This window comes from Zootoca vivipara, chromosome 10, assembly GCF_963506605.1.
Source record: "Zootoca vivipara chromosome 10, rZooViv1.1, whole genome shotgun sequence".
NCBI classification, from domain to species: Eukaryota; Metazoa; Chordata; class Lepidosauria; order Squamata; family Lacertidae; genus Zootoca; species Zootoca vivipara.
Window position 1 is genome coordinate 53,791,524 of NC_083285.1, and position 104,737 is coordinate 53,896,260.

Genomic DNA, 104,737 nt, shown 5'->3' on the forward strand with positions numbered 1-104,737 from the left:
CCTCCCTTAGGCAGCACCTTCCCAGCAGGTGTGTATCTGTGTTTAGCATCCAGACTAAACAGAGGAGACCCAATGTGAAACTTCAAAGCTTGCTCACTACTTTGTGGCATTCCTTAGTTAAAGCACCAGTTTTGCCTGCTGCTTTCTCATCTTTATCTGTGCACTTCTGTTTCTCTCTCTCTCTCTCTCTGCATGTATATCTATAGTGCATGTGTATACATGGATGCGTGTGCTATATAGTGCAAGCATTGCAAATATGTCTGATCGACTGCGGGGGGGGGGGGGGGAACCAACCCAGACACCAAATCACTTTGATCTGTCTGTTGTTTTTTTTTTAAAGGAACAGTAATAAGCATATGGGTTCAGTGATCTTAGTGCAGTGATGGGCAACCTTTTGAGCTTGGTGTATCAAAATTCGCCAAAAAATGAGCATAACTTGGCCGTGGTGTGTCACTTCGAGAAATAAACCATGATTTCACAATATTTATAGTTTAAATAACAAAAAAAATATAATTGTAATATATAACTGTATTTAATCAACCAAAAACTAATTATTTAACCAAACCAAACAAAAAGCCCCTTATTTATCACAAAGTGCCCAGAGTTTGGGGATGCCTGGTGTAGAAGATCATCCTCGTCAGGAATGGAACCTTTGACCGAGACATACAAACACACAACCTTCCTTAAGGATGCCCGGACACCTCACAACCTTCTTTTCTCCTCACCAGTTAACGGTCCAGCATGTCACGCGGGGGCGGGGGCGAACGCGCGAGCGGCTGGAGGCCACGCGGTTGCCGCGGCGGCTGATTGGGCGGCTTGAGGCCGAGCTGGCGATTGGGAAGCCGGCGTGTGACTTTTCAGCGGAGGCTCCGCCCCCTTATCTCCCACCCACCCACCCTCCGCGCTGCGGGGCGGGTTTATAAGCCGGGAGGCCAGCCGGCCGGCGGGTGGGCTTGAGCGAGTTTAGGCTGCTGAGGTGAGTTGGAGAAGGGCGGAGTCCGCCGGGTGGGAGGCAGCGGTTGCTCGCGCGGCACGGAAGCAGGTGCCGCCCCCGCCTGCGTGTGTGAGGAGGCGATGTGAGGAGTGGAAGGCAGTACATGGGGCGGCGTATCCCGGGGGCTGGCGGCGTTTGTGGTCGGGAACGCTGCGGGGAAAGGAAGGAGCGATAACCTCCGCCGTTGTCCCGCCTGCGAGAGCGGAGAGGATAACTCGACGTCACTTATTACGCCCCTCCTTTTATCCATAGTTGGATGTAGCCCATAATTACATCCTCCTCTTTCCCACCTCCCTCCCGACAGCGGACAATAATTTCCCGGTGTTTTAATTTCCTCTCGTGGAACAAAACGCCGCACAAAACCCCTCCAGTGGTGCAGGTTGTGTCTTCGCCCTGCTTGCTCCCCTGTCAAGCTGCGCCTTGTTCTCTGGACGCCCTTTCAGGGCAGGGAGCTTTGAGGCCTCGGTCCTGCGCGCACTTGCTTGCCTGGGAATGAGCGCCCGTGTGGCTCTGGTATTAACTGCCCTAGTGAGCGTGCGGGAGGGGGGGGGGATGCGCTGTGTGAGGATGCAACATTATGCGCCCCTCACTGGGAGGAGGAGCGCCGCTGAAAGTAGCGATGCGGGCTTCGAACAGAACGGCGACGTGCCGCCAAATTGTTTCATTCCCTGCTCCTCTGTGTGATGCCCTCGAATCTTCTGACGAAGGACGACTTAAGCAGAGTGCCTCGACATGGCAGGGTTTTTGTTTGTTTGTTTTGTTTTTACTTTAGGCGCTCAACTGCCCTTGCATTTTCAGTAAGGAATGAGGAAATGTCTTGCTCACCCCCTTCCCAACTGCCAATTTGTTGGTAACGGGTAACGTAGCATCTTTCTCAAATTTTGTTTGATGCTGCTGTGAACTCCATTATATATACTAACCCTCAGGGCTTCCCCTCTGGAAGTAATTTTTTCAGCCTGTACATAGGTGAATTAGCCAATAACAAGTACATAATGAGTCTTGCGTTCTTCCTGAAAACATGTTTAGGCACTCCTCTGCTAGCTTCTGTCTCCAGCGTGAGGAATTGCTGATGCCTCACTTGAGACCCTGTTTCTAGAGCAGGGCTAAAGCCTCCAGTAGGTAGGTTGGTTGGTTTGCTTGCTTGTTTAGGAAAGTGGCATATAGATTTGATCTAGTTGGTACATGCATGCAAAGAGTTTAGGATGGTGATTAGTATAAACTGGCATCTTACTGGAATAGAGAATACGGGAAAGAAGGGAGAGACTCCCCTTCTTCAGGAATCTTATTGATCCAAATGCTGGTAGGTCTGCAGCTGTTTAAAAAGTTTTTTCCCATCTAAATTATGGATGAGGGTGTTAAAGTGCTCTCAATTGTAAGGTTATCGGAACAGAGAAATAGTGGTTTCTGGATGCCTCTCCTGCATTCGATGCTCACTGCCTAGATGACAAACTTAACTGGATGCTGAAGTTGCTGCTGTGGGGGGAAAACTAAACAGTACCAGTTTCTTTGCAGCCCTAGCTGTTTCAATGGTGCAGCTTTCACAGTCCCCGCTTTGCCGCACTTCGCCTTCATGCCACTCTGAGGAAGCGGAGGAGAAGAGCATGAAACCCGCCAAGCAGCAGGTGACTCAGGGCCCTCATGGGGACAATCAGCCTCCCTTGAGCCCCCTGCAGGCAGCTTTGAGTTCTGCTGCAACGGCATCCCAGGCGTATGAGACTTACATTGATAATGGACTTATCTGCATGAAACACAAGATCAGGAATATTGAGAAAAAGAAGGTATGTATCTCTCCTAGATTAGAGAGATGGTGCCAAAGGAAACTGCTCAAACTACTATATTTGTTCATTTACTCTTTCTTGCCGTTGTCTATTGGATTGTAAGCTCTTTGGGGTGAAAGGCCTGTATTTATTGCTTATGGAAGTGTAAAATGCTGTGTAACTATAAATTGATTTCACTTAGGGTACTTGCCAGCCTTCAAAATTAGATTAATAAAATATGGCTAGAGTTTATGACTAGAGAGAAATAAGAACTTTCTGCTGTGGCGTGTAATTTGTATGAGCCGTCAGTATTGAGCTGGTTCAGGTGTCATGAGAAACAATTGTTACTGTGATGAGAACAAGCTTTAGGTTCATGTGTTCCTTGTGTGGCTACAATGGCAAAATCCCACATCTTTTACTTCCATTTTTCAATTACAATTTTGCCAGTATGCTATTCTGGCTACTGAACTGGCCCACTAAGTCCTAAAGGTTGGGTGCTGCTTTGTGTGTAGAGTGCATGCCAAAATTAAACTGTCTACTGAATTTTGATGCAGTCTGTCAGTGCTGTGTCAGTATATAAAGAAACCTCCATGACTAGAAGTAGTTTCATGCTTGGCCAGCAGGAAGGTGGCTTTGCCATCCAGCTGCAGTAGTTATCAGAGCTTGAATGTCATAGAAAGGCTCTTATGAAGCTAATATTCACCTTATCTGGTAACTGTAGATATACTATATTGCCAGTGGTACTATCTTGACAGTGGTTCCAGTATTATGAAATTCTTGTGCATTGAATCTCCCAAAGCTGTTACCTGCCTTGGAAACACCAGATCTTATCAACTCTGTATTGCTATCACCTTTATAGAACTTGACGCTGAGCTGCAGCAATGTTTGCCATTCATATGAATATATTGTGTACCTCTTGCTAAAACTGCCAAAACTTAATGTTAAATGTCTGCCAAAGAGGTCTAATTTATGGTTGTTTTGATGTGCTTTTTATTGTATTTAAGGCTATAAATGCATGGTAGCATGTGTAGGCATCCATGTTATTCAAGTTTGGCCTATGCTTAGTCTTAAGAAGTTGGTTATACATGGTCTAATCCTGTACCTGCTCAATATATGTTCTCAGCTCAAACTAGAAGACTACAGAGATCGTCTGAAAAAGGGGGAACCCCTCAATCAAGATCAGTTGGTAAGCTTTCTGTTCTTGTATCTCAGATTGCTGCAAACATTTGCAGCAATGAATTCAGCAGCTCATGACAGACTTCTGAGACGCTCCTTCATGCCTAGGCAAAACACATTGGCCTAAATCTTAACAAAGAATTATTGCACATTGATTTCAGTGGTGCCAATCAAGCTGAAGTCTTGTGTTGTGTCTAGGCCCTATTGAAGCTATGGGAATAGAGCTACAGGACCTACCTTCAAGCAGTCCTCTGGGCCAAACATGGCTAGGAAAGTATGTAGAAAATAGGAAAGCAAACTACTTCTAAAAACTTAAAATTGTTCTCAGCTAAGTTCTGTAAGCTGCTCCAGAATGATCAAACAGAATTAACATTTTGCTGAGAATAGTAGATCTATCTTCATCCTGACTCATGCTGTTGGCTCTTTTTGACTCAGGCTCTTGGCTCCTTTTACAGTGTTTTGGATAGAAAAGGTATTTTAAGTTCCAATAATAGTAACTGTGATGCTGCATTATCCCATTCTTATACAGGATTGGTTATGAATTGAGGCAGCAGGAAAGCCATGAACATTTTTTTTTACGTGTTTGAGTGTTGTGTGTGAGCATTAACAAAAATAGATAATACTGCGCAGAGAAACAATAACTTTGATTCTTTTAAGGAGGATGGCCTGGGCTTTACACACAAAATCTCTTCAATACTGTAGTTCTCTTTGCCGCCCACTCCCCTCCCCCCACTGCCATTGCCAGATTATTCTGATACAGCAAGATACAATTTATTGGTTGACAGCTAGTAGACTTTTTGGATTAGAATTCTAAGGTATATGAGCAAATGTTGTTAAATCATATAGCCATTACTTGAATGTAATGATCTTCATGACACCATAGTGGATAAATGGTTGGGAAATTGATGCTACGAAGGAGCTATTGGTACACCAAGAGTTCAGATTGGTTCCATCATTTTGATGGAGATAGAAGATATTGCTGCTTATGGCGTGTGATTTCTGATATTACTGCTTTGGCAGGGGAGGTGCTGTCTAATTGCCATTTACCAAATTGTATAGATGCAGTTTGGGCCACAGCTTGTTAGAGGTCAAATAACTGCTGAATCTGTGGTCTAGGTAAGCACTGAAAATCTTGAGTTGGAGATGTGGCCTTTGTTAATCCATTTTCTATGATGTAACCCTGAATTATGAATAACTGCTGAAGGGAAGTATAGATACTTAAACACTCCGGCCAGAGTTGTTAAGCAAGAAATTTGCAAGCTTTATGATGGTAAGTTCCTCCTGGTTTAGTGAGCTAAGTCCTTCACATGTAAGCATGATAATTGTTAGCATAGCAGTGCTCAGTTTGCTTAAAATCAGAGCTGGGGAACCTACCGGTAATCCCTGACTATTAGCCATACTGGCTGGGGATGATGGGAGTTGCTGCAACATCACATGGAAGAGCAACTAGCCCTGTATATAAGAAAAGATAGAAGAGTATATAAAAAGAGAGGCATAACTGGTTTTATTGTTGTACAGTGGTACCTCGGGTTCCAGACACTTCGGGTTACAAACTCCGCTAACCCGGAAGTAGTATCTCAGGTTGAGAACTTTGCCCCAGGATGAGAATGGAAATTGCGCTGGTGGCGCAATGGCAACAGGAGGCCCCATTAGCGAAAGCGCGCCTCAGGTTAAGAACGGTCTCAGGTTAAGAACAGATCTCTGGAACAAATTAAGTTCATAACCCGAGGTACCACTGTATTTTACATTGTTGTGACCTGCCTTGGGGCCTCATGGTGTAAGACTGGTAATCAAATAATAATAATAAGGATGATGATGATGTAGCATTCTGTAAATTATACGTGCTTTTGTAAGTAGTAAAATAATAATAATAATAATTAATTAATAATACGTAATGACAGATTTATAGCGGCCTTCATTGCATGTATCTTCTAAAAATCAATCATTGGTTTTAACAGTGTAACCTGTACATAGCAGAAAACTTCACAATTAAAATTCTGTTTAAGTCACCTTATAATTTAGTCATGGTGGTTGTTGCTCACACTGCTCCTCAGGTCTTAGCACCTTATGACTATCAGAAGTTGAGATGTTACTGGAAGCTTTGTGTGCATTAAAGGATAGTCTTGTTAAAACATAATTCTAGGCACTTTATACATAATGAATAATAATAATGTGTGGCTGATTACAGGAAGCTGTTGAAAAATATGATGAAGTGATCCATAACTTGGAGTTTGCTAAAGATCTTCAGAAGACATTTTCTGGGCTTAGTCAAGATGTAAGTACAGTGGTACCTCAGGTTACAGACACTTCAGGTTACAGACTCCGCTAACCCAGAAATAGTACCTTGGGTTAAGAACTTTGCTTCAGGATGAGAACAGAAATCATGTGGTGGCGGCGCGGCAGCAGGAGGAGGCCCCATTAGCTAAAGTGGTACCTCAGGTTAAGAACAGTTTCAGGTTAAGAATGGACCTCCAGAACGAATTAAGTTCTTAGCCTGAGGTACCACTGTAGACTGAATTATTGACTAGAAATGGGTTGGTGTGGCTTAGGATCCACTTTGTGAGGGGAGGCGGGCTTTGTTCAGGTTCTCTTTATCCTTCCCCTTGTGTGTCCGGTGCCTTCTTGCATATCAGCGCCAAAATTGTTGATATGGCGTACTCCTCTTCCATCCCACCCCTGTCATTCCATCCTACCCTGATATGAGACACTACCCAGAAACTTAAGCTTTGAACATTTGTTGTATGATAAGTGGAATAATTGTAGAAGTTGAAAGGTGTTACAGAGACTTGAGGAAAAATCTTTAGCACCTTCATTTAGGAAGATGACTTAGGTAAGACTTTGAATTGACTTCTTTGAGCTACAGTCCAGCTACTGGTCAGATCTGTCAGGAACTTGTGTAATATGCCTGTTTTGTTTTTATATTAATACAGCTGCTGAAAGCACAGAGGAAAGCACAGAGAAGGGAGAGTATAATGAAGCTTGAAGCAGAGAAGAAGAAACTCCGCACAGTACTGCAGGTCCAGTATGTGTTGCAGAGTTTCACTCAAGAGCACGTGCAGAAAGACTTCAAATGTGGCTTGAATGGCGCAATATTTTTGCCTTCTAAAGAACTAGACTACCTCATTAAGTTTGCAAAATTGACCTGCTCAGGAAGAAATGAAGGCGTGAGGTAAGTAAATGTGTCCTTACTTAAATTGCAAAGTGAATCTGTGTTAACATTTGGACATTTAGAAGAGTTTGGATTTGATATCCCACTTTATCACTACCCTAAGGAGTCTCAAAGCAGCTAACAATCTCCTTTCCCTTCTTCCCCCACAACAAACACTCTGAGTGAGGCTGAGAGACTTCTGAGAAGTGTGACTAGCCCAAGGTCACCCAGCAGCTGCATGTGGAGGAGCGGGGACGCGAACCCGGTTCACCAGATTTTGAGTGTAGTCACCACTACACCATGCTGGCTAGCTTTATTAGAAGTGTAGTTTTGAAACCTTACAGGTTTACCTCATAGGAGGCCCCTTCAGGATAGCTCTTTGGATGAGCTGCCTCCTTGCTGCTGGTGCTTAGTTTCCTCCTTGCCACAGTCATTTTCTCACTACAGAGAGCGAGGTTAGCAGGTTTTTGCCTGCAAAGTGAGGGGGCACCCACTGTTAAGGGGGGGGCGGTTATTTGTCGCTTAAGATAGTGGTGGGAATTGGACAGGTAGTTCCTTCTTTTTTGCTGCTGTTGCTTCATTGCTCCTTTATGTATGATGGAGCTAGAATGGCAGGAGCCATTCAAACCCTGGTAGTGGATCCCTTCTACTAAGTCACAGCATGCCAACAAGTGCCCAGACATCCTGGTGCTCGGTGCTTGGCATAGTTTGACAGCCTTTTTAAACCAGGTGATGTTAGTCTGCAGTTCTCATCAGCCGCAGTCAACATGATTGATGAGTTGTAGTCTAGCAAGGGCACCAGGTTGGGGAAAGCTGCCTAAGAGTTACAAGGTGGCTTTCACCTGTTTGTTTATTCCAAAACAAGACTGGGATAAACATAAAACCCTGCAAGCAAATACTATTCAGGGGACAACTTCCATACTTGTCTGAACAACTAGTGGAGCACCATAATATGTATTCTGAGGACTGAACTGAGATATTTGGCTTAGTTCTCTGAACGGGGAGACTTCATATGCAATACTAAATGAAATCATATTGTTTGTGCAACAGACTACTGGCTAATCTTGGGGCTACCAGTGGTATCAACTTCTAATTTGCAAATTTGGGTTTTTAATTGAGCCTTTTCAGAACTTTGCCATCATGTAGTCAAAGCCATGCTGGGCAAATCCAGGCTGATGTGCTTACTGTTCCCAGAAACCTTAGCATTGTTGTCCTTAAGAGACCCCATTGCCGTCTGCTAAGACCTCCTGCCACTCAAATTGTTGTAAAAATTGAGTGTTTCGGTTTAGTTGGAGGATTGCCTGTTCTCCCCCACACCCACATTTTATTTCTTTTGAGATGCGTGTATGTGTTTTGTCTGGTGTTTTTGTGGGGGGGGGGTTGACTCTGAATGTCACCAGTTTTGTGGCTATTTTGCGGTTGCCAAAATAGTTTTTGAAGACATTATCTACGGTAAAATGAAGCAGTTCTAAATTAATTCAATTAGAATTACTAGTTTTCTCAACTTAGCATGTAATTCGGTAGACCTTTAGGCTCTTTAGGAATGGAGTACAGTGGAAATTGGAGTTCTTGGTAAAGTCCAGAAGTAAATGAAAAATTACAAGAACTCGGGCCAGAAAGGATAATTTCAAAAAATCTTCACAAAGTTTTATTCAGAATAACTTCCAGTAAATATCAACATCAGGACAAGGCCCTGTTTCGATGATTCTTCATCAGCTGGAATGTAAAAGTTAACATAAATCTTTGTAATGAGAAATTATTTAACTCTTTAGATATAAAGTTTTAACAAATAAAAAGGACAGAGACTGTGTTCAAATAAACATTACTGATATATCTTTGAGTGACCAACCTAACTTCAACCTTATAGTCTGCTTTCTAAATAAGGATTTAAACTGCTTGTAGCGTACAAAAGGTTTGTCTAAACTTAAATAAGAAATCCTCTTACAAAATATAATAATCCTTGTTGCAGAAATACTTGTAGTTTTCTATAAACAGAGTTATAATACTTGTAAAAACAAAGGTAGCTTACCGAGGTTTCTCAGGTCTAAGTGTACCAGGTATGTTTGCTTTGCTAACTCAAATTGTTTGCAGCACTTAAATGATAGTGAAAACGAGGTTGCAGCAAAATTAAAGAGACAGTGTTGCATTTAGGCGTACTAAAAGTGTTGAGATAATTAGGAATGGAGCCATTCCTTTAGGAATGGAGCCATTCCTTTAGGAATGGAGCCATACAAGTTGTTCACTTGTCAGATAGCCTGAAGGGAGTACAATTTGCATTTGCAGGCAAAATATACTTGGCTTTTAGGTCTTCTGAAAAAAGCCAAATGGTGTGCACCGTGCACTTGTACCTGTTGAACTGGTACTAAGACTTACTAAAAATTGATGTTTTTATCATTAAACTGTTTCAAGATGTCTCATAGGAAGTAGTTTATAAAAAGAATTAAATTGGTGAAATGGTGTTGGCATAACTGGCTAAAGGATGTTTTTAATTAAGTCAGTCAAATCTGAGCAAAAAACTGTTGCTTCTTATAGGGTACAAGGTACTCTGCCATCCCTATTATATAAAACAGCCATCTTAAGTAAAAGTTCATTACTTTCTTGATCTAGCACTGACACCTATTTTTCCCCCACTGACATGAAGTGTTGAAGATCAAATGGAGCAATCGTCACGCTACTTCTGGGATCTGCTGGAAGGCAGTGAAAAAACAGTAGCTGGGACAACTTGTGAGTAGTCTTTAGATATTTTTGCATCTAACACCTATCATCTTCAGGCAAAATACTTTATAGCAATATTGGGATTAGAACATTTATTCCAGTTCAGAAACATACAGTGGTACCTTGGTTCTCAAACTTAATCTGCTCCAGAAGTCTGTTCCAAAACTAAAGCGTTCCAAAACCAAGGCACGCTTTCCATAGAAAGTAATGCAAAACAGATTAATCCGTTCTAGACTTTTAAAAACAACGCCTAAAACAGCAATTTAATATGAATTTTACTATCTAACAAGACCATTGATACACAAAATGAAAGCAATAATCAATGTACTGTACTATAAAATAAGACAATATTGTAGGTGATAAAAATTAAAATTATTTTTTTTCTTACCTGCACTGATGATAGTCATTGTTTGGATGGGCTTTTATCCATTGCCACAGTCAATCAATCATAAAATGAAGAACAAGCCACAGTCACAAAAACGCAAAAGCCACATAAACAAAAACGCAAAAAATAGCAAAAGCAGAAGCGCCAAATATAAGCTCCAAATATCCCCTCAGAACACTGCAATTGGAAATGGAAGGCTTTGATTACAATGGGGGGGGGGGAACGCAAATTAGCAGTGCAACAGTGAAAACGGAAACTCAGGAGCACGTTTGGCTTCTGAAGCAAAGTTCGCAAACACTGACATTGTTCCTTCCATTGCTCAGAAGAATTACTTTTCTAGTCCAGTAACTGCTGCTGCCTGGTTAGGGCAACATAAGTGCAGATGGTTTATAACTGTTTAGAGATCCCCAGCATGGCCTGTAGTTCCCCACTGCACGTTAAGGGCAATATCCAATATGGCATGAACAGACATGACAGAACCTCCTCTTCCTTTCCTCTCCTTGCACCCACAATCTGCTCCAGAAGACCCCCAACTCTTCAGAACAGACCTCGAGTGTGTGCAAGGAATGCAAAGAGGAAGTACTGCTAGATGCGTTGTGCTCAGTCTATTATCATGGGTGGAAAGTCATTTTGCTTACTAAGGAAGCCACAATATTATGTACAGTAGTTGTACATAGGATTGCATTTATGTGTTAAGTGTTTAATAACAGGTGAGTTCCCACAGCTGCAGGAACCATGTTTTATCTTGGTATATAATTAAGGTAGACCTGCACGTTTATGGGTGTGACTCCATAATTTGGAGATTTACTGGATAGGGAAATTGGTCTTTTAACCAATTGTGAGTTCAGCATCCCTGCGTTTATGGCAGGCATAGGCAAACTCGGCCCTCCAGATGTTTTGGGACTACAATTCCCATAATCCCTGACCATTGGTCCTGTTAGCTAGGGATGATGGGAGTTGTAGTCCCAAAACATCTGGAGGGCCGAGTTTGCCTATGCCTAGTTTAAGGCTTATATTCTTCAGAGTATATCTCAGGATAACTTCCCAGGGCTACATAATTTTTTTAATCTTTGAGGACATAACAGTCTTCTACCAATTAGCAAATTAAGTTCTTGAAATTGAGGGTGTTCTGTGGATGTTCTCAGTGTTCACAACTAACTTTTTCTTGGTCTTTTGGTTAACTGAAATGCCTGAATTACATTGCTGTTTCAAATATCTTAAGTATTTACTTAAAAACATTTCCAATAATGTATTGTGCCAAGAAGAAATGTTTGATCTTATTTGTTGAGATGAGATGGTGCCATATCCTAAAACTGAAAACTCATTTTGTGATCTTTTAATCTGCTTAACATTCAACACTCTGTCCTTTAGATAAATGCCTGAAGGATTTGTTATCTAAACTGTTAAATTCCGGTTATTTTGAAAAAACTCCTGCTCCTTCCAACATATCAGTAAAAGAGGAATCAGAAGAACTGTCTACAGGACCTGAGTTGTGTGAAGCAATGCAAAGACCTGAAAAAACAAGACAACTCTCAAATTCAGAACATGTCAGTGAATCAGGTAATAGATATGTAGAAATCTTAAATTCTTAACTGCTGATTCAGTACTTCAGATGTATGTCTTAAACTTTCACGTCAATTTATATAGCTTAAGTTTTTAGCTAAGTTATGTATATTCTGCCCTTCATCTTATTTATGATTTATTGGGGGTTAAAACCAATTGTACTATAGTACAGATGCTATAATAAAACAATCTTAGCTGTTTGGGATTAATTTTAAACTTTCATACTAAATGTTTCATACTAAGAAATACAGAAGTTAGTTGTGTGACTTCTTACTATAAGGCTGGACATTAGCAAATTCTCAAAGAGGTGGTTGCTAGACTACCCTGGAATGTAAGTCATTTTTAGTTTGCCCCCCCCCCCCCCGGCAAAAGTGAATGTGCTGTGGATGCTTAGAAAAGTAAACTGGTCCAGCAACAGTATTAGTATATTTATTCGGCTTTTGGCTTTGTGAGAACTTGAATCTAAATTATGCAATCCTTCTTCCTAGAACCTCAAATGGAGCACATTCAGTCTGAGATACAGCCTCAAGAGGTAAGTTATTAAATGATCTACTACAGTAGAAGAAATTAGTGTTAAACTGCAGAATAGCTTGCTTTATCAGTGCAGTGATGCTAGAACTAAAAACTGGAGATAACACAGGAATCACTTCAGAAAGCTCCACTTGAATAAATTTGTAGCAAGGCTCCAGCAAAGGCAATTGCCAAATGGGAGTCCATAAATCCTTTGACTTGAGACAGGGTGCAGTGAGGTAGAATTAACAATCAGCTGCCTGTTTAGCTTTGAGGGTTTATGGGCAAAGTCTCTGTAGCACAATGTCCTATCACTGTGGTTTTTTGAACCAAGCCTTGCTTGAGACCTTGCTTTAAGACCTTGCTGTGGTCTTAAACCAGGCATATTTCTCTCTTTCAAGTATCTTGGATATAAACTAGCCAGGAAGCTGCAGCAGATGTTCCCAATATGAGAACCATATAATGAGTATTCAGGATGGCACAGCAGCATTTTGTAAATCTGAAAACAAGTGTTTTCTCTTTATGTCTGAAGATCTCAACATTTATTTATTAAATTTATATACTGCCCTTCATCATAAGATCTTAGGGCGGTTCACTGTCACACACAGATTTACAAACATTTTTGGGAAATGTACAATTCAGTCTTGTTGGGTGACTCTTTCTGGCATGATTTCACATGAGCCTTAATTGCGCTAGCAATAAGACAAGTACTGGTGAAATGCTAAGTTTCTTTGGTTTGTATAGTTTCTTAATAGGCACTATTTGCCTGAAGCTGACTCCCCTATCAAGAAGCCTGAGGAATCCAAACCTTGGGAAATGGAACATGTTAAGACAAATGAACCTCCAAAGTCCTGGGAAATGCTTGTTGACATGGAAGAGCAGGAGCAGAAGCAGAAACAAGATTATGTTAAAACTTTGGAATCTGTAAGGCAGCAGGGAAAGAAACTGGAACTTTCAAAGCCTTGGGAAGCTCATCTTAAGGAAGGTGGTGATGATCACAAGGAGGACGTTCCAAAGCCATGGGTAACTCAGGTTGGAGAACAGCGGGACTCCCCTAAACACTGGATGAGCAAAGCTAAGGAAGAGCAGGAGCAAAAGCCACAATGTCCAACAACATGGGTTGCTCAAATAAAGGTGGAAACAGTACAAAAACCGGAACCTGTGAAGCTTTGGAGTACATGTGTTGGAGAAGAGAAGGAGCAAAAGAAAAACGAACCTGCAAAGCAATGGGTAGCACACATCAAGGAAGAGAGGGAACAAAAAACCCAACCCCCAAAGGTTTGGGAAACACCTGAGGGACCACGGCAAGCACTTCAGAAGCCATTACAGAACCCTCCAAAAATATGGGGAGCTGGAAATCTTACCTCAAAGGAACAATCTGGGCCAAAGAAGCCTGATTTGGGAGCCAATGAAGTGAGTTGGTATAAACAATAGTATTGCTGGTACAGTACATACATTCTTTTTATACTAAAACTGCAGTTTAGGGTGGTGATGTATCTAAAAGTTCAAAGTTTGGGCTTTGTCAATGACCAGCTTCTTTTTTGCCACAGTAGTCTAACTCTACATGAAACAGTGTACTCAGCAAATATTTGGGCATGGAAAGAAACTAAACCTAAAGGGGTGTAAATATTTTGCTGTTTAGTGAATTTTGGCCAAGTTCATATTTGGAATGACAAGGGGGAGAGAACTTAGCATTGCTGATCACAAACCTTGAGGTTTCTAGATGTTCAAAAAGGGGGAGTAATATATAATAGAGGAATAGAGCAGGGAGGAATATAGACACAGACCTCCAAGTTTGGATCAGTTTTGGATTTTTATAATAAAAAAATGAGGGAAGGATAATGAATCTGGAAGGCTTTTTTTAACCTACATGATAGGGTTGTTATGATTAAAGGAGAAGATGAGGGTAGCCAATGGGTCTCAACCCCTTGGTGAGTTAGGGACTTCCCTGCATGCGAAGACAGTCTCTGCAGATTGAACAAACAAGACAAATATTGGGTCCAACAGTCAAAGTGGTTTCTGCTTGTGCTGTAGAGGGAAGTGAGTGGCAGATAGAGCTCATCAACCTTATCAATCAGCTGAGATTAGATCCTTATGTATTACCTGTACTTAAACAATTTGTCAAAACATTTTTCTAAATGCTTTTCAATGTAGAAATGAGAGCTCAGACTGAAGTTTGATTCTGACATGAAACAAGCGGTTACACTAAAATTTCCTTAGATAATGGGGCTTTCAAAAGTGAACTAATCTGATACTTTGTGTAGGACACTGAGTCTGTGGTGTATTTATGTAAAAGGTGTACATTGCTAATTCATATTATAATAAATAATCCAACACATGGAATTCTTATTTTACATAGGATGGAAAGACAGATGGAGTGAACGAAGGAGGCATTGATGCTATGTTTGTTGGAGAACCTTGTAAACTACCTAGGAGCTTTGAAAACAGCCTTCAGGTTTGCTCTCTTGGTCATACTGATCATAGGAAATGCTTCAAAATGCTTAAACTCAGAATCCTGAGAACAGCTGGAATACTTCCTGTGTGAAGTATCCACTTTGAATCTTTCCAGGGAAAGCAGAATTTGAAACCAAGGAAAAACTGTCCAAGTTGTTACATAGGGCCATGGCTCAGTGGTAGAGAATCTGCTTTGCATGTAGGAGGCCCCAGGTTCAATTCCTGGCACCTCCAGGTTGGACTGGGAAAAGACCCTTGTCTGAAGTCCTGGTGAGCTGCTGCCGGTCAGTGCAGACAGTACTGAGCTAAACAGATCAGTGGTCTGCTCTCTGTAAGGCAGCTTCCTAAGTTCTGAGTGTCTCAGGAATCAATTCATTGCCTTAGTAGTAGATCCATGTTTAAAAATCCAGAAATTTTTAATTTTAATATCAGGAAGAATCCACTTCAGGAAAGGTATTGATGGACCTCCTGTTAAAATAGTAACCTGAAAAGGAGTTCATATTCTGAAAATGCAACTTTCAGGACTTGACTCTAGGATCCTCCCTTTTATTTGACTTGAAATTGTGTACCTGCAGCACAATCCCATGTGTTTATTTAGAAGTAGCTCCTACTTTGTTCACTGAGGTCTTTCTCCATTGTAACAGTGTTTAGAATTTAAGCCTAAAGTAAAATGTAAGATGTACATTGGGAGAATATTATTGATTGGAGGAGTAACCACCATGGTGTTCTCCATATGTTGTAGACTACAGCTTGCATTGCTCTGGACCTGTTGGCTGATGGGTATTTGATTCCAACATTTAGAGGGTACCATGTTGGCTACTCCTGTTTTGCAAGTTGACTTCAGCACCAACAAAGCCTTTAATCCATACAGTAGCATCCTGGGAAAAGCACCCTGGGAAGGGTGGCTACTCTGAATACTGTAGTTCAACCAACATTTTCCTTAGTGATTTATCATTATTATCATTTTATTAGGCACCCAAGCTTGTACATCAACCAGCTGCAGAGTTTTGCTCTACTAGTCTTCCAAAGGATCCAGTATTAAGAAGGGAAAAACTACAAGACCTGATGACTCAAATACAAGGGACCTATAATTTCATGCAAGTAAGTTGTCCTGGATAACATGGAGTTTTTGGGAGTATGCTAGGTATCTAACTGATGGTGAGCGCAAGGAAAAAATGAAAAGGAGGGCATCAGTTGTTGTCAAGGTCTTAAATATTTTAATGGCACATGTTTTCAATTGCTGAAGGCACTTCAGAGGTTAAAATGCACCACAATATATGTAAACTTTTATTTATCTCTGAATAGATTCTTGTTTTTTTCAAGAGGCTTGTAACTTTTTTTGTCTTTAAGGAGTCTTTACTGGATTTTGATAAACCTTCACAACGTGCCATTTGTTCGTCACAAGCACCTTCAGTTGATTCCACAGGTAATCATAATTGTGGTTAATGGTGAACAAGGAAGACCCTACCTATTTTGTTTGATGTTCTAGGAATCTCTTGATCACTTTCGTAAAGCAGAAAAGATGGGTATAGAAACAAATTCTTAAATCTATGTGACAAAGATGTTAGATAGGTGAGATTAATACTTCATGGTGTGTCTTAGAAGTATTGTATGCAAACTTTAATTTCAATTCAATTTTGATAGTTGTTAAAACCATTATGGTCACTTCAACCACCACCAGAAAGAAATATACATACAGTGGTACCTCGCTAGATGAACGCCTCGCAGCACGAAAAAATCGCAAGATGAAAACGTTTTGCGATTTTTTGGCAGACTTGCAAGACGAAGTTTTCTATGGCCGTGCCATAGAAAACTTCGCAAGACAAAGCAGGGCATTGCGAGGAGGAGAAAGTCAGACCGAGAGCCCACCCACCTGGCGCTTCCGCCGCCGCCATCGCCCGGATCTCGCCCGCCACGCGCTTCCGTCGCCCGGAGCCCGCCCGTCTCACGCTTCCACCGCCGCCGCCATCGCCGGCTTCCGCAGCAGCCGGATCCCCCCTCACTCATCTTAAGCCGCCTGCGCGCGAACGGGCTGTCTGTCTGGTTGGGCGCAAGGGTCCGGCTGCTGGGGAAGGAGGGAGGGAGCCTCTCCCTGGCCCTCCTCCTGATTCCCCCTGAAAAACATCCGTGGCGGGTGAGTCGGCGCCCTTTTTTGTGCTCCCCCCCATAGGATCACATGAATTAAATTTCAGTGCATTCCTATGGGAAACCGTGCTTCGCAAGACGAAATTATCGCAACACGAAACGACTCGTGGAACAAATTAATTTCGTCTTGCGAGGTATCACTGTACTATACAGATTGTGCAGAGATATACTGTTAAAAAAAGAGATAAACTTTAATTTAACTCTGAGTTCATTATTTTCTTAAAGCCTCTATTTCTATTAAGCAGTAAATTGGGAAACACATTTTCTTAAATTACATTGCATCCAAAATCTTGCTTGATGCTGGAGCAGAACTTAATTCTTCCTGTTAGAAATTACTTCAAAAGTTTTATCTTTGAATTTCAATTTTAAAAACTTTGAAACTTGGTCCTTGATCTTGACACAAATAGTCACTAAATGAGAACTAATTATCTTAAATGTAAAACCTCAAGGGAGATTTTCTGTTAGCCCTCCACATACTAAATGGTTAGAGAGTGTATGGGAAATTGTATTATCTGACTTACCACTGCAGATATTTTTGACATAGCATAGTTTCTATTTATAACTTTTATAACAAACAATAAAGTATTGTACAAAACTCCAGTGACTCATACATCACTATAGAGGGAGTATTTACCTCCCCTCCTCCCAACAGACTCTTTGGTTGGCCTGACATGTCTCACACTGTCCCCTTTCTCAGCTGATGTTTTGTTGATGATGGCTTGTGATAGTTATTATGGTTTTTATTTTCTTTTGATTTGTACATCTTGCTGACTTTTTACAACTCCATTTTCAAGTATCAATAAACATCTTTAAATAAAACCTTATATGTTAGAGCATTGTCTTAATAGATTATCTAGCATCAGGCATACAATGTTATGATAGTTGTTCAGCTATGATATTTGAAGAGCAGTTTCCTTTGTAGAAAGGGCATAACCAAATGTTCCCATATTTTGTAGCACCTAATGAACAACCTTCAAGCCAAAATGATTTCCCTGAGGAACTGGTTCAGGTAAGAGTGATAAGCCATTTGTCACAATGCATGTGAGGCCTAATACAGACATCAAAGAAAAATTGTAACATGGCTGTCAAACAGGCTTTCAAACCCTTGCCAGATATTCACATTCAGTCTCAATTTTACATTAACCATAATTTGCCATGAAGTCTAAACAGTGGTTTGGAGTAAGGTGCCTTCTTATTACAATTAGCCTGATTTGGGCATCATGACATATAAGTTCAAAGCCAGTTCTCAACAGCATTTGGCTGTTGCATCAGAACTGGGGCTCAGACTAACATCAGGAAACAGTAGCCAGTCCACTTTTGAACAGTTCTATTCAAGTATTCTAGCTTGCATTCCCTTTTGGTATTAAAGGAATAAAATTCTGCAGGACTACCTGGAGCAAAGGTTCTTGCTTCATTGTGAAATGTAAGTAATCTTAATTCAAGTCAGTTCAATGTAAGGTGCAGCAGTACTCTTCAAAATCAGTCAGTCTTGGGTACGCCTACATAATATGAAGGAGCACCTAGCAGTAAAACTTTTATTTGGCATAGACAATTTTTATGATAATGAAATAATAATTTAATAATAATATTTATTAATTTTTCATCAATAACAATCCAGTATAGACCACATACCAAATCATAATTCAATTTTAAAAAGCCAATTGTCAGATTCCAAATTAAACATTTTGGTTGACTTCTGATTTTAGGAGATTTTTAGGAGATGTTGATTCCTTGTTCCTACTCCAATCCACTTATTTAATCCAAATAATACAATTCCAATGTTGATCCTTTATTTTAACAGCCAATGATGTGTTGACTTTCGTTCGTATTTAACTGTTCCATATCCTTTAATTTGCAAGAGGTGTTTATATCTGGTAACTTTCTGTGTGGAATGCTCCCCCTCCAACGTTCAACCTTCTTGTAATCAATCATTTTCGGCATTTCCGCCCCCACTCCAAAGACTCAGTTCTACTGCGTACCTTTTGTCATCTTGCTTTTCTCAAAACTGAAAGTGATCCAGCACCTGGCATCTGGCCATTACTCTGGGCCAGTGGTTCCCAACAGGTGGTCCGCGGACCCCCAGGGGTCCGCAAGATGCTATTAGAATAAAAAATATATTAAATATATTTCGTATGATAACAGATTTTTTGTTTTGGCCGCTTCCTGCATGAGCAGAGTCTAGCGCAGAGTCTGTTTTGCAAAGAGGCAGTGCGCGCATTCTACTAACGCTCACCTTTGCGCGCATCGGCTCCATTTGTGCGCTACTGCGCAGGTACCCTGTCTTCTCCATTCCCCTCCCTCCTCCCTGGTGTGCGCTGCCTCTTTGCAAAACAGTAGTGTTTGTAAACAAAGCAAGCATTTTCTTCCATGTGTTTCATGAAAAACAAATATAGGAATTGGCTCGACATGCGGTCGGATTTCAGAGTGAAAGTTTCAAGTTTGGAACCTAATATTTCAGAAATAATGGACTCAAAGGACAGATTTAACTCATCTCATTAAGAACTGAAAATTAAAACTAACTATACTGATGGAGTACTCTGTTGTAACTGTAAAAAACGTATAAATATAAAATATAAAAAGACTCTTAATTTGGCTCTCACTTTTTAATTTTAGGATTAGGAATTAATGGGGGTCCTTGTCACAATAGCGGCTCGATGAGGGGTCCTCGAGAAAATTTTGTTGGGAACCCCTGCTCTGGGAAGACTTCCAGCGTTTTCTTTGAATACTCTCCCATCCAATAACAAGCTGATATCTCGCCAACACTATAATAATTCAAAGTTAGAGTTCTCTGTAGGGGGGGGGGGTATTGCAACACAGCATCACAATATTTTCCACACAGTTCCATTCTTTCAATTAATCCATAAGCATTATAAAGTTTTGTTGATTCCTGTGGCGTTCGCACATAGCCCCTGGTCATTCCACGGTCTATTGACCCTGCACCACCACGGCTTATCTCTTCCACTGCCACCAACCAGGTTTCCCCAGTAATATATTCAGACTCAGTCAGGTTGTAACCTATTAACAAAGATTTCAGTTTACAGTGGTACCTCGGTTTATGAACACAATTGGTTCCGGAAGTCTGTTCATAAACTGAAGCATTCATAAACAGAAGCGAACTTTCCCATTGAAAGTAATGGAAAGTGGATTAATCTGTTCCAGACAGTCCACGGAGTACTTAAACTGAAGCGTTCATAAACTGAAGCGAACTTTCCCATTGAAAGTAATGGAAAGTGGATTAATCTGTTCCAGACGGGTCCGCGGAGTACTCAACCTGAAGCGTACTTAACCCGAAGCATGGGTGTAATTGGTTCCGGAAGTCTGTTCATAAACTGAAGTGTTCATAAACTGAAGCGAACTTTCCCATTGAAAGTAATGGAAGGTGAATTAATCCATTCCAGATGGGTCTGCGACGTTCGTAAACTGAAAATTCGTAAACCGAGGTGTTCATAAACCGAGGTTCCACTGTATTGTGAACGCAAACAAGTTTTAAATACTTTGAAACATTGTAATCCGATTCACTGTCTCTGCCTGTAACTCACTCTAACTCCTATGCCTCCCACCCACAAGAAACCAACCGAACTAACTGCCAAAAACCCCTGTGGTGAGCCTTAAACACAATTGGGCTCCGCCCCTGGGCTTCCTTATTGGTCAGCCTATTAACCCTTTCTCTCTTTCCCCCAGTATGACATCTCCATAATGAGTGGGCAAACACCACAATTCCCTATTGCAGTCCATTAATAATTACAATCCATTAGTAGCTAATTTTTCTTCAGTGAAGAGCTGCTAAATCATAAAACAGCATAGTGAATATATAGAGAGAAAACAAAGGCTTCTCTCCAGCACATACCAATCCAATTACGATGAAAATCTTCTCCAGATTGAGACCTTGACACTTACCAGTAGTGACCGATTCATTTAGCAGGTTAACTTGTCTCCCTCTTCTAGAACATGCCTGTTTCTTAAGTCCGAATTCTGATATACCTTAAAAAACAGAAGAATCTCTGCTCATGGCGACCACGTTGGAGAGTTTCCGATGCTATGCACTCAGTGACCCCTCCCGCCTGCATTCCGTAGGAGTGGGAGGCAGGTACCAGATGATCTGCGAGTGAGAGCTCTCCCCCCTCAACCCAAGTGGGGAGCTTGCAAGGATAATTACTCACAAATTATCCTTAATTGGCTGCATGCCTGGGGGCTGCTATTGTGGGAACCACTGTTCACCATGGCGGCAAAAACTGGAAGTCCTAAATAATATTTTCAAGAATTCTTTCAAACTGCAGTATATATGAAGTCTACCATACAATACATTATATATTACATTGTATATCCCTCTATTGACAGGTTGCTGCTTCTCCCATAACCTTGCATGGCTCAACCACCTCCTTAACTTCTGACAATACACTGTCTGGATCAGAAACTGAACTTGCGACACCACAGGTTACTGATTGTTCTTTAGAGTTTGCCCTTGACCCTGATTAACATGTTGCCCTCTAATGAGGGGGTGCCTATTTCTGACCTTCCTCCCTTTGGTATCCATTTCTGAGAAATGGAGCATGCACACATTGGGAGCAGCTTATGCCAGGTGATACTGAATGTGACAGATTGGTGTGCAGCAAATGCTGGTGTACCTTTGAGAAAAGCCCCTACTGGGAGAAGGCATATCAAACAAAGCCAACTCCCCCCCCCCGCTGTTCCACTGTTAAGGATGATCAAAGCAGGGTCTTTGTTCACATCCCCTCAGGGAGGCAGGCAGAACATGTCATTTCTTCACATTAAGGCATAGTTTAAAGTTAACAGCGGTTTTATGTGATGTGTGAACCAGGCTTGGAATTTACCATTATGTATCCCTATAACAGGGACGCTGGTGGTGCTGTGGGTTAAACCACTGTGCCTAGGGCTTGCTGATCAGAAGGTTGGCGGTTCGAATCCCTGCGACGGGGTGAGCTCCCGTTGCTCAGTCCCTGCTCCTGCCAACCTAGCAGTTCGAAAGCACGTCAAAGTGCAAGTGGATAAATAGGTACCGCTCCAAGCAGGAAGGTAAACAGTGTTTCCGTGTGCTGCTCTGGTTCGCCAGAAGCAGCTTTGTCATGCTGGTCACATGACCCAGAAGCTGTACGCCAGCTCCCTCGGCCAATAACGCGAGATGAGTGCCGCAACCCCAGAGTCGGTCACGACTGGACCTAATGGTCAGGGGTCCCTTTACCTTTACCTTTTATCCCTATAACAGAGTTTTTACATTTACAAGATAGCACTTCAGTAAATTGAAATTCTGATAATATAAACTTGAACGATTTTCAGTAAGGCAAATTTTTCAATGAAACTGGGCTGACCACCCTACCGTGTTTCTCCTAAAATAAGACACCGTCTTATATTTTACTCGGGGGGGGGGTGTCTTATTTTTTTATTACTGGTAAGTACCGTATGGTTCTGGGCGCCTGCCTCCTCCTGCCGCGGCCAGCGTTCCTGCTGCTGGGTCCCGCTGGCTCTCCTAACTGGGATGTGTATTTAAGTGGGAAGCCGAGCCCACTGCGAGAATTATTCCTCCTGCTGTTGGCCATTTTAGGCATCTTTATAGCGATTATGTAGAAGCTGGAGACTTGCCTCTCTTTGCTGTCATGCCCACGGAAAGGGTCCAGTAGAGCTTGGGGCCTCTCTACTGGGAAGAGGGAACCGCTGCTCAACGACAAATCATAACCACAAAAGCGCCTTGAATAACTGACAGCAGCCTTCGTCAAGCTGCAGCCTTTCTTATGAGGCGGGGGCTGCAGCCCACCAGAGCTTATGAAGGCGCCAGCAATCTGTCAAAGTCTTTTCAAGGTGGGGCGCGCGTGCCACAAAGCTCGACCTCCCCTTTTTACATGTTTGTTTCTGCCCTTATGGGCAGCAAATAGGAAGGAAGGAAGGTGGGTGGGGTGGGGTGGGGTTGGGAAGCCCCTCACCGGGGGCGCCTCTCACGCGCAGCTTTCCTTCTTCTGCCCCTCAGGGAGGCAGGCAGGCAGAAAGCGTCGCACGTGGTTCCTCCTTCCTTCTCCCCCCTTCTTCTCCCCCCACCCCGCACCAGGCTCAGCCCACGGAAGCAGGTGGCTCCTTGCGCGGGCCGTGCCCCCTCCCTCTGCTCGCTGGGCGGCGTGTGCGGGTGCCTTTAAATTGCTTTCGCGGGAGCTCGGCGGTCTCGCTCCAGCAACACGCCCCGCTGAAGCGCTGACGAAGCGCCCAGCAGCGCCACGCGGAGTGCCCTGAGCCAGCAGGACCCAGCAGTGCTCTGTAGCACTTTGAATCCTCCTCTTCCTGCCGCGGCTCGGCGCCCTGAACTGGCTGTTGCTGCTGCTGCTGAAGCACCGACAAAGCACCCAGCAGCGCCGCACAGAGCGCCCTGAGCCACAGCAGGAGGAGGAGGATTCAAAGTGCTACAGAGCACTGCTGGGTCCCGCTGGCTGGGGCGCTGCTGGGCGCTTTGTCGGCGCTTCAGCGGGGCGCGTTGCTGGGTCCCCCTGGCTTGGGGCTCCACTCGGCGCGTGCTGTTGGGTGTTTTGGCGGGGCTGCAGCAGTGGCAGCATCCGGTTCCGGGCCCCAACCCAACAGGCCTCTTCTTCTTCCTTGGTGCCCTCCAGAAGTGCACCTAGCACTACGGCTTATTTTCGGGGTATGTCTTATATTTTGTCAATGCATGAAAATCCTGCCATGGCTTATTTTATAGGTACGTCTTATTATATGAGAAACACGGTATCTATCAAAAAATAGGTGGGTTGACCCTGGGACTCTTTGAAGCATTCTTCCCAAATAAATATATTTGCTTAATCCTATATAATATTGTCCAAGTTGTCCCTGCGTCCAAGCTGTCCCGTGTGTCCCTGGGTCACTGTGCATGTCCCCCAGGGACACAGGGATTGGACGGAGAGACTGCACGCGCGTGCACACACACACGCACGCTCCCCCCCGCCAACCGCCGCTTGCCCTCGCCCTCGCCTCTCGCATTGCCACCAGGCACAGGTCTTGAGCGGTTGGCGTGCTGCTGACAGCACAAAAGCCGCTCCAGTTAGAGAAGCCGCAGCCCCTTAGCCCACACAGCCAACGAACACGAGGGAGGACATAAGCAGCCACCACGGAGCTCGCGGATGGCACCTTGCCTCCGCTCCTAGCTCATTTACCTTCTCCACGTCCCCGGCCTCTTCCTCTCCCAGCCGACCAACCGTCGCAGCTAAACCTGAAGCAGTTTTTAAAGACACCCCACATCGGAACTCTAAGGGCACAAATCTTCCCGGGAATGTGCAAGCGGCAAAGGAGAGCCAGCCCAGGCCGGGCCTCCCCGCGCGGCCCCAGCAATCCCCCCGCACTCACCATCTTGCTTCAGCAACAGCCTTTCCCTCAAGTCCCTTCAGCAGCGCGGCCCCTTTAAGAGCCCCCGGGGGGCCCTCCCCGCCTCAATTTCAATCCGGCCTCAGTTGTCAGGAAAGATGAGGGATTGAGCGCTACTCTCTGAGAAGAGGCCTTTTTTTACCTCCTCTCTACTGCTCCTTCCTGGGGGGGGGGGGTTCGAAACTGTTGCTTATTTCGCTAAGGAGGCAGAAATATGCAGGCGCTGGGGACTCGAGTCATCCCCTCCCGGCTCAGCAGCTGTTTTTCTGCCGTCAGAGCCTCTGATACTAAATCTCCCCTGCGGAGGCACAAAGTCCTTGGGGGGGGGGAGTGAGGCGCTCAGCACAGCACAGTTTGCAACATAGCAAGATACATTAAAATCATATTATTTAAAAAGCAACTGCTGCAGATGTAAGAAATACAGTTGACAGTCAGGGAAAGACTCAATAGAGAGTCTCTCTCTCTCTCTCGGCCCTCTCTGCACCCCGCCGGGCAGGTCTACTCGGGAGGAAGCGGGCTTCAGAAGGCTGCCCTCCCCTTCTCCTCCCAGACGCAGCAGCCGAGCGCAGAGAGGGAGGTTAGGAGGAGCAGCGGTGGCAGCAGCAGCAGCCTGGCTGCACCAGGCAGCTCATGGAAAGGCTTTTCCGCTTTCTACCCACCCCTGCCCCTCCCCCAGCCCAGCCTCCCCTGGAGAATGAGAGAGAGAGAGCTCTAGGCACTCGCTGGAGAGCTTTCCCGCGCGTGCCGGCTTCCCTTTGCAGAAACAAGCTCCTCCAGAAAGCCTGCGTTTCCACAAGCCCCTACCACCTTGCACAGAAAGGGGTGCTTTCCTCTCCCTCTCTCGCCTTGCCTGCTTTGCCTCAACGCCCCCCCCCACACTATAGGTAGGCATTGCTTGAGGCGCAAATACGGTGCCTGAGGTGGCTCTCCCAGCAAGCACCCTCTCCAGCTCTTGCCTGCAGCGCTCTTTGAATCGTGTCTCCATGCTACCCACGGCATTTCCCCTGCGCTAACACCAGCCCTTACCTATAACTCTCTGGGGCATGAACTCGACCCTTCCTGCACTCAGCCCCAAGGGATAAGAATCTACAGCTCTTAAGCACCTCTCTATTCCCCCCATTTCATCCCCAGCATATTCTTGCACTCTAGCTCAGGTTTTAGACTGTGTGAGATTGCTGTGTGTGTGTGTGTGTGTGTGTGTGTGAGAGAGAGAGAGAGAGAGAGAGAGAGAGAGAGAGAGAGAGAGAGAGAGAATCAGAATTATAGAGCTGGAAGGGACTTTGAGAGCCCTGTAGTACCCTTCCATGCAGTGCAGGAATCTTTTGTCCAACGTGGGGATCGAACCCAAAACCCTGAGAGGAAGAGCAAGGGATTGTTGTGGGTCCCTAACCCCAGGCATTCCTGTTTAGGGCCTCTAGCTCAAAGACGGCTAGCTGGCAGGCTGCATCAGCCCCCCCCTCCATGACTCTCCTCCCTTGCAAAAAAAAAGTTGTCATCCTTTTCACTGCTCCTGTGTTTCCCTGCTGTGAAGCCATCATGCCAAAAGGGCTTTTTGGTGGTGCCTCAAAGCTACCCACTTCCCCAGTTCAGTCATACCTACCTACATATGTTTCACAACATATGTTTTACCACATATGTTCTAGCACCCGTTATTTTTAACGGGCTTCAAGATACTAGTTATAATATAGTTAGATATAGCTTCAGCGGGGCGCGTTGCTGGGTCCCCCTGGCTTGGGGCTCCACTCGGCGCGTGCTGTTGGGTGTTTTGGCGGGGCTGCAGCAGTGGCAGCATCCGGTTCCGGGCCCCAACCCAACAGGCCTCTTCTTCTTCCTTGGTGCCCTCCAGAAGTGCACCTAGCACTACGGCTTATTTTCGGGGTATGTCTTATATTTTGTCAATGCATGAAAATCCTGCCATGGCTTATTTTATAGGTACGTCTTATTATATGAGAAACACGGTATCTATCAAAAAATAGGTGGGTTGACCCTGGGACTCTTTGAAGCATTCTTCCCAAATAAATATATTTGCTTAATTATAATATAGTTAGATATAGCTTGGAAGTTAAATGATTGTAGTAGCTGAAGATGTAGCTTGATCTTGCAACTGGTACTTTGCCAATTAAGATACAGCTCTATTTGTGTTATACTACAAGGGAAACTGAAAACCAGAATATGTCAATCTACAGTGCTAAAGCTACTGATAGGTATTGAATAAGGAAGTGACTATTATTTTTTGTACATGATATGAATACTTCACAGCTTGCTTGTAGTTGGAACAACAGAGAATTAACTTCTAGTCGGTGGATTTGCACTAACTTTATTCCTCTTAGGTAATATTTGGTGGGGAAGGAAATTAAGTGAAATACAACAGTTATTTGATGCATGCAGTATTGACTGAGAAGGAAATGTATTTTTGCTAGTTGGTCATTATGGTGGAATGATGTAAGGGTTGCAGCCTTGGATTCATTTCAGAGTTTCCCAAACTTCAATATTGATATTCTAGGCATGTAGTAAGAGGATATACTTTCTTTAATAATTGATTCCCAGCATCTTCCAAAATACCATGTGTAATCTGGACACGCTTTCTTGCAAGCATTTATTTCCATTTTAAGTAACTAATAACTATCTGGTTGTGTCTCTAGACACCTGTTACAAATTCTCAAGAGTCTGAGAACTTCAGTCCACCTCAGTCCTTGTATCAGATAAGCCAAGAGATTTCTGAAGTATTAATGCCTCAAAAATCTGAAATTTCTCAGGTGAGTTCGACACATACTGTAAGAATTTGACTGATAAAAAAAGTGTGCCGTTATTGCAGGAGTGGTAAATATTGTTCCCTTGATATGTTGTCCCCAGCTGGCATGGGTGGTCAAGGATGATGGGAGTTGTAGTCCAACAACAACTGGAGGGGACCATGTTTGCTATCCTTTTGTTATATAATGTTGATCATCTGAAAAGGAAAACTAGTAAGTTTTAAAATGAGAGTTCAGTGCCATAAGGATCTCCATCATGTTAAACTTCTGTACTGTATGTAAATGTTTGAAGTGGAAACACATCTAGTTCAAACATGTTTGACATAGTCAGCAGAGACAATGGAAATCCCAAATGCACAGCAAGAGCAAATGAAGTAGAAGCTATTCTGTTCTTTGATATGTCCTACCATTGGCTTGCTGAAACTGCTGGTGTTTTGACAGCATAGGGTTTAACAGTGTAAATGGCTTTCCCATTGGCATAACAATAGAATATTACTATTTTTTCCTTCAAGGTTCCTATTGCTCTTTCAAGTGAATCACAGACATCATTGACTCCATCAAGAGCTACCATGTCACCAGTACCCCAAGGGAAGGGTTTCCAGTCTCCTTCCCCAAGTAGTAGCGTTAGCATGAAAGCACCTCCCTTTCAGGCTGTGCAGATTGTAAGTACGTTGGCTGTCTAGGTGAATGTAATTAGATGGGAGGGCAAAATCTAGACATAAACGAGGAGGTGCTAAATCCAGGGTCTCCTCAGAAACAGCAGAGCACCCTGTATAATATGCAAGCGAACATAGAGGATACGTGTTTAGTAGGAACTATTTTTTTTAAAGCAGATGCAGATGTATTTACTACAAGTTTACAATAGAAGCATTCCCTGAAGGGATCCCTTTATTTTTTTGCATGCTTACAGCTGCATTTAGACCTAATAGTACAATTGCTTAAAGCACTCAAAACGAGAATACACTGCATCACCAAAAAAGATGGCAACATAACATTCTCCCCCAAAGGCATAACATCATAATTTGCAGAATTCTACTCCAACCTTTACACCTCCCATAACCAACCTGAGAAGGAAATCAGAAAATTCCTAGCAGGACTGACCATGCCTACCTTAACTGACGAGGAACAGGAATTCATGGACAGTCCTATCACTCCAGAGGAAATAGACATGGTCCTCAAAAACCTGAAACCACACAAAGCCCCATACCTAGACGGCTTCACAGCAGAATTCTATAGGAAAAACAAAGAACACCTGATGTCCTACATGACTCGCCTATTCCATGACATCATAAAAGGGGGCCCATCCCCAAAACCTGGACCCACTCCAAAATAGTCTCCATCCCAAAACTACTGAAAGACAGCCTCAAAGTAGAATCATACTGCCCAATCTCATTAATAAACCAAGACTACAAAATATTCACATCAATCTTGGCCAACTGCCTAAAAATCTTCCTACACTAGTTAATAGCGCCAGGCCAGACTGGCTTTGTCCCTGGCCACAATATTAATGAAACTGATTTGTAAAAAAGGTTACTTGAAAAAAAGAGACATTGCACATACTTTTGTAAACCAAGAAAATCTTTAATAAAAACACATTTAAAATAAATAATAATACAATTACTGTTTTACAGTTCCTACTTGAAGTTCTGCAGCTTTGAGACTAGAACCCCCGTGAATAAGGAGTACCAGTCTTAATACTTAGTTGAAATTAACTGCAAATTCCTGGTAGAATGTGATAATGGCCATGGCACCAGACTTCCCACTCCAGCGTAAATGGAAAATACTTAAATTTCTACTCTGCGTAGACTACACAGCACAAGATGGGGCAGACTTGATACTGCATGTGGCCTATAGAAACACTGTAAAAATAGCCCTTTTTTGCATAATTGTGTGTTGTGTTGCAGGTGTTCAAAGTGAATGCACCTTTACCACCTCGCAGGGAGAGGGATATAAAAGAGAACTCTTTGCATCCTACAGGATATAATCAGAATTTTTGTACAGCAAGTACACAGACTCCACCCCAGTGTAAACCACAGTCTACTCAAAATGTTGAACAAACTGCTTTTTCTCAAGATGGTTTGCCAAATGGTAAGGAAAACCTCAGTGCAAGAATGGTAATGGGGACATCAGAGTACAACTTGATTGATTCCTCAGCAATGGGGGTGCCTTACAATATTTAAGCCAAATGATTTCAAGGCACTCTGCTAGTGGCTATAAAAGCAGAAGTAGAAAAAGACTGAAGAGTGATGACTTAGCAGTATCCAACTGCCCATCTCCAAGGAAACATGATCTTATCTGACACGTAGTGAAAAAAGTGTACTGTGCTGGCCGGGACTGTTTCTTTAACAATACCCTACGGAGGATAAAGCTATAAATAGTCAATAGCCAGAATGGTTGTGTCCTGCCCCCAGTGTCATAGCATGCCTCTGAATACCAGAGTAGTTGCTGGAAATCTCAGGTGGAGAGAGCACTATTATTCACATGCCCTGCTAGGACAATAGGTAGGCATCTAGTTGGCCACTGTGAGAACAATGTTGAACCAAAAGGGCCTTTGACCTGATTCAGCAGCAATCTTAGATCCTTAAATCTTCCTGGGCCACGTGAATATTTTCTTAAGCTTTCAACTTTTGTTGCTCTTTTTTTTTAACTTTGGCTACTTATGTTTTCTACTGCAATTATTGATGTGACAGCCTTTGATGAAGTAAAGTATTGTTGGAAATAACTGCATTAACTACTTGTTATGATAAACATGATTAGATTTTCAAGGAGGCAGGTGGATAACTTATCTGTAAAACTTTAGTTTGTTAAAGCTCTAGAAGTGGTTTGGTTAACTGTAACGGGCAGTAATAGGGGAGATGATTCTAACCGTTCAAAGTAAAGACTTGCAAACTATCTTGAAAGTCTTTAGCTGCTAAAGGTTGGGCAAAGCAATAAGGGAAACTCCTGCTTTTAGGCAGAAAATTATAAGGCTATTTTTAAAGTACCTGGTTGAGGGAGCTGTTCCTGTAAGCAATGGTAGTCTCGCCTTTTATGCAGCACAGACGACCACTTTCCCTAGACCACCTCAACCTTTTGTCACAAGCCGTGGATCAGTCAGAGGCACCCTTCGAGGTGCAAGGTCAGCAACCAATTCATATCGCTCTCCTGGTGGCTATAAAGGTATGTATGGTTTCTGTGGAAATACTTTCCAATGGATATATCTTAACATTGGACAAGTAAAATAAAGTTGGCCAATACAAAAAACCTCTTAGTAAAGGGGAACATTCAAACCGCTGAACTTTAAAACTTTATTTGCTCATGGTTGTTGTTTTTTAGTAGTAAGACATAATGGGTTGGATCAAAGTTGGTTGCTTGAACAACAGGGTTTCCCAGTCTCTGCTGTAATGCCGTGTTCCCTGAAGTCACTAAGTTGGGACCTTTCATTAAAGTGTGGCTGCAGCACAGAGGCGGAGGATAGAATGGAGTCAAATGCTAAAATTGGTAAGCGCACCATGCACAAGGAGGGAAGTCCCATTTCATGTGCAGCCATCTGCCTGTGCAGCTGTGCATCAAACCCTTTTGTGGTGCTCTGTTGTAAGCTGCCTGATAGCTTAAGGTTGAAAAGGCAGGCACTCAACAGGCAACTTTCAAGTGCCTAAATAAGATATCTATGAAGTTGATCCATTACTTTAAGCAAAAGCAGGGGCTTGTTTTTCAAGCTGTTTTTTTAAACAAGAATTTTATTTTTTTGAGTAGAATTGTTTATTGCATATGTAACTATATAACTCCGTACATATCAACCACAATGTTAGTCTTGTTTTTTTAAGTGACTTTCACCAAATAGTAGTAGCATGTGAAAAGAAAGAAGCCAAAAGATCAAATGTAGCATTTGCTGTCCATATCTAGTTGGATTTTGACCTCAACAAGAAAAACTCATGTATTTGGTTGGTGGTAATTCCTGGATGCTATTTGGTATTGCAAACTAGGTGAATATCAATTTAAGTGTTAATGACCCTAAATAACTTTGGTTGTAAGCATGTGCTCAAACTGAAGTCAGATACATAGTTACTGAGCATTGCTCCTTTGCCTGAAAATGCTGGCTGCCAAAGTGAGTCATAAACTCCTTAATTTTTTAACACAGGAAGAGTTCTCTAACACTGTAATTATTGGATAAACCTCCTGGTTACTCTTTACCCATAAAACAAAGTTATGTTGCAAGAGTCAGAACCTCTCAGTACTCAGCAACATATTGGGTATTTGACCTGCCCATAGGAGGGAACTATCAGAGTTCTCCAATGCGTTACTGGGTGACAGGGAGATCAATCTGTCAAATCATTCTAGTTCTTAAAGCAAATGATTTCATATTTTGTTCAGCAGGTTTTGAAGTTTACAGGGGATCGGCTTCTGTTCCTAATGGCCTTTATAGCCAAATGCATCTTCCTGGTAGAGATTATCCTTCAGTGCAGTATCCTCACAGGGTAATTATTTTGGAAGATTTTTGGCTTTGCAAAAGTATACATGACCCTTGGTGGTGGTGTCCTGGATCCTACTCAGGAATAAAGATCAAGTACTTATTTGCACATAGTCAGGTTAATGGTGCTTTGCAAATTTGACTTATCAGATTGAGTGGAGTATTGTAATGTATCATTTAGTAGGGACTAATTTTAATTGAAATGCCATCTAGAAAGGGCTGAATATATTCAGTGTTCATGCTTCCCATCCTAACTCTGAGAACATGACATACGTTTATATGTCTCAAGTTTATTGGGTTAATGCAGACATGGCCAAACTTGGCCCTCCAGCTGTTTTGGGACTACAACTCCCAAAATCCCTAGCTAACAGGACTAGTGGTCAGGGATGATGGGAATTGTAGTCCCAAAACAGCTGGAGGGCCAAGTTTGGCCATGCCTGGGTTAATGTGTGTGTCATGGAGCTATCTTTCTCAGAATTCCCAGTGTGCTGATAGATAGCTGCAACAGTATTACAACTTGCTCCACTTTCAAGGAATATACACTCATATCAATTTAATGAAGCACATTGTCAGCTGCAGTGATACTGGAGCAAGGGTTGGCCATGAGAGGTGTCCAAGTGGATTATGACCCCTCCTACTGCTTTGAAGGCAGGAAAGATTTGATCATATTCTCTTTCTCCAGCAGTCCTCTCCCAATACTACTCAAGAGTGGGTGCCCCTGGAGCACTGCTCCTGAGTGGAGCTATCCTCCCAAAGGATGGAGATGCATAGTTCAGGTGTGCATCAAAGTGTCATGCAGTCACACCACACTAAAACATATACCTGAGACCACTGGTTTCCCCACCTGGAGTCTCCACAAGGGCATCAATACACTATAAAAACTGCCTTTTGAGCTCCCCTAGTCAGTCAATTAGTGTGCTTTTTCTCATGGCCATCACAACAGTGTGGAGAATCTTGGAACTCAGTGCTGTTGCCAGCAATGACCACCAGTGTGTTTTCCAATATGCAATATTCTGGACTGACCTGACCTTCAGTCCTAAGGGCAGCTTGTCTTTCTATGGAGCACAGTAACCAGTTCTCCACATCCAACCCTTAAACCATCTCACCTCTCTGAGTGGGCCTGGCAGAAGCTGAATGTCTGGGTCCTCAAGATCAACATTCCCACACACTTGCCTTTACACAAAACAGTATCTTATGTCCTTCTGCCTAACTACAGTAGGGGAAAGGCTTTAATTCAATCCTAGTGGATAAGGACTTGCATTCTGTATTCTATGAGTCATTACACCTGCCAACACAATGACACACTACACATTGGCAGCCTTGTCTATAAATGCACCAGATTTGCCATGTTACCTAGGCCACATTTCATACACTACTGCAAGCTGGACATACATGCTTCAGAATATTTTTTTTTTTTTACCTTCTAGCTATCCTTTTTTTCTTGAGAGTTCAGCTTTGGAAATCAGTAGGTCCAGGCCACACTGCTTTATTCTTTTCCTCCTCTTCTTCAGTGCACGCTCTGTCTCTTGCGCTCTCTCTCTCATATTTACTAAGTTGTTTCGGCATCACCTCTGCCTTGGAACAGAACCACACCAGTAGAGAAAGGGGGAAAACCTGATCATGTTTCCTTTCTTCTGAGCAATAGGTGGAATCATAACCCACTTGGACACCTCCCACACCCAATAAGAAGTAACATTCATGGCATGTACTGTACCAACATTCTAATTTAAAAGTGCTTAATATGCATCCTGTTGATGCTGGTAGAAATTTAATATGTTGGACTAACTACTTCTGATGTCCACTAAGCAGCAATAAACTTCAGTGCAGGTACAGTGGTACCTCGGTTTTTAAATGTCTCGGACAAACGTTTCGGTTTTCGAACGCCGAAAACCCAAAAGTAACTGCTTCGGTTTTCGCATGCTTTTTGGAAGTCGAACATGCCACACAGCTTCCATATTGAGTTTTACTGAAGTAAATGCTTTAGTTTTTGAACGTTTCGGAAGTCGAACAGTCTTCTGGAACAAATTACGTTCAAAAACCGAGGTACATTGTGTAGCAATTTTCTTTTCTCCCTCCCCTTTCCCAAAAAGTAGATGTTATATGGCTGTAAATATTGTCTGGAGGTGCTTAACTAAACAGGAACAAATATTTGTGTCCTAGGATTTGAATTACCAGCAGAACTATAAGCGAGGTGGTATTAGTAGTGGCCGGGCAACCTCAAGAGGTAAGTTTTCTTCAAGCATTGCTTGAAATGCAGTTCTGTCCTAGATATTATGTAATATCTGAAATAAAACAACATTGGGCTGCATACAATAGTGATTGGATAATCAGATGTGCTTTCACCGCATATGTTTTTTGGCTGGAATCAACTGTCTTATGCAACATATGTGCTCCATTTCTGCTCACAAAAGGAATCTAATTCTTTCTGGCCCAGGAACATGATTTGTAGAGCTATTAAAAATTGATGATGGGGAAGGGGAGGTAGTCATTTCAGTTGAGTTCTTAGCCTGCTCTTCTTGATGGAGGAGAGATGATCATGTCTCATCTCTTCAATCATTTGCCAAAGCAAGGAGGATCGGTCAAATATCCTGGCTTTCTAGCAGATGCTGGGATTTGTTCTTGCTGCATTTTTATTTAATACTTGGCTTTTAACTGTGAAAGGTTTTCTCAGCTGTGACTTTCACCATGGGAAATCTCCCTCTGCCTTCTCTGGTGGATGGCGAGTTGCCCATCACTGGGTGTCCTGTTCATCTGTAAAGGAAACTTTATGGAAAGGCAGTGTTCCCGCTCTTCCTTCTCCATACCTCAGAATCATATGAGCAAAAACGGACTAGAAAATATTCTCTAGAGCAGGGATAGTCAGCCTTTTTATACCTACCGCCAACTAATGCATCTTGATGGTAAAATTTCCTTACCGCCCACCAGTGCTCGATGGAAGGAGGATTCAGCTTCCATAGAACCCTCTACTACCCACTTAGAATCCTGAGACGCCCACTAGTGGGTGGTAGGCACCAGGTTGACAACCCCTGCTCGAGAGAATCCAATACTAGCTTAAATAAACAGTTCAGAGCAACCATTTCACTGTAACTATCATCTCAAGCCAGTAGTAAGCCCACTTTATACACAGGTGATTTAAAGTGGGCCTAATGGTTTGTTCAGCTTATCACATTAGCCACATTAGCAGCTTGGTGCAGAGTTTATAAAATCCTTAAAGCTTCTGTATTTTAGGTTACAGGCAAGAAAACAGACAGGAAGAGAATTGCTCATCAGGTAGAGCTCGAGGTAGAACTCGTGTTAGAGAATACTTCAGAAGAAGGGAATTGAGGAAAACTGAGAGAAATGGGAAGGAAGCAGAGTCTGAAAGCAGTCTTGTGGCCACGAGGATGCATCAGTTCAGTTAGTGTTGATTAACAGTTCAGTTGATATTGGTAACTTGGTTTTCTATACTAAATAAACACACATTTTTAAGATACGTCCTTTTTTGGTAGTAAGAATATTGCACCCTCCAAAATGTGTTTTCTGTTAACTAGATATTTAAGTATTTGTCTTGATTTCCAAGGTGAGCATGTAGCCACTGCTTATTCACCATAAACATTTCTGACAGTGCAGTCATATGGATGCTTAGAAGTCACGCTGGGTCCAATGGAGCTCTCCCTCTTTAGAGTGCAATCCTATGATCCCTGGGAAGCCATCTCAAAACCATAGGATATTATGGACCTCCCTCTCCACAAGCAGAGAGTAGCAGAGCTTTCTGCTGTTGTTGCTCTGACAACAGTGGTGGTATGGAGAGAGAGGTGTGTGTTGGAGGTTTTGAATTCAGAGCCCTCCCTCCCTACACCAGCTCTGGAGCTGCTGAAATTATGTGCACTCCCATTGGAAGGGGAAATTAATAAACTTAGACTGAAAGAGACAAACCATAGCCATCTTCTGCCATGGTTGGTGTTAGTTCAGCAAGATTTGGAAAGTAGCAGCTCCACCATGCCCTCCCCGAACCACTGTAGGTCTGCTGTCTCAACTACTACTCTGGTTGAAGTAATGGAAATCCAGTCTTAAGTAAAGGGCATTATGAGAAACGTAATTCTGGAACTCAAGCTAAACAAACTAGTAAATATCCTACAAGACACAATGTGCCATGATTCAGATAATAGTAGAACTATTGCATTATCATCTTAACCTCTGCTACTCTTTCTGGGCGAAGAGAAGCTTGAATCATTTCAACGCTAAGCTTGCTGTGGAAGTGCACTTGTTACATATCTGACACACACATTCAGTTTTCAGAGTGGGGAGGTGGGAAACCTGTTTGAGTTAAGAGGAAATCTGGACTTGCACAGTGCTGATTGACTGGCCCTTGTGTTTGCCATGAAGCAGCTCTGCTTTTTTCAGAGCACAGCACCAACTGTTGTCAGTCAGGGAGCCACTGTGCATTTTGGAGGCTATCTTGCCATTTGTGGAGAAGATTTTTTAAATACTGAACAAATACTGGAGCAGATAAGCATGGGGTGGGGCGAATGAATAAAGCACAGCAACCAAAGAATAGCTGGCTTGCAGCAGCACGAGGAACACACTCAATATATTTGTTGGTTGAGTGAAGCTGGAGTTGCTTTGCAGCCGAGAAACCAACACCCACGCCTCTCTAACATTGTATCCATCTCCACACTCACTTTGAAGAAAATGATTAAAAACTTGTGAGAACTAGATGCAAGTCTAACTGGGATCTGTCTAGTCACTAATACACAAGGTCTTTTTAATGACTGCTTGAAACATGCAAGCTTGAACAAACAAGTGCTAGAAATACTGAATTTAAGGTCACTTCCGAACTAACCATTGCTCATAATCTTCAACAGCAGGATGGAGCGATTCTTCTCAGGTGAGCAGCCCAGAACGTGACAGTGAGACTTTTGACAGTGGGGACTCTGGGCAGGGTGACTCACGCAGCATTACTCCTGTTGATATGCCAGTGACGAGCCAAGCAACCACCTTTGTACCTGTGCACATCTGTGCCTTCCCACAGCAAATCAGAGTTGCCTTTTCGGCTACTAGAACTTCCAACTTTACTCCTGGAACTCTAGACCAACCTATTACATTTGACTTACTGTTACACAATCTTGGCGAAGCCTTTAATATCCATCTTGGTAGGTTTAGTTGTCCTGTGAATGGTACTTATGTGTTCTTCTTCAATATGCTGAAGTTGGCTGTGAATGTTCCGCTGTATGTGAACTTGATGAAAAATGAAGAGATTCTAGTATCTGCATATGCCAATGATGGTGCTCCAGATCACGAGACTGCTAGTAATCATGCAGTCCTCCAGCTTTTTCAGGGAGACCAGATTTGGTTACGCCTTCATAGAGGAGCTATTTATGGAAGTAGTTGGAAGTACTCTACATTCTCAGGATTTGTACTGTATCAAGACTGAATACTGATGTTTACAATAGATCTGCTCTAAACAATTTGGTGAAGGACGGTGAAAACTGGGAAGACTCATTTTGCACAGCACATTAACTGCTTAAAACCTACCCACATAATTCTGAAATGGGATATGGTGAACTGTTTTCCTATGAGATGGTGTTGGGTCAGCACAGATGTGGCACTTTATCAGTTTTGACGTAGTCTTGATAGTAAAGCTGTGAATGTATGTTTGCATTTCTCCCTGAACTGTAATTATCAGCTTACTACACTGCTCAAAATTTGCCTCAAGTCTAGGCTATTCACAATGCCTTGTGCCTCAATAAAAAAATATGCCTTAGTACCAGTGTCTGTACTGCTGGGTGCACATGATCTCCTTTATTTATAAGGGGCCACTTTCTATGGTAGAGTATATGCGTTGCATGCAGGAGATCCCACTCAGTCCTCATAACTCCCACCTAAAAGGATGCGGCTGCTGCTTGGCAAAGTAGACTTATAAAGCTAGATGACCAGTCAAGGGTCCAACTCGGTATAAGGCAGCTTCATATGTTCTTGCTTTTCCTTATAAAAATAGGCAATCTAAGACTTGGAGTAGACCCATTGAAATGAATGCCCTTGACTGAACTGGGTCCATTAATTTAAAAGGGTCAGCTCTAAGTAGAAATTGGTTGAATACAACCCAAAGCAAGAAGTTGGGAGATGACTTTCAAAGTTACCTTTCCCCATTACTTTATAGAGTTTTTACAGCTGTAGCCAGCTTGTGCTTATGTGAATGTAAGGCATGGGTAAGCTTCAAAGTTATTGTCATTCTTTCTTGCAGTGTATGTGGGAGAACTCCACATCTACTGGGAAATATAATAGTAAATGTAATCTTAAAAATATTTCAAGTGACATTTTACCAGTCCTGGTTGTTTTCTGGCAGTTCCTTGTCCTATTGATAATGCTGCCTCCTTGATACCTACCAGTGCTGCTACTTGGAAAAAGTCCTTCTATATCTGGGGCAACAATCTAAACCAGGCATCCCCAAACTGCAGCCCGCCAGATTTTTGGCCTACAACTCCCATGATCCCTAGCTAACAGGACCTGTGGTCGGGGAAGATGGGAAATGTAGTCCAAAACATCTGAAGGGCCGAAGTTTGGGGATGCCTGCTCTAAACCAATTCTCATTTTTTCTTGCTGCTATTTAACTAATTGCTAGTTCCTCAGCTCAATGTATACATTGACTAGTTTTTGCACACATGGATGTATGGGGCTCTGTAGTACGGGGTAATTGTCTTTGATCCTTTGCTGAAACACTTGTTAAAATTAAGAGCTGCTGTTAGCACTTAATTGCATCTGACATGTTAGCAAGAATACTGTTTTCAACAGCAAGAGCTGGATATGCCAGTATTGGGATTCCTTCCATCTCTACAATTCTATGATTAATTGGCTCAAACATACAGCACTATGTGAACTCCTGGACCTGAAATGGACTATGCTATGCTTGCACTGTCACCAAAGCTGCTGGGGACTGCTTCATATACAGTTAAGAAATCCTTACCTGCCACTCAAAGTGTATATGCTCCTTATTCATACATACAACAAGCAGAGGGTTTCTCTTGCCAGCATAAATGTGAGCAGATTATCTAAATGCGTGTCAATATTGTGATGAGTACAAGATTTCTAGGTGGACTTCTGGACCACTGTTCTAGTACTCGGCATACACACAATATATTTAGAAGTACATTTTATCACAAAGAATCCTGTAGCTATGTGAGGGGATACAGTTCCCAAGGTTTTGGGGTGGGGTGGGGGACAATGGGTGTGGCTGTGTATACACCCCTTTAAATGTTTGGCGGGTCAGACCAAACAAGCAGTAGCATCACGTTTCCCCCCCACAGTCTGTAGCAAAAAAAAAATACTTTATTCTGGGTAAAAAGCAGGCTTGTACAACTTTGGAAACCAACAAATTAAGGTGCTAGTTATAACTTTTAAAATTTACTATAGCAGCCTAATGCATCTATATTACTTTGTAAGATAACATGGACTGATTACCTCCCCCACCCTCAGTATTTGTAAGCTACCTATTATTATTATTAGAATTTATATACCGCCCCGTACCCGGAGGTCTCAGGGCGGTTTCCCCCTCAAAGCTGCTCGCAACTATGAAGATCATAGAATGGAGTATGACATAAGCTGCAAGTTGCAGCTTTTGTTTTTGGGAGGGTGGCTGGGCAGGCATTGCCCAAACCCCAGCGGGGCGGCAGAAAAGCGAAACGCTGGGAGGAATCCCTAAGCACTCACGTAAGAGCCTTCGCCTTTTTGAGCATCCACTTAGCGCGTGTGGTCTCTCTTGTCACACACCTTTAAAACCCACGCCAAGTTCAACCTGTGAGGACCAGCTTGCTCCCTCTAGTACCCAAAAGTAAGGAAAGGCCTCTGCCGATTTTAGCCTGGGACTGAGGGAATCGCAGCCCAAAGCAGCTTGGAGGGGCTGCGCGCCACTCCCCTGTCCAGCAGGAGAGACACTTTCGGAAAGCTGAAGCGCCACAACCTGCCGGGCGAATGGATCCTCCAGCGAAGTCCCAGCAATAGGCCCTATAGTAGCGTCGGCCTCCTTGCTTTCCCTAATCAGCTGGAAGCCAACAAGGGAAAGGAAGGAGAGAAGCCCCCGTTTGCTCCAACTACAGCGGATGCTCTCCGTAACAAACCATGGCCGCCCCCATCTTTAAAAAGGCCACAGCAGCGGGAGGGCGGGAGCGGCTGCTCTAGCTGCCCTCCCTCTATTTCTCGGCTTCGCAATGTGTGTTTCATTTCCGTACAACAACATGGCGCCTGCCATTCGGGCACCGCGAGAGAGTCAGGGAAGTGGAAAGCACCTTCTCCTTCGCGACAGCCGCGCTGTCGTAAACCGGTGAATGGCTCCCGTGTGGCGAAGGGGGAGAGGCTAGCTGGGAATTGTGTGCGGCGGCGGCGGCCCTTCTCTCTGAGGCGCCTGTCTTTCTCCCCCCGTCCCCCCGCCGCCATCGGAGAGACATGGATCCCAACCGGATCATCCAGGCGCTCAAGGGCACCATCGACCCTAAGCTGCGCCTCGCGGCCGAGAGCGAGCTGAACCAGGTGAGAGAGCGCAGCCTCCGGCCCCCTTCTCCGCCCACCCGCCCAGGGGGTCGCGGCGGAGGCACTTCGGGGATCCCGCGAGGCCTCGGCGGAGGACGGGGCTTCGTTTTCCCCTCAGGGGGTGGCCTCCCTCACCGCCTCCTCTTCCCCTCTTGCCTCGCCATCATAGCTGCCAAGTTATCCCTGTTTTAAGGGATTTTCCCTTATGCTGAATAGGCTTCCTCGCGAGAAAAGGGAAAACTTGGCAGCTATGCTCGCCATGGTTGGCGCGCTCTTTCCATCTCCTAGGATAATCCTGTCACTGCACCTTAGCCACGCAGCGCTCACCTCCCCACCCAGAAATAGCCTAACGGATTCACACGGCTATTCGCCTACATTCCTGTCCCGCCTCTCCTCCTCCCGAGGTGCGCTTTCCCCGTGTTTTATCCCTCACAGTATAGGTGCCGGATCCCTGGGGGCTCAAGAACCCACAAAATTCCCCATGAAGGGGCCGGGCACCCACAAATCCCGGCGCCAGGGCCATGCACGATGCGTGGCACCCATGGCCCCAGGCACCCAAGCTGGCGCTCCTGCCTCTCAGCCATCCTGTGAGGTTGTTTAGGCAAAGAGAGGTTTAGGCACACCCAGCTTTCATGGGTTGAGAGCGGGATTTGAACCCAGGTTTCACCCAGCCAGGACCTCGGGTGGTCTCTCTCAGCCACAAAAGCTGAGCCCTCCTCCCAGTGAAGCACCCTTCGGTCTTTTCAGCACCAGAGGACTCTGTCCAGAAAGGAGCCTGTGGGAGCGGGAAGAGGCACTTTGCCGACTTCCAGATTTACTACTGTGCATGTTTTCAGGGACTGGAGCCCACACAAATCTAATGAGTGATCTCTAACCTTGGGAAGCTTACCACAGGCCTTGTAAATAATCCCGCAGAGTTTGCTTGCCTGCAAAAGACGTTTACTTGCTTGAGGGAGGGAGAGCTCTCTTCCTGCTGCAGCAGCCCTATACTATGACCATGTACAAGCCATACATTTAAAGCACATCCTCCCCTGTAAACTGTAGTTTAAGTGTGCTGGGAATTATAGCTGTGTAAGCTACAGTTCCAATGATTCTTTAGGGGAAAGCAGTGTGCTTTGCATGTGCTTTAAATGGGGTGTATGCAGCCCAAGTTGCTATGCTGGGTTTGTACAAGGGGGCTTCCCTATGGCAACATGCTTGGTTTCTGTGCTGGGCGTATTCTATGACCACCTGTATCCAAAATGGTTTCCCAGTAGAACACCAGATGTGAAACCTGTAAATACTATGGTGGTGTTTATTTGTGCCTTTGAAAAAAATTAATATAATACATCTAAAAAGAAGAGAAAAAGAAAAGAAGGGACAAGATACTTCATCTGTCTTCAGCTAGCCTTTCACTTGCCTGCATGTCACCTATGGCTATTAGGCTAGTTCTTAGCAGTTCCTAGCAGTTTGAAAGTACATCAAAGTGCAAGTAGATAAATAGGTACCGCTACAGCGGGAAGGTAAATGGCGTTTCCGTGCGCTGCTCTGGTTCGCCAGAAGCGACTTAGTCATGCTGGCCACATGAGCTGGAAGCTGTACGCCGGCTCCCTCGACCAATAATGTGAGATGAGTGGGCAACCCCAGAGTCGGTCACGACTGGACCTAATGGTCAGGGGTCCCTTTACCTTTACTTTAGATACAAGTCTAGTTTGGACTTTAAAGATATGTCAATCTACAGGGGGGCAGAAAACGCTGCTGTTTTAAGAGAAGAGTGTGTGTGTGTGTGTGTGTGTGTTTGCTGTAACAGACTGACATGGCAACCTCACTGAAAGTTCTGTTCACTTTTGTTTGGCTTTTAAACAGACACCAAGTTTTGAAGGTTGACAACAGGTTTTGGAATTTTGGGCTCCATGGTTGGTATTGCAGGTGCTCTACAGGTCTTAGACTTGTGGCTTTTAATTTCACAACTTTTAAAAACCATCTTAACCATTTTTTGTATGGTGAAATTCCTTCATGGTGATCCCTCCCTAGGGATTTGTTAAACATTTCTAAATTTAAAATAGAAAATAATGGCCAAATTCATGCTACAACCTATGGTAGTTCCTATGATTCTTCAGTGTAGCGAATTTTTGACAAATTGACTTTTTCATCACCATCACTTTGGAATTTTAATATTTTGAAACTAGATTGTGAACTTTTCCAACTTTTTTAAAGGTTGCCAAATTAATTACAAATTAGCGAGTGGTAAACTTCTGCTGCAAGCTCCACTGAACTCAGTGGGACTTCCTTCTGAGTAGGCATGTATAGGATTGCTTTGTACAGTATGTAAAAATAAAATTCAAAAAATTGTTTCAGTGTGTCTGAAGAAGTGTGCATGCATATGAAAGCTCATACCAATGACAAACTCAGTTGGTCTCTAAGGTGCTACTGGAAGGAATTTTTTTATTTTGTTTCGACTATGGCAGACCAACACAGCTACCTACCAAGGTTGCACAAATAAAATGCCTCACTTTATGGAATCATTATATGTGTACATTGAAGGTTAGATCACAGTCCTTTAATGATCAAAACTACTGCTGAAAAACCACATGAGTGGCAGTTGCATTAGATTAGGATAGAAGATCCCAAATCATTCACAAGTCAATGGCAAGATTCTGTGGTAACTGGATTGTTCAAAAAGAGTCATGTCAAAAAACATCAAAGCTATGATACCTGAGAGAGAGCAGAAAGTTGTTGAACTTCTGCTTGGAATCAACATGCTTCCCGTGATCCAAGAATTCTTGGCTGCTCGTATACATATCTACTTTAGATAAAAAAGATCCAGGAACTCGTAAGAACGCCAACTTGTAGTTTTATTCGTACAAAGCTTTATTTGTAATTTTCATAATGTAAAAAGATATCAACACAAAGCAGTATATTACTCAAGTCAACTTTGACAGGGCATACAGACTGCAATCCCCCGGCACATCTCTACATCCAAGCCAGCCCTAAAAGTTTTCAGTTGCTGCATATAAATACACATAACATGTTCATTTGGTTGTGATTCTGACAATGGAAATGAAGGTAAAAATGGTCGGATGGGGATGGTGTCAATGAAAGCTTACCGTATTTTTCTGTGTATAAGATGCCCCCATGTATAAGACACCCCCTATTTTTGGGGACTCCGAATTAAGAAAACATCTCTCAGCACTACCCGTGTATAAGACGAGCCCCAATTTTAAACCAAATTTTTTGGTTAAAAAACCTAGTCTTGTACACGGAAAAATACGGTAATTTCCTAGCTCTTGTTTGGTTCCATACTTTTTCTTAAAAAGAAGAAGAGCAGAATGCTATTTTCTACATGATGTTGTTTGAAGTATATGTTACCTTTGGCCTTCATTGCAGAAGGGTCATGAAAGAACTGCCAGCAACTGACAGCTCTTACATCAGGAGTCACCAACCTGATGGGTGCATTTGCAATCTGGACAACAGTTGTGGCCATCCCACACATGCCCTATTCTAGTTGCTACAATAGAATGCTTCTTTTTAGCCGAATTTCAGCAGAGGGAGGGGTTCCAGGGAAGGTGGACACATTTGCATGATTCAGAAGCTTCAAATATCAAGTTTCTGAATTGTGTGTGGGGGGGGCTGAGTTATTATTATTTCTATTATTATTTCTATCGTTATGCATCACCTATTTTTAATGTTATGGGGCCATAGCGCCAGATGGAATTGCTTTGCATACAGAAGGCCTCAGGTTCAGTCCCTGGCATCTGGAGGTAGGACTGGGAAAGTCTCTCATCTGAAGCTCTGGAAAGCTGCTGCCAGTCAGTATGGACAATATTGAGATAGATGGACCAATGGTCTGATATCAGGCAGCTTCTTATTTTCACTGCTTGTTTTGAAAGAAGCCAAAGGAGAGCCTTAATGACCCAGATGGAATTCTGCCCTTTATCCATAATTCTCTCTTGCTTTAATTTCTGATACTCAGATTTAGGCTTTCTTTTTTTAAAAAAAGTATCCAACGTATATTGTGGCATTCATCCTGGATGAACAGCAAAGGAGGTATTCATTTTTAAAGAGGATCAGATCAGTTACAGTTTTACTTTTGTCCTTGACATGCTGACACATTTAGCTGCCAACTGCTGAATGAGGTCTTCGAAACCTTCTAGCAGATTTTAGTAAATCAATGCCGCAGGGATGCTAATGCAGTTCCCATTTGGGAGAGTTAAGTATAGTGAAATGCCGTCAAAAGAATGCAACAGCTACAGATGTCTTAGGGTGTACTCCATTAGTGACTGGTGCTGATCCATCAGTACCTGGTCTTGCATTTCCTTTGTGCTTGTGCTATTGCACAGTGCCTGGTGCAGTGGAATCTGGCAGAAAATAGAGGGTCTGGGAAACTAGAGGGTTCTTGGTTGAACCAAGAGGGGATGTGAAGGCAACCCAGTCAGCCATATCAAGTCAAAAGGCCACCCACCTACTGCACATAAAAGATATTTCAAGTGTGGAAGTTGGTGGGGTTAGGTGAATGCAGGAGTGATATGGGCAGTACAGTATACAGCTACTCTCCTGCCCCAGTGGCTAAAGTTCAAATAAAATATGAATGAAGCAGCCTAGGAAGCTTTGAATGTTGACCAGGGACAGGGAGAGAAACCATTTAAGGAACTTGTGGAAATTGATAGAAGCTTTTAATGTTGTGTGATTTCATATCCAGCAGTCTTTTTTCACTTAGAAGCTCAATCACTCAGAATAACTTTCCTGAGTGCTCTGGTTGGGTTGATTTTTTGTGATATCGGAAAATGCCTTTTCCAGTGATAACTGGAAACTTCCATCAGAATGACTGTGCTGACACCTTTTTTCTTTCTTCCAGTTATTTTAATTTATTCCCTGATCCACAACAAAGTATGTAAAAGTCAGCACAGAAAATTACCTTAAAACTATGTTGCATAAAATTAATATAGAAAGGAAAACTTTGAATGTACTTCGTACTTCTCAACTGTTTATGAAGGTAATAGTGTTTTATTAGAAGCTTTGCTGTTGTAAGAAGCAGCAGCTTTGCTGTTGCTTATAGTTTGGAGGTGGAAATAGTATTATTATTTTCCAATTTTATTAAAAAAATAAATGGTCAAAACCACAACTGGATTCAAGAGCAGAACAAAACCTGTTGTGTCTAAACCAGCTGTTCATTTGGAGTGTGTCTACCATATGCTCCACCCTTCAAACCGGTACTTCAAACTGCTTAACTTTGCAGGAGAACATCTGATTTGGAAAGAAATAATCTTTTCCTTATTCATGGCAATAAAGAATCATAGAATTGTATAGTTGGAAGGGACTCCTAGTGTCATCTAGTCCAACCCCCTGCAATGCAGGAATCTCAACTAGATCATACATAACAGATGGCTATCCAACTTCTGCTAAAAGAAAACCTCCAAGGAAGGAGAGTACTACAGGCTAACTTGTTTTACAATATATGGCACTTTTTTGATTGACTTTTAACTATGTATTTCAGTCCTACAAGATCATCAACTTTGCTCCCAGCCTGCTACAAATAATAGTTTCTGATCAAGTGGAATTCCCAGTCCGACAGGCGGGTGAGCAGAAATTATTTCTATGTGTTATGCTTAGAATTTGGTTTGATAGTCATACATATCCAGAAGTTATACATAGTCATACATAGCCATTCATATTCAGATAGAATTTGGTTTGATAGCCATACATATCCAAATTCAGCTACCATTTCTTACTTTGATGGTTTGCTTGCCTTGGCTACTGAGACCTAAAGTTCAGAACATGTTCCAGCAAAACAAGGAGGGTGCAGTAAAGAACCTGTGAGGAGAGTCCCAAGGGCTCTATAAGGGCTCCATTCGGACCTTAGGTTAAAAAAATAATTATTATTCAGCAGTCTTCCACTAGGACTTAGGGATGTTTTTCTTCTTCCACTTCAGCTGCTATTTACTTGAAGAACATGGTGACGCAGTACTGGCCAGACCGAGAGCCACCACCTGGAGAAGTGATATTTCCATTCAACATTCATGAAAATGATCGGCAACAGATTCGGGATAACATTGTGGAAGGAATTATTCGTTCTCCAGACCTAGTGAGGTATGTCAGGCTTGGGGACCATAGCTGCCAAGTTATCCCTTTTTTAAAGGGATTTTCCCTTATGCTGAATAGGCTTCCTCGCGAGAAAAGGGAAAACTTGGCAGCTATGTTGGGGATATGCATCAGAAATCCCTGAATTGTGTTCCAGGGAGAACTAATGCTTCCATTAGGTATGAATTATGAAGATTCTGCTACTTTACATCAGTTTTTACTCTGTCTAATTCTTTTTGAAAATTGTAGTTTTCCAGGAGGTGGTGGGTTAGGAAGGCTAATGGAAAGTAAGCTAAAGGACTTGGAGTCACTTATGTAATAATTCTTAAGTGGAGGCTTCCCAGGGAGCTGTTTCTAAAGAAGATGGTTTGGATATTTCATGTTAATGTCTAAATGAGAATTGCAGAGAGGCAGGCTAATGAACAAAGGGCAATTAAAGCTAAAATATTATATACTTTGTCACACCAAGGAAGTTTTGTTTCCCAGATGAAGATAAAGAAAACTCTTTATAATCCTTTTTTGACCCAGTCCAGATGATAAAGCAAGATCTGTTCTCACCCTGCCTGCCAGCTGTTCCACATGAGTGTGTAATAGGGAAAGGCTGTAGTTCCTTGGTAGAGCACATGCTTTGCATGCAGAAGGATCCAGGTTCAATCCAGATAGGCTGGGAAAGACTCCTGCCTGCAGCACTGGAGAGCCGCTGCTATTCAGTGTGGACACTACTGAGTTAGATGGACCAATGGCCTGGGCTTGATATAAGGCCAGCCTCCTGTGTATCAGTCCTGACTGATACCAAAGCAGAATCCAGAAATGGGCTGTGTGATTTGGTCTGAGTGTGTGGATACATGCTTATGGGCCCTCTGCAGACATTAGGTCTATTCATGGATATCAGGTGGCCCAATGGATGATACCATCTCACTGTCCTACTGCATATAGCCTCTAGGTCACCCAAGATTGACCCTGGGTTAATCATAGAGACTGATGGTCTGCAAGTTTGCAAATCTTGTGTGCTTTAGTTTCTAGTAGTCATTAATTTGTGTGCATGTTGTTTATTTTGTTAGTCCATTGCTCTCTGATAACTCGAGGAGGAAGGAGAAGACATCAGCAATATGGTTTCATTACACAGTATCCAACTAAACAGTTCTGCTAGCACAATGACTTCTAGGTGTTTTGTGGAACTGCCCTGCCCTGCCCTCTCCTCTCCCTGTATGACCCCTAAATCTGTTCTTGGGTTTTCCCCAACCCTTCAGAGCAGATTTATAGGGCATGCAGGGCATGTGCAGGGAAGTTCCAATCCATAGCTAAAAGGCCTTGCACTAGTGGAACTTTGTGGTTGGATACTGCCCATAGTTACACTGAATTTGATTTCTCATATGTTCCCTTCAACCTGTCTTTGGCTTTTGAAAGGTTTCTGATAATTTCCTTTTGCGGAGGATTGTCTGATAGCATTTATTACGGAGTAAAGTTTGCTCTGATTTGTTTCTGATATGCTTAAAGAATTTGCTTCTCAAACTGTTTACCAGAACGTGTTACTTGCTGACACTCTCTTCTTCTTCCCCAACCTTTCAGGGCCCAGCTGACAATGTGCCTCCGCACTATTATCAAGCATGACTTCCCAGGTCACTGGACTGCAGTGGTGGACAAAATAGGCTATTACTTGCAGTCTCCCAATAGTGGGAGCTGGCTTGGAAGTCTGCTGTGCCTGTACCAACTCGTGAAGACCTATGAGTAAGTGGATCTTCTTCTGGGAAAGCCCCTTGCCCAGTAGCCTTGCTCATACAGATGGCAGTGTCTGGAGAGCACCTCCAAGTACATGCATGTACCCCTCCTTTTACCTTGATTGGTTCCTTGGAGAAATAGCTTCTCAATTCTCAAAGTAGAATGTATGTGTGGGGAGGGAGAAAGACAAGAGTCCACCCATGTGCTCAGGAGAAGGCAGCTCTAGCAAATAGGAAGCAATCCTTGCATTCATCAAGGTTGAGTGAGTAACATGAGAAGAGAGACTCGTGCTTTTTTCCAGATGAAAGTAGATAGAGCTTGATTGCTGTGTGCAATATGTGAGTCAACATGAAGATTGAAGTAATTATCAGATTACTTGATAATGCTGAACAGCTGTGTAAGTTACAGCATATTCGCCAAAATGTCTCTGATTTGCTGTGTTGAAAAATGGATAAATGGTCATGCAGGGGTGGAAGGATGGCAAACAATACCGAATCTTTTCCTTAAAATATAGAAGAATTAGGACAAGTGTAAAAGTTTGCTCCCTAATTGTTTCTGGGTCTGGCTACTTCTGCAGATACAAGAAGGCCGAGGAGCGAGAGCCCCTCATCGCTGCAATGCAGATATTCTTGCCTCGGATTCAGCAGCAGACAATCCAGCTCCTTCCTGACAACTCCCATTACTCTGTGCTCCTTCAGAAACAGATCTTAAAGATTTTCTATGCACTTGTTCAGGTATGAGCCTCTGCACGTAAAGCAATCAGATTATTGAGAGTTCTGGAGTGGGTGTGGGGGACCCTCTGCATCATTTCCCATAAGAGGCATACTTCAGAGTGTTTCATTCACTTCAAGTTTGCTTACTTACAAATTTGGAAGTTTATGCTTACAGTATTAAGGCTGGACTTCACAGTATTTCAGAAAAGAAAAAAAACGCTAATGAGAAATTGTAATGCCTTATAATAAGCCTGCAACTTGCACGCAGGTTACGTTCTGAGGATTGTGCCTAAAGCCCAAATCATGTACAGTAGAGTCAAAACACATTGGGTGTAATGACAGTTGAAATTGCCAAAGTCTTTTTTCCTGAATTTCCTCCCCCTTTTGAATTTTTTTTTGCCAAGTGCGTAAAGCTGAATGAGCACAAGTTAAATGTGTGTACATTATAGGCTTACTGTATGTTTATAAGTGCCCCTTTTTAAGGACATAAGAAGTCCTTAACTATGTAAGCATGAACAGTTTGACTGTGTAAAGTGGGGAGCTCTTTGTACTTACGAAGGCTTCCTGGACATTGTAGAAACCAAGATTTCCCTTCAAATGAATGGGGGCCTTCTTTTCTAAGTCTAATTGCTGTGCAGGGAGGGAGACTGATGAGGAGAGGCAATTTGCAGCCCTGACTTAAAACACCTTTTCTGCATTCCCTTTCTGTTACTTCTGTGTATCCCAATACCTCCACACTTCCCCCCATGCTTCTTTTGTATTCCTCTGTGAAACTCCTGATGCACTCCTCTTAAATAAATCCCTGAAAGTAATTGCTGCCCATGGATGGCCAGGTGACTATCACATCACATACACTCCCAGGGCATTAAGAAAGGTAGTCCTACCCTGTCTCTTGGAGCAAAAATAAATAAATAATCCAGCTGCATTGTGGTGTTGTATCAGTAGTATAATAAATTGTTTTCTTTAATAAAAACAAGGATTCTAGTGCAAATAATATAGTCTGGAAACACAACAATACCTTTACTCTTTGTAAAATAAAAAAATTCCTTCAGTAGCACCTTAAAGACCAACTAAGTTTTTATTTTGGTATGAGCTTTCGTGTGCATGCACACTTCTTCAGATACAGTGAAATGGAAGTTTCCAGGCACTTATGTAGAGAAGGGGTGGGGAGGGGTGGGGATGGGGAGGGGGGATCACTCAGAAGGGTGGTGGAAATGGGTGATTGACTGACTGATAGCTGTTGATGACCGCAAACGACTGCAAATGGTTTTGCATGAAAAAGCAAGGGTTGAGATGGCTGAAGATCGCTTATCATGTATAATGAGATAAGAACCCGATATCTCTGTTCAAACCAGGTCCCTCCATGGTTTTGAGCTTGGTGATAAGTTGCAACTTATCACCAAGCTCAAAACCATGGAGGGACCTGGTTTGAACAGAGATATCGGGTTCTTATCTCATTATACATGATAAGCGATCTTCAGCCATCTCAACCCTTGCTTTTTCATGCAAAACCATTTGCAGTCGTTTGCGGTCATCAACAGCTATCAGTCAGTCAATCACCCATTTCCACCACCCTTCTGAGTGATCCCCCCTCCCCATCCCCACCCCTCCCCACCCCTTCTCTACATAAGTGCCTGGAAACTTCCATTTCACTGTATCTGAAGAAGTGTGCATGCACACGAAAGCTCATACCAAAATAAAAACTTAGTTGGTCTTTAAGGTGCTACTGAAGGAATTTTTTTATTTTACTTCGATCCAGACCAACACGGCTACCTACCTGTAACCTTTACTCTTTGTGTGTGACACCCCAACCCACCCTGTCTTTTTCTTCCTTTCTTTAATTCCAGTATGCACTGCCACTTCAGCTGGTGAATAACCAAACTATGACTCAGTGGATGGAGATTTTCCGGACTATCATCGACAGAAGTGTGCCTCCTGTAAGGATTATATTACTGGGCGACACTAACATCTTTGGGGAATAAGAAAGGGGGAAGTGTAGTTTAAGGGGCATATTAACTTAAACACACACACCCCATTTGCAGTGTTATTAGAGGCTTATCCTCTAGTTGTTTTCCAGTATTTTAAAAAAGGAGGCAGAAAGAAGCACAGGAGCAATTGCTCACACTTTCCACTGGCTTGGCAAGAATATAGTGTTTCTGAAATACAAGGAAGAAGATACATAGGGAAATCTGACTTCAGGTGCCCCCTACAAACCTGCTGCCCCCCCCCCCCGGCCCCTTTGGCCTCTGTACACTGAGTGATGTCACTACAACATGTGACCATTGGCTGCCTTGCTCATGGTACCCTGTTACAAACTGAGCACTGTTGCAGCCTCCCAACTACAGTGGTGCCACTGGCTGTTGCATGGTCTCTGGGCCCTGTTGGGCTTCAATGCCCAAGTATACCTAGGACTTGCAAGGGACCCATTGCCTGTGTTGGTGCATCTCTGTGTGGGTCGTGTTCTATAAAAGCAGATCAGCACAGGAGTGTGCTGCCAAGTGTGGTTGCAGAATCTCCCTCTTTGAAGGTTTTCATGGAAAACTTATCCAGGTTCCTTTTGACCAGGCTGGGTTTGGGGCCATTGGCTGCCTTGACATGGGGAGAAGGAAGCAAGGATGGTTCCAGCACAGTGGCCCTAGATATCAGTTGCTGGAGCTTGGGGGTTTGCGCTGGAGTGGAGCAGGCAGAAGGTACTGCTCAGTTGACTCAGTTGTAGAAGCTGATGTTGCCCGTTTCCATCCGTGCTTGAAGATTGCTCCAAGACCTAAGTATGTACAGTGATGTAGCTTAGCCAGAACCTACCCTTAGTCCATGAGGATTGAGACTCAAGCTGAGGAGTTTCTGACATATGCAAGTTAGTTTTGCACGATATATTATACAAGCTTTAAAGATGCACAGTTTTGGCTTGATGTTCTGTGCATGCTATGACATGGCATGGCAAGGTCTGAAGGCACCTGATGCTGCAGCCTTGTTGAAGCTAAGCAGCTCTGAATCTAGTCAGTGCCAAGATGGCAGAAGCTTAGGAATCCTATGTACTGTATCTTGCCTTGAGTTTTACCATGGATAGGAAATAAGCAGGCTATAATTAATAACAATGTATCGAAATGTATGGGGTGGACACTACAACCTGCATAATCTGTGTAGTCTGCTGAGTATGAACCACGTGGAATCTGCCTCAGTAACAAATTCTGATGGTTTTGTATTAGTGGTTTCAGAGAACAGTCTCAGAAGAAGTAATTTTCAGTCTTTTTACAGTGCTATCCTAAGCATGTTTATTCAGAAGTAAACTGTTCAGTGGGGCTCTTTTGATTCTAAATCTTTATATTTTAATGTTTGTGTTAACTGGTCTCTATACCATGTAAACCACTTCAAAGCCAATTTTGGTGCTAGGTAGTGTGTGTGTGTCTGTGTGTATAAGTTTTGTTAATGTTCAACATTAATTTGTGTACACATTAGCTGATAGTTATTTCCTTTAATTAGGAGACTCTGCAGATTGATGAAGATGATAGGCCAGAACTAGTATGGTGGAAATGTAAGAAATGGGCTTTGCGGATTGTTGCTCGCCTTTTTGAAAGGTAAAATGCTAACTAGAGCAGATTTTCTGAACTCTGTTTTTCAGTCATTTTTCTATATATTTAATGCAGAGCTTTCCAAACTCTGTGTTGTGATATGTTTGTGTGTCGCATGAATACTCCTTGCACCCCTCCAGGGGCTGGAAAGGGGTTAGTTTAACCTCCGGTTTGCTACCGTAGTAAAACTGAATTACTGTGTCACAAAATAAGACGTGTCTAAAAAGTGTGTCACCAACATTAAAAGTTTGGAAAGCTCTGATTTAATGTAAAAAAAAAAGTATCCTTATAAATCTAAAACAGGAGCAGAAACTTCCAAACTTTTTGTGGCTGCACCAGAGGGGGGGGTGTATGAGAGAGTCATAGTCACTGGTGCCTGTAACGGTAAACCAAGGCTTAGTGTTGTGTCTGAACAAGCTCTGTATGTTCTTTCACCTTTTTGTTCACATCTTTTGAAAAAGTTTTACCAATTTTACTGAAAGTCTCCATTGAATATTTTCTTTTGCTCATTTTCTGTTTCTCATCTTGCAACTGTTTATTGAATTTGTATATCATCCTTCACCCAAAGATCACAAGGTATAAAATGAGGACATAAATTACATAATAAAACCCCCCAAAACAAACTAGAGCTATTTTGAATATATCTAGACGTGCAAAATCAAGCCATTCCCCATTAGCCATCTTACTGCTTGCCTGGGAGTCAGGAAGTCGGGCATGCCACAATGCATGGTGGGTGGACTGTGTTTGGCTTCATACACAAGAAGTGCAAGTCACAAGATATGAAGGCCTTCTCTAGTAGGGTGATACCTTTACATCTTTGACACGTCATTCTTTCAGCTCTTAAGAAGACCAGTTTGCTTAATGTGAAATCTGTCTTTTACAATAGGTGGGTTATAACACCTGCATGTAATTAGCCAAGGGGAGTTACAGTGAGTGTATGCATTCTTGTTGCCTTGAATGGTCCTAGATTTTGCTTCCCTGCTTTTCTTCTTCCTTTGGAGTCCAGGGTTATTCTGAGCACTCTTTTATATATGATCAACTTTAGCGGCATGTGTACACATTAACCTTCAGTTTACGTAATCGCTTTGGATTCTTTCTTCAAGGTATGGCAGTCCTGGGAATGTAACAAAAGAATATTTTGAATTTTCTGAGTTCTTCTTGAAAACGTATGCTGTGGGAATCCAACAGGTAAACAAACACCTGCCATTTATTTTATTAGTATGATAGTTCCACAGCAGGAATTTTTTACTTGTCCTTTATGTATCATTTCTTTAACGCAGGGATGGGGAACTTGTTGCCTTTAAGATCTTGTTGGACTGCAAATCCCATTATCTCTAGTCATTGGCCTTGCTGTCTGGCGCTGATGAAAGATGGAGTCCAACAGCATCTGGAAGGCCACAGCTTTCCCATCCCCACTTTAAGGCGTTCATTCCCTTGCTTGAGTACTTGGCTGTTGCAGAACAGAAGGAATAGCAGATGCATCCCAGGAACCTAGGCAAAGAAGGGAGGGCACTCATAGTGAAACTGTTTGCAGGGTCATTTTAGGATAATCACAGATGGTTAGTGCTCTCTAGGCAGAAGCCTCATACAATCTAATATTTAGATCCCCCTTGCCAGGAACTTGTTAGGAATCTGTTTTACACTGAGTCAGACCACTGCCTTCATTGACAGGCAGCAGCTCTCCAGGGTTATCTTCCAGCCCTGGTTGAACCTTCTGCACACAAAACCTCTGTAACACTGAGCTATAGCCCTTAGTTTTCCAGGGTGCTCCTCTTCCCAAAGTGAACTGCTGATTTATTTATTTTTTTACTGTAGCTGCCACTTGCACTTCTCTTGCCTCCATTTTGGCCAGTGGGTCCTCCTCAGATGATCAGATTTGACCATTGGGCTTCCTGTTGCTGGTCCCTGTTGTATGTTGTTACAGCAAATCTTTCCCATGGCTACCATATTCGGTGATGATGGTGGCAGGGCCGGCTCTAGGCCCGCCCCCGATGGCGCGGGCCACCAGGGGCGCTGCTGCGCCTGCTGAGAGGCGCGGCTGAGGCTGCCCCAGGCGTGCCTCCGCTGTTCAGCGGCTTCAGGCCGCTCTCCGGGGGCGCGCGGGCCTCGGGCCGCCTCCAACGCGCGCAGGGGCGTCGCAACGGGGGCGGACAGCGCCCCCTGGCCCAGGGCCGGCCCTACGGCAGGCTGGGTGGCACAGTGCAGCTGCGCCCGGGGCAGCCGTGCTCGCCCGCCCGCTGCGCTGGGAAACGGGGCGGGGGGGGGGCGCTGGAGGGATCCGTCGCGCCAGGGTGCCGGGCATGCTTAAGACGGCCCTGGATGGTGGTAATGGAAACAATCACAATGTTCTAATTTTAAGGACAGATTTTCAAATGCAACCTGATATGTGTTGTTATTCCTTTAGGTGCTCCTAAAAATCTTGGACCAATATAGGAAGAAAGAGTATGTTGCACCACGTGTCCTTCAGCAAACATTAAACTATCTGAACCAAGGGGTCCATCACTGTATAACCTGGAAGCAGATGAAACCACATATGCAGGTAAATACAAAAATCGTGATCGGTGTCCCTGCACAAATACCGAGGATTTGAAATAGAGCTTTTCATGTAGTATTGGAGCTTGAAAAATTGATTACAATAATTAACATTGCAATTACTATAATGGGAATGCAGTCACTTGGACAGAAATAACCAGTCAATAGCGTATTTGTTTCATTTATCTAGATTTTATTCCACACCATCTGTAGGATTTGGAGTGGTCTTGTGTGTGTGTGTGTGTGTGTGTGTGTGTCTTATCTATCGATCTCCCACCCCCACCTGATAACATTTAGTAATGTAAAGTGTGTGACGTGACATCATTGCATTAGCTGCTGGATTTAGTGGGTCCAGTATGCAGCACACTGTACTGTTGCAGGATTCATCATGATGATTTGCTGGGGTGAGGACTTGTGTTTGAATGATTAATAATGCGGCGATTTTGCTCTGTTGAACATTCTCTTTGCTTTTTTTTTTCTTATTAGACTGTGTGTGAAGAAGTGATATTTTCCCTGATGTGTTATAAAGATGAGGATGAAGAGCTCTGGCAAGAGGACCCCTATGAGTACATCCGCATGAAATTTGGTAAATACAGCTAGATGATTTCCTTGTTGTCACTGGTATTATTTCCAAGTAGCACCCAATGTTTAAACAGATTACTATACATTCAGATCAGCCTACAGTGAGAAGTTTTGTTTGTTTGCACCTGTAATTTTGTTAGTATTTAGGCAATATCACAAAAGGAGATAAAACAAAAAAAGATGGCAAAGGAGGACATGGCCCTGTTTAACCAGTCCATCGCACTCCATCCCTAAATAACAGTTTGCTTAAGCCCCCATAAACTATTATTGTGGTGAGGTGTCTGTTAAAAAACACAAAATGAGAGAGAGACAGTAGGATATTGAAAGATGTTTACTTCCATTAGTAAATAAAAGAAATAAAAAGAGCCTTGTTGGGTTGTCCTTGTTCTGTCAATTTCAAAATGATTCATCAAAATGTTCTTGTTAAAGATTGTGCAATAACACTTGATGTGGTTTTCTTTTCTTGTTCTTTTTTTTGAAAACTTGAAAGATGTCTTTGAGGATTATGCATCCCCTACAACAGCTGCTCAGATACTTCTGTACACTGCAGCAAAAAAGCGAAAAGAGGTACTTATAATACAAACACTATGACATTATAAAGCCTTGTACCACTTCCTCCATTCTTCATTGGCTGTGATGGGAAGCCTGTGGCCCTCCAGATGTTGTTGGGGTTGGGAACTGGAATCCAGCAACATCTGGAGGGCCATGATTTCCTATCCTTGCTTAAAGCCTATTTATCTCCCTTTTAAAAACAAAAAAATAATATCTTCTTTATTACATTTTTATCCTCTTCTTTAGCCAAGTTGCTCAGGAGGTACAAGGTATGTCCCTGCCTGAAAATCCAATGTTATCCTTGCCACGACCATCTGAGCTGGTTCAGGCTACAGTGACCCCTCCCATTCCTCCAGTCTGGACCGATGCTGCACTGAGTAGCCAGGCAGACAAATCTTGAGTGTGGCCTCTCCCCATGGGTCATCTAGCATTCATCAACAGCACCACCAGTGTCTTCTTGGTTTAAACAGAATGACTCCAGCATTTGTGACTTTCTAGTTCTTAATTTTCTGCGTTTTGTTCCATCTGTTTAGGTGTTACCCAAAATGATGGCATTTTGCTATCAGATACTTACTGGGCCCAATGTTGACCCTAGGAAAAAAGATGGGGCATTACATGTGATAGGCTCTCTAGCAGAGATTTTGCTGAAGGTAAGCAGATGAAGACTTGTAAGATACATGTAGTTTTGCCACCAAATATGTAGTCTTCAATGTGATTCATGAAAACCTTAATGCAGGGATCAGAATGCACACGTATATCTCTGACAGAAAGTCTGTGTAGAGCAGGAGTTGATAAGGGATTCTAGGAGAGCTGAATGAAAATGGAATGAACCAAGATTTGTACAGTATATTTTAATTCGTATTCTGGGACTACCTGGCAAGTCCTGTTATACACAGGTATTTCATCAGAGACATGCATGGAAATGAAATTGATCTGTGCACAGTAAGGCATGGTAAGTAGCTCTAGAATGTTCATTAAAACAGATGTATCCTAGTTGTTCTGTTCAATTTAAATACTATCTTGAAAAGCAGGTGTGCGTCAGAGGGCACTTTGGTCCTCAAAACATAACGTGAAATAATCCCATGGTATGCTATTGGCTTGTAAACCAGCAGTAGCACTTGAACACGAGGACAGTCAGGCTAGACTGGGATTTAGTCTGTGCATCAACAGCCAGGTCTAACCAAAGGAGAGGACTATAGGGAAGCCTCTTAACAAACGAGGCAATATCTCTGGTTTATATCAAAACTCCCAGGTTTTGTTTTTTACCTGGTCTTAGAAAGATATTCTGCTCCTTTCTGCATCCTTACTTAAGCACACGAGAAGAGCCTTGCTGGATCAGACAAAAGGCCCATCTGGCCCAGTATCCTGTTCTCATAGTGGCTAACTGTGCATGTGACTCCCAGCAACTGGAATACATAGGCATGCTGCCTCTGATAGCCTCCTTCATCTCTATCTCATCCCACCTACCTGACAGGAGTCAGCCCGACAGTGAAGGCCTCATGCAGACACTTAGGGACTGCTTTGTATGTTACAACTTTAGCTTATATCTGCATTGCACATACTGAGCTATAGCTTGCAGTACTCCCAAACACATGCTTTGAAATGCACATTTTTGATACAGGCATATGCCATAGGGAACTCTCTTTGGCAGGTTCCCATGTACGTGGCTGGATATTTCTGTAAAACTCTTAACTCATAGCAAGTCTGCATTTCTGAATACATGTACCTTCATAGGGACACATTCCCACCTGTGGCTGTAATTGGCCTGGACAGCATAACATGTTTAACAGTTGGGCATTTCTGCATTTTATTGGGCTTATATTATGCCAGAATATTTTCTGGAAATGAACTTGAAGCTAGAAGCTGATTTTGGTTTATATTTGTGCAATTACTCTAGGGGAGTTAAATTTTGGGACATAGTTGAATGTTGTCACATTTCAAAATGGAGACTAACCTTTTTTGTGGCTACTGTTAATTTCATCAGAAGAGTGTCTTCAAGGATCAAATGGAGCTGATGCTACAGAATCACATCTTTCCACTGTTCATGTCGAACCTGGGGTATTTGAGAGCAAGAGTAAGTGACCAGAGCAGGTGTATCGTTCTGCGGTAACTTGCTCTTCTTAGCATCATTTAGAGAGCGTTGCCCCCTCTTACAGCTTCTGGGAGGCTGATTTAAACTTGTTTGCTTTCCCAAGGGGCAATGGGGCCAGATGGCGTTGGGGATGTTGTTTTGCACATTGTTGCTCTTTGCTTATTTTGCTTGCTCTTTTATTGCTGACATTATTGCTTGCTGCCTCAGAGTCTCTCCTGAAGGTCGAGTAACTGTCTGGAGCAACAATTTCATGTGGCATTTCATGTTGCCTGTGCAAAACTGCCTTCGTTATACAGTACACAAGTTATACACAAGTGTCTCTTTGGAACTTGGCCTAGAATTTTAATGGTTGTTGTTGGTAGTGGTGGTGGCTTTAATCAGGGGTGGCTGCATACACACACACACACACACACACACACACATTTAGTTGTCTAATGTAAGCCTCTTCAAACCATAAGATGGGGTACAAGCCTAATCAACTGAGAACTACCAGCACACAACTAGAATCCTTAGAGAACAACAGAACTCAGTAGTGTCTGTTTTGCTTTCTCCCTCTTATGCTGCAGTCCTGTTGGACTCTTCATTCGTTCAGTACTTTGGAATTCCACAATGAACTCAACCTAAGGAATGCTGTTGAGCTAACAAAGAAGAGCCTGATTGACGACAAAGAGATGCCTGTCAAAGTGGAAGCTGCCATAGCACTTCAATCCTTAATAAGCCATCAGGAACGAGGTTTGATTTTGATTTTCTTTCTTTCTTTCTTTCTTTCTTTCTTTCTTTCTTTCTTTCTTTCTTTCTTTCTTTCTTTCTTTCCTCTGCATGAACATCCCCAGTTCAATTCCAATGTCTAGTTACTAAACCTCAGATTCCTTCTATCAAAATAAATGAATATTATGATAATTCTCCTTCTCTCTGTAATGACAGACACTAGAATATAGACTATATACCAGCCAGGAAGGGTGCATCCTCTGGAAATATTTGATTTTCCTTTTAAAATAGAGTTTTAACCATGAAAACATTGTTCTCACCCTACCGTGTATTGTTGCTGTAAAGGTGCACCCATGTATTGAGTATCTATGCTCCAATAACATCAATGCATCTGTTGCTGCTCTATCAAGCATCCTACAATGTGGTTGTTAATGACTGAATAAATGCCCATGTAGTTCATTATTGGCCATTCATTTCCCGTTCTTTGAACCTTCATTTAAGTGTCAGGTATTTTGACTGCTAGTTATGTAAATAGGTCTGAGATGAAGGTTAGGATTGGTGTAATAGCTGCAGATGTTACAGAACCCTGCTTTAGCAAGTCATCATATACTATCTTCTGCAATTTCTTTGGAGAAAGGGAGCAGGGTGGACCTGAGTGCATCTTCAAGGAAAAAGGTGCAAATTCCTGAAATGGTCTGTTTAGTTTTCTCCCTTTTTCAGCTTTCCAACATACTGGTACTGTACCTCTTTTTCCTGCACCAGTGAAATAGTTCAGGAATAGAAAGCAGACAGATATGTGTACCTAAGAAGCATTGATAAATAGATAGATAAAATGATTGATAAATAGACAGATATCTATATTTTATCTTTCTATCATTTTATCTTATCTATCTAAGGGGTTTAATCCTAATCCAGAGCTCCTTGCATCTTCATTTAGCAAATGACCCCTTCTATCTTTTTCTGTGTTGTTTTTCTGTGTGTCTTTTTAGCAAAGGAATACATTAAGCCCTACATCAGGCCAGTTATGCAGGAGCTGCTGCTTGTTGTTCGGGAGACTGAGAATGATGATCTCACCAATGTAATCCAGAAGCTGATTTGTGAATACAGTCAGGAAGTAGCAACAATTGCTGTCGAAATGACACAGCATCTGGTAAGAGATTGCAGTGGTCTGATACAGAGGGAAAACTTCTGATGTTTCTGGTTCCAGTTGATTTTGTTGGAATCAAGAATTTCTTAAGGGATATGTAGATTCCAGCTTTGGCATTGTAAAGACCAGTCTGCATGTCTATAAAAATAAGTTTTAAACGACTTGAAGAAAATTAATTGAATGCATTTCTCATATTATCTCAATACAAGGCAGTACATCCTGGAAACTTCCTATGTGCTTTTTCCCATACCACATTTTTTTTCAATGGGTTAACCCTAAATATCTAAACATTTGTTATACTAATTTTTAAACTGCTTTTAAAAATTATATCCTGTTTACATGCATTTCAGGCAGGTTTATAGTCTGTGGAACTAAACTCTTACATCAAGACTGGAGAACCTATGAACCTCCAGGTGTTGTTGGACTCCCTTCACCTACAGTCAATAGGGCTCATGGTTGAGGATGATGGGAGTCAGAGTCAAACAACACCTGGAGGCTCACAGGTCTTACGCTTAACATGCACACCTCGTCTTCATACAAAACTGCAACTAGGTCTAAGTAATTGTAAGTAATTGTCTTTTCTCACATCCCACCTCTCCTCCTTTCTCTCTCTACTGCTAAATATTACTTTGTAAGCTGCTTGGAGCAAGAACCAATCTAGGACACTACAGTGGTACCTTGGTTCTCGAACTTAATCCATTCCAGGAGTCCATTCAACTTCCGAAACTGTTCAAAAACCAAGGCGCGGCTTCCGATTGGCTGCAGGAGCTTCCTGCACTCAAGCGGAAACCACGTCGGACATTTGGCTTCCGAAAAACATTTGCAAACCAGAACACGTCTGGGTTTGTGGTGTTCAGGAGCCGATTTGTTTGACAACTACGCCGTTCGAGATCCGAATGCTTCAACAACCTCGACATCCGAATGCTTCAACTTCCAAAGGTTTCGACTTCCGAAGTCGACAACCCCGGAAGTCTTTTTGCTGCACACACACCGCACATGTTCTGCACCTGCGCAGAAGCGCAAAATCGCACTTCACGCATGCGCGGAACAGGCGCTTCGACATCCGAAGACCTCGACTTACGAAGTTTAGTTTAGTTTAGTTTAGGTATATGTCGCTTTTCCACACTGAATTGTGCTCCAAGTGCCTCACAACAAGCAACTTGGTGTATCTCAGTGTTAGAGCATCTGCTTTGCATGCTGGAGGTCCCGGGTTCGATCCCTGTCATCTCTAGGTCGTGCCCTGCCTGAAACCCTGGAGAGCCACTGCCAGTCAGTGTAGACAATACTGAGCTAGATGGGCTACTGGTCTGATGGTATAAGACAGCTTCCTATGCTTATTATCAACATACCAAACATTTGAAATGATATGTATAATTTGTTACAAAACATGTCAATCAATTCAAATAAGACCTTATAAGATCAGATAAATAGAATAAATTCAATAATCTAAATACAGAGAAAACTCAAAGTTCAGGATGGGGGCGGGCATAGGGAAGGCTACACTACAAGTTCTAGTCTTGTATTCCAAGGGCCAAGCAGCCTAGCTAAAATGCAGTTTGTGAACTAAATAGTTCACAGCTGGCTCACTCACTAGAGGAGGCCAACAGCAGCCAATGGGAAGTGCTGTGGAGGGCAATGATGGTAAGCCCTTTTCCCCAGGCTTCCAGGTGTTCTAACTGCTAGTGCAGGACTTACTGCAAGGTGCTGTGCCCATTGATGGCTTTAATACATCATAATAATTCATAGTCTCCAAGGATGACATAATCATTCTCCATTGTTTTGTGTCTTGATTTCTTTAGGCAGAGATATTTGGGAAAGTTCTCCAAAGTGAAGAATATGAAGAACTGGAGGATAAAACTGTCATGGCTATGGGGATCCTTCACACAATTGATACAATCCTTACTGTTGTGCAAGACCACAAGGAGGTGAGCCTTCTCCATCACTTGTCAACAGGTGGCGCTGTGGGCCTATTCTGCCCCACAAAACCTTTGCCTACAGCTTTCAGCCAGTCATAATTTTAAAACAGTTTTAAGTTTAGCTGTTTGCTTTAGGGCAACTGCTCATTTAAACAAAAGCATCCAGTTGTTAACTTTCATGCTATAAACAGTCTCTGTCTCTTCTTATTCTAGATAACTCAACAGTTGGAGAGCATTTGCTTACAGATCATTGGCCTTGTCTTGCAGAAGCACGTAATAGGTAAATTTTAAAAGCTGACCTTCTAGAAAATATTGCCAGATTATTTGTTTGTGTTGCAGAGAACTAAAAGCCAGTCTTGAATTAGATATTATAATATAGTACATCCTCTTATTCCAGCCAAACTTTGCCAATCTGGTGCCCTCCAGATGTTTTGGCTTGGGTTGGTGAAAGCTGCCTTAACAACTTCTTTTCTCTGCTATCCACTTCAGTTTAGGAATAAACAAGTCACCTGTTGTGAATTCACTTTTCCATTTGTCTTTTGTTGCACATTAGACATATAGATTGCTTTCTGTAGTGAGGATTGGGCACACAATGGGAGTATAGTACTGTAATGCCCAGGTTCAAATTGCACTAAATGTGCAGTTTTGTTTAAGCCCTGAATCAAGTCTATGCAGTGCTGGTTGGTAAATACCTTACTGTCACACCTTCAAGTGAACTGGCAAGCTTGCTGTCAGTATACCCCAAGGAAGACATGATTGCAAAACATGCTTGCTGGTTAAAATTGCTGTATAAAGGATTAAAAATGGTATGAATCTTTGCAGTTTGTGTGGGATTTGCAAACTTTCATTTTCAGACCTCATCAGATCTGCGGGGGTTTCCCTTTCAGAGTTCTATGAAGAAATCCTCTCTCTAGCATACAGCTTGACGTGCCATCTTATTTCACCTCAAATGTGGCAGCTTCTGGGTGTCTTATTTGAAGTATTTCAGCAGGATTGCTTTGAGTACTTTGCAGGTAATGTGTTCTGAAAGGGGATTGACTGATGTTATAATAACCTGAGAGACTGGAGCAGTAGATCTGTTCAAGTAACTCGATTTGAAGTATTATGTTGGCTAGCAGTAGTTCAGGAAGCTATGATGGAGTGTATCAATTGTCTATTTGTCTCAGCTGAGTGAAAACAAGCTTGCATTGTTCATCAGTGCTATAGATTCAGGGCTGCATGTGCACGGGATAGCCTTGTGCAGAGTGGTGTGCACTTAAATTGGGCTGTGGCAATCCAGTTTCTGAGACCTATATAAACTCTACATATTGAGTAAATTTGCACATTACCTCTTTCCGTAATTTTTTCCCGTCATGCAGGGATTGCCCACACACTTCTGGCATTTCTTTGAAGCCCTAGGAACTAGAAACTTGTTTCCCACCCCTTCCCTTTAAGTTATGTATGTGTTTTTAGTGCTTGTTAACATGTACTATACAAGGAAAACAACTCTACAATGCTATCCTTACTTTTGCCCTCAAGCTTAACTGTTTTGCTTGCCTCTGTCTAGATATGATGCCTCTCTTGCACAACTATGTCACTGTTGATACCGATACGTTACTGTCAAATCCCAAAAATTTAGAGATAATTTACACCATGTGTAAAAAGGTAAGTATTGCCATTGTTCATGCCTTTACCAACTAAGTATCAAAAATTACTATGAAAAAGTGACCTAAAAATGTAGCACTGGGTGAAATGTAAAGTAGTCACAAGTAGTCCTGTTTAGACCCGCTTTTAGCATACAGTACATTCTCTGTCTGCTTCCCTTCAGCAGACTTCAAACTCCAGGGTCTGAGGGTCATGCTTGCATGTTACTCTAACAGGATGAGTGCAGTCACTTATACCCACTGATTTTGGACATGGTATGGCTTTCTAAAAAACAGGATTTTTCTGCCCACCCCTTATGTTGGAACCTCTTCCAATTCTGTTACTTCTTTCACTTAGGTTCATAGCACTTCAGCATGCAAGACACCCGCTTTACAACTAGAAATGATGTATATCCTACACAAAAACATATGCTAGAATACTGTAAATGTGTTTGTCCTTTAAATACATGACCTGTACCAGCAAACAGGACAAACACTTATTCTGTTCTTGACTATTCACTTTCGGTTGCTCTTCCAAATGTGCTTATTCTGAGAAAAGTCCCACAGAGGATTAGTAGGATTGCCTTTCTCTAGTAGAGGGTCATGTTTTGGCTCAGTTCGCTTGAGCAACATGGAGCTTTTTGCTCTGCCATGCATCCATTTTGCTTTTAGCATGCCGAGGTCTGAACACTTGAGGTAGATCTGCTGGGATTGACAGCTGTGTGTTGCATGCAGGCTTTGTACTAAATGGCCTTTTGGCCTATTCTAGCTCTATGAATCTGACAGTGAGACTTGAAAACAGAATAACAGATGTGAGCTCTCTTGCTTTTTGCTCACTGAGCCTGTCGAGCATAATGTTTTGAGAACTCTTAATTCAAATACGGATTCAGACCACAATATGGAAGATTCTACCCTGTTTTTGAAGGCTGGGGATCAATTTCAGTGAGTGCCACTTGACTCCACGGAAAGGAATAAAAGTGCCAATATTAAGACCCCCATTATGGGAACACCTAAAAATCGTTACCGTTCAGATTTACTCTTTATCCCTCCTTTCTATGTAAGCCCGTGTGACTAGCACCTCATGTTTCTTTGTCTGCTCTTCTCTTATTATGTTGGATGCCTTGCTGATTATTCAGATAAGAGGTCATACTGTATTGGAAAATATGTTTCTCAGATATGACATGAATGGTTCAGAACAGTTTCCATTTACACCCTGAGCAAACATGTCCTGTTTGGGCATGTTTAGTGCCAACTGTCTTCTCAGTAATTTGTTCATGGTTTTGTTGCTAGGTATTAACTGGTGATGCAGGAGAAGATGCCGAATGCCATGCAGCCAAGCTCTTAGAAGTCATTATTCTGCAGTGCAAAGGGAGGGGTATTGACCAGGTAATCATAGATTCATAGAGTGGCATACAGTTTCTCCTTTGCTGATGATCATTAGATAGAACTAGCTTGAGATGGGTCTAGTCTGTGCTTGGAGGAATGGGCTATTTGGCCTAGGTAATTTTTATAGTGCTGGGCTGGGTGTCACTTTGATTCAGCATGACAGACGGGGAAAACATGGCTAACTTGGCAAGGAATTCCACAGTCTAGACACAACCACTGAGAAGACCCAGAGGGCCTCCACGGAATACCTTAGTAAGCAAGCATGTCTTAGTAAGCAAGCCTGAATTCTACTCAATATTGATCCAGAGCAGCATTCCAACAAATAGCAGAGTAAAAACATATACATGTTGCAGGATTCCCCAAAAATAGACCAGAGGCCATTAATATTTCATCCAACAGAGGTTTACTGCTGCTGAAGACAAATGAGCATAATGGTCACAAATCCAATACATTCAGGATTGGCACTGTCCATAAGAAATCCAGTTGCAGCAGACTTAACTTAAACTTACAATAACTTATAATAAGTCTAAACCTTAACACTAAGCATACTATATAGAGAACACCACACCAGAAAGAAAGAGAGATAGAAAAGAGTGAAACCCAGGCCCCTTCTGGCCTTATTATTTTAGTCAGCATGACCTTGACAGGAAGAGGTAACAGGACCAGTTTAAGCCAGCTGTACTCAGCTTCTCAAACACCAGGAACCTTCTGCTTGCTTCTTTCACACAGAGAAGCTTCCAGAACCCTCTTGAATTAATTAGAATAGGGAAGATCTCTACACATCAGATCAATACTTTCTGTACCAAGAAATGTAAACTGACAGGCAGTCCTTTAGATATCCCAGTTCCAAACCATAACGGCTTTTCAAGTTCACCAGCAGCCCTTTTGCCAGTCTGTTCCTTCAGTCAGACGGCCACCTGCTGCCCACTGCTCTGGGTAGGGAGGGTGAAGGGGGGGTGAGCTGCATGGGAACCTTGTGCATTGCTACCTTTTCCTGCTGGCAGCTGACAAAATTGGGCAAGAGGAGAACAGCGGGGATGTTGAGGGGGCGAAGTAGGGTCATGGTGGGATGCCAAAGGAGAAGATAGGGGGAAAATCTGGGGAAGCAGATAAAGGAAAAGGTTGAACAAGGGGGTTGGGGGAGGTTGGATGCTTCCCCTTCAAAGCACCCTTCATCTATCATAGGAGTGGGGAACCTTTGGACCTCCAGGTGTAGCTGAACTCCGCAGCCCCAGAAAGCAAGCATGGCCAGTGGGTGTTCCCCACACCTGTTCTTTTAAATTGAGAAGTTACCATCGGATGGTGAGAATTTAACCACCAGATGGCGCTCCGGGTGCTTAAAAATATTTCAGTAAAAATTTGCCTCTGCTTCTCTGGCCTTCTGTTTCCAAAATTGTTTGCTCTTCTGCTTTGTACATTACACAAGTATTTGGTGGTATCATTCAGCTGGTGGTTAGGTGGGACTCATATAAGCTATCTCAGAGAAGTGACCGGTATAAATTATGCATATTTAGCAGAGTTGCATATTTTTTTCCTTATTTTGCATACCCCCAGGGAAGAACAAAGAGCTGCATAAGGTAGCCAAGCTTTGCTTCCTGACTACTGGAAATCTTGTTCAGCAGTTTCTTTGGCTTTCTGAGATTTCATCAGGCATAGTTCCCATTTCTTCAGTAATTGCAGGTCTGAAAAACAGGCCTTTAAAAAGAGAGAGCCGAGATTCTTAGGAAGCCGTATTCTAGAGCCAGTATCTCATTATATGGTTTTATAATATAATTTCCCCTTCAAAGTCGTGTAAGGAATAGTGTGCTGTACAGTTGCATGCTTGTGAGGTAGCAATGGGGAAACCTGTGGCCCTCCAGGTGTTGCTGGGATCCAGTTCTCATCAGCCCCAGCCAGCATGATCAATGGTCAGAGGTGATGGGAACTGTGGTCCAGCACCATCAGGAGGGCCACAGATTCCCTGGCCCTTATTCTAAGGAAAGGTAATTCTAATTGTAAGTTGAAGCCTTTTAATGCCTGGAACTCTCTCTGAACATATTTCATTTCTCCACTTTCCCTTTGCTTCCTCTACCCCATGTCTCTCCTGTTTTTCTATCCTCAGTGCATCCCGCTCTTTGTAGAAGCTGTCCTAGAGCGCTTAACGCGAGGGGTTAAAACCAGCGAGCTCCGCACCATGTGTCTCCAGGTGGCCATTGCGGCCCTTTACTACAACCCTGGTCTCCTTTTGCACACTTTAGAGAACATCAGATTTCCTCACAACCCAGAGCCCATCACTGCACAGTTCATAAACCAGTGGATGAATGATACAGATTGTTTCCTTGGGTAGGTGTCCGGTGGCTTTTCTTTTTTCCTTTTTTAGAACCTTAGGGCTTCTTGGAAAGCGACTTCTGATTTTGGTTTGTGTAGAGGGTCCAGGAAAATATCAAAACCTGTGTGGAGGGAGGATTTCCCTTGACCTTCCCCACCAACTGCAGCTCCAAATTGTACTCTGAAATATTTTTCACAACAAAGAAAATCTATTTGGCTTATTTATTTTTTAATAACATCATTTCCTCCAATCGTTTTGTTTTATACACACACACACACACATTTTAGCTCCGTTATGTTAAGAAGACTCCACATCAGCCATAGAAATCCTCTGAAATTACTAACTGGCAAGAAGAAAAAATACTAGCCATGCTATGTTTGCTTGGTATAGATGATATAGATACAAATATAGATATAGATATCTAAGATTGGTTCCCAAAGCAGCTTACAATGAAAATCCATACCAAGGTGCAATTATAATTAGGGATATGTCACTGTGCAGAAGAGGGAAGTTGCTTTTAGCCTCTGGCTGTTGGTGGTATTATCTTGATTCCAGGCTGTTCTTTACAGGGGACATACAGGCAGGCTTGGTTGCTGGCTGATAGTAAAAGTGACTCCCCCCCCCCCCCCGGGCAACGTCTTCTAATAGTGCCTGAATGGGTGGGGTGGGGGTATTTCAGGCAAACCTCCCAAATGAGAAAGGTAAAATTATCTGTGGGGAAATGATCAGAGGGGGCAATTGCAGTGGAGGTTTTACTGTTCTTTAAAACTCGCAGCTTTTTAAAGAAAAAGAGAGAGAAGTCCCATCCCCATAGTTGAAAGCCGCTTCCTTCTAAAACCATTTTGGATACCCCCCCCCCAAACAAACAGCTCCCATATCCCAATTCACCACTTGCAAATGAGGTGGCAAATTGTAAGTCCCCTCCCCTCATTCCAAAATCATTTTGGGGGGTTGAATCTCACCCCTGAAGTAAAAGTGAAACAGCAGCCTCCAGTTCACCATTTGCAAATGGCATTTTGACCCCCCACAAAAAGCACGGGCTGTAAGAAGCTCATGCCTTCTCTCTCAGTGCATGTAGCGTGTGCCTCCCAATTCTGTCTCAATGGATGTATAGGAGTCATTTGCTGCATATATAGTCAAGAGTTTTAAAATGTTGTGTTCCCCACATACAGCATCTGTGTAAGGGATTTTTCACAACCTGTGCACGGCAACATTTATACTGAGCTGTAGATTTCTTAACAATAAGGAATTTCAGATCATACTTGAATCTGTTGTGTTGCTGAATTTTGTTGTGTTCGGAAGTCATTTTCTGTAGATGATTACGATGAAGAGTACTGTAACAGACAGTTGTCCTTTAAGGCTGAGGAGGAAACATTTAACAAGAACCGGAAGCCATTTACTGTGGCTGTCTTGACATCTTGTAATATTCGTTCTTGTCTTGGAGTCGGTGTTATGTAACTGCAAAGAATTACAGTGTCTCATAAATGCAGTTTTAACATGACATTTACTGCTCTGGTGAGTGCGTTGTAAAAGGGCTTTATTACATTCTGTGGTTAGGGGAGCTATCCAGCTTTCAAAGGTGCATCAGCAGCAGAATGTAACTCTTTAGTATATATTTTAAAAGAAAAAGGCTTTTTGTCCTGTTGTGGGCCAATTAAAAAACAGAAGGTTCTCCATTCAGTTTTCTTTGCTTCTAAGACTTTCCCCCTTAGGTGATGGTTACATCCTGACCAATTTATCTTAGGCTAAGGGGCAAGAGTGGACAACTCATTGGGCACTAAGGGCCTAGTTTTTGCCATCATATTCTTCATCTCATTATAAAGACTAGAGACTTCTTTAAAATTTAAAACTGAGATTTTCAGGAATTCAACAAACATCCCAAGAGCAGAAGACCTTGGCTCAGCTAGCAAATGCAGACAGTGGCTACCGTAATTCTGCATTTGAACCTCTTGTAACTTCTGCATTCTATACTGCTGCCACCTTGTGTTTAGGAAGGAAACTATGTTCCTGCACTGCATGGGGCTGGACTAGATGACCCTCGTGTTCCCTTCCAACTCCACAATTCTATGATTCTAGGAACTTATACTGAGTCTGTTGGCCCATCTAGCTCAGTACTGTCTTACACTGACAGTCAGCATAAACATTACTGAGCTAGATGGACCAATGGTCTGTGTTCCTGTTTTATTTTAAATATTATTGTTTTAGCGCTTTGGTGTTTGTCCCCTTTGGTTCCTTTGGTAGACTGGGTGGGACAGAAATTTAATAAATAATACAAATAACGATGATTGGGATTTTCTAGTCCAGCCACATCTGGTGGAGGGCCGCCACATGTTCCCTATCCTTCCTCTATAGAAATGTCTCCTAAAGAAGGGAGACCAAAGACATGGATAATTCATGCTATGCTCATTCAAACCTTGCAAGCTTGAAGCTCTCTTGGCTCCTCTTCTGTGATCTCCTTCTCACTAAAGGCCCATTTTGAGTTACCCTCGTGGTCTTGAAAATATATTTTCCCCTCCACAGTAAATCCTCTTGGGAGTTACTTGAAGGATATTCTTAACAATTATTTTTTCTTAAAATATATGTTGAGCCCAGTTGCAGCATTAATTTAAGGTAGAGGCACATGCTTTGAATGCTGATAACACTTTTCAATAAAAGGAGCATCCCAAGTCTTTGAGGTAAAAAAAATATTCCCTCCCTCCCCCTGCCCTCTCCCTTCTCCCTGCCAAATATTTCACTGTTTATTGCTCCTATTTGCAGTGGTCCGTCTGCCAATTTTCATTCCATATGAGAGTGCTCTTCAGCCCAATTGAGATTAATTTTTCTGTCAGATTTATAGTTGGTCTCACGTCATTATAATTCTCCAGAGGGCAGGGCATCTGCTTCATTAGTAACCGCATGTGTTTGTTTAGTAGCGGACTCTTTGCAAATTATTATTCTTGGGCGGGGGGAACTTTGGATAATAACTGGCTATGCAGTTTTACAGGGATGTAACAGCACTTCCGTGCCCAGAAAAGACTCTAAAATCTGTGCCACGTTTTTTCATTCCATTTTGTGTGTGTACAGCCTTTTCAGTTCCTTTCAAATCGTATTATTTTGTATTATTTCAAACCATAAATGGTCTCTTTTGTTAGTGTCAGGAGCCACATGATAGGACCACCTTGGACACCTTTGGATACAAGGTGGAGTATGCACTTAGTAAAATAATTTAACATGTTTAAATGATGAGCAGGGTCGGCTCACCCATGAGGCAAGGTGAGGCGACCGCCTCGGGTGGAAGGATCCACAAGGGCAGCAGATCCAGTCTGCAAGGAATGCTTTGCACCACTGCTGCTGCCCCTGCCCCTGCTCACCCTGCTGTGGTGAGCTCCTTGGAGGCGGGAACTGCTGCCTCCTCAGCACCCCCATGCCAGTGCCATCTCTACAGCGGCTTCTTGGCGAATATAAGGCACTGCTGGTCCCCTCCCACCCTTGTTCCCATTGTAGAACTTCACTCACCCCTCCTTCCCTGGAGGGGGGACAGCATTTTGTGGTTTGCCTCAGGTGTCAAAATGTCTTGGGCCGGCCCTGATAATGAATTTCCCACACAGTCAAACTCTTCTTTTCCCTCAAACCCTGCTATGCCCTCCTACTCCAAACAGGTGACTGCACATTGTCACCCTCCTCTGACTGTTTGCTTGTTTCTATGTGGTGACCAATACGTAGACCCCCTGTCATGCAGCATGAAAATGTAAATGCATGATGTAAATGAGATACTTAATTGGAGTTCTACTATGGCTGCCAGTTAGAATCTTTTGGCTGATGTTTGGGTTTTTCTTCTTCTTCTAGCTCCTGTCTAAATTTTGCTTCAGGAATTTCTGCATCTGGTGAATTTTTAAATGCATAATTAAAAGTTATGTTCGTTCCCTTTAAACAGTGTCTACAAAAAAAGAAAGAAAGGAAAAGCAGTATTGGGCCTATGTAAGGGAAGCATCCTAGTATGGGTTGTCCTCATCTACTACCTCAGACAGGGAGGCCTCTTTCAGAGAGCCTATTTGGTTGGTATGCTGCCACCTCTGAGAGTGAGTGGGAACCAGAGCAGAGCCTCCCAGGCTGCTCTTAAAGTAATCCTCAGCCTTTGACAGCTGAGATGTGTTTTTATACACATCTCTGTTTTCTGATTTAAACAGTATTGGTTTCTTGATTAATTTCTTTTACCTGGTTTTAAATTGTGCGACTATAAATTGTTGTAACGTGGTCTGATATCTCATTGTGAAGGGCGTTTAAATAAACCTATAATAAATAAAAATGGGAGATTCTCACTCATTCGTGTATATGTGTGTTTAGCCTCCATGATAGGAAGATGTGCATCATAGGACTGAGCATTTTGATGGGGCTGCCCAACCGACCTCCTGCAGTAGATGCCGTGGCTGCTCAGATTGTTCCGTCGGTCCTCCTTCTGTTCCTGGGACTGAAACAATTGTGTGCCACCAGGCAGCATACGGAACACGAAGAACATGCTAAATCTGAAAAGAATGATGCAGAAGATAATGGTAAAATAATTAATATACATGTATGCATTTCAGTGGAAATGGATTTGGAGAGGGCAGGAGAGAGATGGTTGCTATAGCAATACTGTTTCATCAGCTATCATTTTTCTATTTGTTACTAGCAAAAATACCTGTCATAATGTCTTTCAGCTTACTTGAGAGGGAAGGACTGCATATTTCAAAAAATTCAGAAGTACTTTACATTCCCATATTGAGTTGCAGAATAACCCTCTCTGAGAATTGGGCCACCTCCTAGAAGGATGATGGCCAGCAGTGCAATGTTTGCCTGAGTGTAGTGCTTTCCTTATTCTACATAGGTGAATTGCAATCGCTCATTTATGGGACAGCACTGGGGCCAGTTGTTCAGGAAATTTAAAATATTTTTTGCCCCCCTCCCAAAGTGTCCCATTAAATCCTGAATATATTGTGACATGCCTTCTATTAAAAATAAACTTTTTAACAGAAGAGATTCCAAGTGATGAAGAGGAGTCCAATGAAGTCAGCCAGGAGATGCAGGAAAACCATACAGGTGGTGGCGGTGATGCAGGAGATGAAGATGAAGATGATGACGATGACTGGGATGATGATGCACTGGAAGAAACTGCTTTAGAAGGTTTCAGCACCCCTATCGACCTGGATGATGGTGTGGATGAATACCAGTTCTTCACACAGGCACTACTAGGTACACACATCTGAAACCTAGAGCAATAGCAACAAAATCCACAAATGTCTTCTGTCTTCTCCAAGGCTACAAAGTCTTTGTCAGATTCATTGTTATCTTTGGAGCACAACATTCAGTCAGCTTATTGGCCATCTTTCAGTCCAAAACATGCACTCTGTATCCTACAAGCATTCTGTGAAACTCTAGTTGAACAGAAGATAGAGGAACCCTGCTAAGCTGGAAATCTCTTTGTTTTCTTCTTGCATTTCAGAAAGAGAATCACATTCTCAAGATGTTTTTCTGGGAAGGACTAGCATAGCCTAACCCTGATTTTATTAGCATAGCCTAACTCGTAACTTTCTCCCATCATCAGAAGGATCATAGTCAAGTGGTAAAAAACATATTTTTTTGCCAAATGTCCCAGATTCAGATGTACACAAGTCTATTTTATTTAGGGAGATTGTAATGTTGGCTTTGGCAGTCGGAACTCTGGTTCAAGTCCTCTTTGGCTATGACATTCAGATGTTGGCTTCGGGCAACTCTCTCTCAGCCTAATTTACCTCCCTGGATTACAGTGGTACCTTGTTTCTCAAATGGCTTAGTTGTCGAACAAATTGGCGCCCGAATGCCGCAAACCCAGAAGTAAGTGTTCCGGTTTGCAAATGTTTTTTGGAAGCGGAACGTCTGACACGGCTTCCGCTTGAGTGCAGGAAGCTCCTGCAGCCAATCTGAAGCCGCGCCTTGGTTTTTGAACGGTTTTGGGAGTCAAATGGGCTATCGGAACAGATTAAGTTTGAGAACCAAGGTACAACTGCAGTTTGAAAACAAAATGAGTTATCGCTTCATCAGGTGTCCTTGAGATTATTAGAGCAAGGGCAGGATACAAAGATGATAGGTAAATTAATGCTTACTGGGGTGGGATTATTTAAACCAACAAGTGAATTGAAAGCAGAAGGTCCCAGACTCAATCCCTGGTATCTCCAGGTAAGGGTAGGAAAAGATCCTTGCCTAAAACCCTGGACAGCCACTGCCAGTCAGCATAGATAATACTGAGCTAGATGGACCAATGGTTTAACTTAATATAAGGCAGCTACTTGTCTTCCTAGTTTGTCATCAGAGATAAGTTGCCAAGTATGTCAGTACAGTCTTTGCTCACTGGAACAGGTATTTCAGCTCAATACGCTGAAGCCAAAGGTAGACCATTTCTACTTGTGAAAAGGATTGTTTTAATGATAATGGAGGGAGGAAGGTTTTGGTGGGTTATGTATCTGCCTTTTCTTTCTGAAGCTTTCTTAAAAGAAAGACCATTATCTCTGTGTTGATAGCGATACAGAGCCGAGATGCAGCCTGGTACCACTTGCTGACAGCACCACTCAGCAATGATCAGAAGACTCAACTGCAGGGCATCTATGCATTAGCTGAACACCGGAGGAGTTCGGCAGGTGAGTCTGTTTATCTACTCTATTGCAAAGATGTCTGTAGAAGCATGCACACTGCACAAATAAGAATTTTAATATTCGCAACCATGTCAAGTAATTCAACCTTCCTCAAGTTTTAAACAAAACAAAACAAAACCAAGTCTTTATTATTCTGATTGCACAAAGAGAGAAGCACATTCAATAGATTTTCTTTGCTTTTGCCCGTTGTAAGAAGCCTTTGTGTACTGGATACGCTTTGGAGGTGGGGAGGTATCTTCAGTTCACAAGGGCTTCTATCCTTTCAAGAGGGACGGATAAGTCTTCAGAGCAAGAGAGAGAATTCTCACTGGTCCTTATCTTCCCTGTAGAGAAGACGAAGATAGAGAAGTGCCAGGGAACATTTGGTGAGAGAAATTGGAGGCAATAAGGGACACAGCAGACAGTAGCAGTATGTATAGAATGGAGAAGCACAACTCAGATGAAACTGTGCAAGCATAGCTCTTCTTCTGCCCTCCCACCTTTCTCTGTTTCAGTAAGAAAGGACAAAGAAACTTTGGTGAGGGAAGTAGAAATGGAGATATGCAGTGAGTTTTAAAAGTCCACTGAGATTAAATTACAAAAAAGTATTTGTTGCTTTCTATATATTGCCACTATAAATAAACTATCAACATAGTTATTGGAACTATAGCTCAGTGACACAGCACATGCTTCAAATTTAGGCCCCCTGTTCTGTCCCTGGCATCTCCGGTTCAAAGGATTAGATTGGTAGGTAATGATAAGAACCTCTGCTTGCCACTCTGGAGAGCTGCTAGACAAAGTAGATGGCACAGCGCTAGAAGGAACAGTGCCCTGACTCAGCTTTCTATGTTCCTTTGTTAGGCCCTGTTAGACGTCCACTTGATATAGTTAACAATTGTCACTTGGTATGTAGAACCAGTGATTTCTACAGAAAATTAGTTGCATATAAATTGAGTTTAGACACTCCCTAAACAGTCTCTGCATTACCCACCCTTTTTAGGACAGGAAGCTTAACCAAATGAATTATACAGGAATAGATTTTTTTCTACTTGTATTGTACACCATATATTACCTATTTGTCCGTACAAGCAAAATGTGGAAATTGCAGAGTGGGTGTTTTTCTATTGGGCTCAGTAATTTTCCCTTTCCATTACAGAGTACAGTGGTACCTCTACTTACGAATAACTCTACTTACGAATGGAGCTCCGTCCGCCAACTTGGATGCGGTTTAGATAGGATTTTTTCTACTTACGAATTTTTAGATAGGATTGCTTCGACTTACGAATTTTTTCTCCCAATGCATTCCTATGGGATTCGACTTACAATTTTTTTCGACTTACAAATGTGCGTTCGGAACGCATTAAATTCGTAAGTAGAGGTACCACTGTATTACCTATCTCCAGTAGTGGAGGAACAATATAGAGGTATACAAATCTGCAAGATTATTTTGTTCCTCACGCTTTCCCCCCAAATTTGGTGGTACTTCAGAAATTTCAATCTTTTAAGAAAATAAATGCATGCATTTGGAAGGAGGTTCACTAGTGCTTTAAAAAAAACATACTTTCTATCCATCTCTTACACTTATTTCTTTTTAATTCTAGAATCAAAGAGGATAGAGCAGCAAACGGGCTTCACATTTGATAACAAAGGACTGGTCTCTTCATTTAACTTTGGCAATCCTCCAGGGAGCAACTGAAGGAGGAAGAGACGAAAGCTTAAGGGACTCTGCAGAATATTTCATTATTGCATTTTATTAAAACAGCAACACACATTTGTGACTTGTGAGCAGACAAGGGAAGGTAATGGAGTGCTCTGGAAGATGATTTCCCTTTGGGAAAGGCAGTGGTCAACCCTCTTTCCTCTCATTAGGACACTCTTTCTAACCAGCTACTGTAATGTATAAATTCTTGTGGTATTTTTCTAAGTTGTTGGACTGAAGAACGTCTCTGTTCCTGCTCTTCCCAAGGAAATGGGGAAGCAGCTGTATGGAATTGGATTGAGTTGCACTTCTCAGGTCTTTGCCATGTGAAATTGAAGGGGTCCTATGGATAACAGTGCCTTCTGTTGTATATGGATTGCCTGAACAAATAATTTTGGAGTGCATAGTGCATTTTTTATTTTATGGAAGGACATTTAATAGGCACACTTCAAATCTTGCTTTCCTGTAGTGAAATCATGGCTGTATTTTGTCAGTCACAAACTTCACACCGTTGCCTACGCAAACCTTTCAGCTTTCCTGAGTTCATCTGTATGTGTCCAGGGTAATAATTTCTCTTGGAGTTATCAAGAATAACCTTTATGTTCACAGCTGTTACCAGAAAGCAGATCTTCCCATGGAAAGTATTTCTTTAGATTTCTACTTGGGGTTCGTTAATGCAGTGGTTTTCAAAGAATCTGCCTTGAGGGAATCCTTTCTGTGTTGCCCTGTCTACCAAGGAACCCATTGTGCATTGCAGTAGGTCCTGGAGTATAGCAGTTCTGACTTTTTCAGCCTGCGACCTGACATGTTGTGTCTCACTGTTCTTTCTTTCAGGGAAGCTGGTTTGCCAGGCTCAATCTTATTATGAGCCCAAGGTGTCTCCAGAACAGTTTGGAAGCTATTGCTTTTCATGGAGGCATTGTAATTATTTGGGGGGGGGGGGCAGTTTGTAGATGTAGCAATGGTGTTCCTGGGCTCTGCAAGCAGTGGTTCTTTATATTGTCATCTGTCTTTGACAAGAATGAGGTTTTCCAGCCATGCCTGTGGTGAAAACCTACGCTTTAAATAGTTGTTTTTATTGGCTTCATCACTCCGGTTGTATCCAGCAACTGAGTGATCACAAAAATAAATAAATCTTAGGTTTAAAAGGCCAGCCTCCTGTAACATCAGAAATGAATTGGAACTGGGCATTGGTGAGCAGAACATGAGAAAAATGGTCAGGTAGACAGGAGTGGTGCAGAACAATGAGCCTATGTTCATATAGCTTACCTTGCATAAAGGGAAGAAGTGTCTAAGAAACCAGGCATCTGATGGAGACTGGATTGAGTCTCTGGACTACCACTTTCCTATCCCTGGTACTCATTCTCCTTCATCTCCCACTGCCCATTTTTGTAGCATATGTTTCCCATGCCATAATACTGGGTGCTCCTGTCTTTCTCCAAATGTTTGTTACTGAGGGAATTTAGTGTTTGAGCCTTGCCAGTTCTCCAGCCACACTTGATGGCTGTATCTAGTGAAAAATTTTCTGTTTGTGTGTACCAATTAATACAAAATACATGTATGCCAAGTTGATTGTGAAAAACATGTGCAGTGCATATTTCAAGTACAGCTTCCCCTTTTTAAAATACACAAAAGTGACAAGTGGGGAAAGCCACATTTGAAGCATGCACGCAACCTTCATAACTGATGCATTGGTACCCAGGCACAAAATATATTGTGATATGTGGTTTTCAATGTTCAGGAAAAACGTTGATGATAACATCTCTCTTTCTCAGACCTGTTTCACATAAGTATACCTTGAGGAACACAGGGTTAAGCACTAAGCAAAGATAATGAGTTTGGTATTTTTAGGAAGAAGCATCAAAATTCTGGTTTGAGGGACGAACAACCTGAAGGTGAGGAAAGAGCTTCCTTATGAGATAGGGATGTACTGGGCATTTTTCAAAAACAGCCCCAGCTCTTCATGCCTGTCACATTTAATCACCTAAAGCCATTCATCACTTAAGAAACTGTAAGGGAAGGTGGTTTAATTAAGGGTTTGAATTAAGACACACATTTCCTTGATTCCCTTGTTCAGTTTGTGCTTAAGCTTCCCCTCAACTCTATGTGGCTAGAAGACTAAATTTGTCTGCAAATATTGATTGTCTGTTGAAAATACAAAATTTGGGATCATTGATTAGGTTTGCAGTAAAGGGCTTGGCTTTTTGTGATGGACCACAAGAAGGAACTGGGGTTCTTTCTCTAATTGAAACAGTGAAGACTATTCTGTACAGAGGCAAAGCAGGGTTTGCCACAAAGTGTGCACCAAACAAGGAACTACATGCAGTCGTGGCTTCCTGAAAGGCCGACCAGGCCTACAGCCTCTGTCAGTAACAATCAGACTTTACATTATTAAGTGTTCATTTAAAACATTTGGTGTGCCTCTAAAAATTCTAAGTTGGCCTAGAGACTCTGAGGAGCTAGAATATGCTGAATGTGTGCTTCCTTTTATATTTGTTTTGATTTTTTGATCATTCTGCCCCTTTTCTCCCAAAGGCATTTCCTGTAAATGCTTTAGCCCATTACAGTCAATTTCCTTTGTCTGTCCTGGAATGTGTTGTTATGCAGTTGATCAGGAGAATCTTGCTGGGCAGTATTGGTGTGAGGAGGGGGCAGAGTTTGTTGCTCTTCCCCCCTTTCACAACAGATCTTTGTGCAAATATGTCAGCAAAATAAGTATAATTTCACGCATGCAGGAAGGGGATCCACATAGAGCTGACTTTGCTTTCTTTTGAAACATACATTTAAATATGATTATCTTGGATAAAAGATTTGAAGTGTCTTCCAGGATTGTGAGCAGTTCACTGATGATGTGTTTCCTCCCCATATATATGTTTGTCATATTTTTGTATGTTATACATATATGACTTAAGAGAGCAGTTCCTTGATCTGAAAGCTTCATGTTGAGGGGTGACCATTGGAAATTCTGAAATTTAATGATAAGTTCACATGTACCTGTTCAGTGCTGACTGCATTAACAAGTGCTGGCTTACATTCATGTATCAGAGATAAAATACCATAGATAAAAGCTTTCATATTGCCTTACACCAACCAAAACACAGTGCTGTTCTTCAGCTGAGTCAGTTCACTCTATGAACTGCTGGTTACCAACCACAATCAAGTGTAGAAAAACCAAGTGATGTACACATGCATGTGTGAACCAATCTTTGAGGAAATAGAAGTCCTCAAACTGACTCGACAACTGGTGCCAACTTTTACTGGACCTGACAGATCTGTGGATATTCTAGGAAACAAGAGTTTGTACTGTCTAATCTTCTGTAAATGTTCTAGGTAAACCTGTTGTTACATTTCAAACCCCCCGCCCCCCGGAACAGAAAATAGTTGCTAGCTACCACAACCTCCCCTTTCCCCTTTTTGAAGGTTGAAACAACTAGCAAGACTTTCACATCCAAATTAACTCATTAAAACAATGAGGACCATTAAAACCAGGACCATTTTATGCTAACTTTTGAATCGGACTTGTTTTTTTCTTTAGTAGAGCTTTGGTTACTGATAAGGGGGCTGAAATCACGAGCAGGGGTTCTTTCATTGATATATGAGTGTGATTACACCCACCCCCGCTTTTTCTTGTGTAAAAGACCATATGTTACCTGCATGATGTGCATGGCCCTTTTCCATCTTTAAATGTTTATTTACCTTTGACTGTTCTTGTAAGAACTTTGAAGTGTTACCCAATATTGTCTTCCCACTACCTCAGGTAACATCAGATGGATGTCACATGGGAGGAGCCCACTACCTGTGTTTTCCTCTTAGAAACTGGGATTGTTCTTCATGGCCTCTGTGTAGTCATACACATGGGTTCTGCACTTGTGCACAGCAACATAAGGGATTTTTTTTTTTGAGATCTTAAGAAAGCAGGGATGGATGTGATGCTGTTGCTCAAGGGGCAGACAAGCTCCTTCCCACCCTGATCTCTTTCAGTCACGTGGCCTCGATTTTTCTGGTATTACCTGAATGCTAGAAAAGGAAGGAGCTACCTCAAGGGCTTCCCAGGAAACATGAGAAGGGCCTTGAGATTTGCTGCTGTATAATTTGAATTGATAAGCTTTCTTTAGACTTCTCTCATAAGGACTTAGGTGGGTTACGGCAATAGTCCTTTACCTTTTTTAAACATACACACACATTGTGATGCAAGTGACTCTGAAATTAATATTTATTCAAGACTACTTGTAGAGTTTTGGGCCCAAACTAGGGTGTTAGATCTCAGTCCTCCCAAGTCTATGCTGAACACTCTAGCTGCTGTGCCTAGCTGACTCTTGACTGAAGTTGGGTTGTTTCTATCCAGTGCTGAGCAATGCAGATAGCTTTGTTGCAAGACTTAATCATTCTTGTGCCATTCTGGGCAAGTTCTACATTAGATTTTGTAGCCATGAAATTGTAAGTGGTCAGTGTAACTGCTTACAATTAAAGAATGTCTATCTAAATGGGTCATCCATATAATTCACTCATTTTTTTGCCACTTTCCAGGAGTCTTCTATAGTTAACCATCAAGCCCCAAAGGGTTTGCCCAGGTAACCTATTTATTGAGCATTGATCTTCATTTTGCTTGCACAAAGGTTATATGATGTTCACTCTTTATTGAATATTCATTCTGGTTTGTTTGTGGGGACAATCAGTTCACTTCTCTATCACTTTCCGAACTGCAGAAAGTATTTATTTAAAAGTGGATTGATTGTGCCAGAGCACTTTGATTGCATAAACCTAAATTTCTAATACTGTATGTGATTGAATCCCGCCTGCAAAATGGTGGCAGTCCTAGTGGTGACCTACGTAAGTTGTATACAATGACCATTTTCATTATATTCTCCCATGTATGCCATTTGCAGCAATTCCTGTAAGAGTCATTCCATGGAAGCAATATTTTTCTCTTGGCAATACCACTTCAGTATGAGCCTGAGGACCATCCTTTCTGTGTGTGCTTGTTTACAGGATGACTTGTATTCCCAAGTTCCTCTTTGTCTGAGAGTTGCACTTCAGAGTGTGTTGGACTGTCTTGATTTTGTTCCCTTTTACCTCTGAATGCTGCTTTTAGACTCCAGCTGTACCTGTGTGGTAGTTCATTGCATCCAGAGAGCTAAATAAAATTATGGAACGAACAAAGGTGCTGCACCTTGTTCTAGAACTGGTAGAATGTGCTACAGGCTCCCCAGTATTTGAAATCTTCCAAACTGCATGTTTCAATACAGTGAGAAGTGTTTGGGGAGCCCTTGTTTTGTTTCTGGGCTTAAGAACTGATACTTGCTATAACAGCCAGGGGGGGGGGAGGGGATGAGGACCTGATGCTAATGTGAGGAATTATTCAAAGCATCTTTTTGATGCCAGGGAACATTCCTTAGGTTTGTTACACCTAGATTTTGCTTCCCATTACAAAAAGTCCCAACGCAATTTGCAACCAAAGTAAAAATGCAATAATAAAAATCACATAAGCATTTTGAAAACTTTGTCATTAAGAGCTGTGGGTGCATTTTTGGTGCCAGACACTCCAGATTCTCTACCATATATTTTGCAAAATTGTTTGTTAGCTCTGCATGTGGACACCTTTTAAGATATCGTAACCAAATGTTGCATGATGGTTCCTGAGACCAAGGAACAGATTTTCATCCATGTTTGGATACAACACCATTTTATATCAATGTGACAGTCTGAACCTTTCCAAGTTGCGCTAATTTCAACCACCGATTTCAAAATTGCACCGATTATTTGGGTTCTTTAGAAACTTCACACACACAGCCTTGCCCTTCGATATGTGAAGTAGCAATAAGAAGTGTCTTTGGGATTGCTTAGGATGCTGTCTCTTCACCACTGAGTAACCCCAAAGCAGCTGCTTTGGGAGGCATCTTGTGGCAGATGTAATGGAAGCTCTTCTTATCAGTAGGCAAGTATCGCAGCTGCACTGTGCATGTAATACCATTCTGACTCTTCCCTGGTCCCATCCTCTTGCTTCTCTCAACCCAGAGCATGCTCTATTTGAGCATTCTTCCAACCTTGGGTCCCCGGTTGATGTAAGACTACAATTCCCACCACCCCTAACTATTGACTAAACTGGCTGAGGATGATGGGAGTTGTTGTCCAACAACATCCGGGACCTAAATAAAAAGAGCACCATTATATTCAACGCAGCTGCTGCCCATGCTTCAGCTCGCTATAACACTGCATCTGGCACTGCTGTGTAGAGTAAGGAGCTGGCAAGAGACTACCACATTTTATGGCTTGTCTCGTTGCCGCTGCAACAAAAAGCAACTCTATTTTTGCCCCCTCTTGCTGATTTAGAACCTGGCCCATTTTGTTATTATTGCTGTTATTCAGCACTTAAAGGTATCCCAGAGCTGGCCAGGATCTTGCTGCTGTGGTTACTGTACAAACATTCAAGGCTGCATTAACTCTTTTATGCGGAGTACTAGGGATGAGCCACACTTTCTTCCATTTTGGTTTTCTGGTTGAAAAATAATGATTCTGTGGGATATATATATTTCCTTGAAACTTTGTGTGAATACTTAACACACACACACACACACACACACACACACACACACACACACGGATTCTCTTCACTCGGAGCCATCATTTTCCTTCCTGGATTAATTGCCTGGGTGATCCCACTCTATCAGAATATGGAGTGAATGGGATGATGTCAACGAGGCTGCATAAACAATCAGATCTGGCTATGTAATGATGTCTCCGAGGGCAAGTGTAGTCAATTAAGAATGGAAGAACATGCCATTGCAATCTAAATAAATAGGCTGCTGGTTTTTGTTGTTATATAAAAAAAATGAATGTCAAAAAATTAACTGAGAAAGTAGGGGGGTTGTTTTAAACATACTGTGAAAACATCTGAAAAACTGGGTAGTTTTTGACTCAGTCCTGTTTAAGTACTTTGCATAGTAGAATATAAGCTAAGTGGTTTGATTTTAGGAAGGATCCCTTCCTCTTGTATGAAGAGCTTTTCTGCCAAGTCAGACCATTAGTGTGTAGGTCTGTCCAGCCTAACAGCTCCTATGATCCTTAGCATTCCAGGCAACCAAGCTCTCCAGAGAAATTTGTATTTCAGGGACACACTTAGGAAGAGGCCATAGATCAGTGGGTGAGTATAGAGATTTGCATACAAAGGAATCCAGTTTCAATCCTCAGTTGGTAGAGCTGAGGAAAAACGCAAGTGCAGACCCTCCAAGTGTCCCTATTTTCCATGGACAGTCCCAGATTTACAGAAGCCATCCAAGTTTCTGGTATGATCACAGAATGTCCCGCTTTTCCTTAAGACGTCCCTATTTTCATCAGAGGGTATGGAGTTACGCGACCCCCAAGCCAGGGCCGGCCCTAACGCAAGGCTGGGTGGCGCAATGTGACAGGGCGCCGTGCCGCCAGGGGGCGTCACGCTGCAGCGCCTGCGGCAGCGCCTGCAGCAGCCACACTTCACCCGCCAGACAGCCGCGCTGGGAAACCGGGGGGGGGGGGTGCCGGAGGGATCTTCACGCCAGGGCGCCAGATATGCTTAAGATGGCCCTGCCCCAAGCCAAGGAGATAAGTAACTATACAACCTTTAGAAGCCATTCTGTTTTTATATATGTTGGAAGCCACCTAGAGTGCCTGGGGCAACCCAGTCAGATGGGTGAGGTATAAATTTATTATTATTATTATTATTATTATTATTATTATTATTGAATAGGATGTCCCTATTTTCATCGGGGATATGTTGGAGGGTATGCAAGTGAAACCAGAGAGCTACTGCCAGCCAGTGTAAACCATGCTGGGCTAGGCAAAGTAATGGTCTGATTTTATGAAAGGCAACTTCCTGTGTTTCGTGGAGAATCTTCCCCACTACACATTCATCTCTCTCCTGAAAGAGATGAAATGCAAAGGCCTGTTTTTGCAGACACTCCGGATATAACTTCACTGTCTCATTCACTGCAATAGTGGTACATAAATTCAATAAATAGTATTCTGGCACCACAAAAGAAGTTAGTTTCTGCCCAGCCTACAGGAGGGGTAGGGAAACTTCAACCTGCGGGCTGTGTTGGCTTCTGGGCCATCTTCCAGTGAACACATGCAATTGGTGTGTGGGGCCAGAGGCAAAAGTGGGTGGAGCAACGAATACAAATAGATACCTGCCAAGTCCGGGTCGTAAATATCCAGGATCGGCAGCGCGCGCATGACCGGAAGTTGCGTGACGCAACTTCCAGTGGCGCTTCGCCCTTCTATGGGCACCAGAAAATGGCAGCGCCAGCGCCGGAAGTCGCTTCCGCGCATGACCGGAAACACGTAAAAGCGACTTCCGGCGCCGCCATTTTCTGATGCCCATAGAAGGGCAAAGCACTACCGGAAGTCGCGTCACGCAACTTCCGGTCATGCGTGGAAGCGACTTCCGGCGCCGGCGCCGCCATTTTCTGGTGCCCATAGAAGGGCAAGCGGCACCAGAAAAATGGCCGGGTAATTAGGGTTGCTAACAATTGCATTCGCCTCCACTCATAGCTGCCAAGTATCCCGATTTAAGGGACAATACCGGGATTTTTCGCTAAACGGGAGACCGCCGGGAAACGCTAAGAAAAAAGGGGTTTTCCCGGCGGATACGGGATACTTGGCAGCTATGCAAATACAGTATTTACTTTTGTACAGTATGCTAGTTTCTACAAAAACTCCCACACTTCCCTCTCTTTAATCCAGACAGGCAAGAGGCATTTTCAGAAGGCAAGGAACCAACAAACCCTCAAGGAGGGTGCAAAGGAGGATCGGTTGGGGGTGTAGCTTGGCCCAAGTGCCAGACAGAAAGGCTTGTGGGGCCACATTTGGCTCCAAGGCATGAGGATCCCCATCCTTGGCCTGCAGCCTCCAAATTCAGAGGCAATATGCTAGGACACTGGTTCACAATTGGTTGTCCATGGAACTCAGGGGGTCTGTGTAACCCAGCTAGGGAGTCCGTGGAGCCATTCTCAAAACATAAACTACCGTACCGGTATCAAAATTTCCGTGGCTTGGCTTTTGAAAAATGGGGTCTGCAGTACTTAGCTAATTGGGAATTACAGAGTGCTAGGAGATACTAGCTGCTGTCAACCGCAGGAGAGGGCTATTGTCCTCATGTCCTGCTCCTTGTGACAGCAACAGGTAAAGTCTACAGTACTCTCTAACCAAGTTTCACTAGCTAAACACTGCTCACTTTGCACGTGAAAGGGTTTCATCGGGTAATTGGACCTAGCCTAATACTCCAGCATTCCACCTTGTCCCAGAGTCTCATGTGGCTTCTAATGCCCAGCTTGGGTTGATTCAACAGCTATGGTCATTTTATGGATTGGGATAGCCTGGCCTCAGTTGTCCATGCTCTGGTGACCTCCCATATGGACTACAGTACTGTAATGTGCTGTATGAACCAGACATCATCATCATCATTTTTATTATTTATACCCTGCACATCTGGCTGGGTTTCCTCAGCCACTCTGGGCGGCTTACAGCATAATACGTATAAAAAATTGTAAAACATCAGAATACAAAAACTTTCCTGATACAGAGCTGCCTTCAGATGTCTTCTAAAAGTCAGATGATAGTTTGTCCTTGCAAATAGAGAGGTGCCCTTTGTGAAATAAAACACATGTGCAGCCACTGTGAGAACAAGATGTTGGAGTAGATGGGCCTTTGGCTTGATCCAGCAGTACTTTTTGTATGTTCTTATTAGCTGAGCATGCATGTGCCCTCAGACATGTCCCAGATTCCATGTGCAACGGCTGAGAAGCATGGATCCCTCAGCAATGTGGAAATAGTTTCACAGACAGAAATGTTGAATAGTGCTGCTGTAAAAGAAAGTACCTGTAATTACTATGGTTGGTTTCCATTCTGGTTACATTATTAGAAGCAGACAGCATTGACCACATTAATAGAGATCCCCACAAAATTATGATTAACATCCAGCTCATTACTGTGGGAAATGAATGCTTGCATGAATCTAGACTATGGTTACAAAATCCCTTTTCTGACCCAGAAGGCTTTTGCTGGCTTAAGGATATTCCTTTGTTTCTTAACCCTTTTCAAGCTGGATTTGGCATTAAAGTATGCTTTATAAAAATAAAAAAAATCAAAGAGGAAGCGCATGATGAAATTGGAGGAAGTTTCTTTTCAGATTTGCAGCGCTGGAAGTAATTAAAAATAAGCGCCATCATTTGCAGAAATGTAATTGAGATCTTTACAGAGGAGGCCACCTTATTCCACATGTGTCTTCCTGCTCAGGTCAACAACGGGGGCCTTGCTCCATTTCCCCAGGCCCTTAGAGCAAGGGATGAGAGATCTTTATTGCCTCACAGGCAACCTTCTGTGAGACGTGGCGTGCGAGTGGGTTTGCGTACGGCAGAGGAAGAGAGTGGGCAGGTGTGTGGTCCCATGCCCCCCCCCAACTCCCCCTTTAAAATGCACACTTCCTTCTGTGGGGGGTCAGGAGGGAGAAAGATGTCTCTTCCTTCCCCTCCCTCTTGCCAGTGGTGGCAGCAACAGGGAGGATCTTGGGACTGGGGGTGGCTGTGGGGCGACAGGAGAGTTTGGGGTGAACTGTGAGGGGTGGGATTTTGCAGGTAGGCAGAAGTGGGTTGGAGGAGCTGTGGGAGGTCAATAATAACAACCCCCTGGACTCGAATACTTGCCCTCGGCGATCCAACCGGGTCACCAAGCGGCCAGCCTATCTAAAGGACTACGTTCCCTAAAAGATTAAGACTGGTAACTGTAACCACTATGCGTTGTACCCAAGGGGAACCACTATGAATATTATTGGAACCACCATGCTCTTAACTAATGCCTCCTCTCGGTGGGGAGGGGTGTTATGTATTGAAGTCGCTGTATATAGTTTTCCCTCAGGTCCGAGGCAGTTGTTTTAGGAGGGAATTTTAGGAGGGAATTTTGAATGGTGTTTTGTTACATTGTTTGAGCCAGCCTCTATAAAAGCAGGCTGGCTCAGCACTTCAGTTCAGTTCTGTCCTGACTCAAATAAAGAGCTGTTTGGAGAATCGCTGTGTCATCTGCTGCTTACCCACAACTTAACAACAACAACAACAACAACAACAACAAACCACCCATCTAACTGGGTTGCCCCAGCCACTCTGGGCAGCTTCCAACAATTATGAGACCACAGGAAAACACCAAACATTAAAAACTTCCCTATACAGGGAAGTTAATATATAAATATGTATATATTAACACCGAATATGTATTTTTGGTCATATTTTCTCACAAAATTATTGGAGCGTATTCCGTCTCAAAAAGATCATACTTAAAATGAATTTTGATCCTTTCACACCCTAAAATGCAGAGAAGTGCAAAATCCAAAGGTGACTGGGAGCAGATCAGGCCAACTCGTTGAAATTCAATACTGTTGAATTCCCAAAGCGTTCCTGCTTCACGGTGGTGTAGGCAAGGCCTGCAAGGCAGGGCCTCATCTGCCCCAGCCCCAAAACTCTGGAAAAGGCAGGGAAAGATTGACGCAGGTGCGTCTTCCCTTTCAGTCAGTCCCTTTCAGTTGTTTTTTTAAGGCTGTTAGGGAAAGCATAAATCGATACTATGGTGCTGCTAGACATTTTCAAAGTGTTATTCCCTTTCCCCCCCTTTCTCCTGTGGCTCTTTTATTTTTTGAAGCAGCTGCTGTGTGTGTGAATTAGTTCCCTCAGAACAGTTTCCCTCAGCAACAGTTCACTGGGAGCAATGGCCGTTTGCCTCCTGCCTTCTCTTCTCCTGGAACTGCCTCCTCAGTGGCCATTTCAAATGATCATCATTCCAAGGCCAAATGTGTGCATCTTTTGTGATTTTAATAATTGCCACCTGAATTTGCTTGCTTATGTTTTAATATGCTTATTATCCAAGGCCTATTGTCAGGCCGGAAGGCAACGTATAAATATTTCATATAAGTCCCTGACAGTTCCAGCTTTCATGAAATAAAAATCCTCACAAAAATTATTCAGTGTTTTAATATACTGTATATACATTTTGCCTAGTATGTGAAGTAGTGATCACCAAGTAATGCATTTCTGTATGTTATTTTCATGAATCTATTTTTATACGTACTTTCTTTCAACATATGCATTTTTGCAGACTTTTCTTTGTAATTGCAAAATTTGGTGGCATGCAGATCTCAAAAGATAGCTGTCTTTTAGTGCACAGCTCTTGCTTTGGGGTAGGTTTGCATTAAAGCATGAAGTGAACTGAATTTCTCCCCCATCCCTAGGTGCAATGATGTCAGGACATGACACATTTAAATTGAGTTCCACAAGGAGAAGAGCAAAAAGAGCACACCAGCCTCTCTGTCTCTCTTAATGGCTAGTTTGGCCCTTGGCGTACAGAGGAATAAGCATCATCCAAAGGACTGGGAGATCTTTACGTTTACAAGGGTATGTAAATAACTTTACATTTCCAAGACGAAATTGAAAGGGACAGGAGCTGGCCTGCTGCAATCAGCATGCGCCAGTGCAAGTTAAGCTATGAACCACCCAGCTCGAAATGCTGCCAGCCTTCTACAGATGTCCTCAGTTCTACTTGGAATGCCTTGGCCTCAAATCGCATGTGTGCTTGCTGAGTGTGCACACAAACACACACACACTCAAAAAATAACCTTGTGGGTGGCATAACTGCAGTCTTTTTCTTTTCGTTTACTCCCCTCCCCAACCCCAACCGAGCATGCTGCTTTTAAGCAATCAGTCCCTTGTAAATTCTGGCTGGATGCTTCCCAGATTAGCTTTGGTTCGCTCACAGAGGATTTTGAAGCAGGCTGGCTGTGCTCCAGGGCTATCATCTTGCCTTTGTTGCTGTCCGTGGGTCTTAGTGGCAAATAAAATATGGCTGTGTACACACAGCTGCTGGGAGGAGAATGCAGGGCTTCACATGCAGAAATCATTAAGTGCACTTACTTAGGCCTGGTTCTTACAGTACTGTCGCCACATGGAAGGCACTGGAAATGCTCCTTCTTGGCAGCAGCTCTTTGCAGAAGTCACCATGACGTGAGGTCCAGTTGCAGTGTGTATTGTCACCATCGCATGAAACTTTTATGGACCAGAGCTGCAAATATTCTTGTTGCAGCTGGCACACCTTGGTGCTACTGGGAATATAATTGATTGGGGATGGAGGAGGGTGCAGCTCTGGGACTTTTTAAAGGGGGGGAAACAATTATGTGATCTGCCAGAGTGCCACTGCAATTGTCACTTGAATGAAATGATAAGAAGTATTTCAAGTTTGGGGCAGATTAACAGAGATGAATCCAGAAAATGAGGTAAATTATCCAGCAGAGGCTGAATAATGTGCTTGGTTGTTTTTTTTATGGAGGAATCCTACTTCATGCAGCCAGTTTAAATGATAGCACTTCTTTGCAAAATCGTTTGTGTTTCTGATGAGGTTGCTATTCAGTTTATGGAAGGCCTTTTAATTATTTACTCTATCTATCTATCTATCTATCTATCTATCTATCTATCTATCTATCTATCTATCTATCTCACACACTATAAAATCACAAGGCTAGAATACAAACGAAACAGAAGTTTATGCAGTCAAAAAAATCCAGAACCAAAATACTAACACAAAATATGAAGTGGCGCAATCTAAAAGTCAACAGGCAGGAAATAAATGCCTGAACAAATAAAAATGTTTTTAATCATTGTCTTTGGTTAAAGCTTAGTGGGTTTTTACAAGCTAAAATTATGCAATCAAAAGTGAACACCCCTCAGTTCAATGGAGCTTGCTGTCAGGAAATTATGTATTTGGTTACAATCATATGCGCCTAACAAATTGCTTATTATGCCATGTACACCAACCCTTGATTTCCTGACCAGTAACACCTGAGGCAGCTCTGGGAGGGCTCCTGCTTGCATTTGATTAAGAGATAAAATGAATGCTTTCCTAGCTTCGGGAGCAGCAGCAGCTCTGACAATCACTAGCAGAAGCTGTAACACCTGAGCCAGGCTGGCAGACTGTTTTATTGCTGTTTCCTGCCTGCACCTGGAACACCCCCAACAGATGAGGACTTAGTGGCACTTCAAGTCCACTGGGAACATTTCTGGCAACTCAAGAAAAGTGTGGATGAAGGGAGGTGGCACTAGCCCTTGATTTCCTGACCTGAGCCATCTTTAGGTACCTCCCTGGAAAGGTTGGTGCCTTCCTCAAGAGATAAAAGGCTGCAGGGTGCCCCCTCCAATAGGGGGGCATTTCCTTGAGTCATTCCTAGTGGAAGGGGTGTTGTAGTGTAGAGCTTCTTCTGGGTGAGAGCCGGGGTTGGGTGTTGGGTGGGCTCTCCCCATGTGAGAGGCAGGTTGGTTTTATATATATATGTCCAAAGCTTTTACAGTTATTTGGTGGGAATCTGGGATGAGGGGTTGGAGTGAAGGAAATGATTGACGTCATCTGTTGTCAACAGAGGAGCAGCTTCCCGCAAAGATTAACGAGATGCTTTTTCTTGATAACTTTGTAGTATATGATCAAGCTACTAGGAACTGTGTGCACTTCCGTTTCTAGCCTTCAAGAAGAAATTTCATACACTTTCTTAGCTTTTTATACCATTTGACATAGTAAAACTATGCAGTTTTTGCTGGGGTTTTTTATGCATTGCTAGCATGTGATTGTACTTGAAATGCTTCTGATATTTAATATTACTTGATACGTTTCAGAGATTGCTAATTTATATTATCATGATTTTAACATGTTACTCTGCAAGTAACATGTTACTCTGCAAGTAAACTGGTCCCAAACCATTATGGGCTTTATAGAGTAATAGTGACACTTTGAACTTTGCCCAGTAGCAAATACGCAATCAGTGCAGGGCTCTGAGCAGACAATGAGGTATTGATTTGCATTTGTTGCTGTGTTTTGAGGTGCTTTAGGCATATTTATATGGGAAAGCAGCATACCAGGTGAAATAACACATAATAATACTCTTTGGTGTGTATGTGTAATAATAAGTGCAGCTGTCTATATTTTTGGACTCTCTTTGGGGGGGTTGATGCCGTAATGAGCTCTTGCACTCCAGATTTTAGGGTGACGGGTGGGTAATGTAATAATAATACATTACTGGAAGCCACTCCCAGACAAGCTCCTCAGATGTGGAATAATTCCCATCAGCTTCCCCACGGTGACCACCTGCCCAAAGAATTGGCCCTGAAAGTTGACAACAGTAGTCATCTTTTTCTTCATACATTATCACATGAAACCTGTAAATGTTACTTCTATGGATAGCATTGAGTGATACCCTTAATAATCAAAGGGAATGTTGGAGACTGCTCCTTCAGGAGCTCTGGCTTGGGGATGGGCAGAAAGATCTGCAAATTCGGAGCGTCCGAAGATTTTTTATCGTAGGCAGGTATGCTGTCATCAATTAGCTCTAGTTACAGGTAGGTAGCCATGTTGGTCTAGGACAGTTCTCTTTCTCAAGCTCTGGGAGGAAGACCTTTCATTGCCTACAGACAGCCACCCAATCTTAAACAACTCCTCACCCACAATAATACCACCACCAGACTTAAAATGGACACTGGTACCAGAGCCTGCAATAAACCCAGATGCCAACTTTGCTGCCACATACACCTGGACAACAACATTACTGGCCCCAACAACATCAAACATGCCATCTCAGGACTATTTAATTGCTCATCTTCTAACATTGTGTATGCCATCAAATGCCAACAGTGCCCTTCAGCTCTCTATATTGGACAAACAGGTCAAACCCTACGCCAAAGGATAAATGGACATAAAACTGACATCAGGAATCACAAGACAGAGAAACCAGTAGGAGAACACTTCAATCTCCCAGGACATTCTATACAAGATCTCAAAGTAGCTGTCTTATTACAGAAAAATTTCAGAAACAGACTGGAAAGAAAAGTTGCTGAATTGCAACTCATTACCAAGCTTAAAACCATGGAGACACCTGGTTTGAATAAAGACATTGGATTCTTATCTCATTATACACACTAACACTTTCTTTAGCCATCTCACCCCTTGCTTTTTTCCTGCAAGACCAATTGCAGTCGTTTACAGGTTTACCACTCCTATCAGCCATTCCCATTCCCACCACCCTTCTGAGTAATACCCCTCCCCACCCTCTGACAATACATAAGGGTCTGATGACTTCTGTTTCAGTGTATCTGAAGAAGTTTGCATGCACATGAAAGCTCATACCTATGACAAACTTAGTTGGTCTCTAAGGTGCTACTGGAAGGAATTTTTTTTTGTATCAATTAGCTCTGTTCAAGAATCTGCAACTGCCAAGATCTAATCACTTGATTAATTGCGTGCTTCTCTCATTTTTACTTTGATATTGCTTTAGCATGGCTATTATTTTACACCCACTCCCTCTGTGGCACACTGTGTACATACGCAGAGGAAGCCTGGCATAGCTAAAAGGGAAGGTGAGGAGAGCCAGTGAAGCGAGGGAGCAAAAAGATGATTAGTGGCTGCTGAAGGGCACCCCTGTTTTCCCCCAAACTTTTAAGGCACCAAGCCACTATGGGAACAAGGCGTGCTGGGGTGAGGGTGTGTATGTGTTGTAGGAGATGGGCGGGGCCAGAGGCAAAAGGTAGGAAGGGCTGCCAGATGCAAAAGTAGGTGGAGATGTAGTTTTTACCTTTCTATCACAGTTCAAGGACACATTCCAAACCATGCAAAAGCACTCAAGGAGGACACGGAGCAGAAGGAGGGGGGGGGGAGAGCTGTGCCCTGGGATGAAGATGATATGGTATGCAGTCCCAAGAGCCAAATAGACAGGGAGGTCTGGAGGACCACATTTGGGTCGAGGGCCTGAGATTCCCCACCCTTGGTATAGGGGCACTATCATGTCCTTTGCCACTAGTAATAAAATGTCTTGGTCAGCCTTGCTGGAGATGGTTAGCAGCAAAGATTTAAATTTTTTTTAGCAGCATATACACCATACATTGAAAACATATTCCCTCCCCACAAAAATTCTGGGAACTGTAGTTTACCTCTTGCAGGGCTACAGTTCCCAGCACCCTTAACAAACTACCGTTCCCAGGTTTCCTTGAGGGGCTGAATATGCTTTAATCTCCAAGTGTTGCCCGGCTCCACATCTGCTCTAACAGGAACTGCTCCTGAGTTTGCAGCCTCGATCTGTGTGGGTGCGCAAGTTGCCTTTCAGAGATGTTTGTTTGCCATTATTGTTGCAAAGAGTCCTCCCGTTCAGCTTCCAAGGAATCCCAGCTGCTGAACACAATTAAATATATTAACTTGTGGGCCTTGACATTGTAAGCACCTATCCTAAAGTACAAATAGAAATATAAGGACACTGAGTACAGTATGTGTCTTGTTATGCCAAACATTGAAGAGAGCATTAGTTCAAAGGCTTGTGTTGAAATAAGAAAAACAAGTGGCATCTGCCCAAGGTCAGAAATGCCTTCCATTCTGTGGCTAATATTTTCCAGACAACCAGAACCTTGCTGAGAGATTTGTCATCAGCTCTTGTCATTCTTTATCTTGCAGCTGCAGCACAGTGGAGAAATCTCACCCGCTCTGGGGGTCTGGCAATGTATGTTACATGAGGATCACTTCTATTATATTCACATGTTAACTATGTTTATGATGAGAGCCCTTGGAAAATGGGCTTGGCTAGCATTTCCTGGAGATGTTCAGTCAGTCAGCAATTGGGATCATATTCCCAGTTTGGATTTCACTCACATTCAGGGTCAACTGATCCTATCTTCACTGTACCTAGGTAGATTTTCTTCCCCTATCTGACGCTATAAGGTGTTACTCGGGTTTAAATTCCCTTGTACAGTATCAGTTCAGTTTGAGGTTCTCTTAAAACACCCTAGAGACCACAGGAGACTTTGCAGAAGACACAATAAGCACAAGTCTATTTATAGATGCTTCTACGGTAACAGAGCACAGCAACCTTAATAACAAACTGTTAATCAAGTGCTTTTGTGATTCAGTTGAGAGCAAGTTAGCCCTGGGAGTATGTCTTGTCTGAGGCAAGTTAGACATATATAATTGTAGAGTTGGAAGGGACCCTGAGGATCATCTAGTGACTAGTCCAACCCTCTGCAATGCAGAAATAGGCAGCTGTCCCATATGGGTATCAAATCTGCAACCTTGGCATTTTCAGCTCCACACGCTAACCAACTCAGCTATCCAGATGGATGAATAGTTTCCTTAAAACACATTTTAATTCCTAATCATTATAAATATTTCTCATCAACCCTAGACACGCTGCTTGCATGATCAAGCCAACTTGTGGGGGCAGATCTTTTACCCATCTCAGAGAAGGGCCACACCACTCAGTGGTTAGAGCATCTGCTTTGCATGAAGAAGGTTCAGTCCTCAGTGTCTCCAGGTAGGGCTGGGAAAGGCTCTTTAATAGAAAACCTGCAGAGCCAGACAGGGTAAGAACATGAGAAAAACCTGCTGGATCAGGCCAATGGCCCCATCTAGTCCAGCATCCTGTTCACCCAGTGGCTGACCAGGTGTCTGTGGGAAGCCTGCAATCAGGACCTGAGACAAGAGTACTCTACCCTCCTTTGGTTTCCAGCAACTGGTATTCAGAAATGTTACTTCCTCTGATCGTGAATTCAGAGCATAGTCTGACAAAATCTGGATGGCTCTTGGTTTCTCATCTCTGTCCTATAGCATTTTGTTGGTGATGCTTCTCTACCATCTACCAGTGAAGCTTCTCTACCATCCGCACTCTTCTCATTGTGGTCTTCTCCTTAGTGGTTTCCTCACTGATAAGCTTGAGCGCAAAAAAAAAAGCTCATTTCACACGCTAGCAAGGTTATGCTTAAAATTCTACAAGGCAGGCTTAGGCAGTATGTGGATCGAGAACTCCCAGAAGTGCAAGCTGGATTTCGAAAGGGCAGAGGAACCAGAGACCAAATAGCAAACATGCGCTGGATTATGGAGAAAGCTAGAGAGTTCCAGAAAAACGTCTACTTCTGCTTCATTGACTATGCAAAAGCCTTTGACTGTGTCGACCACAGCAAACTATGGCAAGTTCTTAAAGAAATGGGAGTGCCTGATCACCTCATCTGTCTCCTGAGAAATCTCTATGTGGGACAAGAAGCTACAGTTAGAACTGGATATGGAACAACTGATTGGTTCAAAATTGGGAAAGGAGTACAACAAGGTTGTATATTGTCTCCCTGCTTATTTAACTTATATGCAGAATTCATCATGCGAAAGGCTGGACTAGATGAATCCCAAGCCGGAATTAAGATTGCTGGAAGAAATATCAACAACCTCAGATATGCAGATGACACAACCTTGATGGCAGAAAGCGAGGAGGAATTAAAGAACCTTTTAATGAGGGTGAAAGAGGAGAGCGCAAAATATGGTCTGAAGCTCAACATCAAAAAAACCAAGATCATGGCCACTGGTCCCATCACCTCCTGGCAAATAGAAGGGGAAGAAATGGAGGCAGTGAGAGATTTTACTTTCTTGGGTTCCTTGATCACTGCAGATGGTGACAGCAGTCACGAAATTAAAAGACGCCTGCTTCTTGGGAGAAAAGCAATGACAAACCTAGACAGCATCTTAAAAAGCAGAGACATCACCTTGGCGACAAAGGTCCGTATAGTTAAAGCTATGGTTTTCCCAGTAGTGATGTATGGAAGTGAGAGCTGGACCATAAAGAAGGCTGATCGCTGAAGAATTGATGCTTTTGAATTATGGTGCTGGAGGAGACTCTTGAGAGTCCCATGTACTGCTAGAAGATCAAACCTATCCATTCTTAAGGAAATCAGCCCTGAGTGCTCCCTGGAAGGACGGATCGTGAAGCTGAGGCTCCAATACTTTGGCCACCTCATGAGAAGAGAAGAATCCTTGGAAAAGACCCTGATGTTGGGAAAGATTGAGGGCACTAGGAGAAGGGGACGACAGAGGACAAGATGGTTGGACAGTGTTCTCGAAGCTACGAACATGAGTTTGACCAAACTGCGGGAGGCAGTGCAAGACAGGAGTGCCTGGCGTGCTATGGTCCATGGGGTCACGAAGAGTCGGACACGACTAAACGACTAAACAACAACAACACTGATAAGCTTACAGGGCCTCCTCACAACTGCTTGAAAACTCATTAGGTAGCGGAAAGCCTGGTCAGGTAAGCGAGCCAGGTACAATAATGACTGCACAAAGAGGTTAATAAATGGACAACATGGAATTCATTGCAGGGATGTGCTATGGTAATAGGGCTTAATTACCAAGATGGCAATTACGACGACAACTTACTAAAAAGATCTGGGAAGAATCCCATTTCAGGGCGGCTTTTCCATTACAAATGACATGCCTTGCATATTGTCTGTCTAATTAGTGAAGAGAAATTTGAAGGCACGCAGTCGGAGCCTCTTGGCAGGTTGTTCAGTGGCGAGTGTGCTGCATGTGTAAATGGGAGCATTGGCAAGCGGAGGAGGAGGAGGAGGAAGCTGCTTTGGCTTTTCACTGCGGCTCCACCTGGTTTTCGATTTTACAAATGAGTTGGAAATGAAGTGTTTCTCCTGCCCTCCCACCCGCCGACCTCTGCTGCAGCAGATGCCCTGCTCTGGTGTCTCTGTGCACAGGAGCCCTTCATCAATATTCATAAGCAGGCTGGAGTCGGCAGGCACTACCAGTAAACAGAGGCAGCTGGATGGCTCCAAGTCAAGGCGAATGTTGGCAGCAAGACCATCTCTTTTGGCACATGGAATTGCCCTTGAGAATGTGGCAGGAAGTCTTCATTTTCACTTGTGTACCTAAAGGCAGCCCTAGGCTAGGCGAAGACTGTGGGGTGCTGGCATTTGGGGAGATGGGATTAAGGCTTGGGAAGAGAGTGTTGTTCAACCCAAGCACTTCATTCCCATCTGGACAACTTTCTGAGGGCCACATGCCAGTTGTGGGTAGGGCCAGAGGCAAATGTGGGAGGAGCAATGAATGTAAATTTTACCTTTGTTCAATATGCTAGTATTCACACACCACTCTTTGCATCCAGTTAGGCAAGAGGCCTCAGAGATTAAGGACAAATTCCAGTCAGGCCAAAATACTCAATGAATGTGCAAAGTAAGGCCAGTGAAGGGTGTGGCGTGGAGAGAGTTCCAAGAGGCTTGGAGGGCCACATTTGGCCACTTGGACTGTGGGTCCCCACCACTGAACGAAGGGATGAGTTTATGAGTGTAAGCCTAACCACTACATGCCCAGCTGCCCACATCACTGTCCTTCAGATCCCTCCTTCTTGCCTCACCCAGGCCACTACCCTAGACTTCCCGACTGTTGTCGGTCTGTGTCTCCATCTTCTGGTTCCCTCCTCACCTCACCTGGGTCTGAATCTCCATGCTCTTGATTTATCCTCCTCTCCTCTGCTCTCCTGCCCTATCACCAGCTCACCAGCTTGTTTCACTGTAGTTCACAGTGGCACCTGTCTGTGGTCAAAGGAACTGCAGTGTGACAACATCCTTACAATTTTATATATTAGAGACAGATATAGTTTGCGAATGATGAAACGACTTTAGCAGAGCCAGTAACAAATATTTCCATTTCATTCCATGAATTGTACATTACATTGCAGAGGTGAGGAAAGTAATTAACTTATGTAACTAATTTACACAAGGCTGACGGGAAAGAAAAGGAGGAGTGTCACTCTTTAATAAACAAACAAACCCTCAAATATTATTGCTTGAAGTGCATCCGTCAAGTGCATTTAGTCCCAATATTAACAGCATACCTGATGTCTCTGCTTTCAGTGAGAATGTGTTATTGGTCGCTTAAAATGCTACATTAATAAATGCAAATGGGGGTTCCAGTTAATTTTTGTGTGCCTGACCTAATGCATACCCTGCTTTTTGTTGCCTGCAGCTTAAGTTCTGTCTTTGCTCCCCTTGGTAGCTTTATTTTTTGCATTGCTAAAAATATTGCTTACAACCAATGGCAGTCAAGGGGGGGAATGGCAGCTGTGTGGGAGTGAGTCTTTTTACAGAGACTGCATTTAAACTCAAAGCAGAAGGATTCCAGTTACGCTTTTAATGGCACTTGTAAATAAGAAACCCAGCACCGAATAACCTGGAGTCATTAAAGGTGGGCTTGTTGTACACATGGTTACACTTCTCCCTCCTTCGCTTTCTACCACTGCAGCTCTTTTGCTGTAAACCAGCATCAATATTACACAATGTGGCTTTGCTGAGAGTCATGATACGCCACAGACAAAAACGTGACCAGGAGTTCCCCTGTATATGTGAATTACCCAACACGTGTCTCCTTCTTCACTTGTAGCCGAGTAAGATTGTCTTCCATGAACACAGTCTTAACAGTGAGTCCGTAAGTGACTGTGGAGGCCAATTCTTGATCCACATGTCCTTCCATAGTGTGGACATAGGTTTCCGAGCAGGAGTTGATCAAGATGAGAGTTTGCCAAATGTTTCTTAGCATGTTTCTCCCTTTTGTCCTGAGTTTGAGCATCTTCAAAGTCCATGACACCTTTGGTAAAGTCTGTTCTTCATTTGGAGCGCTCACAGACCAGTGTTTCCCAATTGTCGGTGTTTATACAACATTTTAAAAGATTTGCCTTGAGAGAGTCTTTAAGCCTCTTTTGTTGATCACCAGCATTACGCTTTCCATTTTAAAGTTTGGAATAGAGTAATTAGGCATCCGAACAACACGACCAGTCCAACGAAGATGATGTTGAAGAATCATTGCTTCGACACTGATGATCTTTGCTTTTTCCAGGACACCTGTCTTAGTTCACCTGTCTTCCCAAGCGATATGTAAAAATTTTCAGAGACACCATTGTTGGAATCTTTTGAGGAGTTGGAGTTGGTCAATGTTTCACAACGTGGTAGTACAATAGCTTTGTAAACAAACATTTTGCTTTCCTGTGGATGTCCCAATCCTCAGATACCCTGGACTTCAATCCGGAGAAAGCTGCACAGACGATGCTGGAATTCGGCATCAGTGTCGGCCCTTGTGGAAAGATAACTGCCCAGGTAGGAGAAGTGATCAACAAAAACTTAAATATGAGTTCCTCCTGTATATCTGAATTCCCCAACACATGTAGATGAGGTCACACAGTAACATCAGGTCCAGTGATGGTTGGTGCTCATAGGACAGAAGGCCACCAGTACGTGGCTCCACAGTCAGTGACAGGCACAGCCAACTAACTCTAAATTTGTCTCGGCTAAGTTTTACAAGGGTAAAACTGAGACTTAGGAGGAGGAAGCAGGCAGCCAGGGTCACCCCTGGGATAGGAAATAAGAAGAAGAGTCAAGATACAATTTGGTGGAGTAGTGCTACATTTGCCCGAATGGGCCAGCCTCCCCAACCGGGTCAGACCAGCTCTTACTATTTTTCTGAAGCAAAGGCTCTAGTAGCTATTGTTATTAATTCAGGATCAGTTCCTCCTTATAAACCCCAGTTCCAAAGGATTAATGGAAGTGAGAGGATCACTTCCCCATTCCTTGGAAGTGTTAGAATAGACTGTTGACTTTAGGCTTAATGATATTTGAGCAGCACTTCACACATTACGTGTGGCAACTGAGTACATAGCAGTGAAGAGGCCAGGATCTTCTGCCTGGACTATATTTACCTACAGGAGTCGTGTGAATGGCGTATTGTGCTGCAATATTCAGTCTGGGCCTAACCACTTCATGCCTCCAGGTCAAGGATGTTGCCCTTGAGTAAGCAGATTTGAAGCATTCCCCTCTTCACCAATAAGCACTCATAATGGCTTTCCTCTGTTTTATTATTAGCAAAACGTAACACACCAAGCAAAAGAGGCACAGTTTTCTACAGTCAGCTGTATAGCTTTTAGTATTAAGCAGGACTCTGCAGTTTTGCAAGAGTAATAAGGAGGGCCCTAATGATACACTTTAAATGCGAGTGCGTGGTGGGAATGAAATGTACTGTGAAAAGCAGACCCAAAGCGATCATTAATCTTTCAGTAAAGAGCCAGATAGGTACATAGATCACATGCATACAATTGAGTATACAATTCTTCTTTATTAACCGCCGGTCGACACATGCAATTTTGTGCTCTCTCAGTGCATTTGAGTTGTCCGATGATGGTGAGGGATGCAGAATGAATGTTGCGCTCCTTCCTCTGCAGTCACATTGCTGATAACCTTAAACCTTACAATGCGCAGGCAAATGCAAGTTCTGCATGGTGCTAGTAGTCACTGATTTAACGTGGTTATTAAGACTGAAGTCTTATGGGCAGTTACTAGGGATGTCCCATTGGATTCAATGAAGCATTGCCCAGCTACATATTACACATGAGTGATTATGTTTGCTTCCAGCTGTGGCAGAACAAACTTAGCTAACTCTTCTCAAACCATGCCATGCTTTTCTATATCACGAAAGTGCCATCTTCCAGTAACTCATTTTGACTCACCAGTTTTGTGACCAGTGGAAGTGTTGGAAGTGCAACAGCAATGATTATTCAGATTGTAACTTAAAGGTTATTTTTGTAAGTCAGCTAGCCGGGGGGGGGGGGTGGTAGTGAAAGTGTCACTTACCAACCAGGTAGAGCGGCATAATCTTCACTGAGCGTAGCCTGTGCTCTGATTGGCTGTGTAGTTCTGAGGGAATTTTCCCTCTGTATGTTTGGTTGAAATCTCCCTGATGTGTAAAAAGCTTGAACTATGAAATACAAAGCCTCTCTGTTTATTTCTCCTGAAATGATATACTGTTTTTGTTCAATTTGCTTGGTGAAGTATTTCCAGGATTTATCTTTCTGGACTCTGCTTACATTATTTATGTTAATTTGCTAAGAGGAAGAACTGCTCTGTCTGCTTGGCAGTCCTACAATTGGCCGCTTAGATCCAGTACAACACTTTGTAGAGGGCAGCACTTTTTTCTGCAGCAGTTAATGGGTGAGGATTTTCCTCTTCTCCGTACCACCGTAGTTCACCTACTTCTCTTGTTCAAATATAGCAGGAGGGCAAAGTACCATACCAGGAAATTCAGATTTGCAGTTAACACTCTTGCACAACAAAATTACTGCCCCCTACCCAAAGCTGACTTTTGCAGAAAGGGAAGTGATGGGGAAATGCGCTACAAAGTGTGGCATAATGCTTGATGCAACATTACATAACCGCCCCATAAACAAACCATAATGAATGTTTAATAAATAGCCAACATTGACTAACCTCTTCACAAACTTTGTGTGAGCAAATCAGGATGAATGTGCAATCAACTGGTCATCCAGAAACAACCCACAGAAGAGCCAGGAGTGTCCTGTCCCCCCATTGCCCTGATTACATTTACAAGAGTTTTATTATCTTTTCCTTCTTACATAATGGAGACCCACCAATAGTGGAGGAAACAAACGTTTGCAGAAGTGGTTAAATCCCTCTTAACCAAAGTGCCCCAGGCTGCCAATTGCCAGCTTTGTTTCTAGGTTCAGTTTTAGTGTGGTGGTCTCCCCAAGGCATCACTGCTTGGATCAATTTTACCTGGAAAGTCAGAGGGGAGGAAATAATTATTTTGTTTTATATTTTGCTCACAGCAGAGCACAGTAGGTAAACTTAATGTCGCATCACTGTACTTGGACCATAACGGACAGCCCCATTGATTTTTGATAGGACTACTCTGGAGAAAATGGATTGCGAATTGGCTTCCTAATGTGACAATCATAGTTGAAAGCAAAACCGTAATAGCAAGGTTTGAATTGTTCTCTTCAAACAAGCCCTTGGAGAACATATCAGAGATGAAAAACAGAGGTAAAACAGCATCCAGCTGGGAACAGTTCACCAACTCTCAAACAATGGAGGGGAACTGGTTAAGCCTTTGCCTGGAAATGCTGTTGCTCCTTTGGTTCGCTACAGCTTGTACTGTGTTGCTTCCCTCTTGTTTTCAAGCCACATGTGAGAGAGGATCAGCTAAATGTAGGAAAGAGGGGGAGGCATTAAATTCTGTTTGCAATTAAATTCTTAATTCACAGCTTCCAAAACAATATGCCAACTGAAACAGAGTATGCAGCATACAGAAACTTTCATAATTAAAACGTATGCGCCATATTTTCTGTATGTTAAACGCAACACAGGTGGCAGAACTGACGGTAGCTTGCTGTGGCTTGTCTGCGAAACATTTTGAGGATAAAACCGCTTGCATCCACTGGAATCTCTACTCCGCTGTTACAGCGTATGAATCTCAAGGGGTTTCCAGAACACTGTCTAGTCCTGATGTGTTGGATTTCAGTTGGTAAGGCTCGAGGATGCAGACAAGGTCCTTGGATCAGTCAGGGCAATTGCATGCGCTCTGGACTGCTGATAAAAAGTAGCAGGGAGGGGACAACTGGCTGGGACACATAGGCAATTAATGCCTCCTTGCGAAAAGGAGTCGTCCCTGCCTACTTGAAGGAGGATGTGGCAAAACCACTCCTCAATAAACCTTCTCTGGGTTAAGTAATTACTGGCCAGAATAAGGAGAAGGAGCTAGAGGGTGGTTGCATTGATAAAAGCTCTGTTTTGATGAGGACAAAGCTGTACCTTGGTGGTAGAGCATCTGCTTTATATGGACAAGGTCCCATATTATAATAATATTATAATAATTTATTATTTATACCCCGCCCATCTGGCTGGGTTTCCCCAGCCACTCTGGGCGGCTTCCAACCGAATATTAAAAACAGTACAGCATCAAACATTAAAAACTTCCCTAAACAGGGCCACCTTCAATCCCTAGCATCTCTAGGTAGGGCTGGGAGAGAACTTTGTCTGAAGTCTTGCCAGTTACTGTAGACAATACTGGGCTGGAAGGACCCAGTGGTCTGATTCAATATAAAACAGCTTCCTATGTTCCTATGATGGGGACCACTTTGTGCTTACTCCAGTGCAGGAATAGCTGTCCCTAGAGAAGTGGGATTAGCCTGTTGGGCCCCTGGCAGCTGTCCAAGGATGCAGCGTCTTAACACCCACCCTAACTGTGCCTTTAACAGCAGCTCTGTCTGCAGAAATTAGCTGTCAATGCTTCCCACAGGATAACAGGAGAGGATAACATAACTACCTGCTTACATCTGCAGATTTAATGCTGTTAAGGGCACAGTAGTGGCGATGGTGCCCTTAGCAACGCTTAGGTGTGAAGATGTAAGCAGGTGGTTATTTAAGGGAACCCGACAGAAGCTTAGGTAAATCTAGAAAACAATATAGAACTCTCTTACTTGCACAGCTTCTTAGATGGAAAGATTCATCTTGCATTCCAAAACTGTGCCAGCCATACTGTGCAAGGTGGTTTTTAACATTTTTGCTCCTGTTGCTGTTAATAATTGAAAATGTATTAAAATGCATTAATGTAGGGGGAGAAGTGTGAATACCCTTTTTATACAGTTCTGGATACATTTGGTGCTAATTTGACCAGTTAAGGTACAATTTATAGCTAGAGCAGGCATCCGCAAACTGCGGCCCTCCAGATGTTTTGGCCTACAACTCCCATGATCCCTAGCTAACAGGACCAGTGGTTGGGGAAGATGGAAATTGTAGTCCAAAACATCTGGAGGGCCGCAGTTTGGGGATGCCTGAGCTAGAGCCTGTCTTTCTTCCTTCCCCCCCATTGTAATTCAAGTGGTTTAATAATAATAATAATAATAATAATAATAATAATAATAATAAATATGCCACCCATCAGACTGAGTGGCTTCCAACCAAATATAAAAACACAGTAAAACATCATACATTAAAAACTTCCCTATACATGGCTACTTTCAGATGTCTTCTAAAAATCATATAGTTGTTTATCTGTTTGACATCTAATGGGAGGGCATTCTACAGGGCAGGTGCCACTACCGAGAAGGCCCTCTCCCTGGTTCCCTCTAGCTTCGCTTCTCACAGTGAGGGAACTGCCGGAAGGCCCTTGGAGCTGGACCTCAGTGTCCGGGCTGGATGATGGAGGTAGACAGGCTCTTCAGGTTTACAGGGTTGATGTTTTGAATTGTGCTTGGAAACGTACTGGGGGGGGGGGGGGTTAGATGGTCCCAGTGGTTGCTCCCAGTCATCAGTCTAGCTGCTGCATTCTGGATTAGTTGTAGTTTCCAAGTCACTTTCAAAGGTAGTCCCACGTAGAGCACACTGCAGTAATCCTAGGATACAGTTGAGTCTCTTTAGCATTTTATGCCAGTTATACACATTTCATGAAATGACACTGAGAAATGGGTGACCAGTGTCAAAGTCTGAATCCTATGCAAAAGCACGTGACAGTTCAAGTGAGGTTTCTGGACTACCAAAGAAAGTGAAGAGAAATGAAGCATCATTTTAATCCTAGCCCCATTTTAGATAGGAATAGATCAATCTGTCAATCATGTTCTTCTGATGGACAGAACTACCAAATTATGGACCGTGCTGAAATGCTGAACAAATGGCAATTCAGAGAGCTAGGCCTGATTCAGTTGTAACTGGTGCCATGCAGAGCCTGGTTTACATGTTCAGAGGCTGGAAATTTAGTTATATCCCCCCCCCCAATAAAATAAAATTTAAAAAATGTGAGCTTTTGCTAACAGAGGCAATATTTGCCATAATGGGAAAAAAAGTGTTCCGCTTCCTATAGTCTGAAACAGGCATCCCCAATCTTCAGGCCTCCAGATGTTCTGGACTACAATTCCCATCATCCCTGACCACTGGTCCTGTTAGCTAGAGATCATGAGAGTTGTAGGCCAAAACATCTGGAGGGCCGCAGTTTGGGGATGCCTGGTCTAAAAGCTTTATTTTAAATGTTTATGATAAGAGTGAGGCAGCTAGACTGGTGACTGGAATCGGCCACTAAGACCACATAACACCGGTCCTGAGAGATCTACATTGGCTCCCAGTACGTTTCCGAGGACAATTCAGAGTGTTGGTGCTGACCTTTAAAGCCCTAAACGGCCTTGGTCCAGTATACCTGAAGGAGTGTCTCCACCCCCCATTGTTCTGCCTTGGCACTGAAGTCCAGTGCCGAGGGCCTTCTGGCAGTTCCCTCGTGAGAAACCAAGTTACAAGGATCCAGGCAGAGGGCCTTCTCGGTAGTGGCACCCGCCCTGTGGAATGCCCTCCCCCACCAGATATCAAAGAGAAAAACAACTACCGGTACAGTACCAGACTTTTAGAAGACATCTGAAGGCAGGCCTGTTTAGGGAAGCTTTTAGTGTTTAACAGACTATTGTATTAATATTTTGTTGGAAGCCGCCCAGAGTGGCTGGGGAAACCCAGCCAGATGGGCAGGGTATAAATAAATTATTAATCATCATCATCTGAAAGGAGACCACTCCATCCCTGTATTTCTCCATGAGTCAGTGATCTAGATGTGTCTCTTCATTTTAAAAAATACGTTGTGAGCATGAATTCTCACAGAGATGCAAAAGGCAGCCAATTCTGTGGACAAGCAAATTGGTGGCATTAGCACATTGGGAGTAAGTTAACACTCCTCTCCAATCTGATGCAGAGATATAGCACAAAATTAACAAAGAGGGCCTTCTCAGTGGTGGCTCCTCATCTGTGAAATGATCTCCTCAGTAAGGTCTGATTGGGACCTTCACTGACACCTTTTTGGCACCAGCTAGAGATTTACCTTTCCCTCCAGGGCTTGGAATGGACTGAGCTGATTCTGTTTTATTGTTGGAGTGCTGCCACAGCTTCCTGTGCCTGTGAAGGAAGGACTGTTTTTTGTGTTATATGAAAAGCAATG

General features: G+C 43.0%; 2 protein-coding genes and 1 long non-coding RNA gene across 5 annotated transcripts; 2 read left to right on the plus strand and 1 right to left on the minus strand.

Annotated features, from left to right (window-relative positions):
• Window positions 1-2,510: 2,510 nt before the first annotated feature.
• Window positions 2,511-37,128, plus strand: CAPRIN2 (caprin family member 2). The gene is made up of 20 exons (XM_060279957.1): window positions 2,511-2,772; window positions 3,875-3,937; window positions 6,116-6,202; window positions 6,858-7,096; window positions 9,717-9,799; window positions 11,547-11,735; window positions 12,227-12,270; window positions 12,993-13,661; window positions 14,608-14,703; window positions 15,675-15,803; window positions 16,053-16,128; window positions 17,804-17,856; window positions 21,186-21,281; window positions 26,843-26,956; window positions 27,463-27,612; window positions 28,855-29,053; window positions 29,948-30,109; window positions 31,307-31,407; window positions 33,561-33,624; window positions 36,245-37,128. The coding sequence occupies exons 1-20, from the start codon at window positions 2,521-2,523 to the stop codon at window positions 36,811-36,813; spliced, it is 3,435 nt and encodes a 1,144-aa protein (XP_060135940.1). The 5' UTR covers window positions 2,511-2,520; the 3' UTR covers window positions 36,814-37,128.
• On the minus strand, window positions 17,450-24,837 carry LOC132592771 (uncharacterized). The gene is made up of 3 exons (XR_009558292.1): window positions 24,183-24,837; window positions 20,745-20,828; window positions 17,450-18,944 (listed from the first exon to the last, which is right to left on the minus strand). It is a non-coding gene; the product is annotated as an uncharacterized LOC132592771 (long non-coding RNA).
• A 2,521-nt stretch (window positions 37,129-39,649) lies between the features above and the next one.
• On the plus strand, window positions 39,650-80,283 carry IPO8 (importin 8). Of its 3 annotated transcripts, none has more exons than XM_060279959.1 (25): window positions 39,650-39,902; window positions 45,376-45,457; window positions 45,812-45,968; window positions 47,529-47,687; window positions 48,256-48,412; window positions 50,239-50,328; window positions 51,872-51,966; window positions 53,064-53,148; window positions 54,365-54,499; window positions 54,979-55,078; window positions 55,565-55,641; window positions 56,160-56,276; window positions 57,611-57,700; window positions 58,285-58,450; window positions 59,416-59,576; window positions 61,373-61,498; window positions 61,703-61,769; window positions 62,377-62,502; window positions 63,036-63,133; window positions 64,402-64,497; window positions 66,599-66,819; window positions 71,129-71,334; window positions 71,798-72,013; window positions 73,318-73,434; window positions 75,030-80,283. In XM_060279959.1, exons 1-25 carry the CDS (start codon window positions 39,819-39,821, stop codon window positions 75,122-75,124), a joined length of 3,123 nt encoding a protein of 1,040 aa, XP_060135942.1. In that variant the 5' UTR covers window positions 39,650-39,818; the 3' UTR covers window positions 75,125-80,283. The 3 variants fall into 3 exon arrangements, with proteins under 3 accessions (XP_060135942.1, XP_060135943.1, XP_034983422.2); XM_035127531.2 differs by having other exon boundaries at window positions 39,652-39,902; window positions 71,795-72,013; XM_060279960.1 differs by lacking the exon at window positions 57,611-57,700 and having other exon boundaries at window positions 71,795-72,013.
• Window positions 80,284-104,737: the final 24,454 nt, after the last annotated feature.

Excerpts from the sequence above, each read along its gene's own strand:
- CAPRIN2 (XM_060279957.1), top strand. The coding sequence starts at position 2,521 with ATGGTGCAGCTTTCACAGTCCCCGCTTTGCCGCACTTCGCCTTCATGC. Across the intron at positions 27,613-28,854 it reads CCTTTCAGGCTGTGCAGATT|GTGTTCAAAGTGAATGCACC; the intron begins GTAAGTACGTTG and ends GTTGTGTTGCAG. Across the intron at positions 29,054-29,947 it reads AAATGGTAAGGAAAACCTCA|CTGTTCCTGTAAGCAATGGT; the intron begins GTGCAAGAATGG and ends TGGTTGAGGGAG.
- IPO8 (XM_035127531.2), top strand. The coding sequence starts at position 39,819 with ATGGATCCCAACCGGATCATCCAGGCGCTCAAGGGCACCATCGACCCT. Across the intron at positions 47,688-48,255 it reads CAACTCGTGAAGACCTATGA|ATACAAGAAGGCCGAGGAGC; the intron begins GTAAGTGGATCT and ends CTACTTCTGCAG. Across the intron at positions 55,642-56,159 it reads CAGCAAAAAAGCGAAAAGAG|GTGTTACCCAAAATGATGGC; the intron begins GTACTTATAATA and ends CCATCTGTTTAG.